The sequence below is a fragment of the Phaseolus vulgaris genome, chromosome 7, assembly GCF_000499845.2.
Source record: "Phaseolus vulgaris cultivar G19833 chromosome 7, P. vulgaris v2.0, whole genome shotgun sequence".
In the NCBI taxonomy this organism is placed as follows: Eukaryota; Viridiplantae; Streptophyta; class Magnoliopsida; order Fabales; family Fabaceae; genus Phaseolus; species Phaseolus vulgaris.
The window spans coordinates 4,508,900-4,653,078 of NC_023753.2; the positions used below are offsets into that span (position 1 = coordinate 4,508,900).

Genomic DNA, 144,179 nt, shown 5'->3' on the forward strand with positions numbered 1-144,179 from the left:
AATTACGTAGGAGCTATGTGTAATAACTTCATATAAGGTGAGTTTTGTACAATTCTTCCTAATTTGATTTCTGTACACTTCTTTTTATATTCTTCTAGATTTTTTATTTATTTTTATTTTGAAGATGTCTTTTAAGAAAAAAAAAACATGTTTCAGATTATATGATAGACTAATTGCAATATATTTTTAGAATAAGTTATACTAATATTTTCCAAAATTTTATAAATTAACATAAAAAAATTCTAAAGTTATATTAATATTTTTAATTTTTAATTATTTTACATAAATCTTCCGTTTATTGTAAAAAAAATTATATTATTAATCTTTTTACATTACACTCTTTAAGTTTAAAAAACATTACACAATTTCTTGAAGGTTTGAACACATATACTTCTTTTCATATTAAATATGTATCTCCTTAAAAATTGTAGGACTTTGGGTATAATTTACTATTTTTTTTATCTTTTTTGTAATTTGACTTTGAAAAAGGTTCTTAATATTTTTAGTCTCAGATATAATCCATTCTTTGTAAAAGTTAATGTTTATAACAGAAAAAAATGGAAAATATTAGTAAAAATGTGTTAGTGAAAACTGAATCATTCAAAATGGCAAACGTGATATCGATGGGGAAAGGAAGGAAATAGTAAAAAGGATAAAGAAAAAAACTCGTAAAATCACGAGCATGACGTGTTTGTGTGATTCTTTCGGCAAAAGAGTAAAGAATGGGAAAAAAACCCGTTCAAGATGTTTTCTTTTTGCACCCTCGTAGTTAATACTCGTGCCTTCGTATTAAGAGCAAAACGACTAAAATATCTTTCTTTCATTGTATCATGTCACCATCACTATTAAAGCCATTCTCGTGATAGTGTTTTCTTCTTCCCTAATGATACTTTGAGAACAACAACTACTCCATTATATAAATTGAGATTGATGATATGAAAAAAAATTATTTTCGTCATTTTATAAATTAATAGAAGTTTTAGAAAAGAAATGAAGTTGTAAATTGGTGTAATTTTCAATATATCACTTTTTTTTTCTTGCAACTCGCTTCACGTACACTATTTTTATTATGTTTTTTTTTCTTAATTACTTGAATGGAATGTACCTTTTTAATCGATCCACTAAAGAGATTCCTTGTCTCTGCGACTTAATTGCATTGCGAAGATCATTTTTGACATCTTCTGACTTATATTAAAAATAATATGAAAAGAAACTAAAAATATATTTTGGGAGAGTGAAAGAGAAAGAGTCAAAGGAAGAAAACGGCATTGTACCAATGTTTTTGTCTCTATCTAATCTAATCTACTCCAACAAAACAACTAGTATAGTGGTGTCTGACCGGTAAACTTTGTTTCCCGCGTTATCATTACCCGTTCCAACCAATAACTAATAACTAATAACCAATAACCAATAACCATTCCATATTCATATTCTTTTCTTCTCCAACCTTCTCTGTTTTCTTTCCTACCACTCCAACTCCAAGACCCTTTCAAACTCCATCACCACATCATTTATTCATTCATTTTTCTCATTCCAACCACTTCCACCACCATGTCCCTCTTTCTCTTTCTCTTTCTCTTTCTCTTTCTCTTCCTCCTCTTCTTCTCCATCACCCTCTCCCAAACGCCCCCCAGAGGGCTACTCATAAACTGCGGGGCCCAATCGCCGGCCCAATTCGATGACCTCACATGGTTCCCCGATTCGGACTTCGTCTCTTCGGGCTCGCCCATAACCCTCAACTCCCCCGTTCTCGTCCCCACTCTGCAAACCCTTCGCTCCTTCCCTCGCCAAGTCAAGAAGCACTGCTACTATGTTCCCGTGTACCGCGGCGCAAAGTACTTGGTGCGTACCACCTACTTCTACGGCGGAGTCAACGGCGTCGATCACCCTTTGCCCCCCGTCTTTGACCAGATCCTCGACGGGACCCTCTGGAGCGTGGTCAACACCACTCGAGATTACGCCAACGGAAACTCCACCTTCTACGAAGGGGTTTTCTTGGCCCAGGGGAAGATCATGAACTTCTGCATCGGTTCCAATCCTTACACCGATTCTGACCCGTTTATCTCTGCTTTGGAATTCTTGATTCTCGAGGATTCTCTCTACAATACCACGGACTTCACCAGCTTTGGTCTTGCATTGTTTGCGCGGAACAGTTTTGGCTACTCCGGACCACCCATTCGGTTTGTTTGTCCTTTTCATGCCCTCACTGTTCGAACTCAATGCCCCTTTTGAAGTTTTGTTCATTTAGTAGTTTCTTTTTCCTTTTCTCTTTTCTCTGTCGTGAGAAAAGAAAGTAACCTTTAAGAGAGGGTTGCAGCTTACAAGGCAGCTAAGGAAGCTTATGGATTAAATTCCGAACAGAAATTGGTTTTTTTCTTATGAATTTAATTAGAACTAGAATGTAAGGAAAGTGAAACTGTTTATTATAATGTTATCCAGTTACAAAAGAAGATGATAATTAAGAGAATTTTTTTATACCCTGAAAAATCGACCCGTTTTTTAACTTGATAATTGAAAGAAATTTATGATATCTGATAAATTTAGGAATTTTGTTACAGTTAGTTCATGATGACGACTCTTTCATCCAAGACTAATTGTACCAAAACCTTTAAATTTATCAGATATCATATCGACTCATATTGGACTTTACGAGTTTGCTTTTTACTGTGAAACCATTACCTTCGTGTTCTTTTTATTTGTTGTTTCCCTGGTCTCTGATGCAGAATTGTTTGTTTTTTGTTGTTGTTCAGGTATCCTGATGATCAGTTTGACCGTATATGGGGGCCTTTTGGGCAGAGTAGTTCTGCCGAAGCAAACACTGACAATGTTTCTGTTTTTGGTTTTTGGAATCTTCCACCTAAAAAAATATTTGAGACGCAGATAGGATCCGAACAATTGGAGTCCTTGGAACTGAGATGGCCTACAGAGCCACTTCCAAGCTCTAAATACTACATCGCTCTATACTTTGCTGACAACACTGTTGGATCAAGAATTTTTAACATAAGCGTAAATGGTATTACTTATTACCATAATTTGATTGTGATCCCATCAGGCATTGCTGTATTTGCCAGCCAGTGGCCTCTTTCTGGTCCTACTACAATAACTTTGACCCCTGTTGCAAGTTCAACCCGGGGCCCCTTAATCAACGCTGGTGAAGTTTTTTATCTGCTGCCACTTACAGGAAGAACTTCAACTCGAGATGGTATAGTTTTTAATCTTACGCTTGACATTATATCTTCGCCAACAAGAAAATATAAGTTTCTAAGCACAGGATAGAAAATGTATTCCTCCAGAGCCACTGTCTAGCAATATATCCTAAGGTCTTTTATGTCACTAATCAAAATTGCAAATTTTAAAATGACTTTATATGAGAAACGGCCTCATATCTAGATACAGTTGACTAAAGTTCTAGAGCAAAACGATTAGAGGAGTGGTGTTTTGCACTTTTTTTAAGAGAGAAGGGGTGAGAAATTTTTTGAAGAGATGAGTTAAAGAATGATAGAGCTACGAATTTTTTATGAATGATTGGAATAATTGAAGATAAGCATCGTATAGGTCAGTATACTGTCACTGTAATAGTATTTTTTATTGTCATGCTTGCCCCAGCTTGGTAAGAAAAATAATTGAAGATAAGCATCGTTAGGTCAGTATACAGTTACTGTGATAGTATTTTTTATTGCCATGCTTGCCCCAGCTTGGTAAGAAAGAGTTTGAAATTGGACAAATTTGTTTATAGTGAGAAGTGTAATGAATGCCCATTACTACTCGACAATTACCACTACTTTAACCCGAGTTTTGTTTTCCTTCTCACATATCAAAGAAAAATTCTCAAACTTTTTTCTGGGGTTGGGGATTGAGGGTAGCATGCCATTGGCAGCCCAAGAAAACAACAGGACCTGCTCCTGGTTGACTGGTTATTGTTTATTTTAAATCAACATTTCCACATAGCTGTAGTGCGCTTGAACATTAATTGTAGACATGCAAGGTTTTTAAAAGGGTAACTTTCTTTTGACAGTTATTGCGTTGGAAAAAGTAAAAGAGAGCCTTCGAAATCCACCACTGGATTGGAATGGTGATCCTTGTATGCCTCAGCAGTACTCATGGACTGGCATCACATGTTCTGAAGGACCACGTATCCGTGTAGTGACATTGTAAGACCAGACTTGAGTTGTTATAGCTAGCACATGGCATCCTGTCCTTTCAGTTTTGTTGTGCTGTGTGGATGAATAGCTTACTTATGATTTCCTTTTTCGTTCAGAAACTTGACAAGTATGGATCTTTCCGGATCTTTAACACCCTCTATTGCCAATATGACAGCCCTGACCAACATGTAGGTTCTTAAGTTTACGTATATCACTTTATGAAATTTAGTATTTCAAATTTTCTGATCAGTAAATCATTACCTTTCTTGCAGCTGGCTTGGGAATAACAGTTTAACGGGGCAGATTCCTGACCTCAGTTCACTAAAGCTGTTAAAGACACTGTAAGTTTTTACTTGGCGTGTGTGTATTTTTAACTGTGACATGATCGTTTATCTTTTAGCATATGGTTTACCTCATCACTGGCTGTAGCTAGTCTATCATTTTTCATTCAATGCTAACAAACATATTTTTGCAAGTTATTTTTATCCTAAAGCAAATCATGTACATATCGAAGTGTTTGAAATCTAAGAAAACTTCAATGTATTCATGGACTCAGTATTTGCATATTGTTATTTTATTTTAAGGCACTTGGAAGACAATCAATTCAGTGGAGAGGTTCCCTCATCCTTAGGGAACATCAGCAGCTTGCAAGAAGTGTAAGTTGTATCCTATTCTAGATATACTAGAGGTTACAAGCAAATTGTGTTCTTTGCTATTTGAATACGTGAAAATTTTCCCTACAAGCCTCCTCTTTTTTTCCGATTACGTTTTGATACCTTCATTATATCTAGAAAATTAGTCAACCTATAAAACTATATTGATTATGATCATTATGAATTTAGTTATATGAGTAATCTCCACTCATTATTTTGTTATGCTTGATTATTAGATTAGTAAGAATCAGAACAGACATTTGTTCAAAGCTAAATAAGTTCTTTGGCCTGATAAATGAGTGTGCCGAGGAAAAAACAAAGTGAATTTGACATCTGTTGAAGAAATAAGAGACTTGATTGTTCAATCCTTGAATGTTTTGATTTCGATCAATCTAAGAAATCTATCCATATGAAATTTCACTTATTTGTAGAATAGAGAATTTGAGTTTGTTGATCTTTATTACTTGGTATAACTGCAATTATGCCTGAATACGTCTTTCATGTAGCTTTATCATTGCCATTAAAAATTATATTTACAACTCATGTCCTGGAGAATTTAACAGATTTGTTTCACTACAATTATTTTCTGTGTACATTGTGTCACTCCAATTTTACCATCCCTGACTCATGCACCTCATCAAATTACAACGTTTTGCTTTTTTCTTGTTGGAAACTTTTTATTTCTCATGATCGACTGCTGAAATGAGTTACTCTTGAATTCCATTACATGTCCATGTACTTGTCTTCCTTTCCATATTTGTTTTATGTTACCTGATGATTGTCCCCCCTCCCCCATCTGTTTGTTGCAGATTTTTACAAAACAACAATTTGACTGGTCGAATTCCTGAAAGTCTCATTGGAAAACCAGGACTGGATATCAGGTAAATAGAGACCTATCTCTTCTTATTGTCAGCATCAATCACAGATGCTGTTTTACTGACTTGAGCTTATTTATTATCAACAGAACTTCTGGAAATAATTTCTTATCCCCTCCGCCATCTTGAGCGATTTTATTTCCTTCCACTTGTAAAGATGAAGACTATCCCTTTTTCAAGAAATTTTTATTCTTTTACTGCTTGAGTATTTTGATTCTGTGGTGAAAATTCTTCTTTTACAACTCATCAACCCAAGATGAAACTTCATCTCAGCCTTTCCTTGCTGGAGGACATACGGATTTCTTGTATTGACTTGGAGTGTACTTTCAGATTGGTTGATCGTTTGACTCTCGCTTCCTTTCAAAATGGAATGTTATTTCAAATTGTATTATACAAATCCTTGTATAGTAATTATTCATTAGTTTATTGAAAATTTTGGGTTTTTTTTTCTTGTTTTTCCATAACTTGTCTATTTTCATACTTTTGTAACTTGTATCATGTTCTTATATTAGAGTAATCACCGTGTTTTGTATTTTTACCTGAAGCAATTGTTCATTTATGGATTCACTCGGCAAGTGGGCCAAGTTAAATGTAATATAGTTGAAAGGAGGTTCTCATCCTTAAGGATTAGTAACTATATTAGCAGTTATGATTTCCTTTATATAGAATTGCATAAACATAAAATTCTTAAACTGCATAATGGACTGAAAATAAAATAAAAAAGTTCACAAAGCTAGAGTTGAAAAGATGATTGAATAAATAATTATAATTCTCAAGTATGATAAAGTATTCATATTGAATGAGACTTGAAAACTAATATGCAATTTTTTGTTCATACATGCAATATACAAGTTCTCTTGTTCTACTAGGCTAAACAAAATTAATTCCTTAATCCAATCTCAATAAATCAATTCTTTGATTAAAGTAATTTTCACTCCTGCATTAAGATTGGACCAATATTAATAGTCAAATACAACAACTCACCATGTTCCAACAAATGAAATCTTTGTTTGATTTAGTTTGTTTCAGAAAAAAAAAACAATAACATTTAATCTCTAAAATCAAGTACAGTGATTCCTCTACTCCAAACACTAAGCACAAAATCAAATCAATTAAAAACAAAATATACTTGGATATGTAGATGAGTAGAGTGATACAATGATAAACAACAGCAGAATATTACATTTCTAAACTAGCTTAAGTTCTCCTCCCTTTGCCATTAATCTTTTTCTTCTATTTATAGTATTAGTTACTTTGTCTTTAGTTGATTTTCCACACTCAAACCCTTGGATCTTCTGCTTTGTGGATTGCATTTCTTCATTTGAAAGTATCTTCTGTGTTGAGCTTTTATGTAGCTTACTCAACAGATTGTTTTTCTTCACTTTGAGGACTTCCCATGTGTTGAGTGTGTCTATGACTTGTTTACCATATTCTAAGCTCAAAATGCACATTTCTCTACATTATGTTTGTTCAACGCTTTGAAATGAAATTTTGGAATGCTCTCTGTCATGCCAATTTTCTGCACTTAGCGAATTTTTTGCCCTAACTCAAATCTGCTCAAAAACTTCTGACTTCTTCTGTATCAAAATCATATAGATATGTTAAAAATTGTACACATTCTAAATTTTTAAGTTGGTGAGAATTTTGTTTTGCAAAAATAATACCAATTTTGCAAATTAAATGCCTAAATCAAGAATAATGATGAATAAGTTTTACACTTACATCAGTCAATCATATATATATATATATATGTATATTGTGCTTTTTTTTATTTCTTTTGTATTTGGTAGGAGGATAAGTTTTTGTTTTAACCATTCAACCTCTATTCTTTATACATGACCTGGTGGGGGGACTTTATAAGTTATGTTCGGCTTTCATTTGATATCTTACAAATTCAGTAGCACTTAATTTAATTTCAATTGGTGATTTTTTTTAAAGCAATATGTTTATTACATACAGTCATTTAAAATTAAGTATTTAATTAACACGTGTGTTGTATTAAACAAATGTTTATTTTTAAAACTAAGCGTTATAACCAATAATTTTTAATATATATATATATATACATACATATTATAATAAGTAAATTTCCATAATATATAAATTGAATTTATGATAAACAACTTAAATCGTGATGTGAGATTATTCTGTAACTATTGAGAATTAAGAGTAGTTAACTATTCAATCACTTAAAAATGTTTCAGACTTGCATATTGAAAAGATAATTGTTTAATCTTTGTATGAAATAGAATTTGTGACACTTTTCACTCTATGAATTCAAATATTGGTGATTTTTTTAGAAGCGTAGACTGATATTTCTCTCCCTCTTATTTTGTTTTATAATTTATTTAAGAAAATGTATTATTTTACCACAGCATAATAATTGCTTGGGTTGATCGATCGATGAGATGTATGTGGCTGACAGGTGCCCATGTGGGACTTGCAAGTTGAGGAACCCTGCATCTCACTGTCTCATTGCTCTTCATCAATCAAAACTACCCATACAAAACAACCAAAAAATAACTACTCACCTCTACCATGCCATTGCAACCAAAGCCAAAATAATGCACAATCCAATGATTATACAAGTCAGAATTTACATTGTAATTTCTCAGATCCACCCAAATTAACACCTAATCTACCATGGCAACATGATTTGTTGGAACAAATATAAGAAATAACCAAAACCATAACCAAAAACAAAAACAAACTTATTCCAAAGGATCAAACTAAATAAATAAACATAGGCGTGGTGGCATGCAACATCTTTACTTTACCTCTCTAATTTTCCTTTCTTAAGTGGGAAAAGAGGAGGCAAGGCACTGCTCTTCACCTGTGTGCAAATTGGCACGTTAATCATTGGTCTAATTCTAATAGTAGCTGACCTTGTTCTCTCCAAACCTTTCTTTACCCTCTTCACTTGCTGCTCTTTATTGTTGTTATTCCTTGACCCTTCTTTCCCTTCTTTTGCAGCTACATCACCCAGTGAGCTTGCAGAAGAGGAGGAAGACGAGGAAGAAGAAGAGGGTGACAAAGAAGAAGCACGTTGCTTCTTCAACCTCAGCAACTCTTTCCATAGAACAGTGCACTTTGGTGGCCTTGGAGATGGGTCATCGTCTACAAACCAATTTACTCTACTGCTATTACTACTACTCTCTTCTTTGTTGTTGCTCACCACTGCCTCCTCTTCTAATTCCTCTTCCTCTTCTTCCTCTCCCTCTTTGGGTTTCAGACTGATCTTGCTGAGCTTCTCTAGGTGCTGCATCTGCCAAAAGGGTAGGAGTTTCCCTTCAAAGAAAAGCTCATCAGCAGTTACCACTGTGTTGTTGTTGCTCATGTTGTTTGAAAGGAACTCAAACTCAGCAGCATTCCTTGTTCTCTCACGTTCCTTCTCTTGATCTTTCTCATACACAGCGTTTGGACTGATGGAGATGAAGTTGTTCTCATCTAAGAACTCTGCTGAGAAAGATATTCTAGGACTTGAAGGTGCATCACTAGATCTGGGGTTGCCCTCAATAGGTTCAAGGGAAACCATAGTTTTTTTTTTTTGAGGGTACGGAGAGATGAGAGATTGTGTGTGGACTTGTTGGCAACTGAGGTGTGTGTGCTTAGGCTCTACTCTAGCATATGCATGAGAATTGTGATTTTTAAAGGGGGAGAAGAGTGCTTTAATGTTGCTTTTTATTTTTAATCCCTCTTCTTTTAACTGTCAGGACGGTGAGATTATAATAATCAAATGGTCTGGTAAACCCGAAACAAGTGATTTAAGGTTCTGTTTAGAATATAGGGACAGCACATGGACGCCTTGGGAAGTAAAAGACAAAAGCTTTTCATCAGCAATTCTTTGCATGCAAGCCTAACCCCCGTGTCTGCATGCTTTAATATTTTTTTGAATGTGTCTCTGTGACTGGTTTAATAATTACTTTTTACCATTTTACTTTCCCATTCCATTGGTAGAGAGGGAAAGGAGTAGATATTTTCAAATTTATGGAGGGTGTTATGTTATGTCATGTTGTCAAGTATCACAATTTTTTTGGCATGAAATTACTGCTGCTGTTTTCTTTAATCTGCTTAAATAAAATAATGCACGACTTGCACACTCCTAAATAGATTTGGTGTGGTCAGTGTCACTTGAAAGTTCAAATATAGATCAAGCAAGAAGATATTGGTGGGGTTAGAACTTAGAAGTTGGAACAAGAAGTCTATTATTCAAATGCTTGAAATTTCACAAGAAGCTAGTTTGGCATAAAAGATGTTTCAAACATTGGATTCCCTTAACTGCTAAAATGGAAGGAAAAAAAAACAGTTCAGACTAAAATTCAAAATTTATCTGAAGATTGGAGGCTGAAAGAAATAACAATAAAGTCGATTGTGAAAAAAAAGCTGATTATCTCAAAAAGTAAAATGACAACTCCATGTGATTACATGAATGAATGGTAAACATTTTGAAGCCAACATATGCAGGCCTTTTTCTTTCAGATTATTTAGTAATGGTTTGGGCAGTGCAGTACAGAAGATGATACAGAAAAGACAGAAGGGGATGAAATTATTTGAAGTTATATTAAGGCTTGACAAATAAGCTTAAGGATCCTTATGACATATATATTACAATTAAAGTGCTTGGTCAAAGAAAGATAGGATTGTTATTTTGACTCCACCTGCATGCAGGGACTTAACATGGAGGAGTCCCAAGCATGTGGGCACATGAGAGTAGTTTCTGAGCATGTGACAACTGGGGTTAAAGATTGAAGAGATATTAATGAAATGACCAAGTTACCCTAGAAATAAGTTGGTCACAGCTGGTTGAGATTGTTATTTTTTGTATGAGCAAATGAGTTGATTGTCCTAAGAAGAGGAAATCAAGAGTTGGGGTCTTGAAAAAGCTTCCATTAAGATTTGGGCAGGCTCTAATTAATTCCTGACAGCTAATAAACATTGGGGTAAATCTTTCAATTATTACACATTGGCTGCTTTTGTTTATAAGTACATTATCCTTGGGCATTCTGTGGTCCTGCCGTGGACTATTATTGAAGTCGATCCACAATAATGTTAAGTGACAGCAGTGTGAAAAAATACAAAAAACTTAAACATGTGATTTCTCATTAATTTAAGCTGCTAATTATGCAGATCCTTACCCAAACCAGACACTTCTATCAAATTCAAGGACAATTAATAATACTTCATCTTTTCTAACACGTCCACATCCTGAGATTTCACATTTCACCAATTAGTCAGTTGCTTTAGATTGTTCTAACATTTAATGTTCAACGGATTTTATCCATAAATTGAGAATAACATGCCATGTTTTTAAGCCCCTCTAGTGATTATCCTCAACAACAACTCCTACTACTACACATATCTGCTTTACAGTTCAAGTTTTTTTGTAGTGCCAGCAATTTCTTTATCTCGTTCTACAGTTCTGCAGAAAGACCAAGAAGGGAAGGAAGAGTCTAGCCATCAACTGTAAAGATCAGTGCTTCTCGGCACATTGACCTGTACCATTCAAGTGGGGCCCTTTGGAATTGATGCATGTACTATCCAACTTAGTCAGTAACAGACAAGAGTAAAGAGTTATGTAACAAGAACTTAGTAGTAGTAGTACCTTCCAATTCAGCATATATGGGAGAGCCAGGCATGTGTTGCTTTGAGAGAAAGAGGGGCCACATATTTGTCTTGTTGGTGTGGAATTAACATGAAGAGCCTGAAAGTGAAACTAAAACTCGTTGCATCGTGCACGTTTCAAGAGGAAAAAACATCTAGAGTTTGTGGAGATTGACCCCAAACATGGACACATACAGATTCCAACAAATCCTACACAAGAAGGAGACTGACTCAAAACACAAACACGTAATCATTCTAAACTAAATTATAATTTTTAGAGACTAAGACATTAACCAGAAACATGGACAACTCAATGATTCTAAACTATATACTAATTTCTGCACACACAAAAAGCCTTTGATACAAGCCAATGTGATTATACTGTTCTGGGAGAAAAGGACCTTAGACCAATAAGACCATATTCTATTAAAAATTAAAGAGGATTCGTGTTCATAATAGCTGTTCAGGACAAAAGAGAAAGAAACAAAGTGATCTTTTTTATTTGAGTAAGAAGTTTTTGAGCTCATAATAAACTGAGCTGGATGTTGTCAAGGAGTGGCACTAGGTGGGTTTAATAATGTTCTTTACTTTAATTAAAACCCAAAATATAGCCAAACTTTCCCACCCAGCACAGCCTTTGTCTTGATTAGTTATTTCCGTTTAATAACTTCAAATTAAGTGCTTCTCTCATGTATCTCTTTGATTAATCATTTATTGTCATAGCTTATGAATAATCTGCATAACTGTCCTTTTTGCCCTTCGGAAACACAAAGTAGAAAATGATTGGTCTGTACTGTTGTTGTCATGGCTCAAACAAGTGGAACAACGAAGGGAAAAATAGATAAAAATCAGCATTAAAAAATATTTAGTTGAACACACTTCTTCCTCGTAAATTCCAGGAGAAAAAATAATGAAAAGAAAAATTATATAATTTTCTTCACTAAGAAAAATCACTTTATTTAAAAACTCTTTCATACTCTAAAATTTTATTTTTTAACTTGGATACAAGTTGATTTTAATTTATAAAAAAATTATTGTATAAACTTTAGTTTTTTTTTGTGAGATTTGCACTCACTTATACATTATGAAATACATTTTTTCGAGACTATTTAACTCTACATGAGGATTATATATTTATGGTGATGCGACTGTGTTTCAATAAAACTAACAAACTTTCATTAAGATAGATTCTAAATAATGAATTCTAAATAACTCTGATATTATATTGATAAGTAAATTTCAAGTCTAATTTAACTTTAAAAATCGTAAGTTGAGTTTGCACTCACTTATATAATATAAATGTCTTTATATCTTGAGATCTCCAACTGTGTATATAGTTGTAACTCTCATTTATTTTGTTTGTCAAAATTACATGATTGAGAGTGAAAGAAAAAGTAACAAATTCCGTATATATATAGGAAAATATGGTGATATTTAAAAAAAATAGTTATTTAATTATATTAAATACACATAGTTTAGCCAAAAATAAATAAGCATATGGATTTAAGAATAAGAGGTTTGAGGGTGAGTGTAGGGTATATAGCCTAAGAAAACGCAACTTAATTTGGAGGGATTAAGTTTGACTATGGAGAAGTTAGGCTTGTTTGTTAGGAGTGTGTCACATAGCATACCAATTCAAACCAACAACAAGAGTCCTAGGGACAACAAATTATGACTATCTATTCACTTTTTATAAATAATTTATGCTTTCACGTCAAAAATTGTACATTTATATGTGAAATTTAAATAAAATTATTATTTCAATTTTCAATCTTTACCTTATTAAAAGATAATTGACCAAAAAGATCACAAGATCAAATTCTAACTTTGACTGATATGCATAAATAATTACTCTAATTGTTCAATGTCTTTACCAACTTTCATATTACTCCGTGTAATATTATATTAGGTGTAAAAATGATGAATGAGGAATGAAATTATGAAACCAAGTAGCCGTAGTCAATCTTTTAGATAACCATAAAAAAAATATTTCTAGTAAATTAAAAAAAAAAAATCTTCATAAAACCCTTTAAAATTTTCAAAATTAAAATGAAAATATTAAAAGTTAAAGCACTAGAAAACCATGAGTGATATTGTGGATATTTTAATTTATAAGTACATATCTAAATCTTATTTTATTGTCCATTTTAATTTTTTTCTAATATATTTTATTATTTACTCGTAGTAAATTATAAATAATTAACTTTTAAACTTTTATCGTAGCTGTTATATTTATAGTAAAGCCTTGGTTTTACAATAACCTAGCTTTTTGGATTAAAAAAGACTTTGTTAATTTATTATAATTTATACGAACGATACCTATTATGGACCAACCACCCATTTTTAGTAGGTTGAATATAAAATAAATTAAAACAGGATAAATCAACATGCATTGTCAACCTATTTAAAACATTTATAAACAAAAAAACAAAAGAAATAATATAAAGTAATTTAGAAAACCAATTTGAAATATGAATAATAGAATTATTAACTCATAATTAAACTTTTTTTTTATAGAAGACCCGCAGTTCTATCTCTTCAATTTGTACAACTTTAGAGATGAGAGTTAGAACATCTTTATTATTTTTTAAATGAAATTAAAAAACTATAATGTTTGTGAAATTATAAACCATCAAAATTTTACAAAAACTAACTACATCACCGTGTCTCTTCAACCTACATAGTAAAACATTCATAAGAATAAACTACGAAGTAAAAAATTGCAAGATTCATAAGAATAAACTATAATTAAAAATAGCACAAAACACAAATAGATCAGATATGATATGTCACAGACGTGGAAGATTTATACATATGACAAACCACTGTGAAATAATAGAAAATATTAATAATTTAAATAAGTGGAGAATTTGAAGAACAAATAACTTAAAAATGTTAAAGAAATCTTTAGCAGAAGGATTAGAGTCAGAAGACATTAGTTTAGTAATGAAACTAGTTCGGGTAATGAAGAAATAAAAAAAAATTGTGAGTGTATAGGTAAATTGTAACTGTTTACACGAAAATAAACATGGTAAAATCTGAAACAGGACTTGTGTTATAAATTGATAAACAAAATAGAAAATGAAGAAGAAAAATATGAATATTTAACTAAAATAAAGAACATGTTATTACACGAGGAAAAATGAGGCTAAAAAACACTAATAAATTTGAAGGTTGAGCTTGCTAAAATATTAAAGAAGGCTAAAAAAAGGAAAAATAACTGTAAACAACTTACAAAAAGAAGTGAAAATTTATCAGAAATAAAGAATTATTAGTACTTATCCAATATTATGAAAATACTATAGGAAAACTATTGACAGACAATAATTTTAATCAAAAGATACAATATAAATTATCAAAGGCCAGTGTTTGTAATGAGGAAAGATGTTATAGAAATATTTTATATTAACTAAAGACAATAACCAAGGAATAATACTTGGAACCCCTTCTTAACATAATTATGTGATTTTGAAGTTTTAAATCAGTGAATTAACATAAAATAATTTATTTTAATTTATAAAACCTATAAAACAAAAAGGAAATCCATAATATAAAAGAACTAGAAGAAATTAACTTTATAAATAAAATTGCTAATAAACTATCTGAAAGCCATATTTTTAAAACAGGAGATTCTTTATAATACGATAAAAGAATAATTAAATAAATTGAAGAGAGTTGTATACAAGAAGTATGTGAAATGATTCAACTGTGTAATTCTAAGATCTAAAATAATATAAAATTTCAGCCATAATCTCATGATAAAGGGTTTATGAATTGATTAGAGAAAGTATATATTCTCTTGTTATGAGATTAAGTTTATTGATAAAAGCACGGGCAAATGAAATTAAGGTAAAATTTACTCATTTATTGTGAAAGATTTGTAGAAAACTGGGAGAAATGATCGAGAGGACAAACAAGGTTGAGTTTGAAATAAAAAGGTTTATACTTTTTTAGAAAAAAAAAGAGTTGATAATTAAAAAAAAAGAAACGGAAGTGCAAATAGCAATTTAATGTAAATAGCAAAAAACTTAACTCTTTTCTACTTACACTTTGGGCTCAGGCCTGTTCAAAATAAGGCTCATTTTTTATGTACCCGTCAGATTTATTTCTGCATTACTCAATTTAAAATGTTCTTCACAACATATTTTTTACAATATGTCAAAACGGGTCAGTCCGTGAGTCTCCCTTATTTAAACAGGACGGATTAACTTTTTGAGTCCGCCAGTCCGCATTCACCTGACCACCTAACCTTCAAATCCGACAGGTCGTCAGGGTGGGACGGACTGACTTTATATATGATACTTTTAAAAAGGAATTTCATGTCTCTTAAATTAAAATTATTGGTGTCAATGTTTTATATACAACTTTATGTACATCAATTTCTTTATAAATAATTTGATTCACTAAAATTTGTTGATATTTACTTTATTTTGTTAGACATTAAATTTTTTTATTAAAATATCAAAATTTGATTCGATTTTATTGTTCTTATATAAAATGTAATATTAATGACTACACCAAAATAAATAAATCTAAAATAAAATAAAATAAAATAAAAAAGCGAATTACAAATTTGGGCACGTATCACCTTGGCAAACCAATGACGAGTCATCCCTAAATTTTCGGAGCAAAATTTCCAAAAAGTGTTTTTCAAAACAAAACTATATTTAAAAAAATTGAAAGATTTCTTAAATAAATCCATAATAAATTTTCTAAAGTGTATTTTGGGAAGAGCTTTCTAGTGAGAGTAAGATGGGGTATTTGGTCATTTCATCTAATTATAATGGGTGAATGAAGAAATTTGATGGGTGCAGTGAGAAATGCCGTGAGTATAAATATACAAGTGTGCACAAAATAATTGTCAATGATCATAATCTTTTTGTTACAATAATTATTATTTATTGTAATATTAATTAACAGTTGATTGAAAGATAACTATTATTTTTCTTTAAAGTATAAAAATACAAATGATAGCTTGATAATTAAATTAATACAGATGTAAGAGTTTAAAGTTTTCAATTTAATTTTTTTAAACTTAGTTTAAATATACAACAAGAGGAAGAACACATATATATATATAAGGGAATTTATTAAATATAAATAAATAAGTGATCCATGATTATAATACCTTCTATAGCGTTTTGGGGAAAATCGAAGTACAGACTCTCTTTTTTTTTGTTAGAATCTATCAAATTAATTAGGAAAAAAACGTCAAATTTCAAAGTTTCAATTTTCAAATTACGAATTATAATTGTCAAATACCACTGGAAAAAGGCATTAAAAAGATAACAGTTAAATAAAAATAGTAATAGATAATTTGTGGTGTGTACTTTTTAGCAGTAATTTATACTTATTTTTTAATAATTTTAAAATATAATTATAAGTAAGATAGAAATATAAAATGTGTATATTAAAATAGTAAATTCTTATTATATATTTTTATTTTATAAATAAAATATAGTTAAAAATCAAATAAGAACAAGAGATATGAAAAATATAGTAGTCTTTATTGTAAACAATCTAAAGATTTTCCAATCCTTTTTCCTTCTTTGGAAAAGTTACGGTCTTGCATACATTGAACGTTAAATTGGAAAGCTGAATAAAAATAAACGAGGTAAAAAGTTAACTACAAAATTTGCCGAGGAATTAGAGAGTAATTAAAAATTGTTAAACTTACTTATTAATAAATATAAAAAGATTGAACTATAATTTTTCTAGTATATATATATATATATATATATATATATAGTTTTAATCTAATTTTACTGATGAAATATATTTTGAAAATATTTGTAACTTTAATTTTCAACTAAATTTAAACTTTTATAGTAATTTATTGATAGATAAATGATTTCAATTACATTTATTTAATGTTTTTAATTATTATATATTTTCGTATTGTGCATTTACTATTAATCTTATACTATGAATATTGATATTTAAATTAAAAATAAAGAAAGAATAATATATTTAAAAATAAATGTAACAGTTTCATTTAATTTAATTAATGTAATAATTAAAATATTTTGAAGTATAATATTAAAAATAACAAATTAGATTTGTAACACCCCATAATTTACATATAACTATTATAATAAAAGTGTTCTACCAATTTCTGTACAAACTTGGAGTTTTTCAAAACATTCCTAATATATGATTAGGATTTATAGAAATACAAATATTTACATATCCATAACTCTCAAAATAGTACTCTGAAACCTCTAAAGCTCTCTTGCACCTGTATGGTCATCTGCTCGTGTACATAGTACAGTCATCGCACTTCAAACACAACAAGAAAAGCAAGGGTAAGCTAGTGAAAATAGAATTTTATAATATACACAATTAAATCAAAAGAGAAAACCAAATTACATGATCAATTTCTCAAATTATTCAAATTTCTTCAAATCTCAACAATAAACAATCACATAGATCTCACATGGATCTACACATCCAAAATATTCAACAAACAACGTCTTCCGAAAGACCCGTATTAAGTAAGTCCTACCAGAGACTAACACTTGATCCAAAGATTACTAGCGAATCCAACAGAAAGGATCAGGGTAAGTTCAATACAACCCAAGTCGTGCATCTCATATGTCACGATGTGCATGAACTCCCTCATCAGCTTCTCACCACCTGATATCTTAGTCTATGTGACTTAGATCATCAGTGAAGCTCGGAGATCTCTGTTACCACATAGGCATCAATACTTAATACACAACAAACATCAGTCCATACATTATCCCAAATGTATGAATTCAATTTCATACCATTCCGTCATACAATATCATTTCAAAAAGTTATCCACAATATTCAAAAGTCTATTTGACATAAAAAAATAACACTTTAATACTAAATCATCAAAACCTAATATTTCCACAAATTTAAATAATATATAAACAAACAACCCAATATATATAACACACAACATCCCTGCAATAAAAAATTGAATATTGGGACCACGTCCCTTCCGCATTCAGATCTTCTATCCTAGGGTGCTATTAAAAAATTAAATTTAGCTTCCCTTACCTCAATTGCTTGCTTTCCAAGCAACTTTTAGAATTTTATTCCCCACCGTTTGGATAAGCTTCAAGATTTAGGGGCCTAATGCAAATTATCCAAACAGAACAAAAATTCAGTGTATAATAGAATAAGTTGAGAGGATTAAACTTCTCAACTGACCCCACCAAGATTGATGATTAAATCTTAAGGAAAAACAGAGAACAAAGGATATTTAGAGTAAAAATGAACTTACTCTGTTTAAAAATCTGATCGGGCAGAAATGTTCCTTAACTCCTCAGCTACAACGTGGTATGATCAGTATCTAAAATAGATGAATTTTGGGAGAGAAAATTAGGAGAGAGGGAGAGAAGAGAATATGGAGAGAGAGAAGGAAGAAAAATGGTACTGTGGTGGGAAGAATGTTTCTGTTGGTTTTAAAGAAAAAAGGCACGCTGTTACATTATCTCTAACTACAAAAAATTTCGTCCTCGAAAATGAACTTACCAATATAGAGATTAGGGCATGATGCTCGTATCTCCTCTTCAATTTCCCAAGTGGAATCTCCAGAGATGAGATCCCACAATACTTTCACCATGGGAATACTCCTTCCACGAAGTTGTTTCACTTGTGAATCTAAAATTCTTATTGGCTTCACTTCAAATGACAGATTTTCTTTCACTTGGATGGAATCAGACTCTAGAATGTGGTTGGGATCATGTACATACTTTCGTAGCTGGGATACATGGAAAATATTGTGAATGTTAGCTAAAGGAGGAGGCAAAGCAATTTCATAAGCCACATGGCCTATTCTCCTGAGAATTTGATAAGGTCCTATGAACTTAGGAGTCAATTTCTTGGATTTGAATGCTCTTCCTACACCAGTGAACGGTGTAACTCTAAAAAAGACATGCTCACCCGCAGAGAATTCTAAAGGTCTTCTTCTTTGATCTGCATAAGATTTTTGCCTGCTGAGAGATGTTTTCAATCTTTCTTGAATCATTTTGACTTTCTCATTGCTTTGTTGTATTAATTCTGGTCCAATTAACACACTTTCACCATCCTGAAACTAGCACAAAGGTGTCCTGCACTTTCTTCCATACAATGCCTCGAAAGGAGCCATTCCTATGCTAGCTTGGTAACTGTTATTGTAAGTGAACTCTACCAAAGGTAGAATTTCATCCCAACTGCCCAAATGATCTAACACACAAGTCCTAAGCAAATCCTCTAAGGACTGGATAGTTCTCTCTGATTGTCCATTAGTTTGAGGATGGTACGCTGAACTAAGTCTGAGTTTAGTCCCCAAAGCTTCTTGAAGTGTTTGCCAGAATCTGGAGGTGAATCTGGGATCTCTATCTGAAACTATGCTGGAGGGTACACCATGCAATCTGACTATTTCATCTATATAAATCTGGGCCAACTTCCGCATAGAGATTCTCAAGTCTATAGGTAGGAAGTGTGCCGTCTTTGTTAGCCTGTCCACTATGACCTAAACAGAGTCATGCTTCTGCAAAGTACGTGGTAAGTGGGTAACAAAATCCATTGAGATATTGTCCCACTTCCACACTGGAATGTCTAACTGAGTTAACATGCCTCCAGGCCGTTGATGTTCAATCTTTGATTTCTGACAAGTCAGGCAAGCAGCTACAAACTTAGCTACGTCATTCTTCATGTCATGTCACCAATAAGACTTCTTGAGATCTTGATACATCTTGATCATTCCTGGATGTAAACTGAGTTTGCTTTTGTGACCTTCAGATAACACTGTTTGCTTTAGTTCATTATCTTCTGGTATACATATTCTATTTTTGAATCTCAAAATACCATCCACTCCTAAAGAGAAATCTTTAGCTTTGTCAGTATTTAATAAGCTCATGAAGTTCTTCAATTTTGAATCTTCCAACTGTTTCTCCTTCACCTTCTCCAGAAATTCATTAGTTATAACAAGTGTATTACAACTAATGCAATTTGAAGACATGGAAACCTCCAAATTCATACATCTGAAATCTTCAATCAATGTTAGCTCTCTAATCATAAGCGACGACATTTGTATCTTTTTACGACTCAACGCATCTGCAACAACATTTGCCTTCCCAGGATGATATATTAGCTAGAAATCATAGTCTTTTAAAAATTCAATCCATTTCCTCTGCCTCATATTTAACTCCTTCTGATCAAACAAATACTTCAAACTTTTATGATCAATGAACACATTAAAACTAACTCCGTAAAGAAAATGTCTCCATATTTTTAAAGTAAAGACAATTGCTGCCAATTCTAGATCATGAGTTGGATAATTTCTTTCATGCACCTTTAACTGACGAGAAGCGTATGCAACAACTTTCTTATTCTGCATCAGAACACAACCCAATCCTTGATAGAAAGCATCACAGAAAACTTCAAAAGATTGATTGGTATCAGGGATTGTCAATACAGGAGCATTAGTCAACCTTCTTTTCAATTCTTCAAAGCTTTTCTCACATTGTTCAGTCCATGCAAAAGGATGATCCTTTCTAGTCAATTGGGTCAAAGGAGCCACTATTTTAGAAAAGCCTTCTATAAATCTCTTGTAATATCCTGCTAACCCGACAAAACTTCTAATTTCTATAACTGTTTTAGGACGTTCCCACAAAAGTACAACCTTCACTTTAGAAGGATCTACTGATATTCCCTGTGCAGAGATGACATGTCCTAAAAATTGGATTTCTGACATCCAGAAGTCACATTTTGAAAGTTTAGCATATAACTGTTTTTCTATCAAAATATTCAGGACGGTTCTAAGATGTTCTGCATGTTCTTCCCTTGTACGAGAATAGATCAAGATGTTATCGATGAACAGTACCACAAACTTATCAAGAAAAGGTCTGAATATCTGATTCATATAATCCATGAAAATACCTGGAGCATTAGTCACCCCAAATGGCGTAACCAGAAATTCATAGTGAACATACCTTGATCTAAAAGTAGTCTTTTGAACATCTTCCGCTTTCACTGAAATTTGGTGATAACCTGAGCGCATATCTATCTTAGAAAAGACAACTGCCCCATGCAACTGATCCATCAAGTAATCAATTCTAGGAAGAGGATATTTATTCTTTATTGTTAACTTGTTTAATTGTCTGTAATCTATGCATAGACGTGACGAACCATCTTTCTTCTTCACTAATAGCACTGGAGCTCCCCATGGAGAAACACTAGGTCGAATGAATTGCTTCTCCAATAAGTCCTCTAGTTGTTTCTTCAATTCAGCTAACTCCGCTGGTGCCATCCGATATGGAAAAATTGACACGGGGCCTGCTCCGGGAATCAAGTCTATTGCAAACTTTATCTCTCTTTTAGGTGGAAGTCCAGGAATCTCATCAGGAAATACATCCATAAACTCCTGAACTACAAACATATTTTTTTTGTACTTTATCAGTAACTATAGAACAAGCCAAGAACATAAAACATTCTGCACCTTCTCGTATCTCTCTCTCAAACTGATGAGCTGAGATAACCTGCATTCCTTCTAATTTAGGGAAAATTAACTTCTTCCGACCACAATCTATAAGGATATGATTAGCAGACAACCAATCCATTCCCAATATAACCTCCAAATCTTTTAGAGGTATACAAATCATGTTGATCTTGTATCTCTGCCCATCTATAATTACTGGACACTCAGCACACATGGAAGAAGTTACTATAATACCTTCTGTTGGTGTAGATACCACCAACTCAAATTCTAATTCTCGGACTGACAACTTAAGTTTCTTAGCACAATCAAAAGATATAAGAGAATGGGTTACCCCAGAATCAAACAATACAGATAATTGTGTTCCAAGGATAGAACAAATACCTCTAACAAGGCTATCAGACTGTGAAGCTTCAGCTCCACTAATAGCAAAAACTCTGCCAGCAGCTTTGGGTTTTTTATTACTATTTTGTTGTACTTGTTGCACTCCGCCAGAATTTGGAGCTCCCAATTGGACACGACAGTCTTTTGTTGCATGACCATACCTGTGACATCTATCACATGTCACATTTGACACTGGATGAGGGCAAAATCTAACAACATGTGGCCCACCGCATCGAAAACATCTGAAACTAGGTGGTGATTGAGAATTGAGTCTTCCACTGCTATAAGATTGAGGTTTGAAATAAGGTTTCTTTCTATCTTCATATTTAGGCATGCTTTTAGAAGGTCCTCCGACTTGAGGCTTAGCAAGTCTGCTACTACTTTTCAAACTCTCCACTACTTTTGCTTTATCCACTAGAGCATGGAAATCTCTAATGGACATAGGAATCACCACTTCTTTAAGTTCTTGCTTCAACCCAAACTCAAATTTTCTACATCTCCAAGCCTCAGTCATGGTCTGGGTGTAGAATCTAGCTAGGTGTTTGAACCTAGTAGCATACTCAGTGACTGAAAGATTTCCTTGTTCCAGCTGCATGAATTCGATTTCTTTTGCATACCTGACACTATCAGGAAAATACTCCTCCAGGAATCTTACTTTGAAGTTCTCCCAAGTGGCATCTTCTCTTTTGTCTTCCATCATTTGCTTCATGCTTATCCACCAGAATTCAACTTCTTCAGTTAGTACATAAATGGCATAGGATAACTTTCTCTCTTCAGGACATTGAGTAGCTTCAAAGATTCTTTCTGTGTCTCTCACCCACTGGTCTGCTCCATCTGGATTTACCTTGCCATTAAATTTGGGTGGATTGTGCCTCAGAAAATCCTCCAGACTAAAAGTATGGGGTTGTTGATGAAACTGAGATGTTTCTGCTGCTAATCTAGTTGTTTCTAATTGATGAAGGGCGGCCTGATGTTGTTGTGCCATAATAGCACTCTGTTGTTGCAAGGCTGTTGCCGTCATCTCTATTGCCCGAGCTAAGTTGGGCATATCTACTGATGGAGGAGGAGTAGGTGGTCTACGTGCCATCTACTAAGCACATAAAGAATTGGATTAGAAATTACTAAAAAATTCCAGCTACATCTTTAAGACAAATTAACTTCAAAGAAATAATCATACGAAATAAGTAAAACCCAATCAAAACTTATCCCTAAAATGTACTCTAGCTACTTAGAATTAAGATAGAAAACAATCTCGATCTAGTCATGAGTGTGCACCCTCACCACTCTATAAAGATTCTTTTTATTCTTAATACTTTCATCTTTATTCATAACAATTAACTTGACTCGAACACAAACAAGATTTCAAGTTTCAAGAAAAATAACTTTGTCAAACATCTTATTAGAAACTTTTAACTAAGTCTTGAGGCTAGACTTAAACAAAAATCTACACGCAAGAGAAACAAAATAAACCCACTACCCTCAGGTTATCCTAAGGATGAACCGCTCTGATACCATTAAATGTAACACCCCATAATTTACATATAACTATTACAATAAAAGTTCTACCAGTTTCTATACAAACTTGGAGTTTTTCAAAACATTCCTAATACATGATTAAGATTTATAGAAATACAAATATTTACATATCCACAACTCAAAATAGGACTCTGGAATCTCTAAAGCTCTCTTGCACTTGTATGGTCATCTGCTCGTGTACATGGTACAGTCATCGCAGTTCAAACACAGCAAGAAAAGCAAGGGTAAGCTAGTGAAAATAGAATTTTATAATATACACAATTAAATCAAAAGAGAAAACCAAATTACATTATCAATTTCTCAAATTATTCAAATTTCTTCAAATCTCAACAATAAACAATCACATAGATCTCACATGGATCTACACATCCAGAATATTCAACAAACAACGTCTTCCGGAAGACCCGTATTAAGTAAGTCCTACCAGAGACTAACATCTGATCCAAAGATTATCAGCGAATCCAACAGAAATGATCAGGGTAAGTTCAATACAACCCAAGCCGTGCATCTCATATGTCACGGTGTGCATGAACTCCCCCATCAGCTTCTCACCACCTGATATCTTAGTCTCTGTGACTTAGATCATCAGTGAAGCTCGGAGATCTCTGTTACCACATAGACATCAATACTTAATACACAACAAACATCAGTCCATACATTATCCCAAATGTATGAATTCAATTCCATACCATTCCGTCATACAATATCATTTCAAAAAGTTATCCACAATATTCAAAAGTCTATTTGACATAAAAAAATAACACTTTAATATTAAATCATCAAAACCTAATATTTCCACAAATTTAAATAATATATAAACAAACAACCCAATATATATAATACACAACATCCCTGCAAGAAAAAATTGAATATTGGGACCACGTCCCTTCCGCATTCAGATCTTCTATCCTAGGGTGCTATTAAAAATTAAATTTAGCTTCCCTTACCTCAATTGCTTGCTTTCCAAGCAACTTTTAGAATTTTATTCCCCACCATTTGGATAAGCTTCAAAATTTAGGGGCCTAATGCAAATTATCCAAACAGAACAAAAGTTCAGTGTATAATAGAATAAGTTGAGAGGATTAAACTTCTCAACTGACCCCACCAAGATTGATGATTAAATCCTAAGGAAAAACAGAGAACAAAGGATATTTAAAGTAAAAATGAACTTACTCTGTTTAAAAATCTGATCGAGTAAAAATGTTCCTTAACTCCTTAGCTACAGCGTGGTATGATCAGATTCTAAAATAGATGAAGTTTGGGAGAAAAAATTAGGAGAGAGGGAGAGAAGAGAATATGGAGAGAGAGAAAGGAGAAAAATGGTACTGTGGTAGGAAGAATGTTTCTGTTGGTTTAAAAAAAAGGCCCGCTGTTACAAGATCTATCATTATTATTATCAATATCTTTTAGAACTAAGCTAACAAAATATATATATATATATATATATTACAAATAAAATAATATTTAAAATAAACAATATAATATAAAAAGTATTTTCTGCCATGGTTAATGTCTTAGCAAAATATTGAAAATAAGAAAATCTTATCTTACATATAAAAAGTTAAAAATAACATCCAAATTGAAAATCATAAAATATTATTAACCTGACAAATAACTTACAGTAAAATCTATTCTTTTATTAAGATATTAAATATATATTTTTCTTCTAAATAAGAACTTGCAAATTATCATACATACAAATAAAATTTCCATACATAAACTGAAACACGCATTTCAAAATATTATAATGAAGTTTTTATTAAGTCACTAAACCAATTTAATTTCGACAAATTATTTGAAGGGAAAAAATTGTTTTGAGGGGGATTTTATATATATGTTGTTACGATGTAGAGATGATAAAATACTATCTATAATTAATTCATCATATGTTTCATAAGGTTAGAAGGTTTTAGGGTTAGTTAAGAATGTGAGATTGTCTATCTCAAAATCAAGCTAAATATATTATAATATCTAAGGTTTTAGGTTAAATACTTACTTATAATATTTGGTTAATTTCTTTTAATGTAATTATGATATTTGTAAACTTTTTAACTTAGTTTTTATTTTGTTAAAAACAAGTTAATTTGATCTCTTCTAATATAATTATGTTAATGTTGTAAGAGGGTAATGTTATATCATTGAAAATATCTAACATGATATAAGAAGACATTTGAAGTTGTTATTCCCATTGTGAACAACACAATGGAGGTGATGTTGCAACAAAAAGTAGGGTCGACAAAAGAATTTGGTATAAGTGATAGGTACGTTGACAAGGGACAAAACACAATTGTGAAAAATGGTAAGGCACACATGCTTGATGTATGACTTTGTTGTGCATGTTTATCGCTATCAAAGAGGACAAGTGAGTGTCCACATTGCTAACCTATGTAAATGGGACACTGATAAAGGAGACAAGGTTGAAGGATTCGACACGACGTTTCAGTGGGAACCTGCAAGTCATTTGAATAATGTCGAGAGTTATTATAGTTTGTTAGACTTCTTCCCACTCTAATGTTTTCAACACCATCTTTTTGCTTGAGCAAGATGTAACTGACGATTGAAAATACATATTTCTTGTTGTAACATGTATAATATTTTTATGTCATATTGAGGTTTTTCATGATTGTTGCATAAAAAAAGAAGAATGCACTATGCACATGTAGAGAAAAAAAATGTGTGCTTTTTATTATTTTGTATTTAGGTTTCTTATCTCTAAAGAGAGATACCCAAGTAGTGTATACATATGGAAAAAATAAGAAAATAAACACAAAACAAAGTATAATAGAAAACATATTGTTCATCATCTGATGCTCATAAGATGTTTCATGCTTATGGAATATCTAATGCACACGAAATTGCACATAAATCATCTCGTTTGATAAAAAAAATAATAAAAGATGAAGAAAAACATCGTGAAATAGTTAAATGTCATTAAATTTATACAATATTTTTTATTAGTATCTGTTATTACTAATATAATTAAAGATGAATCATTAGAATGATTAAAGTAATACACTTTATCTTATTTACTTTTTAATTCATGTCACATTCAAAATATGATATACTAATAGCACCTATTATTATATTGCTTACATAAAAATAACAATCACAAGAGAAAAGATCAAATGCATAGAAGACATAACAATAACCCAATCACGATTGTTTTACAAAAACTCAAGGGAAGATGAGAAAATAATATAACAAAGGTGATAATAACAACCAAAGTGGAGAGAAAAAAATATAAAGATTTATAAAGAAGTTAAAAAAACCACAAATATTTAAACACTTTACTACAAGTATATATAGTCTATATAGAAACTATCACTTTACATTGATTCAATTGGTAATTAGTTAATTTTGAGAGGATTGATCCCTAAATTTTTCTTAGTCATAGAAAATTAGAATTTCACAAAATTTTAATATTAATCTAATATAAATTTAAATATACCAATATTTGGCAAGAACCAAAAAGTGTGTGTATGACCAAAGAAACATGGATCGGGCTGGGTTACCAACAAACCTGACCCAACTTTTAAAGTGTAGATGATGATGCTTGCCGTTTTAGATAATTCTTCCTTGCTTTTTCAACTTCAAATACAAGCTACCTCTCCTCTCAACACCTCTTTTCAAAACCCTAATTTCTCTTTTCGTTCCACTCTCGTTTCACAAGATCGCCTTCGCTGCTTTTCCCTTCAGGTGTGCCTCTCAATTCTGTTCTTTCTGCCAGCCGATCATTTTGTTTCGCTTTCTGATTCTTCAATTTCGACATCCACGTTCCACCTGATCTGCCTGATGGATTTTTGGCTTCGAATTATGTGTTTTTCGTTTTCTGTGGCATCGGATATTTTAAATCGTAATTTGTGTTCTTTTTGCGCTTGTTCTGGGAAGATAAACTGGAATTTCATCTCTTGCTCTCCGCATGTCTTGATTGTCACAATTATCTCTATCGGGATTATAAAAATCCTTTGATGGATCGTTTATTGATTGATATCAAATAATGTTTCGTTGCAAAAAAATAATTGAGTTTCATGGCTGAAGCTTTTAAATTTAAAGGTTTTTTTTTTATCTTTCCTTTTTACAATTGAGCATTAATTGTTGGCGGGTGTGTGATCAGATTGGAGTTTTATCGTAACGTGCGATCAATATCCTGATAAAATAACAAATGATCTGTTGAGGTTGTTTTCATTAACATTATTGTGATGACTGATGAGGCGAGGTTACGAGTGGATTTAATGGTATGTTTTTTTTATAGCTTATTTGATTTGATTTCGCAGGAATTATGTCTTTTGTGCGGAATTATCAAGCAGAAGATCGTAGTTTACATAGTGGTTACTGGTCCACCTATGATGAAAACAACTTTGGCCGCAACAATAGAAAAAGAAGCAGGAACAATTATCACCCCAGGAGTTTTAATATTCACAACGATAACCAGACGAAATTTGGAGACCATGGTTGTGCCTTCAATTTTTCCTTGGCCGATCATGCCAATTATCTTAGGTATGATGTTGTTCCATCATCTTTGAAAAGGAGGAAATATTCAGCCCCTATATGGCAAGAAAGCCATAAATACTATGTTCCACCCATGGTCCATGATAATATCCCTTCGTCCTGTAATTTTCAAGCTCCTCCTACAAGATCCGATGGTGATGCCTCCACATCAGCTGTCTTCAAGTACTGCTGCTCTATTTTTGAAGATGATAAGCCTGTCTTCATGTCAAGGGATGAGATTGATAGATACTCTCCATCTAGAAAAGACGGTATTGATGTGCATCATGAGACACACTTGCGTTACTCCTACTGTGCCTTCCTTCAGAATCTCGGAATGCGTCTTGAGCTGTAAGAGTCAAATTACTCGTAGCCCACACATATTTGTCATTATTGTGACGTACAAAAACATTTAATTATAACCATTAGATTGAAATGAGAAGTCAGATCGCTTGTTTAATTACAGTTATTGGTGAGGCTTTTAAAAGTTCACCTGATATCTGCAGTTATATAATCAATCTGAATAGTTAATTTTAATCTAATGGTTATAATTAAATGTCATCATCTCACAATGACTACGAGTTCTTACCTAATATGTTCTGTATATATTGAAAAAAAAAACATTGCTATGGACATTCATGTAAGATTTTAGTTTGTGGATTTAATTTAATTCATTGATATTTGACCAGCATAAAATATTGTCATGTTCATTTTGCAGGCCCCAAACCATCATTGGGACATCTATGGTTCTGTGCCACCGTTTTTTTGTTCGTCGGTCTCATGCTTGCCATGACAGATTTGTGAGTTTTTTATTTGACCTCTAGTAGCTCTAAATACATGTTTTACTTTTCTTATATGTTACTTGTAATTTGTTCCTTCAAGTTGCATCTCTGTGGCCAAGCTGATTTTCTATTAACATTAATCTGTGCTGCAGTTGATTGCTACTGCTGCTCTTTTTCTTGCTGCAAAGTCAGAGGAAGCTCCACGCCCTTTGAATAACGTATTGAGAGCGTCAAGTGAAATTCTAAATAAGCAAAATTTTGCTTTGTTTTCCTACCGGTTACCTGTTGTGAGTATAGTTCAAACTACCTGAAATATCTTATTTTTATTTTTACCTGTGGGAGACACGCAAACCAAATAATAGCCTAGCATCTATTAACTTGTATGTGGATATGCCTGATAATCATTAAAGTATCCATGTTTGCTGATTCACTATAAAGTAAATTTTTGACAGGTATCAATTCAAATGTGTCAAAATTTCTTGGATAAATCCAATTTTCCTTTTAGTTGAATATTAGTTGAAACTTTTATTGTAATTTTCATTTGTATGTTAACTTGATTTGAGTTGTTTCACAGGATTGGTTTGAACAGTATCGGGAACGGGTGTTCGAGGCTGAACAGTTGATACTTACGACTCTAAATTTTGAACTCAATGTGCAACATCCCTATGCATCTCTCACGTCTGTTCTTAACAAATTAGGTCTATCAAAGACTGTTTTGGTGAATCTGGCATTAAACTTGGTCAGCGAAGGGTGAGTTTTCACACATTTCATGCTTATATTTGATGGTTTCAGTGGTGATGTTTGTTTATACCATTTATTTTTTGAGGACAAAACGTGGTTGGCTAAAATCCAATCTGTATGAAATGTTCTGAGCTGTTGGCTGATGTCCTCTTCAGGTATCCCATTTGTTGGTTCTGACTAGGTTCTTATTATCTAACCGAGTGAACGGAATAAAAAACCTAGTGTAGGAAACAGGACATGGGGCTTTGGGTGTTAAATCTCAACTCAAGCAATAGAATGTCTTGAGGTCTGGAGATCTAGTGGCTGAGGAAGATACCTTGGTGTCTCCCCTTCTAAATTTTGGTTCCAAATAGTGTTGATTCTCTCAATATTTTGCTTTAGCCCAACTTCTGTGTGTAGATATTCTGTCATGGAATATTGATTGTTTTGGCATCCATATAATTGCAGGATATTCACAAGATTAGCGTGCTGGCCTGTATGATATTCTTAGCTGGCGGATTGATATGCTGTTCATCAAAAGTTTTGTTTTACATCTGAAGTTGAACTGCTGATGTCTAATGGATTGCTTTACCTTGAATATGTCTCATCAACTTTTATTTTGGCTACCCAAGCTAGCCACCAGAGCCCTACCCCACAACTCAGATTTTCTGTCTAAGCCTCAATACCTTGTAGCTTATGCTGATTTCCATTAGCTAAAGGGGCTCTCCATAATTTTTAGTAACTTCGGTTGAAAGAAGATAATTAAGGGACATGACAATATGAAACTAACAAAAAGGAGAAGAGAGATCGAGAGGCAGCCCATCTTATCTTAAAAAATTTGAATCTTTGTTCTGAACAAGTTTTAGTCTGTGATTATCCATTGATCATAATGAGGCTTTTCCACTAGAGTCTACGTGTTACGTGGAGGAAAATAGGGGTATTATTTTTAGTTTTACTAAAGAGGGTTAGAGTGTCTCTGGTACTGTGTTTTTGTCTATTCATTTTTTCCTAAATGAAAAAAAACCAGTCCTTCATCTATATATTGATTTGGGGGGAAACTGTTTCTAAGATAAATCCACTGATAAAATTCTCTTTAGAAGTGTTTCCTTTGTGGTTAGTTTAATATCCAAATTTTGGGTTTGTGAAAGTTTCCTAACCTCCCTCTCATTTCCCGCTTTGAGTATTCTGGTCACTCAAATGGATTGGTTTAATCACATGATTTTTCTTTTCCAGGTGTTTTAGATTTGAATTTGTTTCATTTCCCATCTAAAAGATGTATAAACTTTATCCAATAATTTGTTGGCTAAGAGTTTGACTATGACAACTACCAAATAGGTTGTACATCCAAAATGATTGGATGATATTGTTCAAATTTTTATATTGAAAACATATATAAAATATATGAAAACATTTGTTCTAATTTCTAGCTAATTTGTTTTGTCAAAAGTTCAAATATTCTTGTTCATCTATTACTGATCACTCTTTCAAAAGGTTTTTTTGTTTCCTTGTTTGTTGACATTAAGTCTGTAATGATAATGGAGAATAAAGATTTATCTGGCTTTCATTTGAAATAGATTTTTTTTTCTTCAATTTTTAAACTCAAAATTGTTTGACGACCCTACCTAGTGGTATGTGACTTTATTGTTGTTTAAGTTAAAATTGTGATCATTGTATTGTAGACTTGTAGTGATATTTTTAGTTTTAACAGTAATAGGGGTGCATTGATAGTTGTTCATGTTTTTGTTGTGTTCTTCCTGTGTGTTGCCCTTTGTTAAGAAACGGGATGGAGAGTAGAGAAATAGGTGAAAATAAAATAAAATGAGAGAAGAGAGAGAAATAAGGTGTGGGGTTTACTATTATTTTTATTCTATTTCTCACATATTTATCTCTTTCCTTTTTTTTAACTACACACCTTTATTTCACTCACTCTTTTCTGTTCACCATTAGTTGCTAGTGACTTTCTGTGATTACATGATGTTAATTCCTCCTTTGTGTTTGTTGTCTCTCTCCTAGCTATTTCTCAAATTGTTTATTGAATATGATTTTGCTTGATACCTCCCTTCAACAAAAAAAAATCACACTTAAGGTGGCTCGCATTTTGCTTTTATTCTTCATATCATTTAGCATGTAGTGATCAGCCGTAGTTCTTTTAAAATGTTATTGATTGGAGAGGTTGATCTTTTATTATACTTTAAATAGCTCAGCATCTTCATGAAGTATGTACCAGTATTATATGTTGGTATGGTCAGCCTGCCATATTTCAATTGATTATGTAAAGAGCTTTTGCTTCCAGCTGAGTTAAATTGCTCAACTGTTTTCGTGTCTTGAAAACCTTTGTTGGATGGGTGGGGTTGAAGACAATGGCTCTCACTGTATGCTTCTTGTGTCTGAAGGATGTTTTGTACTAGTATTATGGTTTGGTCCAAGCAGCCCTTCTTACCTTTCTCCTCCAATTTGATTTACAATTTAATACCTGCATTGATTAGAAAGTTATGAACAACTATGTGAAAATTATAATATACTCCATCTCCTGTGCTCAACCATGAGGACAAGATTAAGAAAAAGGAACTTTTCTTTTTCTCGTTCTCTTTTTATCCCCGCTCCACTATAAAGGGGTTAGCTGGTCTATAAAGTGGTTGTGATGTGTAGGGGTTCTATGCAGCCCAAAATCCCTTTACCCTACCCTCTCAGGTCGCAATAATGACCTCCCACTTTTTGCAGGAAATGGAAGTGCTAGAACATGAGACATTTTTGTACATAATAATCCAACTTTGTACTTCGTATTTGTGCCTTAAGTGTATGCCAACTTTGATGTGAAATTGCAATAACTTTTGTACTTATATGTCAACTAGCTGTCTGCTTCAATTCCTTTGCAAAATGTTTTTATGTTTTATATTGTGTAGTCAGTTTTAAACTTCTAATTTTACATCTGCAACATGGACAACAATGGGATCTTGTTCTATAGCCTGTTAAATTAGTTGCATTCATTGTAAACATTCCAATGAGCATGGTAGCAACAAGGCTCTCCAGGTCAAAATATTGAGAAGATATGGCATTAGCTTTGAAAGATTCAATTGTTTGCAATATGCAGCACAGCACACCATGCATACTTTTTAATTTTAGTTGCATAAAATTTCTGGAGCTTAGAACCCCACGGCAGAGTTGGGTCTGAAGTCTGATAAATTCTCTAGATGAGTATAAGATATTGCTATAGTTTGGTTATACTCTTATCAGCAATCCTGCACAGATTCTTGGAATTGTATGCTTCCTGAGTTGCTGCTTTTCTAGTTGGTAAGGAAAAGTTAATAAACTTTTGTTTTCCTCTTGGCATGAATGTTGAATATTATTTGAAATATGTAGTTCATATTACTGCTCATTCTAATAGCTGACATGATCTGTCATGGTGGGAACATATGCTAAGTTGGTGGCTCGGATGGTTAGTTTGACTATTTATGTATATTCTCTATTTGTGTTGAACAATACTGGCTGTAGTGGTGCCTATCTTGTATAGTCTATTGAGGATGGAATTTGTTTTGCAGGCTTCGGAGTTCTCTCTGGCTTCAATTTAAACCCCATCATATTGCTGCTGGAGCTGCATATCTTGCTGCCAAGTTTTTGAACATTGATCTCACTGCTTCTCAGAACATATGGCAAGAGTTTCAGACAACACCAACCATTCTTCAAGGTATCCTGCACCCACTTCACCGTTCTAATTTTCATCAAGCAACATTACTAGATTTAATGTTCTGTTCTGAAATGATCGGTTCAGGATAGCAATAGACAAGGCAGGGCAATTTATTAAGATTGGCATGTAATTTGAATATTCTTTTGTTAGTTATTAATATTGGTTTTGACATTGATGCAGATATCTCCCAGCAACTAATGGAGCTCTTCTGAAAGTATTGAAAAACTAGATTATGGCATCCTTCCTAGTAGAGTAAATTTTGAATATATAATTCAAAATGTCGTGTACTTCGGAGGGTGAGGTAGAGATCGTGTAGGAACGTCGACATATATTTTTGGCGAGTTACAAGATTGGTGGGTGTGACCTAAGGTTTTCTATGTTTTACCAACTTCCCTGAATCCTCTGCTAAAACGTTGAGCATGATTTGCGTTCATTTCTGTTGATGCCTTGTGATCAACTGTGACATGTCATAATGTCAAAGCGTGGTTAGTGAATGAAGAATCCATCCATGAAAGTACACAGAACTTTGTATGTGCAGCAAATACAAATTATTGGTTCGGAGGTTATATTTATTGTTGGTCGCTCCTTACCCTGGTTTTATGTTATGAAAGAAAGAGTCATTTGATATCTGTAGTTACGGTTAATCTTGGTGCTTACAGAAAAAAAAATAGTTTTCTAAGTTCTTGGCACATAGAGGAATATCACCAGATCTTTGCGGAATTGTTTTGTAACCCTCCGCGTGTTATGCTCAACAAATACTGTTCATTCTATTGCATCTAAAAATTAGGTACAACATCCCAGTGTTCAGAGCTTGCACGTATTTTACACTATTATATTATGTTAAGTGGGTTTGGTCACAATTGTCTTGGTTATTTAAAAATATAAGAAAAGAAAATTAAATGCTAGTTCAACGACGTATTAATTCTTTTTTATTAAATTTTTAGAAAACTAAATTGGGTTAATACAAATTTTCTCACTTGAATCCGCAGGAAAGATGAACTTAGATCAGATTATATTGTGAAGTGAGATCTCAGGCTTAAATCAAGAGAATGAATTTTGCAAACAAAATTGTGTCCTTCGGTTCGAAATATTTGAAAGAGTGAAAAAAAGTGATGGACCTAAATTTTCTCTCTTAATTTTATGTTGTCTTTAAATATTGAAAAGTTTAAAATATACTGCAACAGCAAACTATACTGCAACTGCAAATATTGATATATTTTGCTTATATTACAATAAAAAAATACAACTTAAATATTTTAATTTTATTTAAAATTCGTTGAAGCTTTTATTTATTAAAAAAGTAACATTATTTTTTCTGTAATAAATATATATAACAATTATTAAAAATCAAATAGTATTAACAGAATTTTAAAAAAGTTAATATAATTAAAGCTTTTGTATTACAGGCAAAATATATAAATAGTTGTTGTAGTGACCATTTATTTTTGTATTTCTAAACAAAAAAACGAGAATTACATTTTACTGTTTATGAGTTTTAGAGATGTGGTTAGTTATACCCCATTATTTGATGTGGTCATTTTTAAACAATTATATCCCTTTCATTTCCTAGTCATATCTTTTAAAATATTCACAAGAACTAAGAAATTTCTTATTTTATTAATTTTTCCACCTAAACATAACAAATAGATGTGTGAATGGTTTAAGATTTATTGTAAAAAGTAAGAACATAGAGAAAAAATATGTTTAGGGAAGAAAACCAGAAGTTTTTTTTCTTATGACAGATAACAGAATAACGGGAGAAACTTATTCTTAATATCAAGTCACTTCACATAATTAAAGATAAACTTTAATCTTCATGAGTTTAGTATTAAAAATTAAGGTGTATGAACTAAATAATTAATTAACTATGGCTAACTAAAATTTAGTTAATTTTAATTTAATTTTTAAACATTGTATTTTGACATTTTAATTCAGTTTCCTCTTATTTTTCTTTGTTATATATTTAAAAAGCTATGCATTTAAGCTATGTACGTGTAAGGAGTAAATTGAATAATTTTAAAGCAAAAGTATTAAAAGGATAAATTTGTATAATTTAGAAACTAAATGATTAATTAAATGAGTTGTTATAAATAACTAAAAAGGAAAATAACTGATGGTTGATTTGATCCCTATTTCTATATGCATAGAAAATGATTTTTTAACAATTTTAAGAAATAATATTAGAAAATGTATAAATAATAAACAAATCTGATACTATCATATTCCAATATATCAGTATCTTTCACTTTTGTAAAGTGATGATTAAAAGGTCTTATGTGTATACTTAAAAAAAGGTTTTAATTAACACGAAAAGGCATAAAAGGTAGATGAGGTTGACTTTATCCTCAGAACTTTTCAATCATTGCTGCCACATTCTTTAATTAACATTCTTATTATTTTAAGTAAAGCAAGATAATTCAATTTTAGCTGTCAATTAATCTTAAAAGATGGCAATTTTTTAATTAATGTTCACCAATAAAAAAAGAATAAACGTTTCTATTATTTAATCATAAAGGCATATTTATTTATTTTTTTACAAAAAGTGAGTTTCAGAACCAGAAAATGAGAGATTTTGAAAGATTCCGTTTCTTATCCTTTACTTTTCACAACTAAAAACGACGTCAGATAGATACACGGATAAACTTCATGTCTCCAATCGTTTTAAAAAATCAAGATTTCAACTAATGTAGTTTTCATTTAAAACAAATAAATAGATTACAAATATTTTTTTTATAAACTTAATAGACACTGAACAAGGTTTGCATTAATTTTATATATTGTATTTTGATTTATTTTTAAAGTTGAATATCGGTTAAAAAGTATATATTGTGAATGAGTTATATGGCTTTTATACTAATCAGCCAATCCTATAAATTTTTTTATTTATATTTTGAAATTGAAAACATGAAAAAGATTTAATATATTTTAATTAAGAAATAAAAATTGAATCTAAAAAGTGGGAAGGTTGGTCTTAACCTTTTGTGCCTGTTGTTTGTTTCGTCTAAACCGGTTCATCATCAATATCCTCGCTTATTTTTCTCATCCTTTCAGATAAACTATACAAATCAAACACGACACAAACGCTCACTCCTTTTCTTACCAAAACGCCACTTGTCTATTGTCGTTTCGTCGATCCCATGGATCACACGCCTGCAGCGCAGCGTCGTCTCCGAGCTCTTCACGACCACCTCTCCCCCACCGCTGCTGACTCTCCCTCCCACCTCCGATCTAACCCCACCGCCGGCGAGTTTTATTCCGGTACTCCCTCCCTCTCATGACTGCTCTTATTGCACTTATCTCACCTCACTTGAACGAGGCTAGGATAATATGATAGTTACGTTCGATCTCTCTCTCTTTCTCTCTCTGTGTGTGTAGGATTATGTTCTGTGTATTTCTTTTTGGTCTTTGATTAGCAGTGAGTTGTCGCTTTTGAATTTGAGATTGGTGAAAAAGGAAGAAAATGGATTGGAGGAGAGGATTCCTGTTTTGAGCTATGCGTACTTATAGCTGATTGGAGGGTTTTGAGAATGAATATAGTGAAGTGTCTATTTATTGCTATCTTCGATTCGTGTGCATTTGGACCGTTTCTTTCATGTTTATAGAAATACAAGGCATAGAGTAGTAGGCATTTCTTTTGGAATTAAAATTCAACAGAGGAAGAAATGTTTAGTATGGGGGAGGTTTTGGTTGTTATAAATGTTTTGGTGGAGAGACTGAATAGTTCATTTACTAGTTCCAAGTCTTCACTTCATCATGATCGGGTTTCTTTATTTATTTTTACTTTTATTTAGTTATTTATCAGAAGCAAGGTGAAGGTTGAACCGTGTAGCGCAAAAGTTTTAGTTCCTGATGCACCAATACTCTTCATGTATTGTTAGTGTTGACTTCCTGCCTTCAAGTTGTGTGATATGGGCCAATCAAGTCACCAATATTGGTACTTAGTTGTTAATTAAATGTGATAATCACGTATTAATTTAGTGATGTCAGTGTCGTAGTGCTCTCTGAATTTTATTTAGAATCATTTTACATTTTTTTGGAGGCAATGGTAGGTGCTACGACTCAAATCAGAATGGGATTTGTCATAACACATTCTGTTTCTGAAAGGTGATCATGTTCATAAACTGTCATTTTTTCTCTGTCAATCATATTACTCAAAGGTGATATTCATAGTGTTACATTTGTCCAAATTTTCTCACAACTTAAGGAATTTTTCTATCCCTTGACTAAAGAATATTTTCATATGCCATGCTTATTTGTATTACTGCATTACTTTCTTGCAATTTCTTTTAGTTGACATCGTTAATTTTGATCTTTACTTCTGAACAGAACAGGGGTATAGTGTTGTACTCCCAGAGAAATTACAAACTGGAAAGTGGAACGTTTACAGGTATAGCTCTTCCATTCTTCTCGATCTTGATTTTTATGCATCATTCTGGAGCTAAATCTGAGTCTGATATTATTTTCAATTCTTTATGGAAGATCTGTTCGATCTCCTCTGCAGCTAGTGAGCAAGTTTCCTAATCATCCTGAAATTGGTACCCTGCATGATAATTTCGTGTGAGCATCACTCCTTTTTCTATGTAAAATTAGCTCTGAACTTCAGAGGATTGATAGTAATCTCAATCAACTGTATTTTAATAAAAAAATATTTTACATGCCTAAGAAATTGATATGTATTCTTTCAAACTCTGCTAATAATAGGCGCTCAGTTGACACCTTTCGAGACTACAAATATCTGGGAACTCGTGTCCGGATTGATGGAACTGTTGGGGAGTAATGTTTCTTTCTGGGGCTTCTTTGCTTTTTCATTCAAATTTACTTTACATCCTTCTCATCAGTTCCTCTATCCCTTCGCTTTTTAAGGTACAAATGGATGACTTATGGAGAAGCAGGAACAGCCCGGTCAGCAATAGGTTCTGGTTTGATTTATTATGGAGTCTCAAAGGTGAATGCTAGGTTATATTTTTATATTTGATTCTTATTTTATGTTTAACGAAGTATCATATAAGTTACCATTGGTTTATGCATTCATGTTTAGGGTTCCAGTGTTGGATTGTATTTTATTAATAGACCAGAGTGGCTCATTCTTGATCATGCCTGCTCTGCCTACTCATTTGTATCAGTGCCTCTGTATGATACTCTTGGTATGTTATCTACAATTTATCAGGAATTTTTTTCTCATTTATATCTACCTTGGCTTTACCCTCAGGTTTAACGACAAGAAATTGCTTGCTCTTGTAGGTCCTGATGCTGTCAAGTATATTGTTAGTCATGCTTCCGTGCAAGTTATATTTTGTGTAGCTGAAACATTAAATATAGTAAGTATGTGTGGGCTTTTTCACAATATTGCGTATCCCTTCAGTTCCTTTATAATGAATACCGTACAATCACCAGTACCCATTTTGATAACTTGTTGTGATGATGGATTTCCACGTCGAGTATACTTTTCATGGCTTCTGGACCATGTCTGTAAATATTAAGTTAATCCAATGCACACTAGGGTGATTAAATTCTGTAGATCATTCAGATATTCTAAAACAAAGAGTTAAGGACCATGTTCATATATACTTTAGTTTTCTTGCTAGCATATTTTATATAACTTATGGTCTTCTTTTGCAAAAACTTACGTATCATATAACCTGCCCTTTCAGTTTCTGAGCTACTTGTCTGAGATTCCAACAGTGCGTCTAATTGTGGTATGTCTGAATTATGGCTTATGTTTGAAATTAAATCTTCATTTTCAAAGTAAGTCATACTGATTTTTGGTTAGTATGCAGGTAGTTGGAGGTATTGATGATCAAATTCCATCAGTTCCATCCTCAAACGGAGTTCAAATTATTACATATTCAAAGCTACTTAATCAGGTAATCTTATTGCTTTCTGTGTCAACAAATGTTGGTTTGTGGAGAATAGATAGTGTTCTTATTATATTATCTGCTTCCCTGAATTAGTAAGGAAATCCCATTTCTGTTCTGTGGTTCTCTTTCTAATTATCCATTTAGGTGTATCAGTCCTAAGATCCTTCTGTAAATGGTGTTGCTATTAATTTGGTCTGCTGCTATACATTATACTCGTTACTTCATTGTTCATGTGGTTTTGGTTTAGGGACGCAGCAATCTCCAGCCCTTTTGTCCTCCCAAACCTGATGACATTGCGACCATTTGCTATACAAGTGGTACAACTGGAACCCCAAAAGTGCGTAGGTTCCTGTAGAATTATGGTTTACTTTTTTCTTGCTGACATTATGATATACTATTCTCTTATAATGTTTTCTTTGCTTATAGTGTCTTTATAAAGCGTTTATTTTAATTTTTCTGCTCAACAAATTATGATCAGGGTGCTGTCCTGACCCATGGAAACTTTATTGCAAGTGTTGCTGGGGGTACTATGGATGAGAAGTTCGGCCCTTCTGATGTGTGAGTCATTTTTTAATGCATACAATGTTTTCCATTTTTTTCTTTGACAGTTTATTCTACTGTCTTTACCTCAATTTCTTTTGATTTTCAGTTATATATCCTATCTCCCTTTGGCTCACATTTATGAGCGAGCAAACCAGGTCATGGCAGTACACTTTGGCATTGCTGTGGGATTCTTCCAGGGGGTGTGTCTGACAAATTAAACTCCTTTCTTTCTTTCATTTGGTTTTTGTCTATTCATTTTGAATGAGCTTATACTTTTATGAAAAATTAACGTTATATATAAGTGTTGTAGCATAGGGGGGCCCATACGATATTTTGTGAGGTCAAAATAATTTCATTTTTCATACTTGCATTCCTTGAAATGCTGCATTGATCCATAAAAGAGTTGTCAAGTAGCAGTCTTTTATTATAGTATTCTTGTGTTCCATATATACTTGTGTATGTATGCATGGATTATAAATTATAATGCAACCTAAAGTGTAGAATGTCTAAATAATAGCAACCTTTTCTGCTTGACTGTTATTGTCTTTTCCGGCCATGTAATATACTTTAGAGCACTGCCTTATGTGATGTGTTGAAGGTAGATTTTACTAAATTTTGTTTCAGTTTATTTTGCAATATTCTCAGATTAGCATAAAATTTATTTTTAACATTTTGTATGCAGGATAGTATGAAGTTAATGGATGACATAGCTGCCCTAAGACCTACTATCTTCTGCAGTGTTCCTCGACTATATAACAGAATATATGCTGGGTAGAGTAATTATACATTTATGCTGTACTTTTTAGAACTCTTTTTTTTTGCTTCTTGTGTGCTCATTGTATCATTCAATTGGATTTTTTTTACAGTATCATTAATGCTGTTAAAACATCTGGTGGTCTGAAGGAGAGACTATTTAATGCTGCCTACAATGCTAAAAGGCAGGCTTTATTACATGGTAAAATAATGGCTAAAAAGTTGTAACTTATCATTTTGGCTTAAAGTTTTAGTATCATTTAAAAAAAACTTACTCTTGACATCCATTTTTCCATTTGTTTCAGGGAAGAACCCCTCTCCAATGTGGGATAGATTAGTTTTCAACAAGATAAAGGAAAAGCTTGGAGGACGAGTTCGGTTTATTGCATCAGGTGCCTCGCCTTTATCACCTGATATCATGGAATTTTTAAAGATGTAAGTTTTGCATAATATTAATATTATTGTATACATTAATAAAGAGAACAGTCCACTTATTATTTTTAATCAATTTTCTCTTACTGAATAATATGTGCGTTCTGCAGTTGCTTTGGTGGTCGAGTGACTGAAGGATATGGAATGACAGAGAGTACTTGTGTTATAAGCTGCATAGATGAGGGTGACACACTTGGTGGTCATGTTGGCTCTCCTAATGCTGCCTGTGGTGAGTACTAAGTATGACTTCTATATCACACAGCTAATAGCTTGCAGTATATTCATATGATTTAAAACCTGTTTGATATTATATTTCAGGTAATATGTGATGCACCAATGAACTTGTTCATGAACTGGTTAAATTTTTTCTTTTTAAAAAAATAAGTAGTTGCAACATCCCAGCATTTGTAGTTATTCAAAATGTTCTTTTCCTTGGTAGTAGGTACTGAATTTTGGGGATGGGCTGCATTCTTTATTTGGGGTGTAGTTTGTAAACATCAAAGTTAAATTTCTTGATTGATTTTGATGCACCTGATCAATGAGTAGGTCTATCTACGTGTGTTATTGGGCTGCTGAGGGGGTTCTTATTATAGGATTTCACCTGGACTCTCCGTGCAATGCAACCTAACCTTTATCATTTAAAGGACCTAATAGAAAGTGTGTAACTTAATAACCTCAGTATATATCAAATCTGCTCAGAAACAGTACACGTCTTGACTTTTGAGCCAATTCCCTTCCACAAATAACGATTCTCCCAGTCTTTTTTAAATTTATCTGCAATGGTGTTTAAAAGATGAATTTATATTTAGTTTATGTCAGCTGAAGCTTTGTTATGCCTAGTGCCAAGATTTTGTTCTTTCTTTCAGAGATAAAACTTGTGGATGTTCCAGAAATGAACTATACATCTGATGATTTGCCCAATCCCCGTGGTGAAATTTGTGTCAGGGGTCCCATTGTTTTCCGAGGTTATCACAAAGACGAAATTCAGACGTAACTACTTTTCCTGCCTGGTGCCTCTGAATGAAGTTTACCTTGTCACATATAAAACTACTTGACTTTCAATCCAATTATGCAGGAGAGAAATCATTGATGAAGATGGATGGCTTCATACTGGAGATATTGGGACGTGGTTGCCTGGTGGTAGACTAAAAATTATTGATAGGTGAGATAGCATTGTTCTAGTTATAATTATAATCCATAATTGTTATGATACACACGGCTTCTTAACTTACCACCTGACAGATTGAATCCATCTCTGTTTAACCTTTAATTCATCAGGCCGCAAGTATGCTCTGTTCAATGAGTAGACTTGAATGGCACTTTATAGAGTGAACTTGCTATCTCCCATTGGTATTTTGTTCAATGAGTGCTATTGCTGTAAGACTTATAACTGCATACTGCCTCCATTTAACTTTTATAATTTATATATTTAACTTCAGTAAGACGCTTTTTGAAACTTGACACCCCTGGTTTCCTGTCTATTTTCCGAGCCCAGTTTTTACAACATTGTCAAGCATATGAATGAAAGTTTAACATTTTATTATAGGAAGAAAAATATCTTTAAGTTGGCACAAGGCGAGTACATTGCTCCTGAGAAGATTGAAAATGTATATGCCAAATGCAAGTTTGTGGCGCAGTGCTTTGTATATGGTAAGGAAATTAATCAACATAAAAATTTGGTGTGATCTTTGTATCTCTATCTTACTTTACTCTTTACTTGCTTGCTGATGCTTCTTTTTTCTTTTTTAGGTGATAGCCTAAATGCTTCTTTGGTAGCTGTTGTCTCGGTGGATCATGATATGTTGAAAGCATGGGCTGCTTCAGAAGGCATAATGGTAGTATAAACTTTTAGATTGTTTTAATATTTGTTCCCCTCTATCATATGCATGTACTAAACGTCCATCTAGACAGTGCTTAAAAGTTGGTTTTACTTTGTGCTTGATATCTTGAAATGTATTTTTGATTCAGATCACTCTAAGTCTACAATATAGTTCGGAAAATAAGTTTGATAAAGACTTGGTACTAATTTTGTGAAAACAAAATTGTAGGATATCTGACATAAATTAAGCATTTTCCGTTAAGTTGAACCGACTTTCCTTTGACTTGGTCATACAAGTGAACTAACTTTTCTTTGATTGGTGATCATACAATTGAAATAACTACATATATTAGATTAAATTTTTATCCCAGGGTTATCTTTCTCTAGAGTTACGCTTCTCGTGTTTCCATCTTTGTTTACTTTTTCGCCATATGATAGCTCTTCTATGATTAGTTTAGTATATTACATATTCATCCTTTTAAGGTTTGACAAAATCATACCGGTTAAAAAACATGGGAGGTTTTTATGTGAAATCTTGAAATTTGGACTGGCCCGAGTAATTTTGAAATCAAGAAAGTAGAATCCTGTATTTTATATCAAATTCAAGGGAGGTTCAAGAAATTTACTCTAATAATTTTATTTTGCTGCAATGAGTTGATGTTAATTTAGCGAAGCAGTCTGCAAGTTTAACTGATACTCTTGTGGTCATGGGTGCAGTATAATGATTTAGCACAACTTTGCAATGATCCAAGAGCAAAGGAAGCTGTCTTGGCTGAGTTGGATGCTGCTGGACGAGATGCTCAGGTAGGTTATTCATTTTATGTTACACTTATCTTATAATTTGGCCCCGTCTTTAATTAATAATATTGATATCTGTAACTTTATGTGATACCTGTAGCTTAGAGGATTTGAATTCGTAAAAGCTGTCACTTTGGTTGTCGAACCCTTTACGTTGGAAAACGGTCTGCTTACTCCAACATTCAAGGCAAGCTTTGAGTCCTAAGATTTTTTGTTTTTCATTTTAAACTGATGTGGCAATAAATCATGTGTATTGCGTGCATCTTTTCAGATTAAGAGGCCTCAGGCGAAGGAATATTTCGCAAAAGCAATATCTGATATGTACACTGAGCTCTCAAGAACTGATATTTCTCAGAAAACGTTGTGAAATTGAGGGTCTCCCTTCACTCCCCTCAACAGATAAATAAAGACACATGATTCATAGCATCGTAAGGCAACATAGCAGAAGCATCAAATGGGTACGATCTTGCAACTTGTTGTTTTGTAATGAAAAGAGTCGTGCTAACAATTTCGTAGCTTTATCTAGTTCTAGTTGCCTTACGTGATTTTAATATTTTTTTTTTCTGAATAAATATTACTATACTTTTTAATATATTCATTATTATTATTATTGATATTGCTGTGAATCAATCAATAGTTCACTACCAACCTATTTCAGTAGCATTTTGATATTTATTTATTTTCTTTTGGTGGGATTTCACTAACTAATATTATGCACCTGAGTATTTATGGTGATGACTGTTATTATGATTTTTGTGAATAAAATGGAGTCGAAATAATACTTTTATGACATTATATAATTTTTTAGAAAGGATCTTGATTCTTTGTGAAATTTAAAAAAATGCTAGCATTATGTCTCTTATTGTCTTAGGGCAATGATTAGGGGAACAAAGGTAAAAGGTATTCAATTAACAAGAAAATTATTCATTATATTAAAAACATATAAAATAAATTAAATTCTTTTAACCAGTATCTTGAAATATATGTTATGTTAGCAATATCATTAAAATATTAAATATATAAACATAAAATGCAGTTCTATTTTATATATATATATATATATATATTAAATTCAGAGTTTTTTTTTTTACTTTTTAAAATGAAATACTTTTTGTGCATTTTTTGGCAGGTTATTCAGCTCTTCAATCTATTTTGTACACATGTTGAGTTTTATAGCTAGTTAAATTATTATTATTTTATTTAACAGGTTATTTGATCTAAAACGATTTTAAAGCATGAATACGAAGGTTCCAGTTGAAAGCCATTGCTCCTTTTTTTTTTCTATTATCTTTCCGATTTGTTTGTGATTTAACCAATTTGCTTAGATGCTTTTTCAGAACGGTTTCATCATGTCAATTTTGTGGGACTTAACCCGAATAAAAGTGTCATTATGCATTTGTGGATTTTTGTTTTTCAAATTATCTTGAAAATAAACATATTCACTCATTGAGTGAACACTTCAATCGGCTGTTTAATCTGCTAAGTTTAATAAATGGTATCAAGTAGGTACGGAATCTGTTTAGAGTTATTTTATCATCTTATGTTATTGGCTTGTATGTTTGATGCTTTGTGCAAAGTTACTTTTACTGTTTCAGTAAGATTGCAAGCTGACTACACATGATTTGTTTAATTCTAGATCCATTAGGATCAAATTACATACAAAACTATCCTCGGTTTCCATTTTTTGTTGTCATTTTTCTGCTGTTCAAGTCGTTGTAACATTAACAAAGCAGCTGCATATGTGTCTTTGTGGGATTCAGACGCTAACTGCAACAAATTGATTAACCCAATGGGTGTGTAAAATAAAATGAATCGAAACTATTTGTATTTAGATAAATCAAGTTTGATTTCAACGAGTATTTTTTGTAGAGTATTTCGGTTCCATTTCTTTAAAATATCAAACCATGATCTGGTATGTAAAGATAACCGAACTGAACTATTTAAGCGAACCAAACTATACTGTGAAACAAATTTTTGTCGAAATCGATCTGTTTCTAGGGAGCAGTTCAATTTGATTTAGATATTTTTAAAGAAAAATGATGAATGAAGAATATCCCTGATTAAGTAATCTCTTTTTCACGTCACAAAATTTGGCATCGCTATAAAAGTTAGTGAGGAATGTAGTCAGTTACTCTTTTGCTGATTTACAAATAGGTGATAATAGTCATATTCTGGTGTTTAAATAACTTTCTTCTGTTACAATTATTTGCTGTAAAATTCTTTAGCTATACCGTCCAATGCACGATAAAATGTTACTAAGGCGACGGTTGTGATAGCCAATTCTATATTTGATTGATGATAAAGTTATGTGTTTAAATTGTGAAAGAAAATTAAATTCTTGTATCTGACAGTTAACTATTGTTAATGATCTTTCAGAAACCAAAATCCAGAGCCAAAACCTTAAATTGAATGACATAAGTAATAGACTTTTTGTCCTCTTGGCTCTAAATGGTGTCTTCGCGTGCCTTTATACAAAATATTGGCCTAACGAACCAATTATGATGAAATCAACCATTATTTGCAGAGCACGCTTTGTTGCTCTACTTGGTACCCGTGAGGTTCTTACTGCAACAATAGATTCATACCCTCACTTTACCTTTTTCTTCTTCAACAACTAAGATAAATTTCACTACACTAATTTTTGGAATTCCTTTAAAGTCTGATCAGACCATTCATAAATAAAAATCTCATAGTATATAAGTAAATATAAATCTCATCTTTTAAATTAAATTTTATAAAGTTAAGTTAAAAGATAAACTTAAAGTTCGTGTATAAGCTTCCACCACATTTTTACAATAAAATCCATTTTCTATTTATTTCAACCCGTATCCTTACATTCACGTAATGTTACCCTTTAAAATCCTACATGCAAAATTTTATACTGAAGGTGTTCTTGTTAAAAAAATTAAAGACTAATCCATCCACGTACTGAAATTTATTTAAGGAATCGACTTTTTCAACGATTTTTTTGTTACACATAGACTTGTCATGATGTTTAATGTGTAAAATTATAGGAAAAATACCTCGTAATACATCTAATATGTGTTTTTATTGTCACTGAAAATGGTATACAGACTTGCCAATGATCTAGGCAAATGAGTTGAAAAATTTCCTTGATCAGTTTCAATACAAGAAGAAAAGCAAAAGAAGTCCATAAAGCAAACTAAGCATAACACTTTGTCATTAAACATAGCCAGAGAAAGCAAGTGATAGGATTATTGGCATGGCCAAACTCATCATAGCAAAAGCTCCCTTTAGAGCAATCAATGGGTGAGCATAGCTAGGAGAAGGTGCTGGTACATTGGAAACTTGAACTGTTGGAGAGGCCAAAGCTGATGAAGTAGGTGCATCAGCAGAAACCTTGAGCACGTTTATATCAACCTTCTGCCCTGCTTCGCAGTGGCCAGGGACGCCGCAGAAGAAGAAGTGGTGGCCATGATTGGTTATATTGATGGAGTCTTTGCCAGTGGTGAAGGTTGCAATAGGAGATGATGCATTGCATGACTTGTACATGGCATGCGTCACTCGCATTACATTGTGGAATTTCTCATTGTATTCAAATACTACAAATAGAAATCACCAACAACAATTTGAGTTATGTAGTTACGTTGGTACTAATAATCATAATTAAGTAAAAGCTGTGCTCTATAATGATTTTGAGTTGAATGTTTATGGAATATACTATGCAAATGTCCGCGGTGAGGCCAACAATCTCATTGCATGTTGTTTTGTCTTTTCATCCGAAAGAACTTGTGCAGAGCACCAGAGCACAAAAGGTTAATGCAAGTTAAAGTGGTGGGTCATGCTGGTTTTTACAACTCTCCTCATGAAACAGACGTATGATAGTCTCTTATATACGAATAAAAACCACGAAGAAACAAAAATAAAATGTGTACAAGTGTAAAAAGCAAGAGTTTTTTTATGTAGGGGCCCTCCTTGAACACATACTTTATTTTCTTAATAATACTAACGCTTGCCATGGAAGTGCAATGGTGGGCTACTTCATGAAAAACAGAAGAAAAGAAGTAACTGAAGTTTTCAACACTCAATTCCGCATTGCTAGAAAGAGAGACTATGGCAATTTATTTTCTTGCACATTATTCTATAATGGGGTGAAATCTTTAAAATCACTTTCTACTCTTATTTAACGAGTTTCATGCATAATTTTGCAATTTCAAGGTAACAATTCAAACTGTGTTTGGAGAAATGTATTAAAAGTTATGTTCTTAGCTCTCCTCTTTCTAGATAAAAGAAAGGGTATCACCTAACTTCAGTATTGTATGTATTCTTATCATTATGAGAAGAAATGCAGACATCAAAAGGACTTTTTTTCCATTTTCCAAAATGATTTGATCTCCCATCTGCTAACAAGAACAAAAGCCAACTCAATACCCCAAACAAAGCATGCAATTGGATTTGGAGTGAGGAAACTTACTGATAGTGTCAGCAATTTGGAAGTTCTTGGTAGCAGCCCACTTCTTGTAGTCTATTTTGCCAAGGGTAGTCCAACCAGAAGAGTCCCCAACCTTGTATACAGCTGCATATGAAACCTGCACAATTGCCATCACCATGAACAAAGCCACAATTCTCTTTACCAAACCCATGGTTTCAAAAGCTTGTTGTTTGTGTCTCTTATCCTTGAGGTTTGGGGTCTTTATACCCTTTTGACTACTACTAATTGGCATTGAAGGCATTAGATGTTGGAACTTGAAGAATGGCAAAGTGGATGAATAGGTCCCACTATTTTTCTTTAATTAAATGGTTTGTAATGTTTGATGAAAACTCCATCTCCATTAGTAGTACTTAGAAAAGGGAAATGTGGGTCACAGTAATAAGTGCTCCACTCACTCCTATTATGCTTTTGAAATCTCATTCTCAAGTTTTTTTTTTAAAACATAATTAAGGCAGTAAATAATTTGGAAGGAAACTTATAATAAAAAATTATGAAAACGTTCCTAAACTTCCTTATAAAAAAGTCAGGAAATAATTCTTATTTCTTTCAATGTATATTTTTTTTTCTAAATTCAATTTTATCAAAATTAAAAACAAAACTATATCAAGATATAAATTATTTTGTCATATCTTTAAATCATATTTTGTATATTCAACGATATTTATTCATAATATAATTTGCATATTCAAAAGAATTTATTTATTATCATTTTAATTATATGTAAATATTTATTCTGTTAGCTATAATACTAGTCTTTAACTAAAACATGAAAGTCAGCAGCATTAAACATAAATGTCAACATTAGTTAAAACAGAGATATGTCAATTCATGTAACTCCTTTTACAGGATATATCAATGTAACTTAAGTTTCAAAGACTATAAGTAGCTTTGTTCATGATTTTATCATCGTTTGTGTTTTCTTTAAATTTACAGAAAACAGTGTAGAATTATTTTAATTACATAAATATTTCGAATGCAAGAACATTTTTTTAATAAATTGGAGCAGGGAGAAACACCAAATTTGCATGCTGAACTCCTTAAAATGGTGACAATATAGTAGAGTTTGTTTACTTGTTTTCTTTTACTTCATTACAATATCTGACACACTTTAACACTTTCATCCTTTTTGACAGTTATATAACACTGCAGAAGAGCAAGCAACTAAATACAAATAGTGTAACAAAAAAAACACCCATTTACTAAATTGAAAGTCACATTTGATCAAATTTTGAGTAATGGTATAACATAAAATCTAATCCAACTAATAGGCCTTTGCTGCTACTGCATTTCATCTGCTACAAAAATTTGTGGGTGGCATGATTACCACTTTTGTATTTTCATTGGTAACAAATAATTTGGTGACTGTCATTATAGACAGCAACCACCATATATTCTTTCCTTTGATGATCACATTACTTTGCTGCACATCAGAGAAGCCTTAAGCAGGGCACTCACTTATACAACCTCCAACTGAAAGCTACATTATCGTTTTTTGTGTGTATCAAATGACAGTAAGTAAAAATAAGTAAAGCAGCAAAAATAGTTCTTTTTAAATGCACTTACGTGTCTTATGATGGTTATTGTATAAGAAACTCATCACAGTCACAGAATTCAAATTCTGACTCTATTCAAAATCGAGTCCTACTTTACCTAATATTCGGTACGCTGCCTACCACCAATCATTAGCACCAAATGTGTCGAATTCACAAGTAATAACGTAATTAAGGTTTCATAATGTTAGTATTATCTATTCCCCTCAATCTATATTGATTTCCTGGAGGTTGGTATCATCTAATTCAGTGTATTTTTCTAACAAATGGCTTCATGAAGAACTACCACTAATTCATAGTGCAATGTATTAAAATAACACCATGACTCCTACCACAGTTCACCAACCATGCGTCAAAGTTAATGCTTGTTGTTAATTTATTTTATACTACATTTTCCACTTCTAATCTTATTCTATTGCATCAGAGTTACTGTTGAGATATGCAGGAAAGAAAGAAAAAACAGAATAAGCAAAAACAATTTAAGCAAAAGACAAATAATGTGCTAGGAATAGGATTTTGTTTTTTTTTTTTTGAGAAAAGGCAACAAAGGAGAAAAATAATACAAACGTAGTACACACAATTAAGTGGCAATACAGTGTTACAGACACATGCCACTAACAAACTTGGTAAGCTGTAACAACCAAATCTAGCCAAACACTCCATAGAGTCTAATATGGTCATTTGAGAAACCAAACTATTGCTAGAATTTGTCTGATTTATATCTGTGAAGCAGATTAAATCCCTGAAGATTCTTACTTCTACTTGGTCAAATGTCAGTGACTACTTTCTCTTCTTTAACACAATCATCTTCAGCAAACCTCTTCCACAGCCAATGCTGCTTCCACACTCGCTCTGTCATCTCTTCAATAGGGACATTCTTTGTCTCGGGGAGCAGGAGAAGCACGAAGGTGGACATGATCAAGACACATCCAGAGAAGAACAAGAAGATACCAAACTTGAAGATGCACAGCATTGAGAGAAATGCCTGGGCAATGAAAAATGTGCAGAGCAAGTTGACACATACAGCGATACTCTGCCCCGCTGATCGAGTCTCCAGAGGGAAGATCTCACTTGGGATAAGCCAACTAAGAGGGCCCCATGACCATGCAAATGCAGACACAAAAATGCACACCATCACAACTACCAACACCGCAAAACCCTTTGATAGGTCCTCATCGTGGTCCCTCACCTTCATTCCTATTATAACTGCAATAACAAATTGAGACAAGAACATCTGAACTCCAGCTTCCAACAACAGCATTCTCCGCCCGAGTCTGTCCACTGAATAGATTGAGACAACAGTGGAGATGACATTAACGGCACCAGTAATGACAGCAGAGTAGAGTGAAGCATCGTTCTTGAATCCCAATGTGTTGAAAAGAACCGGGGCATAAAACATAATGGCATTGATGCCAGTAAACTGCTGAAAAACCTGTTTTTTCGAAAACACTCAAATGGAACAAGAATAAGATAAATTAGGAAATTCCAATTAAGAATAACATTGTTTCAATTATGTTAAGAAAAGAGTGAACGTACAATTTTGTACCCATACATAAGTTTCAACAATTTGGTCCTTGAAATCTTGTATATATAGAATTTAGTCTCTAAAATGTCATTTTTACTACAGATTCAAGAGATAAGGCTATCATTGGTTACTCGCAGAAAAAAATATTTACACACTTCTCAAAAAAGAAAATGAAAACATGATACAGATACTCTCATTTTGATTATATACTACTTAATCATATAAGAAAAAACTAAACAGACAAAGTTGATAGATTCAAAGACTAAATTATGTATATCTAAGTTTTTAGGGGCCAAATCAATGCAAGTTGGCACCAGAAAATTTTTGCTGACAAAAAGGTATTTCAGAAGACAGCACTGACCTGCAGGGCAATGGAAATGAGGAGTTGGGGTCGGTTCCTGCGCTTCAGGATATTCCTGAAAGGGTGTTTGACCTCTCTAGCCACAGTACATGCATCAACAAGCTCCAAGAACTCAGGCTCAATGTTGTCAATGCCACGAATCCTTCTCAACACAGCTTTTCCTTCTTCCAAGTGACCACGCTCAATGAGACTGTTTGGGGTGTCCACCACCAAGAAAGCCCCCAAGGTGAGAAGCAGTGCTGGCAAACCACCCAAACCCAGAGATAGCCTCCAACCCCAACCACCTTTGATTCTGTTGTTTCTCAACAATAGTCAGCATCACCAACAATGAACAACATCAAGAAGAAACGAATGATCCATGCTTTAGCAATCAATCATGCAGAACAAATTGGATATAATTTTGCATGAGAAGCAGTACCTTGCAGTTTCATCATTGAATTCTAGATTGCAGGATTTTTTCTTACAACTTGAGTTACGGAAAATGAGTTCTTATTATACTACCATTAAATAATTGAAAGCTTATTTACCCAGATTGTTCTAAATCTTGCTATAGATAAATCTTTATACTAATAGAGCATTAAATGTTCCTTGATTTTAAAAATACTTAATATCAGTTTTTTAGTATTTTCATTATAAAATATATTTAATATGTCCTTCATGATATTTGCTAAGTTTAAGGTGAGTACAAATTTTCACACTAACCAAGCATGATGCAAGTTATCATTTCTGTGCCTGGACCAAGCAGGCCTTTCCCAATCCAAGACTCATGGGAAGGAAGCAAGTGATGAAATCATGAATGAAAAAATTGTTGTTTCCATTCCCACTAGAATACTATGAAAAAGAACATCAGTTCTTGCTTTGGTGGGAAACAGGCACTTGCCACGTTAGCAGATATACTTGGTTGAAAAGCTTCTTTCTTTGAGCCATTTATGAAGGCCCAAAACCCTAAGCAGAGTGGGCAAGCATGTGCTTGACTTTTGGGTATGTGAGAGGAGTAATACAAATGGTTAATTGTGTTGGTTTTCTGTGCACCAGAATCTCTTTGGAGAACAACTCCAATTAAGCCCTCAATTTTCAAAATTTTGACCACCACCACTCACTAAAAACCATTATTTCAATTGCTGATAGTATCTTTTTTCTCTGTTTTTGACACAACTCATATGATTCATTCAACAAAAATGATGAAATTGGAAGCAAGCATGCACACAAGAAACTTACTTGTTGGTGGCATAGTTGACAAGGTTGGCAAAGAGAATGCCAAGTGTGATATTAAGCTGGAACAGTATATTCAATGCTCCTCGTATTCTTGAAGGTGCGATCTCTGAAAGAAAAACTGGCACGGCCTGCCAACAAAGATGAATGTGTTCCACTTCATACCTTTAAACATTACTCAACTTATTTATTTTTCCCATAATAATTTGAATTAGCTTTCTCGTTTATATGGATAAGATGTAAATAGATGCGTAAGCTACAAAAAAAAGTAGCAGCAGAAGTTGAATTTTTGTGGCACTTTCAATGTAAAAAGGAGAGAAAACAGGAAGTGATTTCCATGAAGGTAGTAAAGCGAAATAGAAAGAAGGATTTAAAGCCTAAAAGTTTGAAGAAAGAGGATAGAAACTCATTAAGATTAACTTTACTTTTAATATTATATTAAACTTTAATGAAATTTAAACTTACCTTATAAATAATATATTTGATACATTTTTTAAGAATATTTTTTATCATTACTTTATAAATTTTAATCCTTTAGGTTGGTCAGATATGTCGGCCACTTTCTCTATCTGTGGTTACCAAAATATACAGACATACACACACCTACTCAAAACTACAAAAACCTATTTTTGTCTTAAACTAAGGGACACAATTAATATGTCAATATCTCACGTCAGCTTTTTAAGTTTTTACTTATAAAACAACAACCATATTTTTACGTTAAAATATACTAATAATGTTTAATTTTAGTTAATGTTGACTTACATTGAAAATTTAATTTTAAAACTATTTTTTAAGAACGTCTTTAATTAATATATTCAAGCTTTTTTTATGCGTCTAATTGTAATATTCAAATACTTTTTTTGTATCATTTTCAAAATTCAAGAGAGCATGCATTGTTTTCTTTTCTCTTCACCTAATTAACTTACAAATATCTTATTAAAATGATTTTTTTTATTACATTTCGTAACGTTTTTTACAAGTTACTACTATATAAAAAAATATTGTGAATGTCAATACAAACATAAATAACAGCCACACATCCCAAGATAATTACTGTTCATTTAATTTTTAAAAAATACTTATATTGAATTAATTTTAGAAGCATACACGTATATGATGAAGACGTAGGAAAATGAAAGCATAGCTCTGTTCAATAAATTATAAACAGCAACCTGAACCAAATACCAATTATATATCATGCACATGGGATATCATGATAAATGATATTTCAGTGGGACACATCCCACAGGAACATTTTTCCTCAACCTTTTTCAAAATTATGAATAAAGATTACCCTTCGTTCCTATTTATAACAATATTTCAATTCATTCATACACTTTTTAATCAAATTAGTTAAATTATTTAAAGTTATATTAGTATTGTTATAAAATTTTCCTTATTATATTTAAAGTTTAAATAGTTGCATAAGATATTCAGTACTTATTTTTTTAAATCTTATTAAAAGTTGTATATTATTCATTATTTTTAATTGAAATATGTCAATTCATTAAGAATATTTTTTTTTAAAATAATACGTCATTCAACTGCAAATAAATCTTGTGCGAAGAGAAAATAAATTTTCTGACAATGGTCTTAATATCCTTGACTCTCTCCTTTGGTCTAGTCAATAAATGGAATACACTGTATAGCAGAGAAATTATTAAAAAAGTTATTAAATGGAATATAATATAGAGGAAAAAAAATATAGAGTGAATTAGAAATTATTTTAAAAATTAAGAATTTATATTCTTTAAATTATACTCTGTCATTATTGAATAAATTTTTGAATGAGTGATCACTTAGGGCATACATTCATATTAATGGATATGTAAATAGGTATATATATACTATACGAAAATCATCAAATTGAAACCATTTTGAATTAGAAAGTAAAATAATTAGTTGTATTAGTAACAAATTAAAAATCATTTTAGAAATTAAAAAGAAATTTGATTTTTAAATTAGTTTCTATTATTTTCTATTAATGTTAAATAGTTTTTAAATTAGTATCTAATTAGCAATCAAGGTTTTTGCTACTAAATTTAGAAACTAAATAATTGGTAGTTAAAACCTTAGTTGCTAATTAGATATCAATTTAGAAACTATTTAACAATAATAGAAAACAATATAAATTAATTTAAAAACCAATTTTTTTGTTTAGTTTCTAAAATGATCTTTATTTTAGTTCTTATTGTAACTAATTATTTTGGTCCCTAAAAATTGGTTTCTACTTCATGATTTTCTTGTAATGATAATTATAAATTATATAAATTGATAATAAATATTTATGTATATAAATATGTTTTAATTTTTTTTAAACAACATTATTAGTTCAAAAGAGATTGTTTCTTATTTTTATAATCATATTAAAAACTTATACAATAAATTTAATTTTTTAGAAAAATAATGCATTTCTCATTTTTAAAATTGTGTTAAAATCGTATTAGAATTGTTAAAAATTTAACAAATATTTTTTGAATTAGACAATTTGTCAATACATATCCTAATGCATGTCTTACTAGTGTCGATGTTGTTATCCGAATATTATAGGTCATAGTATTAGTTAATCTCTAAACTTAAGTACCAAAATTTGTAATTACTTCAATTTGTACATAGTTTCTGAATTCCCCATCCAAACTGCAGATTAAAATTATTTAGTTTGATTTTGATATAAAATGTGGATATTGAAGGAAATCATGATTTGTGTGCATCTGGAATGAATAGTATTTGAATTATGAAGGATAAAACAAATGAACCTGGTTAGCAAAACCAACTCCACAGCCAAGTAAGAGCCTGCCAATGATGAGCATGGCGAGGTTCTGAGCTGCAGCATTGAAGGCAACTCCAGCAATGAAGATGAAACCTGCAATCAACATGGTGGCTCTTCTTCCCTGCTTACGAGTTATATGTGAGGCCAAAAATGTGGCTGTTAAACCCGCAAGGTACAGACACGATGTGAATAGTTGCAACTTTTCATTGTCGTATTTGCAGTAGTTGCTGTCCACCACTTTCTCTTCCACTGTCTTTCTGTACACCTCCGGAAAAAACTCTTTCAGGAATGCTGCCATGGATGTCACACCACCTGATTCAAATCACCAAAAATCAGATATCTTCAATCAATCACAAAGCACTATTAGAATATAAGGGTCTGTTTCTTTCTCCTTTCTTCTTTCTCCTTTTGCCTTTAAAATTTATTTTCTAAAACTTCATAGGGAAAAGAATGAAGACTATTACCGGAAACACCAACGTCGTATCCGAACATGAGACCTCCGGTAGCAGCCATTATGCACGAAAGGATGACAATTGGAGTTATCTTTGCCTCAGAATCATTGACACTTGTTGTTGTCATAGTTATTTCAGATAATTAAGAAGCTGGTTTTTCTCTTGAATGTTTTTGTCACCCTCACACACATGCACAATAGAGTGAAGAATGTTTTACTTTCACTTGCATGCCTTTACACTTTGATTTATAACCATTGAGAAAGAGTTTCACTTTGCTTTTTCTTCTTTAACTTTTTTTTATCCACATCCCATAGACAGAATAGTCATTCTGTGTTTCCATGATTTTTGTCGGAATGATATCATAGGGTTCGAAATATAGTATATAGTCTCTTTAATTCTTGAAATCGTCATTTATATTTATTATTTGTGCTGATTGAAAAAAAAAAACTTTACCTAAAAAGGTAATATGGTTATAAGTTAATGTGGGTTTATGACTCACCTTTCCGTTTTCTTGTCATAATTGGGAGGTTAATTGTCGCAATCAATTGCAATCGATGGGAGATTAATTGCCGCAATCAATTGCAATCAATGGGAGATTAATTGCCACAATCAATTGTCATCAATGGGAGGTTAATTACCATTAATTGTATTTATTATTGTTGTCTCCTAGAACCACTATATATACTGGCTTCCTTCAAGCAATGTAATAACACTACAAAACAAGCAACACACACTTTGCTTCCTCTCTCTTTTCATATACTCTCTATTTCTGTTCTTGGGTGTAAGTGTTTAACCCATATAGAGAGGATTTGTTTTAGGGCTATTTATCTATTAGTCTGAGAGGAATTCATTTTACTCCCAGTATCATTATAGTGAAAGTTTTGGTTCTCTCGCCGGTGGTTTTTTACCTCTATTTAAAGGGGTTTTCCACCTAAAAATTTTGGTATCATTCTCACTTTACTTGTTACTTTAATTTCTCATAATCTTTGGTTGAAATTATCACGCTTCCGCACACGATATCCCTACAAATTGGCATCAGAGCTTTTCGATAATTCAACCAGATCTTTTGTTCAATAATGTCAAAATTGGATATTGAGAAATTTGATGGTAAAATCAGCTTTGCTATCTGGCGAGTCCAGATGCTAGCTGTTGTTCTCACCCAGAATGGTTTAAAGAAAGTTCTGGCAGGTAAAATGATGAGACCAACCACTATGGCGGAGGAGCAGTGGGATGAGATGGATGAAAAGGCATTGTCTGCAATCCAGTTATGCTTGTCCCGTGAGGTGTTGCGTGAGGTCATCAACGAGAAAAGTACAGCAGGCATATGGAGTAAATTGGAGTCTTTATACATGACCAAAAGTCTTGCAAACAAACTCCGGTTAAAGGAGCGACTCTTTACACTCCGAATGTCTGAAGGTACTCCCATCCAATCTCACCTTGATGAATTTAATTCCATCATAATTGATTTGGAAAATTTGGATGTTAAAATTGATGATGAGGATAAAGTTGTTCTACTTATTGTTTCTCTACCACCCTCGCATCGACAATTCAAAGAAATTATGTTATACGGTAATTATCTTACCTTAAGCTTTGATGATGTTAAGACTAATTTACTAGCCAGAGAAAAATTTGATACTCAAATTCATTCTGAAAGTTCTGGTGAAGGATTAGTAGTTAGAGGGAGAAACCAAGAGAAATGTAAGAACAATAAGTATAAATCTAGGTCAAAATCTAGAGGCAAGAACTCCAAATATTGTCGTTATTGCAAGAAAAAGGGACACGAGATCTCTGACTGTTGTAAATTGAAAAATAAGCAAGATAGAGAAGATAAGGGAAATGGTAAACAACCAGAAAAATTTGCCGAAGCTAGTATTGTTGAAACTGAATCTGATGGGGATTGTTTTGTAGCTTCCAACACTGAACAAAGGTCTAAAAATGAATGGATTCTTGATTCTGGTTGTACTTTTCACATGTCTCACAATAGAGATTGGTTTACCACATATGAACCAGTTTATAATGGTCTTGTTTTAATGGGAAACAATGCTCAATGCAAAGTTGTTGGTGAAGGAACAATCAAAATCAAGACACATGATGGAATTGTTAGAACTTTAACAGGTGTCAGATATGTCCCTGAGTTGAAACGGAATCTCATTTCCTTAGGCACCCTTGAATCTCATGGGTGTAGATACTCAGCTGAAGGTGGAGTTTTAAAAGTGTCTAAAGGAGCTCTTGTGTTACTAAAGGCAATTCGATGTGATAGTTTGTATGTGCTGCAGGGTTCAACTGTTACAGGTTCTGCAGCTGTTGCCTCACCCAACAAAGATAACACCAAGTTGTGGCATATGAGATTAGGCCACATGAGTGAGAAGGGAATTCTAATCCTCAAGAAGAAGGGTCACCTTGGTAACCACTGTACTGGAAAGGTTGATTTCTGTGAACATTGCATTTTTGGTAAGCAGAAAAAGGTTAGTTTTTCTAAAGCCATACACAGAACCAAAGGTACCTTGGATTACATTCACTCGGATCTTTGGGGTCCGTCAAAAGTTCCCTCCAAAGGTAAATGTCGTTATATGATGACAATTATTGATGACTTCTCACGAAAACTGTGGGTGTATTTTCTTAAACATAAGAATGAAGCATTTTCCACTTTTAAAGAGTGGAAATTATTGATTGAGAATCAGACTGGCAAGAAGATAAAGAGGTTAAGGACAGACAATGGCCTTGAGTTCTGTTCGAATGAATTCAATGATTTCTGCAAGAAGAAAGGCATTTTCAGACACTTCACCATCCCAAGTACTCCACAATAGAACGGGGTTGCAGAAAGAATGAATAGAACTATCCTGGAGAGAGTTCGTTGCATGTTCTCTCATTCTGGTTTGAGCAAATCTTTTTGGGCTGAAGCGGCTTCAACGGCATGTTATCTGATAAACCGCTCTCCTAACAGATCAATTGATTGCAACATTCCAGAAGAAGTTTGGTCAGGTAACCTTGTTGATTATTGTAATCTTAAAATATTTGGTTGCCCTGCTTATTCTCATGTAAACAAGGGAAAATTAGAACCTCGTGCTAAGAAGTGCATTTTCTTGGGTTATGGCTCAGGGGTTAAAGGCTATCGTTTATATGACCCAGAATCTCATAAAGTAATTCATAGTCGAAATGTGACCTTTAATGAAAATGCTATGCTCTCTTCTGCAAAAGATACTGTCATTTCCTCAATTGATACAGGTGACCAGGAAGATGCTCGAGAGAAGGTGGAGTTTGAGATTAAAACACTCGCTCATGAGGAAGACGTTCCCAATTCCTCCAGTACTCAAGGTGATCAAGTCACTGTTACTGATGGTACAAATGAACATTTGAGTCCACATGAGCAATGTCCACCTAAACGACGAGGATTACCACAGCCGTGGTCTATGGCTCAAGAACTTCCACAATAGAGACCAAGAAAACCGACTCAAAGATTAATTGCAGAATCTGCCAACATTGCTTATGCTTTAACTATTGCACAAGAGATGGGTGAAGAAGGTGAACCCAAGAATTACTCTGAAGCTATCTCTGGTGACGACTCAACAAAGTGGATTGCTGTTATGCAAGAAGAAGTTGAGAGTCTTCTCAAAAACGAAACATGGGAATTGGTGAAGTTACCAGAAGGAAAACGAGTCATTAGTTGCAAGTGGATCTTTAAGAGAAAAGAAGGGATCCCTGGTGTTGAGAGTACAAGGAATAAAGCAAGATTTGTTGTAAGAGGTTTTGATCAAGAGAAAGGTATTGACTTTAATGAAGTTTTTTCTCCTGTTGTTCGTCATACTTCAATACGTATATTACTTGCTTTAGTTGCCTTGTATGATTTGGAGCTGGAACAGTTAGATGTGAAAACTGCTTTTCTTCATGGTAATCTTGAGGAAGAGATTTACATCCAGCAGCCTGAGGGCTTCGTTGTTCCTGGAAAGGAGGACCATGTATGTCGTTTGAAGAAATCTCTATACGACTTGAAGCAATCACCAAGACAATGGTATAAGAGGTTTGGTTCTTTTATGGTTGGACATGGATACTCCAGAAGTAGCTATGATAATTGTGTTTATTTTCAAAAGACATTTGATGGGTCATTTATATACTTGTTGTTATATGTTGATGACATGTTGATTGCTGCAAGAGATAAATCTTTAGTTAACAAGTTAAAGGCCCAACTTAGCAGTGAATTTGATATGAAGGACTTAGGTCCTGCCAATAAAATTTTGGGAATGGAGATCAACAGAGATCGTCAAGCTGGAAAACTTTTTTTATCACAAAAGAAGTATGTTCTTAAGATGCTTGACAAATTTGGAATGCGAGACTGCAAAGCTGTTAATACTCCAATTGCCGCCCACTACAAGTTGTCATCAGATCAGTGTCCAAAATCAGACGAGGACAAAAGACGCATGTCACATGTCCCGTATTCAAATGCAATTGGAAGTCTCATGTATGCTATGGTATGTACTAGACCTGATTTAGCTTATGCTGTTAGCATTGTTAGCAGGTTCATGCATAATCCAGGCAAGGCACACTGGGAAGCCGTTAAATGGATACTTCGTTATCTGAAAGGTTCTCCAGATCTTGGGTTGGTATTTGATCAACATAGAGCCGATCCCGGAGGAGCAGTTGGCTATGTTGATGTTGACTATGGTGGTGATTTAGATCGGAGAAGGTCACTTTCAGCTTACATCTTTACCCTATGTGGGTCTGCTATCAGTTGGTATTCTTCACTTCAAGCAATTGCGGTTTTGTCCACCACTGAAGCAGAATATATTGATGCTACAGAAGGTATGAAAGAGGCTATATGGCTTCGAGGCTTGGTAAGTGAACTTGGTCTTCAACAAGATGTTCTTGTTATATTTTGTGATAGTCAGAGTGTTGTCCACTTAACCAGGAATAGTAAGTATCACTCAAGGACCAAGCACATTGAAATTAAACACCATTTTATCTGAGACATTGTTGATACAGGAGATATAATTGTTGAAAAAATTCATACGACCGAAAATCCTGCAGACATGTTGACCAAGCCACTTCCATCGGCTAAGTTCGATCATTGCCTGAACTTAGCTGGTATTATCCATACTTAATCAAGGCTTCATGGCGAGAGAGTGTTCAAGTCAAAGGCAAGTCAAGGTGGAGATTTGTGGGTTTATGACTCACCTTTCCGTTTTCTTGTCATAATTGGGAGGTTAATTGTTGCAATCAATTGCAATCGATGGGAGATTAATTGCCGCAATCAATTGCAATCAATGGGAGATTAATTGCCACAATCAATTGTCATCAATGGGAGGTTAATTACCATTAATTGTATTTATTATTGTTGTCTCCTAGAACCACTATATATACTGGCTTCCTTCAAGCAATGTAATAACACTACAAAACAAGCAACACACACTTTGCTTCCTCTCTCTTTTCATATACTCTCTATTTCTGTTCTTGGGTGTAAGTGTTTAACCCATATAGAGAGGATTTGTTTTAGGGCTATTTATCTATTAGTCTGAGAGGAATTCATTTTACTCCCAGTATCATTATAGTGAAAGTTTTGACTCTCTCGCCGGTGGTTTTTTACCTCTATTTAAAGGGGTTTTCCACCTAAAAATTCTGGTATCATTCTCACTTTACTTGTTACTTTAATTTATCATAATCTTTGGTTGAAATTATCACGCTTCCGCACACGATATCCCTACAGTTAATTTACACAATCAAATATAATCAAATATCATGTACTTTATTTTACATGACAAGGTAATATGATCATAAATTACTTGTTGAAGTCACTACATCGAGTAGTGATAACTTGTAACTTCATATGATTTTCACTCATATCTATTAGTGTCTTTTGTATATTAAGGTAATGGAAACTTTCACATTCAAAATTGTGTCTTAATTTAAAAGTCATTATCCTTCTTTCAACTTTCAAGTATGATTCTCTTGAATGTATTTCTAATCTTACAATTCTTTTAAGCATATTTGTACAATGTTATATAACATTGTTTTTGATCCTTGTCTTAGGCTAAACATCTTTGAAGTTATATAACTTTGAATACGATTTCTTTAATATATCTCAAATAATTTTGTTTGAAAATTTTGTTACAAAGCTTTGTTGGATTTGAAAATATTCAAAAAAAATTATACAACCTTGTGGGATATTTTTTTAGTTTAATTTAAATTCAACTTAAATATTAATCTCTTAAACTTTGTAATTTTCAAACTTTTTTTCAACAATCTGTTTTCATGTATCATTTTCACATTGTCATTGAGTTCAACAATATTCAAATTTTACTTCAAATATTATAATTGTAACAAATTTTTGAAGATATGATAATTTAAATTATTATATTAATTATTTATTAAACATTTAACATATATTTAAATATAATTATTTATTCACGTAATTATGATTCATTGATTTTTTTATATTAACCTTTAAGTTTAGGAATTGATATATTTCAAATCTTAGATCAATTAGATTCGAGCCAATGTCATATTAAATTTTAGTAACATCTCATTAAATCAGTATTAGATTCAATCCAATGTCAGGTATAAACTTTTAGTAACATTATTTTTTGTCTGAATATTACGTCATATCATGAGAGATTTTAAGCAAATAAACCATAAACAAGTAATTTAAATGCACATAGTCAATATGGACTATCAAGGATATTGAGTAAGTGGAGACAAATTATAAAAACAAAAATCCGTGAGTTCAAATATAAAGGTAAAGAAGAAAATATATTAGTAATTTAAAAAAAAGTACTTTATTTATTTTTTTAAATTTGAAGGGGTGTACACTGCACTTGCACAGCCTCACCCACCAGCATAATTTATTCAACCTAACTTCTCTACATGCTCAAGATTCATCTTCGAAATTAAAATTTCAACTTGGTGTATAAAAAATTCACAACAATGCTTTCATTTTGTAAAAAATGATTTGACATATGAATTATTATTAGAAATCCCATATACACAAACACATTTCATAATATATAATTATACAAATTTCAATTTTTTAAAGTTAAATTATTCCTACAATTTAATTTTTAATATTTTATTATAGTCATTTAAAATATATTTAAGTAAAAAATAATTTGTTTATTTAGCTTCATTCGTTATCGAACTGCTATTAAACTATTTATTAATATAAAATAAATTGATTTTATAAAATTAAGTTAAACTTAAAATTTATTTGTTAATATTTTTTTTATAAAAGTTTTTATTTTAGGTTTTAATAATTATATTTAAAAAAAATATAAATAAGAAGTTAAAATAAGAAATATTATGTGAAAATGTTTCTTATAAGATATACATGATTTTGCATTTATATATATATTTTTTAAGAGAAATAAAAGGCATGAAAGATGCATGAATGTAAAGTGAAGATGATTCATATATTTATAAAGCTTAGATATAGGTTGGACATCTCCATTGGGCACTGCCCTCTTATTATTATTATTATTGAATTCAGAAATGTGAAGAAGAAGAAAAATTAAGATATTGGAATGAACAGTTTATAAGATAAAATAAATTGATTGAATATTCAAATAGCATGCCTTCATAGTTCACAATAAGAGAATCTTGTTCATAATTGGCAGACACCTTTCTTCCCCAATGTAGCTTACGTTTAGATAATGTTTCATACTTTTATTCGATTCCATTTTTTATTCCTTTTATAACATTTTTGTTTCTTTCTTTCATAAAAGGTCAGATCGAGTAGTTGGGGGCCTTGTCGCTGTTTACAATAAAAATTTACACAAAATCTCTACACAAATAAAATAATATAAAAATTTATGCATATAAAATTATTTCTTCACTAATATATATATATATTTATATATTTATTTATTTCTTTTAGTGAAGAAATAATTTTATATGCATAAATCTTCAGATAAATAAAATAATTCTAAATAACTATATATAAACATGTCATCATTACGATACTGCATTATTTATCAGTACTATTTATTCTCAAATTCTTATCCTATTAAGTTACGTATCATACATAAACTTCTGCCTTCTATGTATAATTATTTTCATATATTTTTTTATAAATTTTAAGATATTGTAATTTTTTATTATAATTTAAATACACTTAAACCTTCTGAACCATCATTTGTTTCCCGAATCTATTTAAGTAGAAAATCAATAAATCAACAAAAAGAATTTATTAAAAACTATTACAACTAAATTTAAAAAAATTGTGATATAGCTTTTATTATTGAAATTTGATGGTACCATATGTAGCCTTTTAGCTTTTCTGCATGATACTGAAATTAATAACAAAATAAAAAAAAAACATAAAATAATGTAAAATGAAGAAATTGATATATATATAAATTTACAAACCCTCGTTTTTATGACAAAATATGGGAATTATTTTGAAGATAATTGAGTGGTTAGATTTTATCTTTTATATAGTTAATAATTTATTTAAATAGAATTAATTTTTAATCTCGTTATTAAACTTAAAGATTATAAGTTTTTTTTTTAGATTTAATATAAAGCACAATTTAGGTTTATTATCATAAGACACATATTAATTGTATTAAATTCTTAACCATCTCAATGTCCAAATTAAATTTTGGAGTTTAGAGATTAAAAATATTAAACGAAAATTGAAAACACAAATAAAGATGAAAAAAATCAAAAAGGAGTTAGGTAAATTAAGAGACGGAACAAATCTTCGTATCATAGTCTTTTCTAAAAATTTAGATCTAAAATTAAATAATTAATTAACTTAATTAATCAATTCAAACAGTTATATGAATCAAATTAAAGTATCATTAAACTTAACATGTATCTAACAAATTAAATTATCATTAAACCTAACATATAGTTAGTTATCATCTAAGATTCAATTTATTCCTAATTTAGTTTTTAAAATCAGACATGTAATTTACAAATATATGAGAGAGAAAAAAATGAAAAGTCAATTTTAGAAACTTAAGAGAAAAGAAAAAAAAAAGATGAGGAGATATTTTCTAAAACTATTGTATAACTAAACCTATGATTTTTGTCTACATATTTAGAGCACATTTAGGTTAATTAAAAATTACAAGTTATAAGAATATAACCTATTTTATTAAAAAATAATATTTTTAAACAAAAGATGATAACAAAAGTAGTTAAAAATTTATATTTTTATAATGACATGGATAATGAACTAAATCTATGCAGAATTTTATAAGATTAAAATAAACAATTTAGGCATGTGAATGTTCTAAATTGTTTAAGCCAATATGTTATAGGGTTTACAAGATTAAAATAAATAACTTAGATATGTGAATGCTAAATTTAAGTTTTTTAAATAAAAGAAAGTCAATATTGTTTGATATCCATTTTTAATGTATTGGTATAATTTCGTTTTAAAACAATTAGATATCCAAAATAATTAAAAGGATAAATATATTTTGATTGAAATTTTTGAATCAACTGTAATCTCTCCCCTCTCTCTCTCTCTCTCTCTCTATATATATATATATATATATATATATATATATATATATAATATAATATAATTTTTACTATAATTTGTTTAAATCTCACTACAAGAAAATCAATAAATAGAAACCAAATTGTATAAACCAAAATAATTAGTTACAATAGTAACTAAATTAGAGACCATTTTAGAAACTAAAAAGAAATTTGGTTTCTAAATTAGTTTCTATTATTTTCTATTATTGTTAAATAGTTTCTAAATTGGTATCAACCAAGGTTTTTGTTACCAAATTTAGAAACTAAATAATTGGTAGTTAAAACCTTAGTTGCTTAGATACCAATTTAGAAACTATTTAACAATAATAGAAAATAATATAAACTAATTTAAAAACCAATTTTTTTTGTTAGTTTTTAAAATGGTCTCTAATTTAGTTTTTATTGTAACTAATTATTGTAGTGTCCCAAAAGTCGTATTTTATTTAGATATTTAAAAGTAAAATAAATTAATCAATCACGTTTTTGGAGTAACAAAAACAAATTTACCTAAATCATCAGTTCTATGAAATTAACGTTTGTGATCAGTGTAAGTCTTTATATTTAGAAATTGGTTTAGAGAATTATAACCCATTTTTTTTATATAATAACAATAATAAAAAAAATCGATTTAATAATAATGAATTTGTTTCTTGAAATGCTTCAAAATATATAATATTAACTTACATGGTTTTTACTCTATATATTATTCAATGATGTTCGCATTTATTTTATATCCTCTAGTTCATATTAAAACATAAAATATATCAAAAAATACTTAAAAATATGCTAAAATTTAAAACTAAACAATATCGGCAAACACATATTTTTGTTGGAGATCCCACATCGACTAGAGATTAGAGTCTTTCATTGTATATAAGTGGGTGCAGACCTCACCTTATCGAGCCGGTTTTATGGGGTTGAGTTAGGCTTAAAGTCCACTTTGTAATATGGTATCAGAGCCATTTAAAGCCTATCCTAGCGAATGTTTGTTGGGCTTATCGTGCCACCCGCTATCGGTGTGAGGGGGATCAGTCCCACATCGACTAGAGTTTAGAGTCTTTCATTGTATATAAGTGGGTGAAGACCTCACCTTATCGAGTCGGTTTTATGGGGTTGAGTTAGGCTTAAAGTCCACTTTGTAATAATTTTGTTTAAATATTCCTCATTTAAATTTTTATAACATAAAAATAATAACCATTCTTTCTATACAACTAATTTAATTAATTTTTTCATAAAAAAAAATATGGAAAAAATAGTGTTGTTTGTTTTAAAATGATAAAATTATTTTTTTAACTTATACTATTTTCATTAATTCAATTAGAAATAATCATCTTAAAATAAGGAGTGTTAGCACTTTTTCATATAATTAATTCATAAACTCAACTAAAGTTACAAAGTCAATTTTGTAATGAGTTTTTTCAATTATACAATTATGATAACTTCACTACTTTTCTTTTCATTTAGTTTTGATTGTCTCACTCTTGACTTAGGTTATGGCATGTTATATATTTTATATATATATATATATATTATTGTTTAGAATTAATCTTCCATAAAACTCTTCCAGAACCAGTGATTTCTCCAAACTTTCTCTGTCATCTCTTCAATGGGTATATTCTTGGTCTCTGGAACTAGAAAGATTGTGAACAATGACATGACAAGCACCCAAGCGGAGAAGAAGAAGAAGATGCCAAACTTGAAGTGGCACATCATGGACAGAAAACCTTGTGCAATAATGAATGTGAAGAGCATATTCATAAACACTGTCACACTTTGTCCTGCTGATCTAGCCTCTAGTGGGAAGGTTTCACTAGGAATGAGCCATCCAAGTGGACCCCAAGACCATGCAAAAGATGACACAAATGTGCACACCATCACCACCACCAACACCGCAAACCCTGTGTTCAAGCTCTCTGAGTGATCTTGGACCTTCATCCCTAGCACCATGCCAATCACCACCTGAGAGACAAACATTTGGACACATGCTTCCAACAACAATATCCTCCGACCAACTTTATCCACAAAGTACACAGACACTAAGGTCGACAACACATTCACGGCTCCTGTGATCACAGCTGAGTATAGGGAAGCCTCACTTTTAAAGCCCAAGGTTCTGAACAACACTGGAGCGTAGAACATGATCGCATTGATGCCGGTGAATTGTTGGAAGATCTGTACACAAGAAATTTTTAAAATGCAAAGAAGGTCACAAAGTATTAGATAAGAAAGCAAATGAAATTATGAAAGTAGCCTAAGACTATTGTGTATAAATTATTTTCAACATATAAACATCTAAGTTTGGTAAGACCTGCAACATAACGGCCATGATCAGTGGAGGACGGTTGTGGCGCTTGATGAGGTTCTTAAAGGGATTCTTGACCATTTTAGCCGTTTTACTGGCTTTGAGGATCTCCTGAAACTCTGGCTCAACATTTTCCACACCACGAATCTTCTTCAGCACAATCTTCCCTTCATCCTCCAAACCCCTCTCAATAAGACTGTTAGGAGTGTCATGCACCAATAGGGACCCCAATGTTAGCATCAGTGCTGGAACCCCTGCCAATGCCAACGATATCCTCCAACCATACCCGCCTTTAATCCTACATTTCCCAGTTAAATACATTATAATCAATCAAAATAAACAAATAATGTTGCGTAAACTTTGTGCCTTCAAATTCATATCAGTAATAAGGATCATTGAAGTTACTGTGCTGTAAAGTAGTTGACAATATTTGCTATGAGAATCCCAATGGTGATATTAAGCTGGAACAAGATGTTCAGTGCTCCACGGATTCTTGTGGGTGCAATCTCAGAAAGAAACACGGGCACTGCCTATTGTGAAAACCCAAAATTAGTCAAGAATCAACAACATTATTATTACTAATCCAAAACAAATGCATTTCATGGAACCGTTGAGGAATTCATATAAGGACCTGGTTGGCGAAACCAACACCACAACCGAGCAATAGTCTCCCCAATATTAGCAGCGACAAACTATTCACTACAGAGTTTAAGACAGTTCCAACAATAAAGAAAATCCCTGCAATCAACATAGTGTGTTTGCGGCCTAGCTTTCTGGTGACACTGGAAGCAAACATGGTGGCTACCAATGCTGCAAGGTAGAGAGAGGATGTGAACAATTGAAGAGTTTGATTGTCATATTTGCAGTAGTTACTGTCCACTCCATGCTCTTGTATCTTTTTGTATACATCTGGAAAAAAATGTTGTAGAAAGCTAGGCATTGATGTTACACCACCTGCATTCACATGCATTTCACAAAACATTAAGTAATAAAATAGCTTGAAATCAAAACTGCAACAATGACTAACCAACCTCCATATATCACACGTACCTGAAATTCCAATGTCATAACCAAACATAAGACCACCAGTGGCAGCCATAATGCATGATATTATGACAGTATATGTGATCTTTGCCTCAAAGTTGACATCCCCTGAAGTTGATGCAAATCCTCCCCCTGCCATGATAATTAACTATCAAAATGACCAGATAATTTACAATTGATTTTCTTTGCAATATATATAGGAATGTAGCGAACTAGGTTCTATATATGGCCTCTTTGTTTTTGCGGGCTCCACGAAAATTTTAATAACAACATTTCAAATTAAGCACTTTACAGGATTAATATTGATGGCACAACTGATACATGGATGGATACAGGTTGATCAAACACCATCATATCTTTGCAACATGTCTATTGCTAACTATATATGATATATATACACACACATTGATAGGGTAATATTTCTCCCAAATTAGTTTTCCAAACTTGTTAGAATCTAAAATAAATAAAAAATGACTAACAAATATATAACAAAATTAGGGGAAAAAACTCAAAGTGAAAATATTTTGATAAGGATCAAGTTAGCCCAAACGAGAAAAAATAGTTAAATTATGATATAGAGAGTAATTAACAAATATTTTACTCCTAACATCAAAGGAAATTGTACCAATTGTAATTTTACATAGTTATTATTAAAAATATTTTTTAAAATTATATACATAAATAAGTAATGTTTGTGTGACACGACTTTAGTATAAAGAAGTTGTAATAACTTTACATGACTTTGTTTAAAATTATATTAAATTCGTGTGATTCATGCACGATTTTAATGTTGATGAAGTTGTATGTATCAATCACAATCAATCACGACTTTGTTTAATATTTTATTTTATTATTAGTGAAGTCGTGCTAGGATTTAACGATTTTGATTGATTGTAGTGAAAGTTGAAGTCATATCAACACGACTTTGCCTTGAATATTTAATTTCGTTCGATGTGTGTTTTATTTATTTTTAACGAAATTTTGATAAAGATGTATTATTTTTTATGTATTTAATAATTTGCAAAAGTGTAAATTTTGGAAACTGTAAATAATTGTTTGTAATTATTGTATGTGTGTTAAATAGATAGCAAACGTTAATGAGTAAATAAAATAGTTATGCATGTTAAGTTATGTAATACGTTTTTTGAATTTAGTGAGGAGAAAAATGTTACAATTGTACACATGTTATTCCCTATACAATGTCTACTATTGTGACATTCATTCCAACAATAAGAACATTTTTTTGCCTTATTTAAAATTGACATATTCATTTCTTTATGAATACAATTAGTAGTTAGTCTTTCTGATTCGATTTGTCCCATGTGTAGGTCGGGTGTGGAATTTGGTTAATAATCTTCATTTTAAATTGGAAGAAAATGGAGCTTATAAGCCTTGAAAATGTTGTGGAGGTTGTAGACCGAGGTAAAAAAATGTTGTAGACTGTAAATAACAATTGGAATAAACAACAACAACATATAGACAAGGCAGTTGAAAAGCTTAAAACTTCCCACAATCATACCACCATCAATTTAATTTGCTTGTGTGTGACATAGGTTGACATCGGAGTTAAGGAGTGACTATCTCCTGAACATCAAATTCTAAAATTTGTCGATTATATCTTTGCACATGAAACATAACAGATTGTTGTTCATTTATCTTAGTAAGACAATAATATCTTCAAGATAATAATGGTTTGTTCATAAATGCACTTCGTCTCGGTTCCTCGTTCAACAAACCAAAATTTTGTTCTTTCAAATGTTGTCTTAACAAGAGCATAAATAGCTAGGGATTGTGCTCCCTTTGAAATAGAGTTCATGCATTATTCTAGATTTGTTGTCATGTGAATGTACCTCTTGCCTTTGTCATATGTTTGAGTCCACTTTTCCAATGATATTTTATCTATCCAAGAGACGATTTGTTGAAATTTTGATCTCATTGTTGATAATTTTGCTTGAAAAATGGGTTATTTAATTTCATATGTTGTGGAAATGTAATAAATAAAATTACTTAGACATTTACTCATTTTTGTATTATTGCATAATGTCTGTTAAGGAATATAAATACTCATGTTTATTAGTTATCTTTAAAAAAAAATTAACTTTTTGTTAAAGTTAGATGCAATATGTCATATGTAATACATTGAGGTTGGCCTATCTCCTTCCCAACCAACTTCTGGAGATTCTAATGTTGGCAATATGGTTGTTCCTCTGTCAATTATCAAGCATACATATGGCTTAGGTGTGATGTAGGCTTGCACAGTTGGAAGAACCATATCATATCTTCCTTTATTTCACCTTCAACAATGAAAAAATTAAGAGGAAATATGCTCTGATTTCCATCTTGACCAATTGCGATCAACAAAGTCTCACGATATTTTCCAGCGAAGAATGTCTCATTAACTTGCACTATAGGCTTGCAATAGTTAAAGTCGTTAATGCAAGACTCGAAAGACCAAAATTCATGTTCTAAGATGTAGTAGAGTTGTCTTAAACATTGTCAACAACATACAAGAGTAACATATTGTACAATGGTATCTAAAACACTTTGTTGGAAAACTTTAACCATCTTGAAAGATGATTATATGATTCACCAACAACTATATTTTATTTTCGTTTTACATTTTTTTTAAATCACTTCATATGTTATTATTAATAACACATTAGTATATTTTAGTTTTCATACAAAATATTTTTAACTAAAAAAATTAAAACAAAATATGAACATAATGAACAAAACCAATATTCAATTATATATTCAAGGCAAAGTTGTGCCAAGGGTGTATGACTTCAATGCAATATAAAAATAACTAAAATTGTGTGAAACATGCACTAAGGATGGCAATGCGGGGCGAGCCATGTGGGCCGGCCCGCACCCCGCTAGTAAAAAAACGCTGGGTATGCTCAGTATTTCAGCCCGCTGACCCCCTTTAGTCTGTCCTGCATAACCCGTAGCCCGCTCGGGCCAACAGCAGGACGGAGCGGGCTGGCTCGCTATCCTGCAAATTAAAAAAAAAAGTTAAGTTTGTGTGTGTTGCGATGGTAATGTTGTGTTGCTTGCTTAATGCTCTCTGTTCTCATCATCGCACGACTTCACTATAATTTTAAACAAAGTTATATTAAATTAACACTACTTCTTTACACTAAAGTCATACATAACTTTTAAGTATACCTAATTTTAAAAAAAATTACCAATTTGATAATAACCATGGAAAAGTACACTAAAAAAATCTTAACATCAATACTTACAAATGAGAACCAGAGAAATAAAAAAAAATCAAAATTAAAATTTTCGTTGTAAGAAACTTATCTTGCACTACAAATTATCTAATACCTAACCTTTTTTCATTCGTATTCACCATTAATTAAAAAAAGAATATTAAAGATTTAGAAAAATATTAAAATTACTTAATTTTCAATTTTATCAAAATAAATATATGATATTAATATCATGGATTGTATATTTTTTTAATGTAATATCATTATTTTGGTCCACTAAACCAAACATATTTAAAAGTGCCTTTAAGAATTTAAAAACAAAATAGTGTAAATTAAACTCTATTAACTATTTGTTAACAATTATTAATTATATTTTTTTTGAAAAAATTATTTCAAATTATTAGTTTTCAAAAAAAAAAAATTATTTCCTTATAGGCACACTACAAGAAAATCAATAAATAACAATCGAGATAAAAAATAATTAGTCACTATATCAATTAAATTAAATATTAATTTAAAAATTAAAAAATTATTAGTATCTAAAGTGGTTTTTATTATTAATAAAAATTTATAAAATAGTTTCTAAATTAGTCTTTTAGAGACCAATTTAAAATTTAAAATATTAGAAACTAAAGCTTAGGTATCTAACCCTTAGAAACTTTGGTAGCTAAGGGTTAGATACCAATTCACTAGTGTAAAAAAGACTTTTTATGACGGTTATACGAGACTTTTTATGATGGTTCTAATGGCGATATAGATTCAGGCGATATAAAAACTCTGCACTTTCTATGTCAGTTGAAAAAATGACATAGTAAGTTTACTTACCATGACTGTTATATAAACTGTCATAAAATGTCCAAAATATTTGTTATAGTAAGTTCAGATAGAACTTTCTATGACTGGTATTTTTAGAACAGTCATAGAAAATATGACTTACTATGATAGTTCTTAACATAACCGTCATAGTAAGTAATTTTCTATGACAAATATTTTTACCACCCGTCATAGTAAATCAAATTTTTTATGTCGTATATTACAATAACTGTCATAATAATTTATTTATTTTTAAAGATGTTTGCTCCAAAGATGATTCTAATTATCTCTACATTCAATCTCAGAATCAAATTAAATTTAATAAAATAAAACATAAAAATAATAATAACATTTTCCTAACCCAGAATCTACGTCACCAAACCCTCCAATACCATTACCTAGTTTTCTCTCTTTCTACTCCTAATTCATTTGTTTATTTAAAAAATAAGGAAAAAAGTAGAAAAAGAAAATTAGTGATTATTAATTAAGTTATCACATAATTACTCAAACATCATTCTAATTCAAACATAATTAGAACTGAAATACAAATCAAGCATCTATAATGTTAGTTATAATCCAAATCCAATTCAAATAAAATTAAAATTGATTTACATTTTAATATCTATAATTTTAATTTTATGGGTGGAATGTAGTGTTTCACCAACACCGCTTTTAATTCATTTATACTTTTTTATACTTGTAATTTTTTTTATAATTCAAACACATTAGTTATGATTATGATACAATTCCTATTCAAATACAAATTAAGATTGAATAATAAATTATAAAATATTCTCTATTCTTTTATATTAATTGTTTAAGGTTCTTTCACTGAAATTAAGAGAAATATATTTTTATGCGCTGCTTTCTTTATCTCTCCCTTTGTTATACCATTGCAAAGTTTCTCCAGCAAAAAATTATGGACATGAGAAAAAGATTATTATGCTAATTTGTCACAATCTCTTTCAAGATTGAAATTCCCGTTATGTGTTATAGGCATATACAGTTTGCTTGAATAGCACTGGACTTGCATGGTGATATCAACTAGAATAGCAGAACTTGAATATGAGTTAACATGTGGGTAAAATACATTATAATATGAAAATACATTAAATTTAATCTCAATAATAAAGGTGTTGAAAATAAAATTATAAAATAACATGTTAATATAATTTTAAAACTGATATATCACCCAGACAAAATATTACCACCACATTTGTCACCTTCTAATCAACCCATTCAATCTTCATCATCTCATTATAATTTCATTCAACATGTGCATCATTGGTGGGAAATAAACAAAATAACATCTAATATATAGTTCCTGCTGCATGAATAGATTAGTCATGAATTATTGAATTGTCTTTCAACTAATCAGATCCTTAAAAAATTAAATGTATAAATCTTCTATTTAATTTTCATCAGTTATGAATGCATAAATTATTACTATTAAACCTTCCCCTTCTACATCTTCATAAAACATTTTTTTGACAAAACTAATTATAAAATTTACATTAGAGTTCAACAATTCAATTCATAAAACATTTTTTTGACAAAACTAATTATAAAATTTACATTAGAGTTCAACAATTCAAGAAAAAGGCTTAGAAAAATCAAACAATTTTACTGGTACTCAAAAGTGGAATATAAATATAACAAAGCAATGACATAGCAAATTGACTGTAAAACGAATTGCATTTTCAGTTAAAAATCTAAAAAGCAATATAATTACTGAGAGATTGTGTCTGAATATAAATTAACAAAAAAGAACAATTCTGTGTGAAAAGCTTAAAAGGTACTTGCTCCTTTGCCATAGCAAACTCCAATTACAATCCTTCACTTTGCCACTTCCACATAAGCCTGCACACAAATTTCAAACTTCCACATTTTTTATTTAAATAAAAATTAAAAGAATAAAGGAAAAGAAAGAGATGGTGAGAAAGGAGGTCTTCTTCTTCACGCAATCTCATGTGTCAACGGTGGTGTCACAGTAATAACAATTGAAGAATGAAGAAGAGAAGAAGAAAATAAGAAAATAAGGAAGTCACGATGAGTTACAAAGCCATTATCTCATATTTCTCTCTTCTTCAACTTCGTGCTTCATTCCATTACCGCGCCAAACCTGCACATGCACCTCCACGATCGCCGTCATGCAATCGGTTAAAGGTGCCATCGGTAACCACGTTCTGGTAGAAAGATAGAAGAAAGCACCATGAGCATAAAATAAACCCTAAGCCCCAAAAATCTTAATCATTAAAGGAGAAAGAAAAGAAATAGAACTTACTTAAGAGTGACTTCGTTCTGTTAATAAAGGAACTTTGGGAGATAAGGAGTGAAAAACACAATCGAAGATAGGCAATATATAAGGAGCGCGAAATGCCTGTGGAAAGTGTGAGAGTGAACTGCTGGTGGGAGACTTGAAAGAAAGTGGGATTGTGAAAGAAAAAAGAAACTTATTATGTCAGGTCTAAGTTCAACCAACATAATAAGTACCTACTATGTCATTTAAAATACTAACTGACATAATATGTGTTTTCTACATCATTTATAATAAAAGCTGACATAGTAAATTTCATCTTATTTACAATTTTGCCACCGTCACATTTATTATGACATGTAGATTAGACCTGTCATAGTAAGCTGTCATTGATTCTTATTTTTGTACTAGTGATTTAAAAATTATTTTATAAATTTTTATTAATAATAAAAACTAATTTAGATACCAATAATTTTTTTAGTTTATAAAATGGTATTTAATTTACTTTATCTAACTATTTGATTTCTAAAAAAATTATTTAATAATATTTTTTTAGTGGTAGTGTTGCAGTTTTTTTTTAAATATAGAAAATGATCTGTTAAAACATATTATACATTTAAAAATAAAGGACTAGTTTCAACGAGAAAGTATAAAATAGCGTGATTGCAATCAATTACTACAAAAGAATGAAAAAAAGGAAAAAACAAAATCTTCACTCCTATCAAAAAAAAATTCTAAAAAAAGTGATATTAAATCACAAGTAAATGAAGAGTGTAAGCAATATTGTACATTTTTTCTACTAATTTTAAATTTTTATATAGAATTTGAATAATGAAACATTTATTCTATTAATTTTACTCCAAATTTTTTATATGATGAATATTTTAAAAATAAGTAAGTTTAAATTTGTAAATTAAAAAAAATGTATGATATTAATATGAGAACGAGTTTGTGAGTACACTTCCTTATAATGATAACTGTATATTTTGATTTAAAAATTATGAAAATAAATGTATGATATTAATATCACGATTTTGATATTTATTATTTAATTTAGCAGACTAAATCCATTTTAAAGAGATTTACTATTGATTAATAAAGTTAGATTACATAGGGTTATAATACTATTTCTTAATTATCCATTCGTTTTTTATGGCATGCACTCTATCTTTACTTTTATACTAAAACAAGATAGGTAATATTGGTACAATATTAATACAATTTATTTTATTGAATTTAGTGTTTACCTAGATAATTGATAAATGTTCTGTAATCTAAATGTTTCAGATAATTAAGAACATCTGAAACATGTAGAAATTAGATAAATATGGAGGTCGTGTTTGTAAAAACATTGATTAATTATTCTAAATTTAATTTCAATGTAACAAAATTAGTTTTGGACATTTATATGGTTTGAAGAGTTTTAATCACTAATATGTAGAATTCCAGTTCAAAGTAAACAATGGTTAATTTTTTATTTATTTTCTTACTAATTTTAATTTATTTTTAAGTATACGTGTAATCAAAAAATAAAGTTTAAATGTTTTCTATATATTCATATTTTAATTAACTATATAGAATTAATGTGCATTAGCCATCTCAATATAGAGATAATAATAAATTTAAAGTAAAACAAACGTATAAATCTAAATTTTATTCATGACATAATTGATTTTATTCGTTATAATTCAACTATGCAATTAGAAAATTAACTTTAGGAAAATTGAAAACTATATAAAAAATTAAGAAGATTATAGAGAATAAACCAGATATATATTAAAGAATTAAGAAGCTTAAGTAACCAAACAGCATGAACATGAACTGAAAAAGAAATGAAAACACAAACAATTGTGGAGTGTAAAGGCTAGGTTCAAAAAGACTTAGTAAGAATGATTCCAATTGTAAAAATACGTAAAATGTTCTTAAAGAAGTTATACAAGGTTTTATATATACCATATAAAACTAATTATTTCAGGTGTTTTAATTTGATGATGGTTGAGAGAGACACATTAATAAGATTTGATATAATGAAACAAACTCATAAATAAGATTACAATAACACCTTCAACTATTTAAGAAAAAAAATTATATTTTCTTTCTTTATATATTACTATCTTTATTAATTGAATTTAATGTATAATTATTATTAAAGATAATAAAGATACGAATTTTTCCAACTATATATAATTATTTTTCTGCAATAATCACATCACTCATAAATTTTAATAAAATTTTGTTACAACTCGACTTAATATATTTCAATCCAAACAACTTTATTTTCTTCACATTTTTTTCTCAAATCATTCAAAATTTACTTTCTCAAATCTTCTCTCCATTCCAAACATATCTCAATCCAATCACACCTTAACATATCCGAATCCAAACACATTAATTCTCTTCATACTTTCCTTTTAAATCCTGAGATATTTACTCCCTCAAATTCTCACACTTATATTTCTCAATGCAAATATAACTCAAAAGTGAACTAAAAAAAAATGGTTTAAATACTAAACAGATATTTTTCTGGTAACTACTACTAAATACTCATATTAAATACTCATATTAGTACAACAAAATAACAATATAAATATATCAATATCTGGATCAATATATAATGTGTACATTGACAATACATGATAATATTTAATAGATTTTTTATTATATAAAGTGAGACTTTAATTTTGATTTTCTCTTAATTTAGTGATTACATATTTTTTTAGACGAATTGAGTATAGACACCAATGTGGTTAAAAGTTCTATTTTTACTCATGAAATTTGAATTTGATTATCGCCGAGAAAATGATAATAATTAATAAGTTTTTAAATAAAGAATTTCCAGTGAGGAATAGACACATATTTAAGGTGTGTATCAGTGTGGTATATTTTTAAAATCATGAAATTTTCCTTGAGCTTTATGAATATTATGAGTTATTAAGATCCAATTCATTTAAAATTTGTCAATAATAATAATAAAATGTTTTTCCTATTCACCTACCCAAAAGTTGTATCGCTTTACAGTAAAATTATGAAACTGAAGAATTAATAAATAAATAAAAGATGGAAGGAAAAGTGAATATTTTCTCATAAAGTGCAAAATAGGTATTGGTAGGGTGACAGTATAAAGAAGTGAAAGATAGTGAAGGGATTGATGCTTAGTGGGATTTGGGCTGCCACATGCAGTCTTGTTATTGGTTTCATTGGATACACCTCTTTACCAAGCCCAATTTCCTCATCATACCAAATGTTTACTGTATTTGCTTACTCTTTTTTTTTTTCAAATTTCGATAATAATTAAGCTTATCATGAAGCATATATGCATGGTCATATATGTTTTTTTTTTCATGAGCTTATAAACAATAAAGATATTTAAAAACGGTAAAAGATGTCATGGAAAACACGAGAATAAGACTTTTGGGATATGTTTGGTTGGTGAAAATTTATGCAAAAAAATGGAAAAAATATATTAAATAACAAAATGTAATTATTATTTATATGAAAATAGTGGAGAGAAAAAAAATGTGAGATATTTATTTATATAAATGTTGTTTCCTCTTTTTCAACAATGTTCACTTTTTTTTTTCATAACCTAGGGGAGTATATGAACATATAGGCAAAGTCTCCACTCAGTATATAAATAGATACCTCTATTCTCCTCCAAAACATATCTTAGTGATTCTCTTTTCTTCTTCTATCTTAGCTTATTTCTTCTTAAGAGTTATGCTAATTTTGTGATAGTTGACATATCACTTGGTACTTGCGCAACATATTCCGGATAAGTTTTTAAGAGCAATGCTTATCCATGTCTCAGGAAAGCACAGCATTTGTGTTTATAGTCTATTTTTGTTATAGTTGAATAATTAGTTACTATTGGATTAAATTAAAGACCATTTTAGAGACTACAAAAATTATTGGTATCAGATTATTGAATTAAACTTGAGACCAATTTAGAATATAAAATAATAGTAGCTAAAACCTTAGTAGCTAATTTAGATACCAATTTAGAAACTATTTTATAAATTTTTATTAATAATAGAAACTACTTTTTGCATACTAATAATTTTCTAGTATCTAAAATAATATATAATTTTGGTAATATAGTAACTAATTATTTTTATTTCTAAAATTAGTTACTATTTAATTAATTTATTATAGTGTAGTTTGAAATCCAATTAGATTCCAATGATTACTTTTAGTGAAAGATGAGGTGACACCTTTTAAAAACGGAGGTAACTTTATGAAATTATGAGAATTGAGATCAATTTTAGTTTTACTTGAAGCATTAAATGTTTGAAGATATTTACTTGTTTAAACTTATCTCCTTTTAAAAAGGACAAATAATTTTTAGTGTGGATGTTTCCACTTAACTTTATTTATTGAATAAATAATTTAATACATTTTTCTACTAGATCGTCTAATGTTTTTTTTACCATCTAATACTTTATTGAGATCGCCTAACATTTTTTACCTTTTAAGATAATTTGATTGTCTAATCAAAGTTTAACGGTCATGTTAATAGTCAACTTCAAGAGTTAATTTTTATTCTTCTATTATTTTATGATTGAAACTCATTAAACGGTATTTTATTTCTTAGAATTGTATATGTTTATGACAAAATATATTAGATGTAGAGAGCGTTTAACAAGTTATTACTATTTTGTTTTAAATATTACATATGTCTGAATGTTACACAAATTATATTAATAATGGTTTTAATTTTGGATACAGTTATAATTTTATGTAATTTTTTTTTTAATTTTATACTATACACTCAAAAAAGTTATTAAATATCAAATAAATTTAGAGATAAAAAATAATTAATTACTATATTAACTAAATGAGATAATATTTTAGAGGCTAAAAAATTATTGGTATGTAAAATATTTCTATTATTAATAAATAAATTATAATATAATTTTTAAATTGATAACTAAAATCTTGGTAGCTAATTGTTAGATACCAATTTAAATGTTATTTGATAAAGTTTTATTAATAATAAAAACTATAGATATACTAGTGATAATTAATTGATTGTATACAAAATTTAATTATATGATTAATAATAGCAACTATAAGATTAAAATTAAAATATATAAAAAATTTATAATTTCACATAATCATAATATTTTAAAATGAGTTGATAAATATTAAATTTATAAGTAATTTGATCAAATATAAAATTTGTTATAAGTATCACAAAAATTATTCTAGTAGTTGTTCTATTTTGTTACGTGTGTGCACTACAAGAAAATCATGAAATAGAAACTAATTTTATATACCAAAATAATTAGTTGTTATAGTAAATAAATTATAGACTAAAAATATTTGTGATTTTTAAATTAGTTTCTATTATTGTTAAATGATTTCTAAATTGGTATCTAATTAGCAACCAAGATTTTTATTACCAAATTTAGAATTTAAATAATTAATAGTTAAATTTTGGTAACTAATTAGATATCAATTTAAAAACTATTTAATCATAATAAAAATTTATTTAAAAACTATTTCTTTTAAGTTGGTAAAATAATCTATAATTTAATTATTATAATAATTAATTATTTTTTATCTATAAAATTGGTTTATATTTTTTATATTTCATGATTTTGTTATAATGGTGTGACATCATATTCTACTATTGTCACTTTTATGGTCATCGTACTATGATTATCAGTGGTAGTAAAAAATCTTAATTATAATAATAAGGATAAAATTATTGTAATAATATCAACAATGTAACGGCTAGGAGATATCTTATTTTTTTTATTTTTGACCATTTTAATCTTTAATGACATTTATTTTTTGTTTGGTTAACTTTTAAAAAATTTAATGGTTACAGAAACAATTAATTTGAATTTGAAGTATTTTAATTTTATTAATCTTAATTACATAGTTATCATTAAATTTTTTATAAGAATTTATAACTATAATGTTCATATATATATATGTAAACGGGAATGTGATAAAAAAAGATAATGCATGGTAAGGAGGTATATTTAAGTATTTTTTTTTTGTCTTATATAAATATATCAATGTGAAACAGCGTAGCCCTACTATTTCATAAAAAAGACACATCAGGGAAAGGCCCTAACCATAACGATTGATATCACTTATCTTAAATGCTACAAAAAGTCTCAAGTTTAACTCATAAATTTGTAATAAATATTTTAGAACCTAATTATACTACAAATGATTTTTTAATAATATAAAAAGAGCAATTTGCTTAACATACATAATGTTTTATTATTATTTTTCATTGTATCCCATACTTCATTTCATATTTTTGTTTTTATAATTTTTCCTTAAATGATAAGAATTATAGAAAAGAATCCGGCTGAAATACCGTTGCTCACTTCATATAGATAAATTGCTGAAACTGATATTTTATAATTTTTTTAACAAAACGAAAGGACCAATTCCATAAGTAAATAGATTTTTTGGGTTGAAAATCCTTTTTCATTGGCAATGAATGGGAAAGATGTAAAGAGAGACACATATAGGCATAAGTTATTGCAGGACTCAATTCCAAAGATTGAGGTGAGGGTAAATAGGAAAATTGTGAGAAGGATTTAAAAATGTAAATTAATAATAAATAATGAATGGAAAGTAAGTGAGTTATTTATTAAATTAAAGTAATAAGAAGATTAGAAAAGGGAAGTGGGAAGAGTGACGTAACGGTGTGGTGACGGCTAGGGTTTTTTTGGTTAGTGTCTACGGCATAAATGAAGCCACGTAGGCTAGCTGAGGTAGCAGTTCCGGCGCACACATGGCAGAAGTGTGGGGTTTGAGGAGAGTGAGAGTATGAAAGCACCCCATGGTGACGTGGCACACTAACTTGAAAAATATAATATTTTATAATGAAAAGGTAGGTTACCTCCACTCACTCTGGCTTATGAAATAAAATGTTTTTTTGCAACACTTTGTCCGCATTCCACGCTGATATTAGAGGTGTTTTTGAAGAGCTGAAATAAAAATTAGTTTTGCCTTTTGGAGTTAAAAGCAGAGAAGCAGAGTCTACACGGAGTGACGCTATCTTTTCCTCCATTTGTTTGTTCACAATGAAGATAGATACATAGATAGATATTTACCACATCAAAGTCGGAACCAAGTGTAACCAATACCAACATCCCACCCTACCAACCACCCTCTTCACAACCTCCACATGTTGCACTATTTCTCTGCCACGTCTTCCAACTATATTGTTTTATTCAATTTTTATTTTCCTTAAACATCATTCAAATATAGGTTTACGTTAATCTTAATCTTAAACATAAACATAATTTTTTTAACTGGGGAACGTGTGCATATGATTTTAATGGAGAAGCGCGTGCCTAAAGAAACCCGTGTTTGGTTTTGCTGTCTCCATCTCTGCTAAATTAATTACTAAAGGTTTGGTTTTTAATTAATTGTTTATTTAGTTTTTAACTGTGGTGTAATTTTCATCAACTAGATAGTACTATTAGATAAGTTTATAAATATTGTGAATTGTTTAATGGTGGGACCCATGTACATGTCATGAAGCTACCACATCTCGCGAACGTGACAATTAGGCCAAAGGAGAGAAAATAATTTCTAGATCGGCAGCTATTGGTGGGCCCACACTCCTTGGAAGTTCCGTGACCGTGACTCTGAGTTACTCTCGCTTCGGCGCTCATCTGAACCGTCCAATCACAAAGCTTCGACGGTGGAGATTGGGGTTTGACGATTGACATGCCCGAACCTCTTGGTTTAGGTGCCATGTCGGACTCGCTCGTTCGTTGGAATCTGCTTGTTTTTTCAATGAATACCCAGTGCCACGTCGGACCCATCCAACGATGAAAAAGCATGTGTTACTGATAACACCAGGATCTGGTCCGTAGAACAGAAATGTTTTTTTGGTTTTTTATTTATTTCAAGGTGGGCCCTCTAGTGTAGTCTATTCTGAAATGATAAATATAAAATATGTCTAATCGATTAAAAAATGAGAAAAACGGGAAAGGGTAAAAATGGAATCAAATTAAAGAATTTGACTGGTGGCAACGATATTTTCTGCGGTCACCTAGATTCCTTGTGATGGTGGTGTTTCATGTTTGCTTTTACCAAAGTCCTGGCAACCGGTTATATCAGGTGACCGCTGGAGGTTTTATTTTATTTTTTTCTAAAAAAATAATTTCCCTTGTAACGTAACAGCGAAATAAAATTCAAAGTATAAGACATTAATTTGTTGCATTAATTGAATAATTAAACAAAATGATATCATACCAAATTGGCAGAGAGTAAAGATTGGAAAGTTAGAGAGAGAAGTGGACAGATGGAGGTGATGCGCTGAAAAGGTTAAAAGGTGTAATGCATGAGTGGTGAGATGGACGGTTGAGGTGGTGCCATGATGTCATGAGGAAAGGGTGTCCGTTGGATTGGTGGAGTAAAGAAGGGTGGGGATTGTAACAGGTGACGCGGTGGAGAATCGTGACCGTCCAGGAGTCTTTGGAGTGGGTTTGGCAGAGAGTGAAATAGCGGAAAGAGATGAGATTGGAGCACAAAAAGGGGAGGAGAGATAGAGGAGCGAAGAGTGGTGCAGCAGCAGCAGCTAGAGGAAGAGAAGAAGGGGTAACAAAGAGATAAGCAAAGCATAGCATAGCGTAGCAGTCCCCCCTAAGATCTCTCTGATAATTTTTGATAACAGGAAAAGACGATCTTTTGTGGAGAGAATCAAATTTGAGGGGTTGAAAATATCAAATATCAAAATTTCTCTCTCCGTGCCTGCGAATTTGGGGTGCAGGTGATTATGGTTGTTGATGAGAGGGTGTAGCTGATTCGGCGGAAAGAGAGGATTTTTGTTGTGGAATGGACAGGATTAGAGAAGCAAGAAGAAACACTATGGCCGCTAATGGTTTAACCAGAAGAAGGCACAGAACTAACAGTCTCAGAGACTCACCAGGTTCGTAATTCTCTCTCAGATCTCAATAACCACCCTACCCTTCGCTCTCTCCCTCTTCCTTGATTCTCACGATGTGTGGCTGTTCTTTTTTCTTTTGTATTTTTGTTTTGTGCAGAGGAAGATGGAACGATGGAGCTGCAAGAGCCATCGAGGTTGCGAGATCGAGGAGGGACTGGGAAAAAGGATCGAGATCGCGAGAGGGAGAGGGAGAGGGAGAGGGAGAGGGAAAGAGATCGATTGGGTCGGAGCAAGAAGAGGAGAGGGGATAGGTTGATGCATAGCAGCAGAGAAGATGGCGTCGAAGACACTTCGGAAGAGAGTATCAACGATGAAGATGACGATGACGACGAGGATGGCGGCGGCGGCAGTGGTAGCGCCTCAGTCAGAATGCTTCCGCTCAACCCCTCCTCGCTCTCCAACCACCATCGGAAGAGCTTCCCTCCGGCGAAAGTTTTTAGACCAACGCCGCCGTCGACGTGGAAGGCCGCCGATGAGATGATCGGAGTCTCCGTCCCCAGGAAAGCACGCTCCGGTAAAAACCGCAAAACCATCCAATTCAGAAACGCTCACTGAATTCGCCGCGTGTCGATGCGCTCACCTTTCTTCTTATTTTTTCTGTTTCTGTTCGCAGCGTCTACGAAGAGGTCGCACGAATGCTGGGCTTCGAGCGGCAGCGGAATCTTGGCGGAGCAAAATCACCGACAGCCGTCGACCTCCCCGGTGAGGGCGGCCTCGCCTTCGTCTTCTAACGCTTCGGCTAGAAAGAAGATAGTGAGTTTCGGAATCCGGGTGTGAGAGTCTCACTGTGGTGTGGTGTGTTGGTATTGATGTAAGTGTGCTAACAGTGTTGTTTTGATGGGTGTAGAAGCAGAATGGAGGAGCCAAGTTTCGACCACCCAAAACGACGACGTCGAAGCCATCTTCTTCGGCGCAGGAAGAGATCGAAATAGAGATCGCGGAAGTGTTGTACGGCATGATGAGACAACCTCAGGGACCGTCGAAACAAGAAATCATCGCCAATGATTCCACCAAGTTTGATTCCCGAGAACCCAATAAATCTTCCACCGATGCAAAGTCACCGATCTCCAACCCCCAAAATTCAAGCTCTTCCGCCACACCCATCTCTGCTGTTGGTGCGATTTTCTCTCGGCAATTTTTGTTTTTTTGTTTTTTGGTTTCTTATTGACTATTCTTTTGGGTTTAACTTTGCAGCTCCGAAGAGGAAACGGCCGCGACCGGTGAAGCACGAGGATGAGAATCCTTCGAGCTTGAGCGTCCGGAGCAGTCCCATTTCGTCAACGACGAAGGCTGAGAGCGATCAGCCTTCAAAGATCGAAACCTTTTCTTCTAATTTGGATAAGAACAACGTTGGGTCGGCTACCGAGGCGATCAATCTGGTGAATTCTCAAACGGTTCAGGCTTCGCTGGAGCCGGTGAAGCAAGACAGCAACGCGTCGTCGGAGTCTAAGCAGGTGTCTGAGGAAGCGGAGAAGCAGAAAGATGTGGGGTTGAGTGAGGTGGTGGTACCTCCTCAGTCGCCAAAGAAGGAATCTCCTATGCGACAAGTAGCAGATGATGACCGGGAAGATGTGAAAGCGACTAAAGCGTGAGCAGCATCGACTTTTATTACTCTTTCTTTTTCGTTTTTTCTTTAATCATTCATCCTTTTTGTGTTGAGTTCGCGCTGAATGTGAATCCTGATCTTTCTTTATTGATTTTTTGGTTCTTCAGGAATCCATCTATATCCGAGAATGAAAATCAGTGGGAGGAGAAGTTCCAGATAGATCTGATGGTGCTTATCGTTTTCTTCCTAATCTGTCTCCGATATTCCGTGCTTTTTTTTAAATAATGGATTTTCATCAGTAGGATATTTTTTATTTTCAGGCACCACCTCCTCCATTGAGGTCTTCTCCGGAAAGGAATGTGGAGAATAATTTGGTGGTTGACGCAGAAAAGGTAAGTGGGCCATGTATTAGCAATGGAATCTTTTCGTATAAGAATCAGTACTTAAGGAGTTTGGGTTTGTTCAGGAAGCGAAGCCTATGGTGAAGGAGGACGAGAAAGCACTGAGAATGAACAAGGAAGAAGCAATGGTTATTGAAATGGAAAAAGTGAAAGCAAAGGGAGAAGAAACTGATTCGCAGAGAGCGGGTATTGTGCAGAAAGAAAGAGGAATTGACTTGCAGCTTGATTTGGAGAAAGCTGATAGGGTGGATCCTATTGGCAATGTCGGTAGCATGGTTAACAAGAAGCAGCAACATCAGAACGTTCAGAGGCAGCAGCAAACAAATTCAGAGAAAAATGGTACTTTCAATTTTGAAGCTAACAATGCTTGTTCTTCTTCTGTCTTTCTTCACTTCCCTCTTTCTCCTTTTTCTTTATCTCGGTGCCTTACTTGGTTTCTCTCTTCTTCTTCACCTTCTTTCCAGTTCAATCCAATTCTTTGCCTCTACCATTGTCTGTTCCCAGCTGGCCTGGCGGGCTTCCTCCCATGGGGTACGACGAGAGATCAATTATTGTGTTCACTGTTGTTTCAGATATTTGTACTACTGTGGAAATTTGATGTGATCCTCTTCTCATCTCATTATTAGCAGATATATGACCCCTCTGCAAGGAGTTGTATCCATGGATGGGACTACCGTGACATCTGCAGCTATACCAGTACGTGCTTTTCTGTTTCCTCTCAAACTTTTGATTTTCAAACAATGTGAATTGAGCTCTAAATAATTTTTCTCTTAAATTTGTAGCCTCCCCATCTTCTTTTTAATCAGCCTCGGCCAAAAAGGTGTGCAACCCACTGCTACATTGCTCGGAATATATTGTATCACCAGCAAATTGCGAGGATGAATCCATTCTGGCCAGCAGCAGCAGGTTCTGCATCACTGTATGGTGCCAAGCCTAGCAATCTTAATGTTGTACCCTCCACAGACTTGCACGGCAATGCTCCCGTCAGGGCTGCTAACTCTTCTCAGGACAAAGGGCACGGTATTTCCGTGTTTTCAGGACATTTGGGGAAGGATAAAGCCGCTCAACCTGCCAGTGTGGATAATTCATCTAGAAAGCAAATTTTACTTCAGCAAGCTCTACCCCCAGGAGCACCTAGCAATATCTTGGTATGGTGTATCTCTCTTTGTCTAAATCTGTAAATGCTTTTGTCTACCCCCTTCTGTCTTGTATTTTTTTTTTTAAATTATTTGTGCTTTGTCACAAATTGCAGCATGGCCCTGCTTTCATATTCCCACTGAATCAGCAGCAAGCGGCTGCTGCTGCATCTGTTCGGCCTGGATCTGTGAAGTCATTGCCAGTTTCAAGCAATGGAACACCATCCAGTGTGTCGAATTCAGCCCCTCCTAATGCTTCTAGCACAGGTGCTGCGGCTGCTCCAACAATGAGTTTCAGCTATCCAAATATGCCTAGCAATGAAGCTCCGTACTTGGCGATTTTGCAGAATAATGCTTACTCATTTCCTATTCCAGCACATGTTGGTGGTCCACCTGGGTACCGTGGGACTCCCCATGCCCAGGCCTTTCCATTCTTCAACGGCTCATTCTATTCTTCTCAAATGATACATCCTTCACAGATTCAGCAGCAGCAAATTCCTGCTCAGTCACAGCAGAACCAACAGGTCCATCAAAATACCAGTATGTCTAGTGGATCCTCCTCTTCTCAGAAGCAGCATGCTCAGAATCAACAACAGAAGCCTAATAATAATACTGCTGGATCCAATGGGGTTGGAAGCTTGCAAGGCTTTCCTGTCTCCAAAAACCCACCATCACAGCCACTACAGTTGCAACAGCAACCACCGCAGAGGCCGAATCATCACACTTCTCATCCAACTCGCCAAATTGAGTATGAGATGGGCGGTGAAGACAGTCCATCCACTGCTGACAGTCGTCTAACTCGTGCTACCATGAACATTTATGGTCAAAATTTTGCAATGCCTATGCAGACGCCAAACTTTGCTTTGATGACACCTGCCTCAATAAGTGGTGCTGGTTCCAATGGCGGTCACAGTGAGAAGAAGCAATCCCAGCAGCACCCTGGTCCAAAGGCTGGAGGTGAAACAGGTCCTGCGTTTGCCATGTCATTTGCACCCATCAATGGAGTTTCTGGCGCCCCTGGACTTGACCTCTCATCTATTGCACAAAATCATTCAATCATGCAGAGTAATCATAATTATCATATAATGGCAGCTGCACAAGCTGCCAGTGCCCAGTTGAAGAAAAATTATCATGCTGCTGAGGAAGGGAAAAATGTTAATTCTTCTAATAATATGGACGAAGAGAGAAAAGCAATGCCCGGGAAAATTCCAGCAACAATGGGGCAATCCATCGCATTCGGAAGGCCAGACGTATCTGATCCTTCACTAGCGGCAATATCCGGTGGCAACAATGCCATTGATACCTCTGGTCGTAACCTCAACCTCGGTTCTGCTTCTTCCCGGGCTTCTGCTTCAGTTATGCCTGCTGCCATCAGCACTAATGCAGCCACTACTCAGCAACAAATGCAGCGAAATCAGCAGCAAATTCTTCAGCATCAGAAGCAGAACCAATTTGCAGCTGCCGCTGCAGCTACCGCCCGCAACAAGAACCCATCAACAAGCAATGGCAATGTGTACTCTGATAACCTCCCTTCTACATCTTCAATGGCAACCAAGTTTTCTAATGCTGTATCGGCGTTTCCTCAGAGCGGCAGCGCAGTGGGTCATTCCACTCAGTGGAAGAACAATGTAAGGGCAACAACCACTTCACAGTCACCTCCATCCATGGCTTCAACTACACCAGCTTCGTCAGTCAAGAATATTCCACAGCAGCAGGCTCGTTCCCAGCAACCTCATACCCAAATATCTTTTGCAACAAATCCAAAATCATCCTCAGCACAAGTGCAACCTGCAAGTTCCACCCAGTCCCCATCTCCCCCAGTCATGGTTGGTTCACCAACTACTTCTTCAATGTCCAAAAATACAGGTAGTCCAAGGACGACTTCAGCTTCAACGGCTAGCAATAAGATAAGTCAAAGTTCTTCCTTGTCCTCCCAGCAAGCCAAGAACACTGGTGTGCCTGCTCGAAAATCATCACCTGTTGGTGGCAGGAATGTGCCTTCAATACTCAATGTCCCTCAGCTAACTCCCTCTTCCAGCACTGGGAGTAAATCCCAATTGCCACAGCAGCAACAAAAGCAGCAGCAAATGTCAAAGCAAGCATTGCCACAGGCCCAGCTTTTCTTCTCAAATCCTTACGTGCATTCACAATCCAACAGCTCCACTTCCACCACCACTGTACCAAGTGGTTATTATCTTCCACGGCGTGGCCCTGAGCAGATGCAGCGATCGGGTTCTTCCGGCAATTCCCCTGCTGGAAACAATGTGAAAGGCAGCAGTGCCTTGCCTACACAGGGGCTTTTGCATCCCGCACAGTTTGCTGCAATGCAACCCTCTGGGAGCCACCCTCAGTTTGTTCCTACTGGCTTTTCTTATGCTCATGTTCATTCTGTGCCCTCTGTTCAAGTGAAGCCAGCGGAGCAGAAACAACCTGCGGGTGAGTAGAATGATATATCCTTTGGTTGCTGCACCCCTGTGCTTGCGGGGATCAAAGAAGAAAACTAGAGTGAGTGAATCATGTGAATTGGCATATGATTTTGAAGTGAAAGATGGGGGTCGTCTCGATGGTGGGGGGAAGTGTTATGCTGATGCCGCTTTGAACAGATGTGGAAAAGAGCCAGCTGGAGTAGGTGACGGCCAATGAAGATAGAATGAATTGGATTCGTCAAAATTTTGGATGGGAAATCGACCAGACCATTGATGTGCCCGAATTGTGTTTAGTAATTTGTTTGTGCCCTTGTGTTTATAATCTGACAAGGTTGATGGTGAAGTCTAATCAAAATTCGATTGGTTTTTTATAAGGATGTGGTTGATATGGTGGAAAAAAAAAAGATGGAGGAAAGGAAGGGAAAGAAGCACCTTTTCTTCTTTTGGGGATGTAATGGAGTTTACCTACATGTTCTTTCTCCTCTCTTTTCTTTTCTTTTTTTTATTTTGTCTTTTAGGGCTACTAGAGCAGCAAACATCTTTTTGACAAAGTCTATGTGGGGAAGAACGAATATGTAAGTGGCTGGCTGATCATATATTACAGTAACCCTCAATTTATTTTTTTAATTTATAGATGAAAATATGATTTCCCTCATTCCTGGTATGATGGCATTGCTCTTGTGTTTCCCAGAGTTGTAGTGAAAAAGGCAGTGGGTATGTAATGAGAGAGTGTGGAAAGCAATAGCAACAGCAATAGCAATAGGAATTTGAAATAATAGGAAATGGTTTGTGAGAGATAATGGGGATTTTACATAGAAACGAGAAAGGGAAATAGAGGGATGATTGGTTGGTTGGTTGGTTTTGCGCAAGGATGGCGTGGTCCGGATCATGTGGTAAAGATAGGCACAAAGTTCCACCGAGTTAGACAATTTGGTCTGCTTTTTTAGCAGAGATATGTGGTCTTTACTGTCACTATCGCACACGTGGCTGACGGATTTATAGCAGATGTGTAACTATTCTCTCGGTGTTATCATATTGAAATTGTTATCCTACACTCCTTATGATTTATGATTATAAAATGAAATTAAATAGCGTGTGTGTTGGTGGTACTTGGTATGGTAGGGTAGGCTCTTTTTCCTTCCACGTAGTAAGAGGATTTTGCTTTCCATTTTTGCCCTCCATGGAGGTCCCCACCATTAGACAATCATAGCGCTTAGGCCCTTTATAACCAAATTTAAAGCACTAACACATTCCACCTGTCACAATGTCAAAAACTTTCCTCCTCTCTCTCTACTTAATACACGTGTATTCATTTTTATTATAAGCTAATCCAATTTTAATATTTTCTCAAACTTGTTCTTGGAGAAGTAGATGAAGAGTGAGAGTGACGTGGATTTCCATCACTAACCATAAAGGGAATGGATCTACTTCTTCCCTGTGCTGAAATGGCAGAAAAAGAAGTTTTAATTTAAAAAAGATAATAAAAAAAGGTGGAGTGCGTAAATATTAGATAATGATAATAATATTATAGGAAATTGAGATTGAAAGCTTTATTGAGTGATTCATTTATTCACTTATCTGTTTCTTTATTGAGGGGCCAAAGATAAAGCATAGAGATCTTCTTCAGTTGGTTCCCTCTTGATAAACCGAAAAAGACAATATTTTGTGTCCTTTTCCGTTTCAGAGGGACCCCTGAAAGGAATCAATTAATGGAATAGGCAAAAGTCCCCATGCCATGCCCCTCCCTCCATTACCAATTTGTGAACACTGAAAGATAAGCCTCAAACCTCACCACACCTAATATCAACTATGACTTATCGCACCTTCCTGTCCCCACTCCAAAAACTCTTTTCCTTTCTATTTTTTAATCATTATTTATGTTACTTCACCATCCTACCCAGTATATATAACTCACCCTTTCATCATTCATAAAACTCAACCTACAATTCAACTTTTTCTTTCCTCACATTTTCAAACCCATCAATCTCCCAACTCCCTCCCTCTCTCTTTCCACAACTATTTTCCCTTTTCTTTTTTCTACACATCTTTATTATTCTTTTCTATAATTTATTCACATAATAACAACTCACCCCTACACTAATTTACATACATAATCTTTTTCTTAAATTTCAATTCGCTACTCACTCATATCATAAACTCAATCCTTCTTCACACTAGTTTCATTTAACATAACATTATCTATCTCGGTTCAAAGTTTAGATGACTTCAAATAAAAAATTGAATTCCCTAACTCGTAGTGAAATATAGTTTATAGGTCATAGTTAGTTGTTTGTTATCCTCTAAATCTTAATTAATATTATTTAATTTTTAAAGTTAGAATCTTCTAAACTGATTTCAAATACATCCCTTTATTTTTGCCTAATAATTTTGATAATTTTATTGAATTTCTCTTGTTAATAATTAATAGACCCTGACTTTAGATAAATTATATTCCTTGTTAATAAGAGATCAAACAAATTAGCAATACACAACCTCATAACCTCAAGCTGAGTACATTAGGAAAAGAATATGATTTTTCTTTGCAAGTTACATTATGAGTTTCTAAGTGTTAAGTTTAATAGAATTTGTTTTGGACTTATACTCTATCTCGAGTTATTACCATATTTTTATTCTATCATTTGAAAGTATCACAATATCTTTACTTAAAAGATGAAAATATTAAGTATGCGCTAAGATCTATGGACGTACGAAAATATTTATTTTGATAGATACAAACACTAAAAAAACGTTATGTTCTTTAAAGATGTGAAAATATTGAAATTTGACGCGTAAAAGTATCAAGTGTAGAGAAATATTAAATACCTTGATAGATCAGCCTTCAGGTATCACGTAGTTCATTCTGATCATTCAATTGTTTGACGTTCATTGTTCTTTTGCTTCCATAGTCAAATATTAACCAATTTACTTAGTTGATAAGGTTGGAATCTAGCCAAGTTAGACTCGTTCAATTGATGGTCAACCTTAGTTTATTTTAAGATTGGAATCTAGTCGAGCTAGACCCGTTTAGTCAATGGTCAACCTTAGTTTATTCTAAGGCTAAAATCTAACCAAGGCAAACTTGTTTAGTCAATAATCAATCTTAGCTTATTCTGAGGTTGGAATCTAACCGAGTTAGACCTGTTCAGTCGATTGTCAACCTCAGTTTATTCTAAGGTTAAAATCTAGTCAAACTAGACCTATTCAGTCGATGCCCAATCTTAGTTTAATCTAAGGTTGGAATCTAGCTGAAGTAGACCAATTAAGTCGATGGTCAACATTTATTTATTCTAAGACTAGAATTTAGTCAAACTAGACTCGTTCAATCGATGATCAACCTTAATTTATCTTAAGATTGAAATCTAGCGGAGCTAGACCCGTTCGGTCAATGAACACTTTCCACCAGTTGTCCATTCACAATGATCTTATAAGGGTTCATGACAAAAAGATAAAGATTAGAGCAAAATGATATGAAAAAAATATTACCTTAAACAAATTAGGCACAACTTACATTGTAATTTATTTATTAATTTTTCACTAGATAAACCTCTTCACCTCATCTACTCGACTTGAGGTTGAGGAGACATTGTAAGGGTAGTTGGTATGATCTCTTATTAATAGGGAATGTAACTTATTTAATGTCGCCTATTAATTAACAAGAAATATTCAATAAAAATATCCAAAACCATCCATAATTTTTTTTAATTAATATTCATCATTATGTTACTACTATATTTTAAAATTAATTCCATTCTCTCACTACAAGAAAATGATGAAATAGAAACCAATTTTTAGAGACTAAAATAATTAGTTGCAATAGTAACTAAATTAGAGACCATTTGGGAAACTAAAACAAAAATTGGTTTCTAAATTAGTTTCTATTATTTTCTATTATTGTTAAATAGTTTCTAAATTGGTCTCTAATTAGCAACTAAGGTTTTAGAGACTAAATTTAGAAACTAAATAATTGGTAGATAAAACATTGGTTGCTAATTAGATATTAATTTAGAAACTATTTAACAATAATAGAAACTAATTTAGAAACCAATTTTTGTTTTAGTTTCTAAAATGGTTTCTAATTTAGTTATTATTACAACTAATTATTTTGGTTTCTAAAAATTGGTTTCTATTTGATGATTTTCTGGTAGTGTCTAAAGTATTAACATAAGGTTTTCTAGAAGTTCAACATAACTTAATTTTTATATCTATTGTTATTTGAGATTGTATTCCTTATGTCTCATCTCTATCTTACTAGGAGGCTGGAAGAATTTTCAAAACAACTTGCACATATTTAATTTTCTCCATTATTAGGCACCTTCCTTGGAAAGAAAAGGACAAAAAAATACTCACCCATTCACTAGTTCATTAATTGTGTAACGTGTAACATCGGATAGGGTTAAAATAGGGAAAACATGATCAGACAATGCATAGAGACTTGCATTACACTGCAAGGTTAGGATATTGGTTTTGGAACCTCTTATGATTTTTCGATCATCTCAGTCACTTCCATTACATCGCAAAGCTATTTGTCTTCCCCCATTTTGATTGATGAGTTAAATATTTTCACTGTATCACATTTTATTTTGGAACTCACATCTAGGATTAAAACAGAAGTAAAGAGTTTTTTTCTACAACATTTTCCTTAATATTCCCTCCATTTTATTTTCTCTTACATTTTCCTTTTTCTTTAGAAATTAAAAACCTAAATAATTTGTCTTTGGTAACTATATCTTCACGCATTAATTATATATCTTTTCTCTTGATAGTTTCTCCTTTTATTAAAAAATCTCCTTCTTTGCTTAGCTACCATGAATTGGTTGACGAAAATATTTTAGTTAAGATACAATAGTATTTTATATTCATTAATTATCCATTAATTTAAGTACACACATTAGCCTTGAGAAAAAGTTAAAGATTTGAAAAGGAGTAAAAAGGAATAGTATTGTGTAGAAAGGGTATGCCCTAATTATTTTTCCTTGTACGAGTAGGTCTTTTATGTGATGTAAGATGTTTGTCTCCATTTGTTACATATCCATGGTGAGTCATTGAATGCATCATTAGTGAGGGGGAAGAATAGACGTATGGTGAAGAAAAAGTAATCGCAATGAAAAGGAAGAGTACTGTTGTATTTCTCTTTTCCCTATTTATTCAAGCTAAAGAGCAAATAAATGTATAATGTGTGAAAAGAAGCAGATTGCAGGTATTAAATGGATGAAGAAAGATGATGGTAAGATGTGGGGTACCCCACAGCATAAATAATAAAGATGCGAGGCCTAATTGGAAGGTCCATGCATTTAAGGCAAATAGGTGAGTCCACGTTGCAGGCATTGTCTCCATTAGGCGTTGGTTGTGGCAACTTCAAAAGTTTATTTTTTTTATTTAATGGAATGAAGGGACAAGGTAATGGGGTAAAGCTTTGGCAACAATGTCTGAAAAGGAAAGAAGAGAGGAACAATTCACATGTGTTTTAGATAAATACTTGTCCTTTGATTACTTGAGAAAGTGGAACAAGCAGGCTCTACAGTTACATTATATGTGTGTGTCTCTGTGACACTCGATTTCTCACTTCTATCAGCCTACTTAACAAAGTGTCGCAATAACTAATAATGTGGGTTGGACTTTTGAAGTTCATTGAATAACAATAGGAGAAAGAAAAAGAAAAAGGATTAATAAGATTAGAGAGGGGGAATGGGTAGAAAATGGTGGTCCATATTGGCTTTTAATAAGTAATGATAATCATAATTATAATTGTATCTGAGAACAGATTCTTGACAAGATTTCATAGAGTGGCATAAATTGTGTTGGTAAGTGCCTTCAATTCAATGATATCTAAATTCTAGTTGACCAGAAATGAAGGGTAGATACTCAACGTATCATCTTCAATTCAAGCAAATTATTTTCTCTCTCTCTCTTTCTGTACACTCAACTTGCACCCAGAAAGAATGGTCAACACAGAATACTAACCTTAGGGGACCCTTCCCTTATCTAAACCATTGGCTTCTACTGTTGAAAAGAAATGGAGTAAATGAATTCACTACTCTACAAAGACAAATAACCTGAATTTGTGGGTCTGTCTCCACTTTGGAAAAAATAAAATACTAGTATAGATATTATTCAAAAATATCAACAAAGACAGGGTGGGAATAAGTATGTAACCACCACTGAACTATATTTGTTTCATTACTTTTTTACACATGTTTTACAAATATATATTTAAAATATAAATTATAATTGTGGTTTTTAAAATATATTTTTCTTGTTTTTCCATGTTTATATGTAAACCTTAAAACTAAAATAAATGGGTTTGACCATGGGAACTTGTGCTGAAGCAGGGTTCAAGAAAGGGGAAACCAAAAACAGATTTTATAACAGTCACTGGCAGAAGAAGTGGCAGAGGGGGAGAATCGCTGCTCCAGGGATATCTAAAATTCAGATGACCCATTATTTGTTGGATGCAAAGTTGAAAACTTGAGCCTTAAAAACCCACTTCAAGTGAAAAAGATGAAGCCTTTATTGTACACCGTACGTTTTATTTCTGTTCTGGAGCGTATGACCTTGGCTGAAATGGGTAGGTATTTTTAACGCTTAGAGTGAGGGTTGGATTCTGAAGATCAAACCAAACCCATGACAGTGGTTTTTCAAACTTTGCCAAAACACTGGTCCAGTTGGAACCTGATTCAACACACCCATGGTCACTTTTTCAAATCCAAAATGAACCATATGAATCTAACTGCCCCTTCCCCTCTAGAAAGAGTTACAAAATTGTGTTACAGTGCAAAAAAGGGTAACTCTGAAGTTCCTTACCTGCGTTTTCCTCTCTCCCTTTAGCACTAAAACAGAAACCATTAAATAGAAAAGGTACAAATAAAATCTGCAGTTTGATGTAGGAGCAGCAAATGGGGTTCCCCTCCACCACCATACACACCACAGAGAAGAAAAAAGAAAAGAACTTGGTTACTTTCTGACCACTTCTTGCCCAGGTCCCTGGTGGGTTGAGTGAGAGCCACACACATGATTTCAGTTTGATGCAACATCTCCTTTCACCTCTTTCACCTCTCCTCTGTGTATTTATATTTGGGAGAAAGGCACAAATTCCATCCATATCCATAACTTGCAAAATTCTCATCACTTTTTAAACAAAAACAAAACCTTTTATATGTGTCTATTTATTCCTCACAACACTTTCTATTATTTATTTATAACTTTTTTGAATTGGGAAATTTTGTATGGAAAATTGACACTTTTACCATTTCTACAAAAGATGATGGAATATTATATCTATCATTACATTTGAATTGTTATAAAATTTTAATTTTTTTATGGTTTTGTCTTAAAAAATATGTTGAAAAATTAAAAAAAAATAATAATAATTTAAATAACATGTGACATCAACTAAACAATATAATATTATTAGATATACCGAAAAAAAAATTCAATCAAGATTCAGGAGAAACGGATTACCTGATCCAAGAAGAATAAGGGGAGAGTGAAACGTCTATATTTGCTATTTTAAAGAACAAAAACGTTTTTGTTAACACTCCTCTTCACCATGACACACATCTTACGCGTCCTCAATGTGATAAATTTTTGTTCACCACTACTGAGGACTCTTCCGTAGACACTCATCTCCATATCCTGGTTCCGTCGCCTTCTCAACGAGTTCCTCTACTGCGAGACTAAGTTGAAAGTTGTTGTTCTCATGGGTCACAACCCCTCCCTAATCGTCAAGCAAGATCGTAATTGTCGTGGTTGACGTGACGGCGCACTGGGAACAACTCTGCCGCTAACAATAAGGACCGCGGGCGGTCGCTATTGTGGAAGATGGTGCGGAACTGGTCGGTATCGAAACAGATCCACACGACTTTCAGAACGTTTTCATTTGATGATTTGACTGTCAGAAGGTTCTTCGTCGCGGGGATCAAAGACGAAACTCTGAATTTGGGTCATATATTACATCGGTTCTTATTCTGAATTCGCGCGCACAATCTCATTCACTGCCGCATTAAATGTGTGTTAATGTGAAAGAGTTTTTGAATTTAACTTGCTACTCATTTTAAATTCTTAAATCTAAATTTAACTTGCTATATTTGTTTACTCTTTGTTAGCTCATAAATCAGTAAAAGAAAAAGTTCAAAATTGTAACTAAATTTCTTGGTAGTTATTACCGATCATGACACTGAACTTATGTTGACTGAAAATTTTATTTGACGATAAATATAGCTATAAACAATAGCAGTAATAAAAAAATAATCCATATATTATTGTTTAATTAAGTTATAATGATCGAAATTTAAAAATCTGTAGTGATCAATGTTATTTTGGTTATTATTTATAAACAGTAAACAATTTCTGTTTAATAACCAATTTTGATTTGTTTGTAATGGATTTAATTAACCTCAGTGACAATTTTTAATAGATATAAATTTTATATAAAAAAGATAGATTAAAAATGTTAAATAAAAGTATATGAGAATTGAACCTTTAATTTAATAAGTAAACTCAAGTTACTAGATTATTCACCAATTTTTTTTATTAATTTATTTAAGAGATATATTATATATAGGTTAAATTTATTTTAATTAATTAATAATAGTAATATTATATTAATAATAAAATTATTATAGTTTAAAAATAATAAATAGTTAAATTGTATATTTATTATATAGATAATTTTTAATAAATAAATTTATATCTTAAAAAATAATTAATATATTAAATAAGATATTCAAATTATGATAAAAAAATGTATTTGTATTACCTTAATTCTGATTTATGAATAATCAAATTTCATATGTCTTGGTAATTTGAAGATTGTGTTATATTTAATATCAAAACTGGAATACAACTAACCTCTAGAAACGCGACATATTCGATAATTTTTTCAAAATGATGTAATTTCCTTTGTTAATTTTTTATATGAAAAAAAAATCCATAATAGATAAATCGTGTTTTATGTTGAAAAAATCAAACAATAAAAATCTTACCTACATTGGTTAAATTTCCTATCTAGCACCATTTAGACTTTTATGTCCCTAACTAGTACCCTTTTGTTTTTATTTCCCTATTTAGCACCCTTTTGTTTTTATTTCCCTATCTAGCATCCTTTTATTTTTTATTTCCCTATCTAGCACCATTTCAAAAATAAATAAATAAATAAATAATTTATTTATTTTTGATAATTTAATTTTGAATGCATTAAAAAATAAATATTTTTAATGTTTAAAATAGTTAGAAATATAATTAATGAATAAAGAAATTAGTTTTTATAAAAAAAATAAAAATAAAAATGTTTAGTTTAAAGTTATTTTTTTAAGAATGAAGAAAATAAAAAATTAAACCCTACAACAACATAAAAGTTGAATCTATAAACATAAATTACTATTTATCTTTATTATTATTGATGATGTTATCATGTTAATTTCAAGTAAAAAATACATGACATAATTACAAAAAAATCAAAGTCAATAGTATTAATTAATGATGGATACACAAGTAATATTGAAGTGTCTATCCTAAATGCAAAATCCTAACAAAAAAAACTAATGCAAATGTTACATTTAATGCTTAAAAATGAGAAGCAGAAAATGAAAAAAAAAAAAAGTCTAGAAAAAAAATGGTAGAAAAAAAAAACTAAAAACATAAAAGATATAAAATAAAGGCAAAACAAATTAAGATAAAGATAAAAGATATAAAAATAAATCCAAATAAGATAAATATAAGAGATATAAGACAATACTAAATAAGTATATGTTGATCATAAAAATGAAAATAAATTAAAGATGATAATTCATTTAATATTTTCTTCAATAGTACATTACATAGTTTGTGCGAAATGAAACATAATTAATGACGAGAAGTGCACAATCCAATAATGTTGGGACATATTTTTTATGTGTGTCTTGGTGTTTGACAATATGAACATTTTTTTTTCGATCAAGTTGTTCTTTTATGTTCATATCAGTCCTTATTTAACTTTTTATTTTTATTTTTATAATTATGTCATGTATTTTTTATTTGAAATTAACATAATTACATCATCAATAATAATAATAATAAAAATAAATATTAATTTATATTTATATATTCAAATTTTAGGTTGTTGTAGAGTTTAATTTTTTATTTTATTCATTCTTAAAAAAATAATTTTTAAACTAACCATTTTAAATTTATTATTTTTTTATTTTTATTTTGTAAAAACACATTTCTTTATTCATTAATTATATTTCTAACTATTTTAAACATTAAAAATATTTATTTTTTAATGCATTCAAAATTAAAATTATCAAAAAAAAATATTATTTTTTAATTTATATTTTGAAATGGTGCTAGATAAGAAAATAAAAAATAAAAGGATGCTAGATAGGAAAATAAAAACAAAAGAGTGCTAGATAGGGAATTTACCCACCTACATCACTTCTTGATCATAATTTTTTTTATCAAAGAAGTTGTTTACCACGAAAACACTTTTCTTTAATGATGTTTAACAAAAAAAAGTCATGATTTGTGAAAGTAAAAGACGACTTTGGTTGAATTTAATCATTTTTTTTAGTTGTATAAAATAAAATAATTATTTGACTTGTGAAAATTTGAACAAATTTTATAAAATATTTGGTTTATACAAATTGAATAGATTTAGTTGTTTTTTAATTTAAAATTTAATGATTTAGGATTTATGATTTCAGTCTTTTAATTTTACGGTTTTTACAATTTATGTTGGTTTATGGTTAGGGTTACATTAGAATTTATGGTTTAGGTTTTTCTAGTTTTAGAATTTATGTTTATTATTTATAGTTTTAATTTTAAGGTCTTTTGAAGTTTACGGTTTAGGATTTCCAAGGTAGAGTTTAGGTGTGGCGTTTTTTTTAGGATTCAGAGTTTAATACTATTTTTCAATTAAATTTTCAATAAAAACCTATTAAATTTGTTCAAATTTAATAAACTAAAACTTTTATCAAATTTTCACAAGTCTATGTATTATCCATTTTAAAATAAAAAAAGAATTAAAATAAATCATCAGAAGTGAAGTCGTGCATAGTTCTGTTGAAGTTTCAAAGAAAGCTTCTATTGCATGGACAAGTTCAGTGTATAATCAAAATATATATACAACTTCTGTTGTTTAATTTGGTATACATTTACCTACTTTGGAAATAAATTTTTCTTGTCTATATCATAGACTCACAAAGCAAATTGCACCGTTTCATAAAACAAAATCGACATATTACTATTTGGACATATATATATATATATATATATAATTATTTAGTTTTATTTTCTCCTCTTATCTCTTTGTTTGTGCATCAATTAGAAACTTAAATGTGACATAAGTGCAGCAGCCACAGGTTCCTATCTGCGTTCAACGTTCTTCTGCACCCTCGCGTAAGCATCAACGCTCGCTACGTAAGCATCAAGGCTTGCCACATAAGCATCAACGCATGCCACGTAAGCGCTACTCCCTCCCTTCTCGTGTGCGCCCGTGTCTTCATTTTTTCTGTGTTTTTTTTAATGTTTTGGTGTATATATATATATATATATATATATATATATATATATATATATATATATATATATATATATATAATTTATTTTTTAAAAATTTTCTAATATTTCTAATTTTTATTCATATATAATAAAATAAAAGTAAAACAAGAAAAATCTAATTGACATATGAATATATATAACTATCTCAAAATTGTATTTCAACTCCATAGGGATTTTAATATATATACCAAAATTTTTTAAAAAAAAACAAAGTATTTAAATTAAAGTTATTCCATCTTCCAATTGCTCACTGAAAAATTCTATTATCTGCAACCTCATCTACTCTCGTGTAAAAAAAAAACACAATTATTACAGATAAAAAAACAAACACAAACAAAGAATATGATAAACTAGCTATTAAAAAATTTCTATATAATTTGAATTTCAAATTAATAAACACAATTCATCAAGTCTCATACAATTTCTCAAACCATCAACTTTTATTAAAATTCACAACTCATATTTCTCATGACAGACTTCTACTCACTTACAACACATAAACACTTGACTCTACTTCCGAAAGACTCGTGTATTGAAATTAGCATTCAGAGACATGCACCTGTCATACTACTCGTTGTGAAATCCACACAACTATGCGTATAATCATCTCAATATCTCATCATCTCATATGACAAGGTAAATCCATTTGATATGCTTTGATCAGTTCTTTCAAACCTCAGAGTCAGCCTAATGAACCTCCTTCGACTCTTACCAACTGAATAACTCCATCTATGTGATTCCATTATATTAGCAGAGTCATGATTATCTCATTCACAAGTGGAGGTCATTGATCCATTCATTGATAAAGAAAGGTGGAGGCCACACCCCGACCTCAGAGGATAAAAAAGGAATAGCCACATCTCGGTCGGCCCCGAGCATCCGCACCCAGTTGTTGGGTATGAAGCCAGGACCAATTGGGTTGCGTTGAGTAGACACCATGTTTTAGTGAGTGGGCTTAATCATTGTATCCCTTTATTATCTATATTTATCTTTATTTAAAGAGATCATTGCACTTGTAATTGGTGTGCAACATGATATAATGTAAACCTAATAGTTGCCCGTGTGGATGTAGGTTGCAGTTGGCGACCGAACCACGTTAAATCTTGTGTCGTTTATTTTTCTGCAGTTGATTCGTGATTGTGTGTATTGCTTCCGCGTGCATTTTTTCCATCAAGTGGTATCAAGAGCTTTGGTTCGTTTACACACTAGAGATCCGATCAATAGAAATTAATCGACGAGACGTGAAAATTGCGTTTGCAGTAGCGTCCCAAAGTTAGGGTTTCGCAGAGGCAACAACAGTGTTCCATAGCTAGGATTTCGCAGAGGCGGCGACAACATCCCAAAGCTAGGATTTCGCAGGGGCTGTAGCAGCGTCCCAAGGCTTATGGTTTCACAGCGGTGCAAGAAGAGGCTCCCAGATCTGCTTCACAACAGCGGTGACCAGCGTGGTGCGGAGCGCCAGTGCAGTGGGGACTGCGACTAGGTCTGTTGGTGAGTGATTTTGGGTAGTGCAATTTTTGTGGTCTTGATTTAAAAAAAAAAAGGATTGCCAAGATCTGAAATTAGTTGTACCGAGTATCTCGTCTAGTCATTTGAGATGGCAGAAGAAGGCAAGTTACGAATTGAAAAATTCGATGGTACAAAATTCAGTTGGTGGAAAATGCAAATTGAGGATTTGAGAGTTTAGTTACTGAGCACATCAATAAAACGAATTCGATCTTAGCTAGACTTATGTCAGTGGGCATTAAGTTCGATGATGAAGTTCAAGCTTTACTACTGTTATTATCTTTGCCTGACAGTTGGTCCGAAATGGTTACAGTAGTTACCAGTTCAGCGGCATCCGATGGATTCACTTTTGAGAAAATTCGTGATCTCATTCTTGGCGAGGATGTCCGAAGAAGGAGTTCTGAGGAATTATCTAGTGAATCGCTATATGTCATTAGAGGTAAGAAAAATATCAGAGATAGTGGGAGCAAGAACAAAAGAAGGAGTCAGTCAAAGACTCGGGATTGCTCAAGTGTAACATGTTGGAATGTTGGAACTGTAAGGACGTGGGGCATTTCAGGAATCAATGTCCAAATGATAAATAAGTCAACATTGCAAAAGACTTCGTGGACAAGGACATTTTAGTCTGTTGCGCAGATAGTAGTGTGGATTCCTGGGTCATGGATTCTGAAGCATTGTAGAATCTAGTTATCGGAGACTTTGGAAAGGTAGGACTAGTGGACAACAGAACTCTTGATGTTACGGGCATGGGTGACATAGTGTTGAAGACACCAGTTGGTTTTTGGACTTTGAAGGATGTCAGAGTTGTTCCAAGCTTGAGGAAAAGTTTGATTTTTGTTAAGCAGTTGGATGAACAGGGACATGAAGTGAAGTTCGAAAATCAGCAGTGGAAGGTCGTCAAGGGAAATCTTGTCATGGCTTGCGAAAGAAAGAGAGGTTTGTTGTATATAGTCAGATTACCGTGTCTGAGGGAGTGACCATCCCAGTTCAGAAGATAAACAAAGTCCGGTTCACAGAATCTCGTGAGCAGAAGAGGGTTTTCTTTAGACCAGTCAGAGGTACTTGTGGCAGTGGGATCACGGGTTGTGCTTCAGCTGAGGTTCCTAGACAACAGTGGGTTAGGAGAACCAGTATTCCAGCGGTTGAAACTTCTCCAGAAAATTTCTTGTTGAATATGGAGAGTGTTTGTTCTCAGGTTGTTCCAAGATCTGGCAGTTCCTGTAAGTGGGAGTCAGTAGGAACAGAGAACGGGAATATGGAGAGTGTTTGTTCTCAGGTTGTTCCAGGATCCGACAGTTTTTTGTAAGTGGGAGTCGGTAGGAATAGAGAACGGGTATATGGAGAGTGTTTGTTCTCAGGTTGTTTCAGGATCCGGCAGTTCCTATAAGTGGGAGTCGATAGGAACAGAGAACGGGTCAGTGACTGACGTGTTGAAACTCAGGGGAGTTTTAACGAAGTCTTCAAAATGATTAAGAAGGCTGGTGGCAACTAGAGGTGGAACATTGAGTTCTGTCGACAGATTACAGAAGTACATGTACACAGTTGAAGCGCAGGTGAACATTGTTTTGTGACTTCAAGTGGGAGATTGTTGGGTATGAAGTCAAGACCAATTGGGTTGGGCTGACAAGACACCATGTACACAGTTGAAGCGCAGGTGAACATTGTTTCGTGGCTTCAAGTGGGAGATTGTTGGGTATGAAGCCAGGACCAATTGGGTTGGGCTGAGTAGACACCATGTTTTAGTGAGTGGGCTTAATCATTGTGTCCCTTTATTATCTCTATTTAAAGAGATCATTGTACATGTAATTGGTGTGCAACATGATATAATGTAAACCTAATAGTTGCCCGTGTAGATGTAGGTTGCAGTTGGCGACCGAACCACGTTAAATGTTGTGTCGTTTATTTTTCTGCAGTTGATTCGTGATTGTGTGTATTGCTTCCGCGTGCATTTTTTCCATCACCAGTTGGGTCATGACGAGACCTTGACAAAGCATTTTAATGCCACCCCGAAGCAAATCCTCTTCTGGAACGACACTTAACAAGTCCTCGACAGGGGGCAGACCAACCTGAATGCCCCTTGAAAATTCCATGTCACCCCTAGAAGAGATAAGGGAGACTTCGAATTCTGGGGGGCAAGGACGACCACTGCAGATGGACTGACAATTGGCCGATGGGGGAGACTCTAGGTTGATCGGGGAGGGACGACGAGGAGGGATCGACATGTCCCTGGAGAACGTGTAGTGGTAGCTATGTTGCTTGTCTCCCTCGTCCTCTTCCTACTCCTACCTACAACGGCCGAGGTACCAACACCAGCAACAGAGGGGTTCTCGGCAACAACGGTATCAATGTTGCCCCTTCCTCGACCCTTTTCCAAAGTCCGTGCACGGAAGTCATTCACCAAATCGTCTACCTGAGGGACTTCTTTGTGCATCGTTTCTGCATCAAGAAATAGAAAACACATTAGTCCAAAACTAGAGGACCGTCCATCGATGAGACGACTTGTACACAGCTAACAACTTCCATGTAGGGAGCCTTCGAGGGAGTTTATCAAAGAGAGAATAAATCTCTTGTTCCTCTACTCTCGGGGTCGAACAAGTTCACTACTTAAAGTGAGTAGGATTCCTACTCCAAAACATAGGAAACCTAGACCGACAAGTTTCATCGAAAAAGAATTTCGTGCCCTCGGGTTCAATGAAAACCTTAAAGAATTTACCCTTGAAGTGGTGGTGAAAGGATTAAAAAGAATATTTCCCAACTGGCTGATGAGGGAATGTCAGCTAATGGGTTCGGTCAGGTGAGAGGTATAGTATCTCAAAAAGGTAGAAGGATAGGAGACAAACGAAACACATCACAAATAAGACAAGAGACGCCAGGTGTTTGGGTGGAGTTGAGAAGGAGCCACGTTGAGCATCTAAGTGATGCCCATCGTGAAGTCGTCCAAAGGGAGGGCGATGTGTAAATCGAAAAAAATACAAGAGTACAAAAAGAAGAATGAACCTTACGAGGGAGATCGACCCATACATATAGTATCGGTCGGTCGGCAATGTTCAACGGTCAGAATACTATCGCTACCTCCCCAAGAAAGTGGAAATGGAGACCCCGTCCGAAAAGGTAGAAGTAAACTCAGTTAGGTTAGGGTCTACCCAATCAAGATCCAAGAGGAGGGATGACTGTTCAAGGGAATCCGACCGGTCGACAACACCTTTTGAATCGTTTTCCTAATGACATTTTCCAAAGGAGACAATGTTTGAATTGTCCCAACCAACAAGAATTCGGTCATGGAACCAAAGAGGAAAAATAAGATGAAGACGAGAAAGATGAAGAAGACAAAGTATTTTTATGAATACTTAAAATTTAATTAAGTTATTTTGATAAGTTATATTTATAATTTGACTATTATATGACCCGTATCAATAATTGTTGTTTTATTTTATATCTTAACAGATAGTTTTCGTTCAAACAAAATAATACTGCAAAACACTTTTTAAATTAAAAAAAAAAATATGTCATGTTAGCAGAGAACAACTACTTCTATCAAATCTTAGCTCTATTAGTACAAATAATTGATAAAGTTCTTATTCGTTCAGTATTGCGAGAGTTCCCCTTTAATTTATTTGTTTTCTTTTAAAATATGGTAAATATAAAATCCTTGCTTTGACGTTCTTCTTTTGCAATACAATTTAATTCTTAAAAGATCCTATTGGTTGCTGTGATTGAAAATTACTTGAGAAAATCTTATGGTGGACAAATAAATTGGAATGAGATGCGAAGATAATACGAGTAGATTCTCTACCAATTTCTTTTCTTTTCTTTTTCTTTTTTGTCCATAGAGAAGATTCTTGGAGATGAACACAGATCTTAATACTTTTTTTTTCAGACGTGGTGATTTCCGTCCAGTGATCTTCAGCCACCATTTGTTATATATTAAAGTGATTTAACTATATTTGACTTCAAATGTTTATTGAAACTATATATTTCGTTTAAATAGAATTGCTTCACATGATCATACCAAAATTTTGCTTTGGTGTTGTTTTTTTTAATAGTTTTTTTAGGAAAGCAAAGGGACCCTACTTTAGATCATATATTTGTACACTTCCTTATTTTAAGATATCTATCGATGTTTGAATTATTTTACTTTATACCTACTCTTTCGTTCTTTTATATATTATCTGATTCATGATTCGGATTATCTTTTATAATTTCTTTGACAGGGACTTTTCTATGTGTAAAATTGTCACACGTTAATAGATATATTTAAAGAATACATTAACAAACTGCATAGAAAGAAAAATCTCGAAAGAAAAACGATTTTTTAATTAACCATCTGTTGACAAAAATCAATCAACATATTAATTCAAATGTATAAAAGAATTTAGAAGTCTATTAGAGTGTGTTTAGTTTGGTGATTAGAATTTAGGATTAACATAAAAAGTGAGAATGATTTAAAGTGAATTTAGCTTAAACTTGAATAGTGTAGTATGGGTCTGAATTGAGTAGAATACAAAAATAAGGAACATGGTGGTAGCAAAAAAAGGTTGGAAAGAGGCATAATTGTAGGACCCGTGTCCCAAGTGATGTTTTATTTCCTTGTCTTCTGAAACTCAGAATTGTGTTGGCAGTGCAGACAACAAAGTCACAAAAGAGGTGACACCACAAAATACTTTTTTTTTTTGTTCACATCAAAATACGAAATCAATTATCTTTCAGTTTTCCTTTTTCTCTCACCTCTACAAAACATGATAACTTTTCTATAATTTCCACCTACCTATCTCTCACATTTCATTACACCTGTTACATTATTCAGAGTCCAAATTTGTTTTGTTACTTTCTATTTTTAAAACACACTAATTTTAATATCTTAATTTTTTTAATATATTTTAAAATATCAAAGTCGAAAAGAGAATCCAAATTTCACTATTCATTCTAAGACAAACCACATGCAAAAGAATACACTTATTAAATCAATTATCTATAATCTTATTCAAACTTTACTTTTCTAAGCAATACTGTTTAACTTCAAGTATATAAGTTGGAGGTTATATGAAAAACATGATCTTGATGTTTATTTTATTTTTCTAAGAGGTTTAAAGAGTCACGTAAGGCTCTTTTTAGGTAAAACATATTTTTTTTGGTTGCAACTTTTGTAAGTAAAAACTAAATCTCAGCATTAAGAAATTAAAATATCAATTCATTTATGTCAACAATTTTTGGTAAAATATGGATTAAATGTATGAGTTGGAATGTTGGTTTAAATTTAGTTTTAGTAATTGTAAAATATTTTGTCAATTTAATTTTTCTAAAAATAATTATCGAGTCTTTAATTAATTTTTTTGTTAGTTTGATTTTTAAAAACTAATTTTAAGATTTAATCATGTAACGAAATTTTAAACCTTATCTTCCAATAAAACATTAATTATTTTCTTCATAAATTATACTTAAATTAATTAGTTTCGAGAAAAAAAATTATTTTAGAAAAATAATATATTATTATTTAATACGTGTGAAATAATCTTAATCTATAATCATTAGGGATGGTGGAAATATTATTATTGATGAGAATAAAATGTTGTACTAAAAGAAAAGTTAGTATTAAACATCAAACAATGATAACGGAATCAATGAAGAGAACTAAGTTACAAGAAGTAGCAAATAAGAATATTAAAATAATAATAGTTTGAAATTGTTTCCTAAAAAATTATTGAAAATAATAATTAAATAGTGTAATAATTAACTAGAGACGGAACTAGGGACGGAAAGAGAGGAGTGGGGACAAATATTCAATGATGCGCTGCCCCACCATTAAATGGTGTTCCCAGCCCTTACGGAGGTGCCGACCGTTCATTACGCCTTTGGTGGGAGACTCACTCCCAGTGATTAATCATCAAACTTTGCATTATATTCATTTTTTAAAATATTTCAAAATCCTATTTCAATACACTTCTTAAATTAAATATCGATAAGTTGAGTACTCATATAGGGTAAAAAAAAAGCATAATTTGCATCAATGATGAATTTTTATATCATAATTGCATTTTCATTTCAATATTGAGATTTTTTTGTAAGAACATGTCTTAATTATGAGTTAAAAAAAAGTATCCGAAACTAATTATTGTGGTGTGAAAAAAGAATGCAACTATCACCTACCAAACATGCACACATACGACTCCTGAAACCTTTGTCTTACTTAAGCATTGCAATTTCTACCAAACTCTATTCCGCCGCAAATATGATATGACAGTTTTTAGCAACTCCCGGGAAAAGTTTTAAATTACCAACTTTAAAATCATTTATATGCATACATATAATTTTGACTAATTCTCCTTTTGTACAGGAGAAGTAATAAAATGGTCACTTCATACTCAACAACACACATATTCATTCCACGACAACCACTCATGTCAATCAAACAACATTTGCTGTGTATATCATATCTTTAACATCAATTTTAATACCCAATATATTTTTACATTACATTCATTTCTTTTATAAATACCAAAGTTTATTTTTTTAATTATTAGATTACTTTTAAAAGGAGATTTTCAAGTGGTTAGTAAAGTATCAAAATATTATTTCTTTTAGGTGTGAAATTTGGCAGTATGGTACCATGTTTTAAATACTCGTTTTTCATTATTAAATGCATTTTATAATTTTAACACATTGGATTTTGTTTCTCATTTAATTATTTACAAAATATTAATATGTTGCTCTTGGAAAGTACAGCGTACCTTTCTAGCTAGCTATCTGCAAAAGAGAATATGCTCGCGAAAGTGGTTTTTGGTTAAAGTGATTAGAAAAAAAAAAACTACATTGAATTTAATTGAATGAAATAAATAAATAGAAGTGTCACAATGGTTCTGATAAAAACCAAATTAGAATTAAGACCAAACTCTCACAAAATTGAACTGAGTCACATGCTCTCAGTTACCTGTATAACTAATCAGAAAGATATACATGTATTTGTATACTATATGTCTCAAAGATCATTATTCTGTATAGGTTCTATAATCTTGGATCTTGCTAATGATAATAAATATTTAATTTAGTGGTTGTTAATTAACTTGTACTAGTAACTGCTATGCAAGTGTGGTGATTTTTTAGATATATTATTGTGTGAGATTGATTATATTGGTGAAAGATTTGGTGTTGTAAATTCTCTCCTTACATAATGTGTGCATGAGATAGTGCAGGTAGCACCTTCGAAAGGCCCAAAGTTTGAAACCATGAACAGCTTTGGAGTGGCCAACCATTTTTTTCCTTAAAATAATAGGAGCAGTTATGATGAACTAATGGAGGGTCTTGTCTTGGGTTGCTTTAATAATTGCCCATTGTCTCAACTGAACACAGTCCTCAAGAAGTACACGTGGTTTCAAAATCTTACAACTGAATAAAGATAATATTTATTTTTGGTGCGAAAATAATCTCCACCACTGATCCTTAAATTCTGTATGGACCAAGAAATTTAAACTAGTTATAAAACCAAAGTGTACGACTATGTAACATTAATTTAGTGTTTTTAATTATTATGATATAATCAGGAAGCCATAATGTGATCTGAATCACGTGGACACAAATTTCAATATGCTTTGCTGACTTGGATTGCTTCCTAAGTGTTATTTACCTGCGGCGAATAATTATATACTCTACTATTAAAAATTGGACGGGTTGCTTCCTATCATTATCATAATCAACATTAATATTTTGTCTAATGTTTCGATACTCATAATGTAACCACAGACATAATATTTTTTGTGGGAGGACTTTGCGGACTTCACCACAAACCTTCACGTCACACCATTCATACTGTTGTTCTCAATAACAAATAATAATCATCCTCATATTCAGGAGACACAAAACGCCAGAATCAGAGTTCAAATTTTGTATATTATTATATTAACAAAAACAGGGTTGGAAGGTTTAATAAGAATTACTCTATCTTTTTTGTTTAGGATGAAATACAGTTAAAAAAAATTATTTTACAATCCTCTTATTCCGATTATTTTCTTGAACTGTTCATTCTTTAGCAGATATTGGTTGGCATAACAAAGAATCCATGCCACAACAGGCCGAAGACCCAAAAGCGGAAGGCCAATTACTTTCTGCACCATATCATTTATGAACCCAACGCAAAATTTAAAACCCAACATTGTTCTTGATTTTATTTTTGCTTCTAGATGCACAAATCCGGAAGTGAGTTTTATACATTCTGGATTTCAAAATTGGAAACGTCATTTTCCTATTTCATTTAAGCTTCTGGATGGTTATACTCAGAAGTGAGTTATGAGTTCTGGATTTTTATATCCAAAATGGTGTGCTGTAAATAAATAGTGTTGAAGATCCTAAACTCATTTATGTTTGCTTACGGATCTTGATATCCGGAAGGTCATTTATGTTGTCCAGGTAAGCTTCCGGATGGTGAAATCTGGAAGTGACATTTTAGTTCTGGATTTGTAAATCTGAAACTTTGTAATTTGACTTACGGATACGAATATCCAGAAGGCAAAAAATTTAAATCATTAAAGACAAAATGGACATTTCACGTTAGTGTGTTGGATGTAGATCTGAATTGATATGGTGCAGAGAATCAGTCAAGCAGAAGCAGAGTACTAAACAAAGCCCAACCAAAGAGTGGAGAAAAGGATACGGGCTGCACTTTGCCAAGATCTAAGCCCAAAGGGCAAGGAAAGAGTCCTAACCTGTCACTGACGGTTTTTCTTCCTGCACCAATCAATTCTATTCTATACCAAATTTTGAAATTTCAGAATTGTCTTTGATTCTGAAATTGGAAATCCAGAATTAAAAATACATTCTAGGAAAAGAAATTTGAAATAGAATTTATGTATTTTGAAAATGAAATACATTCTATAACTGGAAAATCAAAATCTAATTCTGAAAAAAATCAAATCTAAAATAAAAATAATACATTCTGAAAAAAGTTATAAAAATCAAAATCTTAAATTATATTCTAAAAAAATCTTAAATATAAAATAGAAATATAAAAATATGGAAACGTATTCTAGAAGATTATTTTAAAATAATATTCTAAAATTTCAAAAATATATTCCGTAATAAAAAATTTGGAATATATTTTTACGTGCATCCATAGTCCTCTTTAAAAAGGTTACAGGTTCAAAATTTTGATGGGTGCAGAAACCGGCACTGACATCCAAACTAAACTGGACTAGTCAAAGACTACATTTTTTTTTGGCTGTCTTTCTATTTGTTTCAAGTTTACGAAACTTATCTTGTCTCCGACTTCTTCCTGCACCTCCATCACTTTTACAGCCACCTCCATAAATTTTTAAATTTTCAAAACTACTCTTCGATAAAAAAAAATAAAATAAAATAATGTTCTACACTACCGATTATCTAATCTTTCAAAAATTATAACTTTCAGATTACTAATCCATAACCTATTTAACAACTCATAATATTAAATTACGTAATTCAGAACCTATTTAAGAAAATAAACCTACCGGATTATATAATTTGAAAGTAAAAAATTACCACTTCTATATTACGTAACTCATAACCTATTTAACAACTAATAATACAGAATTATGTAATCTGAAACTTATTTAAGAAAAAAACCTACCTAACTAAACACTCATATGAATATGTAATCTAGAACCTATTTGACAAACTAAAACTACCGAATTACATAATCCATAACCTAATTAAACAAAGAAAAGTACTGGATTACACTATCCCGTTTGAAACACTTCCACCAAATTCAAATTAAAAAAACTTAAAAATTAAAACCATCAAAGCTAAACCTTGTGGTGGATGAAGAGGGCAACTGTGGTGAATGATGGAGGAAGAACAATCTTTGGAAGAGAGATTTGGAGAAAAGCTTTGGAAGTGGGAGCTTTGGTGGGGAGGTGGGCGGATAATCCGGAAGTAGTAAATTTTGAGTTCCGGATTATATAATCAGGTGAGTGTTTAGTTAGGTTCCAAATCATGTAATCTAGTAGGTTTATTTTCTTAAATAAATTTCAGATTACGTAATCTGGTATTGTCAATTGTTAAATAGGTTATAGATTACGTAATCCAAAAGTAATAATTTTTTACTTTTGAATTATGTAATCCGGTAGGTTTATTTTCTTAAATAAGTTTTGGATTACAAAATTCGATATTGTGAGTTATTAAATAGGTGCTGGATTACATAATCTAAAAATTATAATTTTCAAGTTTTTGATTAGATAATCTGTAATGCAAAAAACGTTGTTTTTATATTTATCTTCTTATTGAAAGGTAATTTTGGAAATTTCAAAATTTATAGAGGTGGCTAAAGAAGTGATGGAGGTGCAGGAATAAGCAGTCATGTTCATATAACTTTCGGGCAGTTTCTACCTGCACCCCTACATTTTTCTTCCTGCACCCCACAATGTTATGCAAAGACCAAATTGTCCCTATTATTCTTTAAAAACCCTAAAATACACTTGGACTATATTTATTTTTTGCATTATGGATTATGAAATCCGGAAAAATTTCAGATTGACATTTCCGGTAAAATTTCGGATCCACCAATCCATAATTCAAAATATGCATCATTCAAAAAAAGCATTCTTGATCCACCAATCCGTAATAGAAATATGCATTCCAGATTCAAAAATCCGTAATTTAAAAAAAATTCATTATGGATCCATGAATCCGTAATAGAATTAGACTTCCAGATTCAGCAATCTGGAAATCAATAATTTATGCAAAAATTGCTTCTGGAACACCCCCTCATCCGAAAAAAAAATATTTAGTTCTGGATTGCTGAATCCGTAGCACACTCCCAGATTCCTATTTCCGGTAACCATGGTGTTCTTTTTCAAATAAAATATTAAGGCCAATTTCGGGATTTAGAAAATTGTGGGGGTGCAGGAAGAAAAATGTAGGGGTGCAGGAAGAAGAAGCCTAACTTTCTTGTTTGGCTAACTTCATCCTTATTAATAGATTTTCACTTTGTATTTTCTTTGAGTATTCGTTTCCTAATTTTGTGATATATTTGTTAGTCGTTTTTTTTTTATTTTAGTTTCTGACAATTTTAGAAAATTAATTTGGGAGCAATATTATTTTATTCTTTTACAGTATCTTTGTTTATATATATAGTTAGTAATAGACACGTTTGCAAAGATATGATGGTGTTTGATCGACCTGTATCCATGTATCAATTGTGCCATACTGTAAAGTGCTTAATTTGAAATGTTGTTAGCAAAAACAGAGAGACCATATATAGAACTTAGGTAGCTACATTCATATATATATATGCAAAGAAAATCAATTGTAAATTATCTGGTCATTTAGATTGTTAATTATCATGGCAGGGGGAGGATTTGCATCAGTTGCAGGGGATGTCAACTTTGAGGCAAAAATCACATATACAGTCATAATATCATGCATTATGGCTGCCACTGGTGGTCTTATGTTTGGTTATGACATTGGAATTTCAGGTATGTGTGATATATGGAGGTTGGTTAGTAATAATCCATTTATTTACTAATGAGTCATTGTTGCAGTTTTGATTTCAAGCTATTTTATTACTTAATGATTTGTGAAATGCATGTGAATGCAGGTGGTGTAACATCCATGCCTAGCTTTCTACAACATTTTTTTCCAGATGTATACAAAAAGATACAAGAGCATGGGGTGGACAGTAACTACTGCAAATATGACAATCAAACTCTTCAATTGTTCACATCCTCTCTCTACCTTGCAGCATTGGTAGCCACCATCTTTGCTTCCAGTGTCACCAGAAAGTTAGGCCGCAAACACACTATGTTGATTGCAGGGGTTTTCTTTATTGTTGGAACTATCTTAAACTCTGTAGTGAATAGCTTGTCGCTGCTAATATTGGGGAGGCTATTGCTCGGTTGTGGTGTTGGTTTCGCCAACCAGGTCCTTATATGAATTCCTTAACGGTTTTGTGAAATGCAATTGTTTTGGAGTATAATAATAATAATGCTATCGATTCTTGACTTTTTGGGTTTTCATTACAGGCAGTGCCAGTGTTTCTTTCTGAGATTGCACCCACAAGAATCCGTGGGGCACTGAACATCTTGTTCCAGCTTAATATCACCATTGGGATTCTCATAGCAAATATTGTCAACTACTTTACAGCACAGTAACTTCAATGATCCTTATTACTGATATGAATTTGAAGGCACAAAGTTTACACAACTTTATTTGTTTATTTTGATTGATTATAATGTATTTAACTGGGAAATGTAGGATTAAAGGCGGGTATGGTTGGAGGATATCGTTGGCATTAGCAGGGGTTCCAGCACTGATGCTAACATTGGGGTCCCTATTGGTGCATGACACTCCTAACAGTCTTATTGAGAGGGGTTTGGAGGATGAAGGGAAGATTGTGCTGAAGAAGATTCGTGGTGTGGAAAATGTTGAGCCAGAGTTTCAGGAGATCCTCAAAGCCAGTAAAACGGCTAAAATGGTCAAGAATCCCTTTAAGAACCTCATCAAGCGTCACAACCGTCCTCCATTGATAATGGCCGTTATGTTGCAGGTCACACCAAACTTAAATGTTTATATGTTGAAAATAATTTATACACAAGAGTCTTAGGCTACTTTCATAATTTCATATGCTTTCTTATCTAATACTTTATGACTTTTTTTGCATTTTAAAATTTTCCTGTGTATAGATCTTCCAACAATTCACTGGCATCAATGCGATCATGTTCTACGCTCCAGTGTTGTTCAGAACCTTGGGCTTTAAAAGTGATGCTTCCCTATACTCAGCTGTGATCACAGGAGCCGTGAATGTGTTGTCGACCTTAGTGTCTGTGTACTTTGTGGATAAAGTTGGTCGGAGAATATTGTTGTTGGAAGCATGTGTCCAAATGTTTGTGTCTCAGGTGGTGATTGGCATAGTGCTAGGGATGAAGGTCCAAGATCACTCAGAGAGCTTGAACACAGGGTTTGCGGTGTTGGTGGTGGTGATGGTGTGCACATTTGTGTCATCTTTTGCATGGTCTTGGGGTCCACTTGGATGGCTCATTCCTAGTGAAACCTTCCCACTAGAGGCTAGATCAGCAGGACAAAGTGTGACAGTGTTTATGAATATGCTCTTCACATTCATTATTGCACAAGGTTTTCTGTCCATGATGTGCCACTTCAAGTTTGGCATCTTCTTCTTCTTCTCCGCTTGGGTGCTTGTCATGTCATTGTTCACAATCTTTCTAGTTCCAGAGACCAAGAATATACCCATTGAAGAGATGACAGAGAAAGTTTGGAGAAATCACTGGTTCTGGAAGAGTTTTATGGAAGATTAATTCCAAACCATAATATATATATATATATATATATATATATAATATAATATAATATATATAACCTGCCATAACCTATGTCAAGAGTGAGAGAATCAAAACTAAATGAAAAATAGTAATGTTATCACAATTGTATAGTTGGAAAAACCCATTACAAAATTGACTTTGTAACTTTAGTTGAGTTTATGAGTTAATTATATGAAAAAATGTGCTAACACTCTTTATTTTAATATAATTATTTCCAATTGAATAAACAAAAATAATATAACTTAAAAAGTAAATTTATCATTTTAAAACAAACAACACTATTTTCCCCTTTTTATGAAAAAATTAGTAAAATAACTAAATTGTTTTTATAGAAAGAATGGTTATTATTTTTATGTTTTAAAAAATTTAAATGAGGAATATTTATACAAAAATATATGTGTGATGATATTTTTTAGTTTTAAATTTTAGATTTTTAATATTTTTTTATATGTTTTATGTTTTATGTTTTATTATGACCTAGAGGATATAAAAGTAATGCGAACGAATATATGTTTTTTTATGTAAATAATGAATAAATTAAAAAAGAAATACTTTAGGGATGTCAAAAAAATAAAAATAAAAAGAGTCATTGCAGCATGTTCAGAACCGCTAACCTTGATAAACACCTAAGCTAAAAAAAAGGGACTAAAAAACATTCAATTCAGCCCATTTAGACTAAATTCTTAAACTAAATTCAGCCCATCTTTCTTTATTTAAAAAAAACTGTTTGATGTTGTTTATTTTTCAATGCTAAAAAAAGTTAAATAAAAATATTAATTTATTTAAACTAATTTGTGTCATAAAAATACAAGTTAACATGATTAAATTATTTCACTTCGAATAAGGAAAAAACTGAAATAAACTTTTTATTTTTTTTAATTTTAGTCATTCTTTAAAATGATAAAATCCAAAAAAAAATAATCGTCAAGGTACAAGAATGAAATACATAACTAAAAATATATTATTTTTATACTGGAGAACGTTCAATCCTCTCACACACACGAATTGATGGAACTTTTCTCTCAAGTGCTATATTTGAAAAGAAGAATAAAAGTGTTATAGTTAGAAAGAAAATACGAAATCCATCAAAATTATTTTAAAATGTAAAATAATACTACATTTATAATTATATCAAATTTAAAAAAGATTAAATTAACTTTTTCACAATTAATACAACGAAGAAACAAAGAAAAATATGTAATACCCAAAAAAATAACATCTAACTATTACAATACAAGTTCTACATATTTCTATACAAGCTTAGAGTTTTTCAAAACATTCCCAATACATGATTAGGACATATAGAAATACAAATATTTATAATATAAGTTTCAAAATCAGAACCCTAAAGCTTTTTAGACCCTCTGACACCTATAAGATCATCTGCTCGTGTATGTAGTACAGTCATCGCAGTTCAAACACAACAAGAAAAGCAAGGGTAAGCTAGTGAAAATAGAATTTTATAATATGCACAATTAAAATCAAAAGAGAAAACCAAATTACATTATCAATTTCTCAAATTATTCTATCTTCTTCAAATCTCAACAATGAAACAATCACATAGATCTCACATGAATCTACACATTCAGAATATTCAACAAACAACGTCTTCCGGAAGACCCGTACTAAGTAAGTCCTACCAAAGACTAACACCTGATTCAAAGATTACCAGTGAATCCAACAGAAAGGATCAGGATATGTTCAATACAACTCAAGTCGGGCATCTCATATGTCACGGTGTGCATGAACTCCCCTATTAGCTTCTCACCACCTGATATCTTAGTCTATATGACTTAGATCATCAGTGAAACAGTGAAACAGTGAAACTCGGAGATCTCTGTTACCACATAGACATCAATACTTAATACATTGTAAACATCAATCCATACATGATCCCAAATGTATGAATTCAATTTCACACAATTTCATCATACAATATCATTCCAAACATGATCCATAACATTCAAAAGCTTAATTAACATAAAAAATAACACTTAAATATTAAACAATCAAAATCTAATATTTTTACAAATTTAAATAATATATAAACAAACAACACAATATATAAACACACAACATCTCTGCAAGAGAAATTGAATATTGGGACCATGTGCCTTCCACATTTAGATCTTCTAGCCTAGGGTGCTATTAGAAATCAAATTTAGCTTCCCTTACCTTAATTGTTTGCTTTCCAAGCAACTTCTAGAATTTTATTCCCCACAGTCTGGATAAGTTTCAAGGTTTACAAGCCTAATGCAAGTTATCCAAACAGAACAAAAAATTCAGTATATAGTAGAATAAGTTGAGAGGATTAAACTTCTCAACTGACCCTACCAAGATTGATGACAAAATCCTAAGAAAAATTAGAGAACTATTTTTAGAGTAAAAATGAACTTACTCTATTTGAAAATATGATTTGGTAGTAATGTTCATTAACTTCTCAAACTACAGATTTTAAAATAGATCAAGTATGGAGTGAGAAATTAAGAGAAAATAGAAGAGAGAAATGGAGGGAGAAAGAATAAAAAAAAAAGAATAGTGGGGATTGTCTTACATTTTTCTCTCTCTGTCTTTCTATTTGTTTTAAGTTTAAGAAACTTATCTTCTCTACTCGTGCCACATTTTTACCATCTTTCAATTTTATCAGAAAATAAAAATCGGAATTCCTTTTAAGTTTAACTTAGCTATTTAAGAACCAAATTATGATAAAAACCAAACAATTTCTATATAAAAAAATTAAGCTGAACTATTTTGATGAAAGAATAAAAAATCTCCTACTTTCAATCTTTCTTTCGCCTCTCGGTGCAAAAATTAATTTAATTTAGTTTGAAAGGAATTGAATTTGCTTCAAAGCTAACTTTGGTATGAATTTGAAAAATAATTTATTTTAGAAGAACTATTTTGATAAAAAGGGTAAAATTTTTCTATTTCCAAATTTTCAGTTATTTTATCAGTACAAAATTAATTCGATAAAATTAATTGTTTGAATTATTTAACTATTATACTTTTTCCCTCATTGTTGATATTTTTTAAAACTATAAACAATTATGTTCCAACAATATATATATATATATATATATATATATATTAATTTTAGTAATTTTCATTTACTTAACTGAGATTCTATTTCAGAAATTCTTAATTCATGGTGTATATACTTAACTTTTACCTCCATCGGTTGTACTTTTTTTAAAGAGCATTTTTATTAACCTTGACATTTTATAAACCTTTATAATTACTCTTTTAGATGGGACCAAAAAGGCTTCACCAATGAATTAAATGTCTTGGTAGGCACAAAGTTGTTTCATATTTAGGAGACATTAAGAATGTCCTAGGATTTTAGTATTTTTTTTCTTCACTTTTACATTTAAATAGATATTATATTGAGTATAGTGATTTTTTTTTTCAAGTTTATTAAGCAATTAAGATAATTATTAATAAAGACGCTTTTCATATATTTTAGTTTCAAATACTATTATTTCAAAAGTTTGATCATTAACTGTTTTAATGTAAATAGATCCATTCAATTAGTTTTAATTAAATTTTTAATCAGAATCGTATCAACCGTATATAATTTCAGTCTTATTTTTTTTAACTAAATTCATTTTACCACGATACAACTTTGATCTCACATTATAACATTATAACTAGAATTGTACAGTACAAACACAATTTTTTATTAACAAATTGGCGTCACTTAAATACAACTTATAAAAATAATAAATATTTTTTTTATCTATTTTTATAATAACGAATAAATATAAAATGAAAAACCCATAACATGTACGTAGAGAATACGTAGAGAACTTTTTGAATGCACAGGCTTGTGGTCTTCCTGCTGGAATTGACGGTGATGTTCATATAACTTTTATTTTTTTAAAGTCTTTTTGGTTTCACGTTGATACGTTCCATACCCAACAAGAAAAGAAGGGTATCTCAAGTATTAACAACCGTATGCCATAAGCCACCCAACAGCTGGAGACTGTCATCATCAATTAAGTATTCTATTTTCTTATTCTAAGTGAAAAACGTTCGTCAGAAGGAGGCAATTCTGTTTGGATTAGGAAGAAAATTTATGAGGGCATAAACATCACATCGAACATCACATCGATTAGAAACAATGATAATTCATTATATATAACTGGGTGCAAACTTAATCCACTTTGTAATATGATGATAGAAAAAAGATATATTTGTGAGGATTAAAGAAGATGTAAAATAATAAATGATCTTGTTTGGATTGAAAAATGTTACAATAAACCTATAAGGATGATTTATTAAAATTTGTAAATAATATAATAATTGAAAGAAAATTTATATTATTTTAAAATGTAAACTATAAATTTATCTTTATAATTAAAAAGTATTTGAATAATAAAGTATGATATATTTTTTTTATGTAGAGTTGTATAGACTTTTTTTTTTTGGTTTGTTTAAAAATGCTCTTAAATTCCATTAAATAATAAGAAGTTCATATTTTATTTCCTTCACATATTTAAGTATATATGCATCAAAGAATTTAAGTCAATTTGGAAGTTGTTCTTCATATCACATCAGTAGTCTATATGCATTTTCTTGGAAAGTAGTGTACCAAATTAAGCACACTATTAGCATTACACGTTTAAGTCCCATTAGAATAAATTTTAATTTTAAAAGGTAGCAATGGGGTTAAACACAAACTTACTGTCCTTCCGACAATTTGTAGGATACTTTTAGTATAGATTTTAAGACTAAACTTCTTTGTCAATAAATATTAATTTCAATAATACAACTCATCATAGTTAATTTTGGTTATATTTGATTTATTTTTTAATTTTATCAAAAAAATGTAGAAGTTGTTTTATGTTTCTATTTTATTTTTATTTTAACATTTCATTTACTCCGAAAGTTATTAAGTAAAAAATTTATATTTATTGGAAAATTCAAAATGAAGAAATAAATAAGGAGAAAATATTAAATAAAACATAGTATTTTGTGAATTTTATTACATATTTAGAATTGATAGTTGTAATTCTTATGATTCTACTTTATTTTCATATTAGTTTTTATTGATGTTAGTTATAGTTTGGATTGACATGAGTGAAATTTTGTTGCACCACTTTTTCAATTGAGGACTTTCAATAACCATAAGGGACGAGTAAAGTTAACACTGAGATTTTATTCATATTTATTTTTAATAAGACTGCCAACATCAATAAATCTTGTGAAGATAGTGATAATATTAAACTTTGACATTTTAAAATGGGACATTTGTTTCATGATAAGTTGAAATTTTTGTCTTCATTTTTCTCAAATATTTTCATAGGTTATGTTGTGACATTTCAGTTTGCTAAACAAAAGAGACTATTCTTTCATTTTAGCTCTACTAAATTAACTTAATTTTTTTATTTTCTTTATGCTACTAAATGGGATCATTTTGTTGAATGGTATAAATATTTTTTAACTCTTGTTGATGATTTTACCATATATACATAGATTTGTCTAATAATAAAAATTAAAGTTGATACATGGATTTGTCTAATAAAAACTAAAGTTGAAACAAACACACATTTAGAAAATTTCATCAACATGATTGAAAATTAGTTGAGTATTAAAAGATGATAATGACCCTAAGTTTCTTTAATAGAGAAGAATTGTTCATCAAACTAGTTGTGGAGAAACACCATAAAACAATGTTGTTGAAAGCAAACATCAATATATTTTGAATGTCACTTGTGCATTGATTTTTCAATCTCAATTGTCTCTTTGCTATTAGTCATATGTTGTCAAACACCCTATTCATTGAATCAATAAAATTCATACTCCATTTTACATAATAAATCAACATATCAAATGATTTATAGTGCAATACCAAAATTTTCTCATATAATTTTTTTTTTTTACTTTTGCTACTATTAGTGGTAATTAGTTCTATAACTAGAAAATGTGTTTTTCTACAAGGATAAAGTAAAAGATTTTAATTTTTATACATGAGATCAAATTTATCACTTAATATAGTTAAACATGTAAAATAGTTATGATAAAGTTGAACATTTATGTTATTAGAAGTTTATTAAGTATCACACCTTAAATAAAGAACTACTTTTCTTTAAATAATTTGTGCATTTAATATAAAAGATTTTAGATGTTTAAAAGTTTTAATAATAACTTTCAAAAGTTATACTAGTGTGATTTTTAATTAATTAACCATGTAAACTATTTACATTAATTGAAAATACATAATATTTATTTAATAAACACACAATTCATTTAATATACGTAAATTATTTTTTGACAGAAAAATTATTTAGTACACATAACTTTTTAGAAATGATAAATTTTATTGGTTTTGTTTTTATATTTCGGTATTATAATTATATTTCAAAGTTTGTAAATTCCTAATTATTTAGAAAGGGAGATAAAATTAACTTTGATATAATTAATACTGAAGATTGACTTTAGTTAGCACTACAAAATTGTTGGTTCTCACTGCTAAAAGATAAAACGTTCAATTGTTCATTAAACAAAAATCAATTTTAGAGAAATTAAAAATTATTTTGAAAACTAAAAAATTTATTAATTTCTAAATTAGTTTTATATTGTTGATAAATAGTTTCTAAATTAGTATCTAATTAACTATTAAAAAATTATTTTAAAATTAAAAAATTTATTAATTTCTAAATTAGTTTTATATTGTTGATAAATAGTTTCTAAATTAGTATCTAATTAACTATTAAGTTTTTTCTACAAAATTTAGAATCTAAATAGTTTGTAGTTAAAACTTTGGTAGTTAATTAGATACCAATTTAAAAACTATTTATTAATAATAGAAACTAATTTAAAAACCAATAATTTTTTTAAGTCTTTAAAATAGTTTCTAATAACTAATTTTTTTCTTCAAAATTAGTTACTAAGATATATTAAAATATTATTTTTATTAATAAAGAAATTGTGAAAGTATCTTCCACTAATATATAATAAAGTTATGTTTAGATTGATTTTCTTCTTATGTACACATTACGTACACATAAATGTTCGTAGGGTAAATCTTCAACCTATCTAATGGCGTCATTGGACTTTGTATTGTATGTAGTGTCCTTATATGATAAATTAGTTTCTTAGCAAACTATTTTACTAAAAAGGCTGTTTTCGCAACAATAAAACAAAAAAGATATTATCCCGTCATTGCCACTAAAGTTGTAAATTATTTTTTATGATTATATATATATATATATATATTAATGTCTGTCTTTTTAATTTATTTATGTACTATTAACTTTCTTTTAACAACTTCCTTTTAGATATTAATGATTTACTACAACAAGATTTTTAATTTTGAACAGTAAAATTATATTGTTTTAATTTTATTTATTATTTTATATATTACCCGAGACATATTGTGAGACTCGTGTTATATTAAAAATAATAATTCTTATATTTTTCTCAATTTTAATTCTCATCTTTTTAAATTAATAGTCCGTCAATATTTAAAATACGTGAATTTAGTTATTTTCGTATGTAAATTTAATATTTAATTACAAGTTCTTCTGTAAATTGAAAACTAACTCATAAAGTTAAAAATAAAGAAACATAGTTTAACAAAAATACAGAACAAAACACATCTTTTTTTTAGAATATTTTACACTGACCAAAAAAATATAAGATTTAATTTACGTAGATGTAATATAAATATGGACAATTTTAATTTTTTTAAATTTACGGTTTTAGCTCTATTATTTTCGTAATTTTAGTTTAACTTTCAATGTTACACATTATTTAGATTATTTATTTCTACATAGATGAAGCTAAATTTAGTATATTCATTTAAAATATTTGAATGAATTAAATTTTTGATATAAAATAAAAGAAATTAGGAAACTAAAATCAGAAATAAAAATGAAAATCCCAAAATGTGCAAAGTAGTGGTGGATGGCATAGGTGGGCATGGTGTGGAATCAGATGCCTTGATTATGAATTAGTTAAGAGATAAAGATGAAAACTCCATGTGGGCCAACCAACTGCCAAGAAGGATATTTATTTTATTCCAAACAAACACTTCACAACAATATCAATAAGATACATTTCATAATCCATATTTTTTTATATTTTTATATAAGCATATTACAAATTTTAATGTTATTATTTTAATATTTTTTATATCATTTAATTTTAAATTTACCATTTATTATATATATTTATTTTAAAACTCATCAAATAAAAAATTATTACAATTTTAAAAATGATCAAACTATCATTTTCCTAATTCAATCAAACCACAGAGTGTGAAATCCAAGTTTAGGGAAGACTTGCTTTGCACCCTAATTTGCCAGGAAAGTAAGCTCACATGTGTGCTTGTGCCTATCCATAATGTACGGATCTAAGTTTTAACCATTTTATATAGTCAAGTTTTCGTTATTGATTTTGACTAAAAAAACTTAATTCACCGGTACCTCATCTTACAAACATATTTTTATTTTCTAACACCCTAACTTTCAAACCCAGTTTCAATTGGTTGTTTAAATAGAATTATAATCGACAGTATTACTGTTAATAATATTATTTATTTATTTGAGTAAATTATTATTATTACTGTAAGAAATACTGGCTTCTTATTTATACTTATTGTGCAGCTTTGATGCGGAGAATGTGGTCAGAGTTTGAAAGTTGAGAGAGAGGAAGAAGAATGATGGAGGAGAGGAGCAAGAGGGTGAAAGGGAGAGTGGTTTTGATGAAGAAGGGTGTGTTGGACTTCCACGACATCAAAGCCAACGTTCTTGATCGAGTTCATGAGTTATTGGGCAAGGGTGTCTCTATTCAGCTTATCAGTGCTACTTCTCCTGACCCAGGTCATCTTTGCAATTAAACTGTTGTAACACAATGCTTGCACACAAAAAAAAACAATTTTTTGAATCACCAGAAGTAGAAGAGTACACACGAGGCAAAGGTCCTGAATGAACCGAACCCATCGCACGAGTCAACTGCAAAATAGAAACACCAACATATCAGAAAGTTTTCAAGATTTTTGCTTCTTCTATATATAACTTGTATTAATTTGACACTATTTTGTTTGTCTTTTGTGATGTGTAGCTAAAGGGTTGCTAGGTAAGCACGGGGAGGAGTCATATTTAGAGAGGTGGGTTTCTACCATTTCTTCTTTGACATCAGCATCAGACACAGAATTTTGGGTTACATTTGATTGGGATCATGAGAAGATGGGTGTTCCTGGAGCCTTCATAATCAGAAACCATCACAAGAGTCAGTTCTACCTTAAGACAGTGACCATCGAAGACATTCCTGGACATGGTCCTGTAAATTTTGTATGTAATTCCTGGGTCTACCCTGCTCATCGTTATACCCATGATCGTGTCTTCTTTTCCAATAAGGTAACCACCTCCTTCAATCTTCTTTTACAATCATGTTGGAGTTTTTGGAGTTTACATTATTAGATACTATAAATCATTTCATAAATATATAAATCTTATATATAAAAATAGGGAAAGATTAAAGTATTTCATACAACACCAATGAATATAAATATTTCATAAACCAATTTTACCAGGTTAAATTATGATTAAATTTCTTTTTTAATATTCATTAAAATAGAACAGCTATCTCCTATGATTGCTTTTGTTAGATAGAGGCGAGAGAGGAAAAGAAGAAGACACAGAAAATTAATGGATTGATCGGGTCAATCAAATATATTTTTTGATAAAAAAAAACAAAAAATTTAATTTAATTATATATACATATATTTACAATTTTATTTTTCTTTATTTCCTCAAAATGAGTCACGTTTTATATTGTGATGCATGCCTGTCTTACCCAAAAGCTTATTTTCAACGTTTATGTATTTACGCGAAGTTATTACGTAGTCATGTCAACAATGGTTTGAATATTTTTTTTTATCAGCCCGAATTAATGAAATAAAAAGAACACTTCAGAATCCCTTACAAAGATCATTTAAGATACAAAACTTAAAACAGAACAACAGAATAAGCAATACAAAGTTTAAGATACAATACTTAAAACAGAACAACAGAATAAGCAATACAAAGTGTAGCTAACAAACCATCAACTTGCATCGCTTGTATCTTAGATTAAAAGAGGCACCTACACCTGGATAATACTACAGCATGTGGTGTCACAATAAACCCAACCTGCAGTTTTTTAAACCAACCTTTGCAGAGGCCACCGAAAACAAAACTTCCCCTACCTCATTGAATGTTATCTACTTACTTTCCTTCTTCACCGACTCCATCTATCAGCGTGGCATCATGCTCCCCTTTTATACCTTGTTTTTATTCCTCGTTTATCTGTTGGAGATCCCACATCGATTAGAGTCTTTCATTGTATATAAGTGGGTGTAAACTTAAACCCTATGAGTCGGTTTTATGGAGTTGAGTTAAACTTAAAGTTCACTTTATAATATGGTATCAGAGTTATTTTCGAACTTATCCTAACGAGTGTTTATGTTGGATCTATCGTGTTACCCGATAGGTTAGGTTTAAAGTCCACAGTACCCCTTCCCCCTTACCACCTACCCCCTTACATTCCATTGTCAATTCTTCCATTGTGAGTGATGTGATGGTTGTGAGAGAATTTTAATTTTTTTTAAAGGTGTGAAATGTTACTTTACAGATTTACTCTTGTCAATTAAAAAAATTAATAATAAAATGAGTTGTTTTTATTTAAAAATAACAACTTTCACATATTTCATAGATTTAAAAATTATAAATAGAAAAAAAAAATATGTTAAATATAAATACGTATAATATAAAAATTATAATTAGAAAAAAATATGTATTCAACAAATTAAATAAAAACAGAACTTCAAGTAATTTCTTTAAAATATTAAACATGTGTTATAAAGTTGAAAAATAAATCAAATCTTATACAAATAAAAAATATTATTTTTTAAAATTATAAACCCTGTAGTAATGGAAAATAAAAAATACTAAAAAAAATATAACGTAATTAACAATAGAAAAAAATCATAAAAAATTATAATAAATAAATTATAACTCATAAATATAATAACTATACATACAAATATATTAATATAAATACAAAAATAAATTAAATAAAAATATAACTTCAAATAATTTCTTTCAATATTAAGTATATACTATAAAATTAGAAAATAAATCACATTTTATATAAATAGAAAGTTACTATTTTTTAATATTAAAAAACCTCACAATAAAGCAATCTAAAAAAATACTATAGCAACAAAAATATACCTTATTAACCATAAAAAAGGATTTCATAAAAAATTATAATAAAAAATAAGGATAAAATAAAATGAAAAATGTTTAGTATTGGTGATGCCCATGATCCAACTCAGGTAATATTTTCAATGTTAATTAGATATAGTATATTCTTTTCTTTAAACAAAACTAAATCCAACCACATCTAATAAAATATCTTATTAAAACTTGAAAAATAGGTATAATCTTATTTACTCCAATAACTAATATATAAATGGAAGATTTTATTTAACTGTAATTTTTTTTTACAGTGGTTTATCATTATTTTACATAATTTATATTTTATAAAATAATAAACAAACTTAAAACTTCCTTAAAATTTATTATGATTTGTTTCTTTTTTTTTAAATAATACACACATATATATATTTTAAACATTGTACAATAAAAAAATTTAAATACTAATACATTCAAATGAAACACTGTGACACATTTAAATGAGGATAAATTTGGAAACAAGGGATGCTGACATGGTTTTCCCTCTACATCTCTTCATTTTGAGAGGAGAGGATATTTACTGTTCACAGGTATATCCTCTCCCTCTCTTCCTCACACAACCATAAGTCCAAACAAAGGATATCACTGCACTTCCATTCTCGTGAACAGTACATCCCTCGAAGCAAACAGGCCCTAAGGAACAAGAAGACAAATCCCCCAATAGAATATAGTCCATAATACTTCATTCATATTTTATACTTTTTACTCTTTGTAAGGGTCAGGTTAAATTTTTTATCTTCTTGATAAAGTTAATATAAAATTATTCTCGCATTACATTTTTATTTTTTAAATATTTTATTTTTAGTTATTTAATTTATATTTAATCATAAACATAAACTATTTGAGAACCTGTTTGTTTTTACTTATACGTATAGTTAATAAATATTAAAATAATAAAATATTAATGATAAGAGATATTAAAATAATTACTTTTAGGGTAAAAATTTGAGAAGAAAAATTGTTATCTTTAGAGTAAAAATACTTCAAAATCTTCTAACTTTATTTCAAACATTTGCTAAATTAACTAGTTTTTAATGTTTTTACTTATTTGGTTAAATATATTTAAAGTGCATGACTCGGTGATCTATAAAAATCAAATCTTATGTTTGCAATTTATTAAAAATAGAAATGTTTACGTATTCAATAAATAATGATAAAACAGTTTTCAAAAGATTCCCAACACAATTTTCTTACTCAGAATCATGCTCATCGACAATTTTCTAAATCGAACAGTTACAAGTTATGAAATAGTTAAAATAAATCAAATAATTATGAATGTTCCATCACTAGACAGAGACTGTTATTGGATTTCTTTCTGTAAGCAAAACCTGTGAGCAACGAAAACGTTGCTTCTACAGTTGGAGTTAGAAACCTTTGCATTCCAACAACATTATCAGTATAGACATTATGAGGGAAGAGAAATGAAATAATGTCACTGCAATAAGAAAGAGAAAAAGATGAAAAAAGTAAGGGAAGGTACATATAAAAATTACAGTTGGACGAACATGATTTGAACGTGACCATTGTTGTCGGTGGTTTCCGGGAGTAATCGCATCTTTAAAGCAGGACTGATATCTTAACATGATTCTTTCGTTTTAACATAATTTTGATGATTTGAATATGCCTGAACACTCAATGAAGAACATGCTGGAAAGTTGAAACATTCACTGTGGCATGTGATTCAGGCTTATCTTCCATGTCAAACACCTGGGCCACTGCGGAAGTTGAGGGAACAAGAACTGGAAGTTCTTCGAGGAAAAGGGGTGGGAAAGCTTAATGAGTGGGACAGAGTATATGACTATGCATACTACAATGATCTGGGAACTCCAGATGATGGTCCTCACTATACACGCCCAGTTCTTGGAGGATCAAACTTTCCATATCCACGCAGAGGAAGGACTGGTCGTCCACATACCAAAACAGGTTACCAACAAAACCATTTATGATTATGATTGGTAGTACATGTAAATCAAACCCTTAAGTTACTTGAACTTGTTTAAGCATCATTCACTTGCAAAACTTTCAATCACAAATGAGTAACATGAATGTGTCAATTTTACAGACCCCAAAACTGAGTCAAGATTGCATCTTCTAAATCTAAATGTTTATGTGCCAAGGGATGAACAATTTGGCCACGTCAAGTTTTCAGATTTTCTAGCCTACGCACTGAAATCAGTTGCCCAGGTTTTGGTTCCAGAGATTAAATCTTTGTGTGACAAAACTATTAATGAGTTTGACACTTTTGAGGATGTACTTAGTATTTACGAGGGAAGTATTAAAATGCCAAGTGGACCTCTTGCGGTTAAACTTCGAGAACTTGTTCCTTACGAGATAGTAAGAGAACTTATTAGGAGTGATGGCGAGAAATTCCTTAAATTCCCCGTGCCCGATGTGATCAAAGGTATACTAATGCTTTCCTTTTACTTCACTTGGCCTGGATGAACTCATCTGTGTGATTTTATCCACATTAATTTTTGCATAATTGCAGCAAACAAGACTGCATGGAGGACAGATGATGAATTCGCAAGGGAAATGCTTGCAGGAGTTAACCCTGTTATTATTCGTCGTCTCCAAGTACTAAATACAACAATTGCAATTTATACATTACACAAATCTTATATGTAGTTCATTAAGAATTGTTTTTCGATCAAATTCAAAGTTACATCTTAGTGAATTTTGTATATAACAAAAATATTGTTTTTAAGGCCAGTATAAATTACTATGTGAAACTTCAATTACTATCAAAGAACAAAGAAAAAAATTGAGAAATTGCTCTTCATAATTCTATAACCGATTCAAAGTTGCTGTAGCTAGTGAGCCAATCTAAATGCCTTCTCATGCAGGAATTTCCACCAGCCAGCAAGCTAGATCCCAAACTCTATGGAGACCAAACTAGCTCCATCAGGGAAGTACACATAGAAAATAGTTTGAACGGACTCACAATAGATGAGGTAGTAATTATGAATTTATGATTCAGTTTTTAAGCCAACCCTGTTGAAATATGATGTATTTAAATTATATGCAAACATCTTTATTTCGCAGGCAATTCAAAAAATGAGGCTCTTTATATTAGATCATCATGATGCATTGATGCCATACATAAGTCGAATAAACTCTACCAACACAAAGACTTATGCCTCTAGAACGCTCTTGTTTCTACAAGATGATGGTACGCTAAAGCCACTAGCTATAGAGTTAAGTTTACCTCATCCACAAGGGGAGCAACACGGAGCTGTGAGCAAAGTTTTTACTCCAGCACGTGAAGGAGTATCTGCTTCAGTGTGGCAGTTGGCAAAGGCTTATGCAGCCGTGAATGATTCGGGATACCATCAATTGGTTAGCCACTGGTACGTATGGCATTTCAAAAGAAATCTCAACAGTAACCAAAAGTGTTCCAAACTTAATTATATTTGTTATTGGGCAGGTTATACACTCATGCAGTAATTGAACCATTCATAATAGCCACACATAGACAACTAAGCATTCTTCATCCAATACACAAGCTCTTGAAGCCACATTTCAGGGACACAATGCATATAAATGCCTTAGCTCGACACACACTCATCAACGCCGGAGGGGTGCTTGAGAAAACAGTTTTCCCTGGTAAATTTGCCTTGGAAATGTCAGCTATTATATACAAAAGTTGGGTATTCACTGAGCAGGCACTTCCTGCTGATCTTCTTAAGAGGTTAGTGGAGTTAGAAAATGACTTCTAGAAGTATTGATTATAGTCAAATTTGTTAAGATAATGTCAGTACCATATTATATACTCTCTTAAATACAGTCTACATTATTGACTAAAGGTTTTTAGAAATCACAAAGTTGTGTAGGTCTTACTTTTCATGTAAAGAGTTTTCATTCATTATTTTGTATATTCTAATAAATTTTGTATATCATGTAAAATGTGTTATTGAGCATGTGATAAAGAATGTATTAGTATCTGTTAAGAATTATCTCCATAAGAACATGGTAACATACTAAATTTGTATTTCACTAAATTTCAGGGGAATTGCAGTTCCTGATTCAAGTTGTCGTCATGGAATTAGGCTTGTCATAGAGGATTATCCGTTTGCTGTGGATGGGTTAGAAATTTGGGATGCAATTGAAACTTGGGTGAGGGAGTATTGTAACGTGTATTACACATCTAATGACATGGTTGAGGGTGACGATGAACTACAGAATTGGTGGAAAGATGTACGTAATGAGGGTCATGGTGACTTAAAAGATAGGAAGTGGTGGTCAGAGATGAAGACCAAAGAGGAATTGATTGAATCATGCACCATTATCATCTGGTTGGCTTCTGCTTTCCATGCAGCTGTGAATTTTGGACAATACCCTTTTGCTGGCTACCTCCCTAATCGTCCAACAGTGAGTCGTAGGTTCATGCCTGAACCAGGTACCCCAGAGTACGAGGAGCTTAAGTCAGACCCTGACTTGGCATTCCTGAAAACAATCACTGCCCAGTTCCAAACCCTCCTTGGTGTGTCACTAATAGAAGTTCTGTCCAGACACTCTACTGAAGAGGTTTACCTTGGGCAGTGTGAAAACCCTGAATGGACTTTAGATGCTGAACCATTGGCAGCATTCGAGCGGTTCAGACAAAATTTGTTGAAAATAGAAAACAACATTATGGAAAGGAACAAGGACAAGAGATTGAAAAATCGAAATGGAGAAGTGAAGGTGCCTTACACACTTCTCTATCCCAATACCTCAGATTATTCAAAGGAGGGTGGACTCACTGGCAAGGGAATCCCCAACAGTATATCCATCTAATACACCTCTCCTCGTTTAATTTTCTTTCAGGCCATGTGTAAGCAATTTCCATAGCTTATCGTGATTGCTTTTGCAGCAATTCATTCCATTTTTATGTCAAGACTAGAGTGTGTAGAACTTATAATATTGTTTGTATTCAAATTATAATGTTTTGTATGCTTTAATTGGTTCGCGCTTGTTGTGTGTTACCTTTGGAATTTGTTCTAATTGGAAAAACACATCAGCTTGTTGGAGCGTCACAAGACCTTGAAAGCAAGTGTTTGGTTAAAATTGAGACAACGAATTTCATAACTTGATGTAGTTTATTTTAATAAATTCTATAAATAAATTATAAAATCTTATTGATAGAATGATTAATCAAATTGTTTATCCAATCGTGAAGATCTCTAACCAATGCTACTCTTCTCCTTTATTTTGTGTTTTGTTTGCGCTAAGGGCCCTTACTCTTAACGTACATCTAAAGTAAGAATTTGCTCATTTTTTTCAATTTGATAAGGGGAGATTATCTTTCCATCTCTATACCTTTTCTTGCATCTCAATATTTTTTTTTAATTGTGACAATATACTTTTTCTTCAATTTATCTTTGAGACAGCTCTCAAAATTGAGAATTTTGTCACAAAAATGTTTCTGAGAAGGTATTTAGAAGATGTTGTTGTACATTGTAAGTTCGCACAAACACAATTCTAATTACCTACTCTATCTCTTTGTTTGAGTGAAGTCATTTTTCTTTATGTGGGGGCATTGAGTCCCTACAATGTTAAAAAAAATTGTTTTTACCAAGACTTTGATAAAAAAAAATCACATTTTGAATTGTATAATAAAAATGTATTTTTGGATCTTGGAACATCTTCTAGATTTAACTACAAAATTTAAAAAAAAAATAAAAAATCAGCAAGGTGTAAAATGGAGTACAAATTTTAAAAAAAATTATTTTCATATTGATAATTTTGAATACAACAAATCTTTCCACACATGTTCAAAAGATGAAATTGTTACCTCTAACAATGTTGTTAGAAAATAATAAAAGTGTTGAAGGGAAAAAGAAGGTATGAACTAATTGAGATTATTTAATAACGTAAAATTATTCTTTATTCATAATTATTTAAAATTTTAAAAAAGTTAAAACCGATTTTTCACAAAGTTGCATAACGAAAAAATTTATATGGACTAATAAGAAAAAAATTCTGAGATTGAAAGGGTGTCAATAACTAGTGTTTTGACAAAATTAGGCAGAATTCAAGTTATTTTTCCTTCTTAAAATTAATTTTTATGAAAGTTTAATTAATTATTCTGTTACAATGGAATGCATAATTTAGCTTGAAGGAACTATTATGCACTATTTTCAATCTGAAGTTTGAAAATGTAATCATCATCATAAAGTTTATTAAATAAAACTTTATCATTAATAGTTGCACTGAATTCAAGTAGTCGTTTAATATTGACCTAACTTTAATAGAAAAAATTAATTTCATTCAAGTTTGAAATTTCCCTCATTTAGATATAAGTGATATTAGACTCAAGTTTGATATATAACTATATGTCTTAAACTTTCTTAGATGGATAAAAATACGAGGAGGCTGAAACGTGTCCCTGTTTGTAAGGGAAGTTAGAAGTTAATTTAACTTGAGAATTTATGTTTGATTTTAAAAGTACATAGAAGAATCAAAGTCTTGGTGTTTTAATTACTATATTAGAAGGGTTTGGAGCCCTCAGCAAGCACACTCGTAATTATACTTATGTTCTAGAATGAAGAGCTACCCACCCTACCCTAATTATAGTGCCAAACTTACGTACTATGGTGGTAGCAAGGTCCCTATTAGTTGATACGTGGAGAAATAAGAAGAAAAGGGTTAAGTGTTTTGGGTGAAAGATAGGAGAAAAAAGGACCACGTGAAACATAGACAAGTATACATAAGTGTTTGCCACCCTACTTTTGCCCTTTTGCATATTTGTTACTATTAGCACTTTTATACATCATAGAAATCACATTTTTTTTTCTTACATTTAAAAGTTAGGAATATCAAGATATCAGGTAATAATGAGGCTCCTTGAATCTAAGTTTATTTGACTTAGTTTGGTGCATATATATATATGATATAACCAAATGGTGCATATATTTAGTTCTTGAATAACAAGTTGAGTTGGAAATTAATATTACTAAAAAAAGGGTTATTATATCTCCTATGCACACCTAAAATCACTTTGTAAATGTCATTTTTTTATTGAAAAAAATTATTGTGTTAATTTCTTTCCATTCACAATTCATTGTCATGCATTTTTATTGTTAAAAAATTGTCTTTCATTATTATCAAATAGTGCACCTTAACTTAATCTCAGTGGATTCCAATGTCCATATCTAGAAGTAAAATATTAGTTTTAAGTGTTACTTGTGTCCTATACTATGATGATACAACAACTTGGTTATTCACTCACTCAAGGTGATTCAGGAGAATTAAGAGCATGGTGATTCATTTGGAATAAATTTAAAATTCAAACATATGTGAATTATAAAATATTTTTTTAGAGTATCTTCCAATAAAGTTCGAAGCTTATTTTTGTAAAAGAAATAAAGTTTATGCGAATTATAAAAATATTTTTAAGATATATAACTATAACAATAATATTTCATAATTTACATAAATCATATACCAATAAAATATTTTATTTCATTCTCATATTTCTTCATAAAATTTTATATATTTAATTTTTAATTTTAAAATTTCAAATTTTCTTCTATTTTAATTTTATAAATATTTAAATTCACTAAAAAAATTAATACAAATACTCCCTTAAAAATAGAAGAAAAAAATTCAAAAATAAATAAATATAAAAAATACAAACAACAATAATAAAAATAAAAACAAAAATAAATAAAAACAAAATAATGTCAGATATGGAAATAAACACAAAAATATGTTAATAAAACAAAAAGATGTTATATGAGAATAAATCTCTTGATATTGAATATGTCTTTCTACGTATTATTTAAATTATATGTAATTTAAAATTTAAAATCAAATAAAATATTATTATTCATATATTTATATTAAAGGTATAAATTTATAATTTATTTTAATAAATACAAATATATTATATCTATATAAAAATGATTTTTCCTTATAACTGATTTTAAGAATGATATTATAGTTTAGTTTTGTTATATAAATATATATATATATATATTTATATAAATTATTTAACTTTTTTTTCTCTTATTGAAAATTTGTGACTTACCAAACAACTTTCTCTTTTTTTCTTCATCACTTTCATTATGTCTTTTTGTTATTTTATTTATTTATTTATTTCACGTTGTAATTCAATTATTATTTTTATTATGAAAATCAAATAAATTATAATATTTTTTACTTTTATTAATCTTTATAAGAATATGTAAATAAAAAAATAAAAAATAAAATTAGTAATTTTTTTAATTAATAAAGATATTCTTTAATAACAATTTTTTTTAATAATACCAAAAAAACATCTTAATATCAGTCTTTTAAATTTAAATAATTATTCACGGTCTCACTAAAAAAATCATGAAATAGAAATTAATTTTATAAAAAAAATTAGTTAACTAAATTAGAGATATTTTAAAGACTAAAAAAAATTTGGTAATTAATTTCTATTATTGTTAAATAGTTTCTAAATTGGTATATAATTAGCTACTAATGTTTTAACTACAATTATTTAGATTCTAAATTTAGAAAACCATTTAACAATAATAGAAACTAATTTAGAAACCAAAAATTTTTTTAGTCTCCAAAATGATATATAATTTAGTCACTGTACCAACTAGTTATTTTTTGTTTATAAAATTAGTTTCTATTTCATGATTTTCTTGTGGTGTCTCTTATATAATAAAAAAAATATCCAAATTAACTTATTTATTTTATAATTATTTTTTATGAATTTTTTTATAATTTAATAACATATTTTTATTTTAATTATTATTGTAATAATAATTTTTTTTTCAAAGAAAGAAGTAGAGACACTTACGTGTCTGCATGTTTCCACTAGTTTAGTTAAGATAAGTGGTTCTTTTAAGACCTTAAACTACAAGTAATATAAAGGATGAGAATAAGTAATAACTATTTCTCTTTAGTTATGTTTTTTAAGTCAAATTTATATGTTTAAATAGAATTTTCATGAAGAAAGAATTAATTAATAAATAAATTATTATCTTTTAGACTCAATTAAAATACTAGCCACAAACGATAATTAATTAAGCAAAATATAATATTATAAGTTTAAACATCTAAATTGTTTAAAAAGCATATAAGTTAATAAGAAATTTAATATAATGAATTGAATTAACTAAATTTCTTAACTTTGAAATTTTCAGGCAAGAGATTATTGTGTATAAAAAACATAAGAAACTAAGGCATAGTGTCATCTTGCACAATAGTACCATTGGTTTCTTCTTTTCTTCTTATAATACAGTGTTAGAAAGAAAGAGAGATAGTTAAGTTAAGATGGCATTGTCTTCAGAGTCATCACCATCATCACTGAAACAAATCCCAGGAAGCTACGGGATTCCCATCTTGGGAGCCATACGCGACAGACACGACTTCTTGTACCACCAAGGAAGGGACAAGTTCTTCGCCACAAGGATCCAAAAGTACAACTCCACCGTCATCCGAACCAACATGCCACCAGGCCCCTTCGTCTCCTCCGACCCTAGAGTCATAGCGCTCTTAGACGGCGCCTCCTTCCCCGTCCTCTTCGACAACCGCAAGGTGGAGAAGCTCAACGTCTTCGAGGGCACCTTCATGCCCTCCACCGCCTTCACCGGTGGCCACCGCGTCTGCTCCTACCTCGACACTCGAGAACCCAAACACGCCCTCCTCAAGCGCTTCTTCCTAAACGCTCTCGCCGCGCGGAAAGACACAGTTGTGCCTCTCTTCCGTAACTGCCTCCACGAGTCCTTGTGTGAGATAGAGGACCAGTTGCGCAAGAACGATGAGGCTGACTTCAATGCTGTCTTCGACCAAGCCTCCTTCAACTTCTTGTTCCGGTTCTTCTGTGATAACAAGGACCCTTCACACAACATCCTCGGTTCTAAGGTAAAGTGTCTTTGTTTTATTGAAGTCTTATAGTACTCATCCAAAGAAACTTATATATTATCTGAAGTCATTAAAAAAATCCTTTTAAATTTAACATATTGATTAAATAATATTTATTATTATGTTTATAATTATATAAAATTAAATTTATTCATTTTTTAATTATTATGTGTGGAACTACATAAAAATAATCACACTTATAAAATTATTGAAATATATATTTTTTACAAAATATAGACTTTTAAATAATTTATTTATTACGTTGTACTAAATATATAAAAATAATTATAATATATATACACACATAATATAACAAAATTGTCATTATTTATGAGACAATTTAGGTAAAAACAAATAATAGGTTCGTTAGTTTTTTGAAAATCATATAAAAAAAGACAATTTTTTAAAACACTAGTAGACTGGTTCAGATTAAATCTTGAAAAAAGGTCTTCCTCGTATTAGATACAAAGTAAGACATTTTTATTTTTACGGAAGATCATACCTAAAATGTGGCTTAATCTATCTCTACTACCCTTTCTATAAGTAATGAAATAAATATTGCGACCAAACATTATTTCAATAAGTAATTAGATATAAGAGTTAGTAAATTTACTCTTAGTTTAATATTAGAATAGTATAAAAATGTCAATATTATCGTAGTTCGATAATGAATGAGTGTGATTTAAAAAAAAAAACATTTTAGATTAGAGATATATAGGTGAAAAAAATTTGTGGAGAAAAGAGATTCTACTTAAAATAGCGAGCTAATTCCTGATGTGAAGATTAATTAACAATAAAAAATATGATACAAAATTATTTTACATTTAGTTTAATGTATGTATTATTTATTTTATTTTTAGAAAAATAATTATAGCATTCTAAAGAGAACATTAACAATAATTATCAATATATTATTGAAGAAATTAAAAATAAAAAGTGTTATCAATTTTGTATTTGATTTGTTGTCTAAATATTTTATTTATGACTTTATTTCTTTGATAACTGTAAAACAATTGGGTTGTCAAAAATCGTATTAATTTATTTTTGAATACTATGGAAATCGTCAATTTAATGGATATAATTTTTTTATTTAGGAGAAATAGAGATGAAATTTACTGACAGGCAGAGTGAAACCTTTTTTTTAATAAATAAAATGAACTTTATTCGTAACATGACAGTTAAATTATAATTAAGCAGAAAAGGAGTAATTAATTAATTAATTTATTTATTTATTTCAATTTGAAGATATTTGAGCTGTGTCTTCCAGGGACCGAAGCTAATCAGCACGTGGCTGCTTTTCCAATTGGCGCCACTTGGCACTCTTGGCCTTCCAAAGATCTTCAACTACGTAGAAGACTTCTTCCTTCGCACGTTTCCCCTCCCTGCGTTCTTCACAAAATCCAACTACCACAAGCTCTACGAGGCCTTCAGAACCTTCGCGACCACACTGTTAGACGAGGCAGAGAAAGTTGGGCTCGAGCGAGACGAAGCGTGCCACAACGTCGTTTTCATGGCGTGCTTCAACTCCTACGGCGGCTTGAAGAACCAGTTCCCGATGCTGTTGAAGTGGGTGGGATTGTGCGGCGAGAATCTTCACGCGGATCTCAGGAGCGAGATAAGGGGCGTGGTGAAGGAGGAGGGTGGGGTCACTTTGGGGGCATTGGAGAAGATGAGTCTGGTGAAATCGGTGGTGTACGAGACGATGAGAATTGAGCCTCTGGTGCCATATCAATACGGGAGAGCGAGAGAGGATTTGGTTGTGCAGAGCCACGACGCGTCGTTTAAGGTTAAGAAGGGGGAAATGTTGTTCGGGTATCAACCTTTTGCGACCAAGGATTCTAGAATCTTCGAGGATGCTGAGGTGTTCGTGCCGGGGAGGTTTGTGGGGGAGGGTGAGAAGATGTTGGCGCACGTGCTTTGGTCGAACGGTCGTGAGACGGAGGAACCTACCCCCTCTGATAAACAGTGTGCAGGGAAGAATCTGGTGGTAGTGCTGTGTAGGGTGTTTCTGGCAGAGTTGTTCTTGCGTTATGATACGTTTGAATTCGAATTTAAGGAATCTGGTTTTGGTCCCCGTATTACCATCACCTCCCTCACCAAAGCCTCCACCTTCTGACTTTCATCTTTCTGCCTCTTAATCTTTCTTCTCATAACAAGACAACTTTCCTTTACACCAAATAAGATTGTACTTGTCTTAGATATATATACTATTTTTAAATAATATGGATATTTTCTTTCATTATTGTTTCTCTTCCTCTCAAGTAATTCTTGCTTTTAATGTAAAATTATGTTTATATCATATAATAATATTTTTATCACTGTGATTTCTCTTGTTTTATTCTATAATTATTATTTTTTTTTCAAGTGATAGTTATGTTAGCTACCGGATTTTAATTTATTTAGGGGAAAATAGATACATGACTATGAGTTTTATTTGACTTAGTGTGTGTTTGCTTTTGGGGATATGGAGGTTGAGGGTGAGGGTGAATGAGTGTCACTCTTGTTTGTTTATATGAGACACGGAGGTTGAGGACGAGAGTGAATGGAAAATTGAGGGTATTTATGATCCTCTCATAATTGAAGAGGATGGAGAGTGTAATGAGATGAAAAGACTATTGTGTCCTTACTTTCTCATATAATAATATTAATAATGAAAAATATTATTAATAATAATTATATATATATATATCATAATATAATTTAAAGAATCATAAATAATATTAAAATTATCTAAATAAATAAACTTAAGTAACAAAATTAATTTAAATTAATAAAATGAAAAATAATAAAATTATACTTACATTTAAAATTATATTTAATTATTTCTTTGAATTTTACATTTCTTTTTTTTATAAATGAAACTTTAAATTATTTAAATTAACTAAAATATGCACAAAATTAATAATTATTTAGTATTTTTTATATATAAGAGTAAAGTTGTAATCTTACAATCTACACTATTCAAAATAATTTAAAATACTCTTGCAACCATCACATCACTCACATATCTCAATAAACTTTTCTCACACATCCACTCTAACATACCATAATCCAAACACACTCACTTTTTTCACACTTTTTTCTCACACTCTCTCCCACACCCTCAACTTCTCACATATAGATGATTGTAAATTTCGTTTAATTCAATGGTTGCATAAATAGAGTTTCATATCTCTCTACACAACACTCATCAAATTAATAAAAAAAATGCAAATTACTATTCTATAAAAAAATTCACTTTCACAAACATTAAAATATTATTTTAAGTGCACACATCTCATTACAAGAGAGTATTTAAGGGAATAGTTGGTTTATTCAATAAAATTATGATTTTAAAATTAAATTACTTCTTCTATGTTAGTTAAAATAAGCGTAAACTAGTAGACTAATATTTGGTGTTGAAAGGAAATTATAATACAAAGATAATTATTTCATAATTTTTGAAAAGTTATTTCGTGTAATGTGGTTCATAATTTTTGAAAAGTTATCTCTTATGATGTTGTTGAAGAGTTAAATAAAGTGAACTAATATTAAAATGGTGATGTTGTTAAAGTAAATGTCACTTCATCAATTTGTGAATCAATCGTAAGTTGAATATTAAGTTGAATATCTCACCTCAACTAAAAAAATAAGACATTTAATAGTTTATAAGTAGATATAAATTTCACCTTATAAGTAAGTGTTTAAAGGAAATTATAATTACTTCATACGAGATAATTACTTCATAATTTTTGAAAAGTCATAATTATTTCTGATGTTGATCATAACTTTTGAAAAATTATCTCTTATGATGTTCTTGAAGAGTTGGATAAAGAAAATAGGCACTAAAATGATGATATTAAAGTAAAATTGACTTTATCAATATTTATGAATCAATCATATATTAGATATCTCACATCGATTAAAAATGATAACATATGTTTAATTATTTAAGAAACAATATAGATGAATTGGAAGAAAAAAATATTATTTCTTTCCAAAAGTGTTTGAATGTAGGAAAAAAAATATAACCCACAATTTTAATATTGTCATAAAGTAATTATGTTAATTCATAAAATTATTAATACAGTAAATCTATATAAAAGAACAAATTTTATTTATATGTGTCTGGAAGTTTTCTAAGTGATTAATTCTCAATATAATTATTACTTTAAAATTATTTCAATTTTGTGACCCACTTTGTCTAAAAATTATTATTTCTTTTTATTGTTTAAACAATTATATATATATATATATATATATATATATATATATATATCACTACAAGAGAAAATCATGAAATAGAAACCAATTTTTTAGAGACCAAAATAATTAGTTGCAATAATAATTAAATTATAAACCATTTTAAAAATTAAAAACAAAATTGGTTTCTAAATTAGTTTCTATTATTGTTAAATAGTTTCTAAATTGGTATCTAATTAGCAACCAAGGTTTTAACTACCAATTATTTAGTTTCTAAATCTGGTCTCTAAAACCTTGGTTGTTAATTAGATACCAATTTAGAAACTATTTAACAATAATAGAAACTGTACCGGTAGGCACCGGACGAACACACGTGGCCGACCGACCGAATGTATAATAAATGCAAGGGCATTTATGTAACAAGCCAAAGTAGTTAAGATACACCCCGAAAAATAAGGAGAACGCGCTTAGAGAAGATATGTTCTCCGGGTATTTCGGAGCACGACTGACAAGACCTATCCATAACCACCCTGAGCCCAAGGGATAGAAAGCCCATTAGGCAATCCTATAAATACTGTGCTCATACTTACTTGAGCGTCGGAGTGCCTTCGCAGGTACCCTCCCCCGTCCGATCGAATGAGACATCAAGAAGGAACGACCGACCGAAGGAGAAGAAGATCGACACGTCAGCAATTGTACTACATCAACCGACCGTGCCTGACCCCATCTCTCCACTCAGGTACATAAACTAATTTAGAAATCAATTTTTTTTTAGTTTCTAAGATGGTATATAATTTAGTTACTATTGCAACTAAAATTATTTTGATGTCTAAAAGTTGGTTTTTATTTCATAATTTTTTTTAGTGTTATACCAATATTTTATTTTATTTTGTCTATTTGTAAAACAAGATACTTGTCTAAATAGCAATAATGTCTTAGGTTAGGTGTTTTCATCATCCGATTAATTAAACAAAAAAATGTTTATAAAAATTATCTAAAATCGTCTAGATGTTATAAAAAAAATTAACTAAATATAAATATAGATATGAGTAATATTTACTTTAACTTTTAAATAAGACATCCACATGGATAAGAATATATATGTATATATAATATTTTATTTTATCTAAATCTTTATATTTTTTTTATTTTAAATCATTAAATACTAAAAAAAAATAACAACTAAATTTAGAGATAAAAAATAATTAGTCACTATATTCATTAAATTAGATACTATTTTAAATATTACAAAAATATTGGTATCTAAAATGATTTTTATTATTAATAAAAATTTATAAAATGATTTATAAATCGGTATCTATATTAGCTACCAATGTTTTAACTACTAATATTTTTTATTATAAATTAGTCTCTAAAAGATTAATAGAAACTAATTTAGAATACAAAATAATAAGTAGCTAAAACTTTGGTAACTAATGGTTAGATATCAATAAATTTTTAATTTATAAAGTGATTTTTTAATTAGTCAAATAGTAATTAATTATTGATTTAATGTTAACAGTATTATATTTTATTTGTTTTAATTTTTAGTATTTATGAAAAATAATAATAAATATTTAAGTAAATATGAATACCTAATATCTAATAAAAATAAAAATATAACATGTGAGATTATTTAGAAAAAAATTTATAAACTCTTACTAGTGATATATATATATATATATATATATATATATATATATATATATATATATACACACTAAAACCCAATCTACATTTAAAAAATTTAAACCATGAAGAAACTTTTTAATTTTTCAAAAAATAGATAAGTCTTATTTATATAATACAACTTTATTTTTTTAAAATTGTTACCAACCAAAATCACTTTCATTTTATTACACAGTTTACATTATTAGCTTTGTATAAGAGTATCTGTATCCTGAAATACCTTTATTTTGTTTATTCGTGTTTTACTAATAAAAAAATATTTAAAAAAAAATCATAATGTAATTTAACGATTATAAATAATAATAAATTTGTTTTTGTGTATGACTTCAAAAAGAAAGAAGTCGTATCATTGAGTTAAATTTTCCTCCACACTTCACGTAGTGGTCCTTCTCTTCTTTACCTCACATCCAAGAAAATGCTAACACATCTTGTGGGGACTTCTCTAATAACTCCTACAACTTTGGTGCTTAAATTTCCAACACAACAAGATAAGTGTAATCCTTCTTCTATACTACTTCTCACCAACACCTAGACAGAGACCAAACTTACATTAACCATTAATTCACTATCTCTCTCACTAACCAATCAAAATCAAAATATTAACTATATTAGTATAATGAAAGAAATTTAGTCATTTCTGAAAATATCATTTATTAATAATATAAAAAATAATAATATAATATTTTGTTTTTAAATATATGAATTTCTATAAATATACACACATGCTTGTTAAACAAAAAATAACTATCGCAAAAGCTACGTCTGCCTATGAGTGAAAAAAGAGAGGCTTAAACATTAATGCGATACTTAATGTTATTAATATACCTTTTTGAATATTTATATAAATTCATTCTTCGTTTGACATATAAGTACTATACTTGAATAGGTAATTAAATGTATTTAATGTAGTTTAGTATTTATAAAGCATTTAACAATTGTACTATATATTTATTATATCTAGCAAATATAATTGTGTTGATAAAATAAATTGGGTGAGTCCCACAACCTAACAAAAAAATATTAATGAGGTAGGTAGGTGTGATGACTTGGCCCTTCAATTTTGTCCACTCTAATCTAATGCATAAACTTAAACAGTAATTTAACAAATAAGATAAATTAGACTATTGAGTCACTATTTTTTTTAAATATGTAGATGTTATTAAGTGTTACATATTCTAAGTATTCCCATATCTATATGATTTTATTGCTTTTAAAAAATATGAATACGTTACAGTTATTGTAATTAATTTTACAAACTCAATTATTTCACTGATAAAAAAATATATTCAACTTAAAATGTTACTTTTGTTAATATAGTTCGGTGTTTCACCATTTTTATTTAATTTACAATAATTTAAGAGAAAAAAGCTCTGATTTTTTTATGTGTAACTCACTAGTGTGTCAACTCATTCCTATAATGGAATGAAAAAGATGGAAAAGAAGAAAAAAATTGATTTTGTATGTTTAGTAACTAGAAAGAAAACTTAAATAA

The 144,179-nt window shown here is 31.3% G+C and overlaps 11 protein-coding genes and 1 long non-coding RNA gene across 24 annotated transcripts; 7 read left to right on the plus strand and 5 right to left on the minus strand.

Moving 5' to 3' along the window:
• Positions 1-1,384: 1,384 nt before the first annotated feature.
• LOC137828393 (putative leucine-rich repeat receptor-like serine/threonine-protein kinase At2g14440) lies at positions 1,385-6,304 on the plus strand. The gene is made up of 8 exons (XM_068634950.1): positions 1,385-2,180; positions 2,751-3,202; positions 4,016-4,151; positions 4,259-4,330; positions 4,415-4,483; positions 4,727-4,798; positions 5,605-5,676; positions 5,760-6,304. The coding sequence occupies exons 1-8, from the start codon at positions 1,552-1,554 to the stop codon at positions 5,797-5,799; spliced, it is 1,542 nt and encodes a 513-aa protein (XP_068491051.1). The 5' UTR covers positions 1,385-1,551; the 3' UTR covers positions 5,800-6,304.
• A 1,928-nt stretch (positions 6,305-8,232) lies between these two features.
• LOC137828658 (uncharacterized) lies at positions 8,233-9,505 on the minus strand. The gene has a single exon (XM_068635322.1). The coding sequence runs from the start codon at positions 9,203-9,205 to the stop codon at positions 8,444-8,446; it is 762 nt and encodes a 253-aa protein (XP_068491423.1). The 5' UTR covers positions 9,206-9,505; the 3' UTR covers positions 8,233-8,443.
• A 17,605-nt stretch (positions 9,506-27,110) lies between these two features.
• Positions 27,111-33,882, plus strand: LOC137829874 (cyclin-T1-5-like). 7 transcript variants are annotated; one of them, XR_011084107.1, is made up of 9 exons: positions 27,118-27,340; positions 27,919-28,480; positions 28,848-28,929; positions 29,064-29,198; positions 29,486-29,661; positions 30,100-32,922; positions 33,017-33,085; positions 33,171-33,316; positions 33,497-33,882. XR_011084107.1 is itself a non-coding variant. In XM_068636850.1 (7 exons), exons 2-7 carry the CDS (start codon positions 27,924-27,926, stop codon positions 33,526-33,528), a joined length of 1,128 nt encoding a protein of 375 aa, XP_068492951.1. In that variant the 5' UTR covers positions 27,111-27,340; positions 27,919-27,923; the 3' UTR covers positions 33,529-33,882. The 7 variants fall into 7 exon arrangements, 1 of the variants encoding a protein (XP_068492951.1); XR_011084105.1 differs by having other exon boundaries at positions 33,017-33,067; XR_011084104.1 differs by having other exon boundaries at positions 30,100-33,085.
• Positions 33,883-36,283: 2,401 nt separating this feature from the next.
• LOC137828918 (long chain acyl-CoA synthetase 6, peroxisomal) lies at positions 36,284-46,733 on the plus strand. 4 transcript variants are annotated; one of them, XR_011083999.1, is made up of 24 exons: positions 36,284-36,574; positions 37,643-37,703; positions 37,796-37,873; positions 38,018-38,089; positions 38,180-38,261; positions 38,355-38,460; positions 38,558-38,634; positions 38,968-39,012; positions 39,094-39,180; positions 39,422-39,511; positions 39,653-39,732; positions 39,824-39,917; positions 40,400-40,488; positions 40,584-40,672; positions 40,776-40,905; positions 41,013-41,131; positions 41,769-41,892; positions 41,978-42,064; positions 42,449-42,552; positions 42,652-42,737; positions 43,439-43,525; positions 43,620-43,706; positions 43,791-43,977; positions 46,594-46,733. XR_011083999.1 is itself a non-coding variant. In XM_068635672.1 (23 exons), exons 1-23 carry the CDS (start codon positions 36,454-36,456, stop codon positions 43,884-43,886), a joined length of 2,091 nt encoding a protein of 696 aa, XP_068491773.1. In that variant the 5' UTR covers positions 36,284-36,453; the 3' UTR covers positions 43,887-44,133. The 4 variants fall into 4 exon arrangements, 1 of the variants encoding a protein (XP_068491773.1); XR_011083998.1 differs by lacking the exon at positions 46,594-46,733 and adding an exon at positions 44,649-44,982; XR_011083997.1 differs by lacking the exon at positions 46,594-46,733 and adding an exon at positions 44,727-44,982.
• Positions 46,550-48,289, minus strand: LOC137828920 (mavicyanin-like). The gene is made up of 2 exons (XM_068635675.1): positions 47,955-48,289; positions 46,550-47,082 (listed from the first exon to the last, which is right to left on the minus strand). The coding sequence occupies exons 1-2, from the start codon at positions 48,211-48,213 to the stop codon at positions 46,703-46,705; spliced, it is 639 nt and encodes a 212-aa protein (XP_068491776.1). The 5' UTR covers positions 48,214-48,289; the 3' UTR covers positions 46,550-46,702.
• Positions 48,290-50,022: 1,733 nt separating this feature from the next.
• Positions 50,023-56,195, minus strand: LOC137828919 (sugar transport protein 13-like). The gene is made up of 5 exons (XM_068635674.1): positions 55,858-56,195; positions 55,380-55,705; positions 52,627-52,751; positions 51,409-51,700; positions 50,023-50,954 (listed from the first exon to the last, which is right to left on the minus strand). Exons 1-5 carry the CDS (start codon positions 55,970-55,972, stop codon positions 50,289-50,291), a joined length of 1,524 nt encoding a protein of 507 aa, XP_068491775.1. The 5' UTR covers positions 55,973-56,195; the 3' UTR covers positions 50,023-50,288.
• Positions 56,196-66,867: 10,672 nt separating this feature from the next.
• Positions 66,868-68,810, minus strand: LOC137828272 (sugar transport protein 13-like). The gene is made up of 5 exons (XM_068634762.1): positions 68,678-68,810; positions 68,259-68,581; positions 68,033-68,157; positions 67,634-67,925; positions 66,868-67,497 (listed from the first exon to the last, which is right to left on the minus strand). Exons 1-5 carry the CDS (start codon positions 68,808-68,810, stop codon positions 66,868-66,870), a joined length of 1,503 nt encoding a protein of 500 aa, XP_068490863.1.
• A 14,591-nt stretch (positions 68,811-83,401) lies between these two features.
• Positions 83,402-90,049, plus strand: LOC137828517 (protein TIME FOR COFFEE). Of its 2 annotated transcripts, none has more exons than XM_068635125.1 (12): positions 83,402-83,867; positions 83,983-84,399; positions 84,499-84,638; positions 84,733-85,000; positions 85,080-85,473; positions 85,599-85,659; positions 85,752-85,823; positions 85,898-86,171; positions 86,297-86,363; positions 86,459-86,528; positions 86,615-86,980; positions 87,085-90,049. In XM_068635125.1, the coding sequence occupies exons 1-12, from the start codon at positions 83,774-83,776 to the stop codon at positions 89,410-89,412; spliced, it is 4,551 nt and encodes a 1,516-aa protein (XP_068491226.1). In that variant the 5' UTR covers positions 83,402-83,773; the 3' UTR covers positions 89,413-90,049. The 2 variants fall into 2 exon arrangements, with proteins under 2 accessions (XP_068491226.1, XP_068491227.1); XM_068635126.1 differs by having other exon boundaries at positions 86,462-86,528.
• A 4,689-nt stretch (positions 90,050-94,738) lies between these two features.
• Positions 94,739-96,540, minus strand: LOC137828921 (uncharacterized). Its single transcript, XR_011084000.1, has 2 exons — positions 96,196-96,540; positions 94,739-96,063 (listed from the first exon to the last, which is right to left on the minus strand). It is a non-coding gene; the product is annotated as an uncharacterized lncRNA (long non-coding RNA).
• Positions 96,541-113,740: 17,200 nt separating this feature from the next.
• On the plus strand, positions 113,741-115,709 carry LOC137828301 (sugar transport protein 13-like). Its single transcript, XM_068634803.1, has 5 exons — positions 113,741-113,873; positions 113,996-114,318; positions 114,420-114,544; positions 114,652-114,943; positions 115,080-115,709. Exons 1-5 carry the CDS (start codon positions 113,741-113,743, stop codon positions 115,707-115,709), a joined length of 1,503 nt encoding a protein of 500 aa, XP_068490904.1.
• Positions 115,710-123,953: 8,244 nt separating this feature from the next.
• Positions 123,954-131,913, plus strand: LOC137829755 (linoleate 9S-lipoxygenase 5-like). Of its 3 annotated transcripts, none has more exons than XM_068636658.1 (10): positions 123,954-124,081; positions 124,343-124,558; positions 124,800-125,095; positions 128,662-128,899; positions 129,039-129,377; positions 129,465-129,550; positions 129,820-129,927; positions 130,019-130,323; positions 130,401-130,664; positions 130,981-131,913. In XM_068636658.1, the coding sequence occupies exons 2-10, from the start codon at positions 124,396-124,398 to the stop codon at positions 131,747-131,749; spliced, it is 2,568 nt and encodes an 855-aa protein (XP_068492759.1). In that variant the 5' UTR covers positions 123,954-124,081; positions 124,343-124,395; the 3' UTR covers positions 131,750-131,913. The 3 variants fall into 3 exon arrangements, with proteins under 3 accessions (XP_068492759.1, XP_068492758.1, XP_068492760.1); XM_068636657.1 differs by having other exon boundaries at positions 124,077-124,158; XM_068636659.1 differs by lacking the exon at positions 123,954-124,081 and adding an exon at positions 124,169-124,223.
• A 4,217-nt stretch (positions 131,914-136,130) lies between these two features.
• Positions 136,131-139,055, plus strand: LOC137828971 (allene oxide synthase 3-like). The gene is made up of 2 exons (XM_068635757.1): positions 136,131-136,816; positions 138,084-139,055. Exons 1-2 carry the CDS (start codon positions 136,226-136,228, stop codon positions 138,930-138,932), a joined length of 1,440 nt encoding a protein of 479 aa, XP_068491858.1. The 5' UTR covers positions 136,131-136,225; the 3' UTR covers positions 138,933-139,055.
• The last annotated feature ends 5,124 nt before the right edge of the window (positions 139,056-144,179 follow it).

What these genes read in the sequence shown, in the direction of transcription:
- LOC137828393 (XM_068634950.1), top strand. Translation starts at nt 1,552, where the DNA reads ATGTCCCTCTTTCTCTTTCTCTTTCTCTTTCTCTTTCTCTTCCTCCTC. An exon ending in AAGAACTTCAACTCGAGATG is followed by an intron (nt 3,203 to 4,015) that starts GTATAGTTTTTA and finishes TTCTTTTGACAG; the next exon opens with TTATTGCGTTGGAAAAAGTA. An exon ending in AAACCAGGACTGGATATCAG is followed by an intron (nt 5,677 to 5,759) that starts GTAAATAGAGAC and finishes TATTATCAACAG; the next exon opens with AACTTCTGGAAATAATTTCT.
- LOC137829874 (XM_068636850.1), top strand. Translation starts at nt 27,924, where the DNA reads ATGTCTTTTGTGCGGAATTATCAAGCAGAAGATCGTAGTTTACATAGT. An exon ending in CTCGGAATGCGTCTTGAGCT is followed by an intron (nt 28,481 to 28,847) that starts GTAAGAGTCAAA and finishes TTCATTTTGCAG; the next exon opens with GCCCCAAACCATCATTGGGA. An exon ending in ATGCTTGCCATGACAGATTT is followed by an intron (nt 28,930 to 29,063) that starts GTGAGTTTTTTA and finishes TCTGTGCTGCAG; the next exon opens with TTGATTGCTACTGCTGCTCT.
- LOC137828920 (XM_068635675.1), bottom strand. Translation starts at nt 48,213, where the DNA reads ATGCCTTCAATGCCAATTAGTAGTAGTCAAAAGGGTATAAAGACCCCA. An exon ending in CCAAATTGCTGACACTATCA is followed by an intron (nt 47,083 to 47,954) that starts GTAAGTTTCCTC and finishes TTCTATTTGTAG; the next exon opens with TATTTGAATACAATGAGAAA.
- LOC137828658 (XM_068635322.1), bottom strand. Translation starts at nt 9,205, where the DNA reads ATGGTTTCCCTTGAACCTATTGAGGGCAACCCCAGATCTAGTGATGCA.
- LOC137828919 (XM_068635674.1), bottom strand. Translation starts at nt 55,972, where the DNA reads ATGACAACAACAAGTGTCAATGATTCTGAGGCAAAGATAACTCCAATT. An exon ending in GTCAACTATGCCACCAACAA is followed by an intron (nt 51,701 to 52,626) that starts GTAAGTTTCTTG and finishes GAGAAACAACAG; the next exon opens with AATCAAAGGTGGTTGGGGTT. An exon ending in TCATTTCCATTGCCCTGCAG is followed by an intron (nt 50,955 to 51,408) that starts GTCAGTGCTGTC and finishes TCGAAAAAACAG; the next exon opens with GTTTTTCAGCAGTTTACTGG.
- LOC137828272 (XM_068634762.1), bottom strand. Translation starts at nt 68,810, where the DNA reads ATGGCAGGGGGAGGATTTGCATCAACTTCAGGGGATGTCAACTTTGAG. An exon ending in TTATGACATTGGAATTTCAG is followed by an intron (nt 68,582 to 68,677) that starts GTACGTGTGATA and finishes ATGTGAATGCAG; the next exon opens with GTGGTGTAACATCAATGCCT. An exon ending in GTCAACTACTTTACAGCACA is followed by an intron (nt 67,926 to 68,032) that starts GTAACTTCAATG and finishes TGGGAAATGTAG; the next exon opens with GATTAAAGGCGGGTATGGTT.
- LOC137828918 (XM_068635672.1), top strand. Translation starts at nt 36,454, where the DNA reads ATGGATCACACGCCTGCAGCGCAGCGTCGTCTCCGAGCTCTTCACGAC. An exon ending in ACCCTGCATGATAATTTCGT is followed by an intron (nt 37,874 to 38,017) that starts GTGAGCATCACT and finishes TGCTAATAATAG; the next exon opens with GCGCTCAGTTGACACCTTTC. An exon ending in CTGCTGGACGAGATGCTCAG is followed by an intron (nt 43,526 to 43,619) that starts GTAGGTTATTCA and finishes TGATACCTGTAG; the next exon opens with CTTAGAGGATTTGAATTCGT.
- LOC137828971 (XM_068635757.1), top strand. Translation starts at nt 136,226, where the DNA reads ATGGCATTGTCTTCAGAGTCATCACCATCATCACTGAAACAAATCCCA. An exon ending in ACAACATCCTCGGTTCTAAG is followed by an intron (nt 136,817 to 138,083) that starts GTAAAGTGTCTT and finishes TGTGTCTTCCAG; the next exon opens with GGACCGAAGCTAATCAGCAC.
- LOC137828301 (XM_068634803.1), top strand. Translation starts at nt 113,741, where the DNA reads ATGGCAGGGGGAGGATTTGCATCAGTTGCAGGGGATGTCAACTTTGAG. An exon ending in GTGTTGGTTTCGCCAACCAG is followed by an intron (nt 114,319 to 114,419) that starts GTCCTTATATGA and finishes TTTTCATTACAG; the next exon opens with GCAGTGCCAGTGTTTCTTTC. An exon ending in GTCAACTACTTTACAGCACA is followed by an intron (nt 114,545 to 114,651) that starts GTAACTTCAATG and finishes TGGGAAATGTAG; the next exon opens with GATTAAAGGCGGGTATGGTT.
- LOC137828517 (XM_068635125.1), top strand. Translation starts at nt 83,774, where the DNA reads ATGGACAGGATTAGAGAAGCAAGAAGAAACACTATGGCCGCTAATGGT. An exon ending in CCCCAGGAAAGCACGCTCCG is followed by an intron (nt 84,400 to 84,498) that starts GTAAAAACCGCA and finishes TTCTGTTCGCAG; the next exon opens with CGTCTACGAAGAGGTCGCAC. An exon ending in AGTTCCAGATAGATCTGATG is followed by an intron (nt 85,660 to 85,751) that starts GTGCTTATCGTT and finishes TTTTATTTTCAG; the next exon opens with GCACCACCTCCTCCATTGAG.
- LOC137829755 (XM_068636658.1), top strand. Translation starts at nt 124,396, where the DNA reads ATGATGGAGGAGAGGAGCAAGAGGGTGAAAGGGAGAGTGGTTTTGATG. An exon ending in GTGTCTTCTTTTCCAATAAG is followed by an intron (nt 125,096 to 128,661) that starts GTAACCACCTCC and finishes CATGTGATTCAG; the next exon opens with GCTTATCTTCCATGTCAAAC. An exon ending in TCGTCCACATACCAAAACAG is followed by an intron (nt 128,900 to 129,038) that starts GTTACCAACAAA and finishes TCAATTTTACAG; the next exon opens with ACCCCAAAACTGAGTCAAGA.